Source organism: Physcomitrium patens, chromosome 1 (assembly GCF_059467195.1).
Source record: "Physcomitrium patens ecotype Gransden chromosome 1, ASM5946719v1, whole genome shotgun sequence".
Taxonomy (NCBI): domain Eukaryota; kingdom Viridiplantae; phylum Streptophyta; class Bryopsida; order Funariales; family Funariaceae; genus Physcomitrium; species Physcomitrium patens.
Window position 1 is genome coordinate 28,817,224 of NC_143410.1, and position 144,179 is coordinate 28,961,402.

The window sequence follows — 144,179 nt, forward strand, 5'->3', positions numbered from 1 at the left end:
GATTACCATCAAGAATAGGTATCCACTACCTTTAATATCTGGACTTCTTGATAAGCTGAATCAAGCTAAGATCTATACAAAAATAGATCTTCGGGGAGCATACAATCTAGTACGCATCAAAGAAGGAGATGAATGGAAGACTGCGTTTCGAACCAGGTATGGATATTTTGAATACAATGTCATACCTTTTGGACTTACAAATGCACCAACAGCTTTTCAACATCTAATGAATGATGTTTTTCGAGAGTTTTTGGACGATTTTGTGGTATATTATCTAGACGACATCTTGATCTATTCTAAGAATCCAAAAGAACATGAACTTCATGTTCGTCATGTGTTACAAAAATTAAGAGATGCACGACTCTATGTCAAGATAAAAAAAAAGTCTGTATTCCACACCACTGAAGTCGATTTCTTAGGTTACATCATTTCAAATGATGGACTTATCATGGATCCTAAGAAAGTTCAAACTATTATAGACTGGAAGATCCCAAAAACGGTAAGAGATGTCCAATATTTTTTGGGATTTGCCAACTACTATCGAATCTTCATCAAAGACTTCTCTCGAATTGCAGCTCCACTTACACGTTTGACTTGTAAAGACAAACTCCAATGGAATCAAGAAGCAGAAGTTGCTTTTGAATCTTTGAAGACAACGTTTGTTTCTGCACCAATCTTGTATTGTGTTGATTTTTCCAAAGCATTCTTTATGGAAACAGATGCATCGGACTTTGCTCTGGGTGCGATTTTATCACAAATGGAAACAGATGACCAACTTCAGCCAGTAGCCTTTCATTCAAGAAAATTCTGAGCAGCAGAAATCAATTATGAGATCCACGACAAAGAACTTCTTGTAATTGTGGATTCTTTTCAAGAATGGCATCATTATCTAGAAGGCGCTTCCAATCCAGTCACCATATATACGGATCACAAGAACCTCAAATATTTCATATCAACACGCATATTAAATCATCGCTAAGCTCGTTGGAATATGTCTTTATCAAGATTCGAGTTCATCATCACTTATCGACTAAGAAAACAACAAGGTTTATCCAATGCCTTATCTAGACGTTCTTATCTTGTACCAAAAGAAGGAGATGCATCTTTTGAGCAACAAAGAATGGTTCGCTTGAAACCGGAGCAATTTCATCTTCGAACAATAAAATCAACATTGACTGTTGATTTAACTTTTCTTAAACAAGTCCAGTTAAGTATGTCTTCAGATCCTCTTGTTTATGATATCAAGAATAATTCTTCTAAATCTCATGATCCATCTAAATTTGAATTCAAGAACAACCTACTCTATTTCAAAGGACGCCTATATGTTCCAGAAGGAGAAGCACGTTTATGTGTTCTTCAAGCTCGTCATGACTTCCCAGCAGTAGGATATTTTGGATATAATAAGACTTTGGAGTTGATATCTAGGGATTTTTGGTGGCCTCAAATGTGGAAGGCAGTTAAAGATTTTGTACAATCATGTGATGTTTGCTCAAGATCGAAAACTCCTCGTCATCGATCTTTTGGACTTCTTCAGCCATTACCCATTCCAAAACAACCATGGTCTTCTGTTTCTATGGACTTCATCACGGATCTTCTAATCTCAGGTTCTTATGACTCTATATTCGTGATAGTAGATTGTTTTATCAAGATGGCATATTTTGTACCATGTACAAAATCTATCATAGGTGAAGAAACAGCTAAGCTCTTTCTTGACAATATCTATCGCTATCATGGATTATCCAAGGATATTATATCAGATAGGGGAACTCAATTTGTATTAAGATTTTGGCAGACTCTTTTCAAGATTCTTAAAGTGGATATAAAACTATCTTCGACATTCCATCCTCAAACTTATGGACAAACGGAGCGTGTTAATCAAGTTTTGGAGCAATATTTAAGATGTACCATTAATTACCAACAAGATGATTGGACAACTCTTTTGCCATTGGCAGAGTTTGCTTACAATAACACGGTATACTCTTCTACAAAACAAACACCTTTCTTTGTTAATTATGGTTATCATACACGACTTGATACTTTTGACTTTTCAAAAATTGATAATCCTGCTACGAAAGATTTGGCAATTCATTTATCAGAGCTACATGCAACGATGAAGGCACAATTAAAAGAGACTCAAGAACAACAAAAGGCCAATGCGGATGTCTATCAAAAGGAACAACCATCATTCATCTTGTGTGATAAGGTATGGCTACTTCGTCGCAATATCAAGACCACTCGTCCTTGTGAGAAGTTGGACTATCGAAGGCTGGGACCATTTTCTATTTCTACACAAATCAATCCAGTTACATATCATTTACATCTATCAGAGTCAATGAAAATCCATCCAGTATTCCACGTGTCTCTTCTTGAACCATATAAGACAGTGGATATACCAAGAAGACGACAAATTCCACCTCCTCCTATAGAAGTGGACAATAATGAAGAGTTTGAAGTAGAAGAAGTCTTAGATTCAAGGCGATGCCAAAATAAATTAGAATATCTTGTCCATTGGCATGGATATGGTATTAGTGAACGCACATGGGAGCCAATAAAGAATCTTGCAAATGCAGCAAAGGTGGTGGAGGCTTTTCATCGACGACGTCCATCAAAATCAAGATGAAAACCTTCTTTATAAAAGAAACAACATCTAGGCAAGATAACATTCTACTTTCAATTTTTGTTCGTAGCTTCGTTGTAGTAGTGGCGCTCAGGAGATGGAGAACCAACAACCAGCGGATTCAACTCAAGAGCCTTCATTTGTTGACGTGCCAGACAAGACATTACGATTGTCACAACCTTGAAGACGACGCAATCGAGATGAAGATCTTCAAGAATGACATGTTCTTCCTTGAACAGATGGTGAGATACAACGCGTTTGGTATCACGATTTGGGAAGGGACTCCCGATGTTTGGTGATTGTGCTAGAGGTAGGAACAACTCTTGATGGTGTTCGAAATATTCTATTCGAAGGAAGTTATGAAGGCCTCAACAATGATCAAATAATTGGGTGGTCTTCCCGCCCTGGTATGGAATACTACCGATGGTTGAGAGGCCCTATCAATCATCTTCGAAGAGAACAGAGATCAGAGTATGTGGCGAATATAATTTGTCGCATCATAGATTTTCTCAACATATGATGACCGCTCCTCGTGGAACTCGTCCCTAGAAGGGGAGGTAATGTCACGGCCATAATCATGTAAGCTAATAATTACATATAGAAATAGGTAGAAATAAGTAAAAGTAGATAAAAGTAAGTTAATTCTATAATATTTAATATGGAAGCTTCCTAGAAGCTTCATAGATGCTGCTTTGACTTCATAGGTGTCTTTAATTGACTTTTTGGATTAAAAACGTTGTCAACAAGTTGGCCATGTACCACATATGTTGTTAGCTTGAAGATCAAGCTAACTATGTGACCCACACGTAGAAAAACTTGCCTTATAGGTCAAGGCATGTGTCCTACAAAGTCAACACATATTGGAGGTCCTATAGAACGTCGCCACGTAGCCCCTAGTTAGATAGTATATATAGAGACAAGAGTGAAGGCTTCTTCACTCTTGTCAACTCCTTTCTTGCTTCTAGTCTAGTTTTAAGGGTTTCTAGTTTTCTTGTCTTTTGGCAATAGCCATTCCAGTTTCTCTTTCAATATATATACTTTTTTATATATATTTTGTTATCTCTATTTGAGTGAAGGCTCACTTGTCTGAATTGTTTTTTCATCAAGTTCTTGTCCTTGACAAAAGGTGAATGCAGATGTCTATCGAAAGGAACAACCATCATTTATCTTGGGTGATAAGATATGGCTACTTTGTCGCAATATCAAGACCACTCGTCCTTGTGACAAGGTGGACTATTGAAGGCTGGGACCATTTTCTATTTCTACTCAAATCAATCCAGTTGCATATCGTTTACATCTATTGGAGTCAATGAAAATCCATCCAGTATTCCACATGTCTCTTCTTGAATCATACAAGATAGTGGATATACCAAGAAGACGACAAGCTTTACCTCTTCCTATAGAAGTGGATAATAATGAAGAGTTTGAAATAGAAGAAGTCTTAGATTCAAGGCGGCGCCAAAATAAATTAGAATATCTTGTCCATTGACGCGGATATGGTATTAGTGAACGCACATGGGAGCCAATAAAGAATCTTACAAATGTAGCAAAGGTGGTGGAGGCTTTTCATCGACAACATCCATCAAAATCAAGATAAAAATCTTCTTTATAAAAGAAACAACATCTAAGCAAGATAACATTCTACTTTCAATTTTTGTTCATAGCTTCGTTGTAGTAGTGGCGCTCAAGAGATGGAGAACCAACAACCAGTGGATTCAACTCAAGAGCCTTTATTTGCTGACTTGTCGGAAGAGACATTACGATTGTCACAACCTTCAAGACGACGCAATCGAGATGAAGATCTTCAAGAACGACATGTTCTTCCTTGAATAGATGGCGAGATACAACGCGTTTGGTATCACGATTTGGGAAGGGACTCTTGATGTTTGGTGATTGTGCTAGAGGTAAAAACAACTCTTGATGGTATTCAAAATATTCTATTCGAAGGAAGTTACGAAGGCCTCAACAATGATCAAATAACTGGGTGGTCTTCCCGCCCTAGTATGGGACACTACCGATGGTTGAGAGGCCATATCAATCATCTTCGAAGAGAATTAAGATTAGAGTATGTGGCAAATACAATTCGTCGCATCATAGATTTCCTCAACATATGATGACCGCTCCTCATGGAACTCGTCCTTAGAAGGGGGGGTATTGTCACAGACATAATCATGTAAGCTAGTAATTACATATACAAATAGCTAGAAGTAAGTAAAAATAGGTAAAAATAAGTAAATTCTATAGTATTTAATATGGAAGCTTTCTAGAAGCTTTATAGATGCTACTTTGACTTCATAGGTGTCTTTAATTGACTTTTTGGATTAGAAACGTGGTCAACGAGTTGGCCATGTGCCACACATGTTGTTAGCTTGAAGATCAAGCTAACTATGTGGCCCACACATAAAAAAACTTGTCTTGTAAGTCAAGGCATGTATTCTACAAAGTCAACACATATTGGAGGTCCTATAGAATGTCATCACGTAGTCCCTAGTTAGATAGTATATATAGAGACAAGAGTGAAGGCTTCTTCACTCTTGTCAATTCCTTTCTTGCTTCCAGTCTAGTTTCAAGGGTTTCTAGTTTTCTTGTCTTTTGGCAATAGCCATTTCAGTTTCTCTTTCAATATACATACTTGTTTATTTATATTTTGTTGCCTTTCTTTGAGTGAAGGCTCACTTGTCTGAATTATTTTTTTTATCGAGTTCTTGTCCTTGACAATACCTTGCTTTTGTATCTTAATAGAACTTCCAAAACTTTTGGAATTTTCATATAAATATGCTGCTCTTTAATTTTTTCATTTAAATAAGCTAAAACAACATCAAGTTGTAACATATTCGAATTAAGAATAGTAGCAATTGCAACAAATATGTAAATTATTGCAAGATGTCAACTAGTACAAAATTTTTTCAGTAATCAAGATTGTTCACTTGAATAAAATCCTTTAAAACCAATTGTGCTTTAAAACATTTAATAGAGCCATCTCTAACAAGCTTTTTCTTAAAAACCCATTTTGAATTGACAACTTTTTTAGTATTAGGTAAAAATAAAAATTTCCATGTATCATGATCTTTCAAAGAATCAAGTTCTTTTTTCATGTTATGACTCAAAAATGAATTCATGGCTTATTCAATAGTTTCTTATTTTGCATATTCATCAACATAAACCATATCTATTATTTCAATTCACAAGTCATAATTTCTTCAAATAAATTTTTTTTCTTTTTTTCAAGGTGTGTGATGCATCTTATTACTACTTATAATATTTTTTGGATTAATGCCACTTATATAACAACATCTTGATCATAGTGCTTAGATGGTTGCTTCCACTTCTAGTTGATAAAATTCCACTACTTTTATTGGTATAGGATTTGCTTCGTCTTCAACCATTTCTCCATCCAATCCATCATGCAAAATAATCTTAAAGCTTGAAGTTGAGATATTTTTAATTCATTTAGATATTAAAAATCTAGTATATCAAGATTATTTCTATGATTCATATCTTTTCTAATTTTTTTTATCAAGGATTAGTAACTCACTAAGTAATTCATTCTTGTTATTGAAAAAAATCACATCTCAAATAAGGATTATCTTCTTTTTTTAACATAAAAAAAATTTATATCCTTTTACCACTTTTAAATATCTAAAAAAGATATTCTTCATTGATTTTGTATTGAGCTTTTGACGTTTTTTTTTTTTTTTTTTTTAATATGATACCAACCAAAAAAAACGAATGTAATAAGCATTTTGAAGAAAAAAAATTTATCATAAAAAGTTTCATGTGGTATCTTACCACCAATTCTTGTAAGTAAAAGATGATTTCAAGTCCAAATCATAAATTTTGCTACAAATGCCTAATATTAATAATTCAACTTGCTATCATCTACAAGTATTTGAATTCTTTCAAAAAGAGTCTGCATTATATACTCTTTTATGTCGATAATTTCATATGTATATACAAAAGTGATCAAGTATCAAATACCTTCAACTTTGAAGTAAGAACCAAGCTTATTATTCAAGAATTCAATAGCTTAATCAAAAATATATATATATATATATATATATATATATATATATATATTTTTTTTTTCAATTCTTTTTTATACCTCTACTTTCTAAGTCTTATAAGCAACATGTACTTGATGTCAAGGACAAAGACTCGATGAGGGAAAATATACACCAAAAGGCTATCTCGATATAATAAGTCAAAATATAAACAAGTAGGTATATTAAAAGAAAACTGGAATGGCTATCGCCACAAGACAAGAAACTAAAGACTCTTGAACCTAGACTAGAAGCAAGAAAGGAGTTGACAAGAGTGAAGAAGCCTTCACTATTGTCTCTATATATACTATCTAACTAGGGGCTACATGGCGACGTTCTATAGGACCTCCAATATGTGTTGACTTTGTAGGACACATGCCTTGACTTACAAGGCAAGTTTTTCTACGTGTGGATCACTCTGATCTCTGTTCTCTTCGAAGATGATTGATAGGGCCTCTCAACCATCGGTAGTGTCCCATACCAGGGCGGAAAGACCACCCAATTATTTGATCATTGTTGAGGCCTTCGTAACTTCCTTCGAATAGAATATTCGGAACACCATCAGGAGTTGTTCCTACCTCTAGCAAAATCACCAAACATCGAGAGTCCCTTCCCAAATCGTGATACCAAACACGTTGTATCTCACCATCTGTTCGAGGAAGAACATGTCGTTCTTGAAGATCTTCATCTCGATTGCGTCGTCTTGAAGGTTGTGACAATCGTAATGTCTCGTCCGGCAGGTCAGCAAACGAAGGTTCTTGAGTTGAATCCGCTGGTTGTTGGCTCTCCATCTAATTAGCATCACAAATGCAAAGAAGTTACAAACAAGGATAGGAAATTCAATGTTATCTTGCCTCAATCTTGTCTCTTTTATAAGAGAGATTTTCATCTTGGTTTTGATGGATGTCGTTGATGAAAAACTTTGACTTTAGCTGATGCATTTCCTAGATTCCTGGATGGCTCCCATGTGCGTTCACTAATATCATATCCGCACCAATGAACAAGATATTCCAGCTTATTTCGGCGCCGCCTTGAGTCTAATATCTCTTCCACCTCAAATTCTTCATTATTATCTACTTCTATAGAAGGCGATGGCATTTGTCTTCTTCTTTGTATATCCACTGTCTTATATGATTCAAGAAGAGACACGTGAAATACAGGATGGATCTTCATTGACTCCGGTAGATGTAACCGATATGCAACTGGGTTGATCTGTTCAGAAACAGAGAAGGGACCAAGCCTACGATAGTTCAACTTATCACAAGGTCGAGTAGTCTTGATATTGCGACAAAGTAGCCATACCTTATCACCCACGTTGATCTGTGGTTGCTCCTTACGATATATGTCTGCGTTTATCTTTTGTCGTTCTTGAGCTTCCTTCAATTGTGTCTTCATTATTGCATGTAACTCTGACAACCGATTTGCCATATCTTCTGCTGCAGGATTATCAACTTTTGAAAAATCAAAAGTATCAAGTCGTGGATGATAGCCATAATTGGCAAAGAAAGGTGTTTGTTGCGTGGAAGAATGTACCGTATTATTATAAGCAAACTCTGCTAATGGCAGAAGGGTTGTCCAATCATCTTATTGGTAGTTGATAGTACACCTTAAATATTGCTCCAAGACTTGATTTACGCGCTCTGTTTGTCCATCAGTTTGAGGATGGAAAGCCGAAGATAGCTTTATGTCCACTTTTAAAATCTTGAAAAGGGTCCTCCAAAATCTTGACACAAATTGAGTTCCCCTATCTGATATGATATCTTTAGGTAATCCATGATAGCGATAGATATTATCAATGAAAAGCTTAGCTGTTTCTTCGCCTGTGATAGATTTTGTACATGGCACAAAATGTGCCATCTTGGTGAAACGATCTACTATCACAAATATAGAATCATAAGATCTTGAGATTGGAAGATCTGTGATGAAATCCATAGAAACAGAAGACCATGGTTGTTCTGGTATAGGTAATGGCTGAAGAAGTCCGTAAGGTCGATGACGAGGAATTTTTGATCTTGAACAAATATCACATGATTGTACAAAGTCTTTGACTAACTTCCACATTTGTGGCCACCAAAAATCTCTTGATATGAGTTCCAAAGTCTTATTATATCCAAAGTGCCCTGCTGCTGGAAAGTCATGACGTGCTTGAAGAACACGTAAACGTGCTTCTCCTTTTGGAACATATAGGCGTCCTTCAAAATATAATAGATTATTCTTGAACTCAAACTTAGAAGGATCATGAGACTTGGAAGAATTATTCTCGATATCATAAACAAGAGGGTCTGAGGACATACTGGACTGGATTTGCTTGAGAAAAGTTGAATCAACAGTCAATGTTGATTTCATTGCTCGGAGATGAAATTGCTCCGGTTTCAAGAGGACCATTCTTTGTTGCTCAAAAGCTGCATCTCCTTCTTTTGGTGCAAAATAAGAACGTCTAGATAGGGCATCAGACAAACCTTGTTGTTTTCCTGGCCGATAAGTGATAATGAACTCGAATCTTGACAAAGACATACTCCAACGAGCTTGACGATGATTCAACACGCGTGCTCACATGAAATACTCGAGGTTCTTGTGATCTGTATACACAGTGACTGGACTAGAAGCACCTTCTAGATAATGATGCCATTCTTGAAAGGAATCCACGATCGCAAGAAGTTCTTTATCGTGGATCTCATAATTGATCTTGGCTGCTGAGAATTTTCTTGAATGAAAAGCTATCGGATGGAGTTTGTCATCTGTTCCCATTTGTGATAAAACTGCACCGAAGGCAAAATCTGATGCATCTGTTTCCATAAAAAATGCCTTGGAAAAATCAACACGATATAAGACTGGTGCAGAGACAAACGATGTCTTCAAGGCTTCAAATGCTGCTTCCGATTCTTGATTCCATTGGAATTTATCTTTACTAGTCAAGCGTGTAAGTGGAGCTGCAACTCGTGAGAAATCTTTGATGAAGATCCGATAGTAATTGGCAAATCCCAAGAAACATTGGTCATCTCTTACTGTCCTTGGAATCTTCCAATCCATGATTGTTTGGACTTTCTTAGAATCCATCATGAGACCATCATTTGAAATGATGTATCCTAAAAAGTCAACTTGAGTAGTGTGAAATACACACTTTTCCATCTTGGCGTACAATCCTGCATCTCTAAGTTTTTGTAATACTTGACGAACATGTATTTCATGTTCTTCGATGTTCTTAGAATAGATCAGGATATCGTCTAGATAGCAGACGACAAAATTGTCTAAGAATTCACGAAATACATCATTCATGAGATGTTGAAAAGCAGCTGGTGCATTCGTGAGTCCAAAGGGCATGACATTATATTCGAAATGTCCATACCTGGTTCGAAACGCAGTCTTCCATTCATCTCCTTCTTTGATCCGTACTAGATTATATGCTCCTCTTAGATCTATTTTTGTATAGATCTTAGCTTGATTCAACTGGTCAAGGAGTCTTGATATCAAAGGTAATGGATACCTGTTCTTGATTGTGATCTTGTTGAGTCCTCGATAATCAACACACATTCGTACAGATCCATCTTTTTTCTTTATGAATAGAATTGGAGCTCTTGTTGGAGATTTTGAATGGCGTATAAAATTCTTTGCTAAATTCTTGTCAATATATGTCTTGAGTTCAGCCATCTCATCTTGCGATAAACTGTAAATTGGTCCAAATGGTGGCTGAGTTCCTTCCTTGAGGTCGATTGAACAATCATATGGGCGATGCTCAAGAAGAATATCTGCATTTTTTTTCTCAAAAACGTCTTGATACTCCTGATATTGACTTGGAATGCCACTTGAAGTCTTTACGTTTTCAGAAATAGGTGCAGCATAAATAGCAAAAGTTGATCCTTCTTTTGCTGCGTGTATAAATGCTTTTGCACCTATCAGTACGGGTTTTACTATACTAGACTTATAATTTTTTACTTGGTTCGTAGAACTATTAATAACGCTTTCGGAAAAGTCAAGTTTACGTGAATTCCAATCTATTCGAGGGTTATATTTTTCTAGCCAGGATAAACCTAAAATAACTGGATTAGACGGGGATTTAATTATGTTAAAAGCTATGTAGCTATCATGACCGTCTATTGTTACTTTTATAGGATGAGTTTCATGAGTGACATCTCCAGAAGACAAGGGACGACCATCTATGACTTCTACATGTACTGGTTTAGGTTTCTGTACAAAGGGTATTTTACGACTTTTAACAAATTGTTCATCTAAAAAACATGCTGAGGCTCCCGAATCTAATAAAGCAGAGGCTTTGTAATTCTTAGGTCCTAAATATAAGTCTATTATAAAACAAGGAGAGGATTCTGAGGAGAGGATAGGACCTTCATTAGGAATTGTACAAGGTTCCAGCTGCACGGTCCCTATTGTAGCTGGATGAATCCGTTTTCCGACATGTTGTCTTCTTTGACCGTCGTATCCCTCATTTTATAGTTGCGTCGTTTCTTTGGACAATGTTGAGCAGTGTGCTTAGGTTCTCCGCAATATAAACATAATCCTTCTTGACGACGACGAATCTTTTCTTGCTCAGTTAGGGGTTTAAAACGTACCGCGTCAATTTACATGTCTTCTACTTCTGAATGTACGTTTGGCAAAGATGTTGATGTTGCCATTGAGTAATAACGTTGAGGTTCCCGTGAATGATTCTCGGATCGAAATTCAAAAAGTCGATTATCACATTTTACCGCAAAATCGATTGCTTGACTCAAATTTTGAAGATCAGGTAAGTTGAGCATCAATTTCTTTACTTCGTATTGCAATCCATAAAGAAATTGACTGATGAGTGCAGCATCATCCCACTTGATGTCAATTGCAAGTTGTCGAAATTGTGAAGCATATACTGTTACTGAGCGATTTCCTTGTCGTAGAATTCGGATCTTATTTGTTGCAATACGAGTTGCATCGTGTTCACCATACATAGATCGAAACTCCGCCAAAAAAGCTTCCAAATTGTCCAATATTGGATTTCGTTGTTCAAGAAAAGACGAAAACTACGATAATGCAGAACCAGAAAGTAGAGTGCCAATAAACCTGACTTATGATCCTGGAGTTGGATAGCTTTGCGGTTGAAGTTCAATTGCCAATTGTACTTGATTGATGAACCCTCGAAACTTTGATCTCGTACCATCAAATTTCTCAGGTAAGGCAATTCTTGGTTCTCTAGTGCTTATAGGGTGTTGTACAATTGGAGAAGGAACGTGATTTGTTGTAGATGTTGAAGCAGCTCCGATCATCTCTATATCTCCACTTTCTGCTATTCTTGTTCTTTCCTGTGTTGGTGAATTGAGTTGATGCATCGCAAGCATTAACTCCCTCATTTGCTCTTGCATTTGTGCCATTGCACTCTTCATTTCAACAAGCTCTGCCATAATGACACTAAGAAGAAAAATTTGTTTGATATTGCTCAAGACAAAAGAAAAGAAAGACTTGATAACAAAGAAGATACTAAGAACAATATCAGTTTAGAAGTGGGTAATCCGCAAACTTCTAATACGCTTATGTCTTGTCAAGAGAAAGGGGTAATCCACTCTTACTCAAGAAAAAACAAAGCTCTGATATTGTAAGTGTACTCTTGTCAATCTGTCAAGGACAAAGACTAGATGAGGGAAAATATACACCAAAAGGCTATCTCGATATAATAAGTCAAAATATAAACAAGTAGGTATATTAAAAAGAAACTGGAATGGCTATCGCCACAAGAGAAGAAACTAAAGACTCTTGAACCTAGACTAGAAGCAAGAAAGGAGTTGACAAGAAAGAAGAAGCCTTCACTCTTGTCTCTATATATACTATCTAACTAGGGGCTACGTGGCGACGTTCTATAGGACCTCCAATATGTGTTGACTTTGTAGGACACATGCCTTGACTTACAAGGCAAGTTTTTCTACGTGTGGGCCACATAGTTAGCTTGATCTTCAAGCTAACAACATTTGTGGCACATGGCCAACTTGTTGACAACGTTTTTAATCCAAAAAGTCAATTAAAGACACCTATGAAGTCAAAGCAACGTCTAAGAAGTTTCTAGGAAGCTTCTATATTAAATATTATAGAATTAACTTATTTTTATCTACTTTTACTTACTTCTACCTATTTCTATATGTAATTATTAGCTTACATGATTATGGCCGTGACACTTGGTTCTTAGTTTGAAGAAATTTAAGGCTATAATAGCCAAAATATTCATTAATCCACACAATTAATCATTTGATACCACCAAAACTAGTCATATCAAAATAGCTAAGGTTAAATACTATTATATCTAAAATACCATTGGTATAGTTATACTTATGTAAAAAAGGTTGCCTATAGGCCTTGCCAATAATGCATGACTTATAAATAAGTATTTTATCATTTTTTCTCCTTGATCTTTAATCCTTTAATATAATTCATCCAATCTTTTTTTTTTATTATATACATTAAAGTATGTATTAATACTTGATGACATTTAATAAGTGTACGACTTGAAATAGATGAGCTAGAAATTGTTGCAACTTCTTCAATTTTACAAGACATAATATAAGCTTTACCTACTAGCATGCCTTGTGTGAAAAAGTTACTTGAAGATAGAATCCAATTGACTCTATTAACATCCAAATTATATTTACAACCTTTCTTGTATAAAGTTTTAGCTAATAATAATATATCATATGCTCCAAGAACCAAGTAGATAACCTTCACAATCATAAGAATGCATTTTCGTGTACGATCTAAAACTATGAGATGCATCTCACCTGAGCCTCATGATTTATTAATGCCACCATCATGGCCTTGGATTGGGATAGTTGTATTTTTATCAAAATTGAGAAGCTTATTCTTATTTTCTCAAATGTGTACATTAGCTGTACTATCAATGTGTATATAATGCCATAATTGACACAACTATGCAATCATAATTTTTTAATTAAATGATTCCTCTTGAGCTAAAAGAATAATAGTAATTCTAGCATTTACTATACTATTATAATTTTTTTAGGATATTTTGAATCACCTCGCTAATGCCTCTTCTATCTACAAGCCCTACAAATACTTCTAGACTTATTAATCTTGGGCTTTTTTTTTGTTGTAGATGATGCTTCTTGAAGACATGTTTTCTTCTTACATATACTCTTAAAGCAAAAAATGGAGAACTAATCTTCTCCTTTCTTTACATCTTTTCTTCAAGGAGAATAGATTGTAGTACTTCTTCTATGATTTTTTTTCTTTTTCTTTATGCAATCAATTGAATAAGTGAATCCTAACATTTTGATAATACAATAAGTATAAGAAATGTCATGCTTTATATATTCATTTTACTACTAGCTTCAATATATTGATTCTTAAAATCAAAAGTCTCTCTAAGAAAAATCTCCATAGATTTTTTGTCCACATATTGAAGATTATACAATTTCTTCATTAAAAATATTTTAGTAATAATTTATGAGGGCTTGTAGATCCTAACCAATATGTCCCACATTTCCTTTGCGATACTACATTTGTGTATATGAGTTAATTGCAAAGGCTTAATATTAAGTATAATCAATGCTTGTGCTTTTGCTTTGCTTGATTTATATTTTAATTTTTCATCAATATCCATAGGGCATTTTAATATCCTATCTACATGTATATAGAACTTACAAATGCACATCAAATATTTTATAACAAATATCTATGTGCCATAGTTTTTCTCATCTAATCAATGAATGCAATGATCCATTGAAGATGTCATTGCTAAATACAATTAATGCAATAGCAACAAATAATTATAAGAAAACAATTAACAAATAATCTACAAAATACAATATTTGGAAAGTAGTAGTAGTACCAAGCTATATTGGAGCAAAAAAAAACTTATTTTCACCACTAATAATAAATAGAATTTAATTAAATACAAATAAGCATCAATAGAATTAAACTCTAATTCTAGCAACTTCAGCAAAAAAAAACTTATTTTCACCACTAATAATAAATAGAATTTAATTAAATACAAATAAGCATCAATAGAATTAAACTCTAATTCTAGCAACTTCAGCAGGGCTCCAACAACTCCAACAAGGCTCCAATAGCTCCTTGGCTTTGGCAACATTTCAACGGCTATAGAGCTTCGGTAGCAAACAAATCATCCAAGTTTTCATCTACGAAAAACATCTAGTTTCATCTAGTCTCTATCCAATAATATTCATCCATGGTACTATTTATCTAAAATGATATTCATTCATGGCATTGTTCATTCAACTCTGATACCATGTTACAAGAATTGGATGAATAACATTTTGTTGCAAACAAGAATGTGGAGGAAACCAATGGGAGAGTACTTCCAATGTCTTACGTTCGATAAGTCACAGACTTTGGTAAATAGAATATGGGACATTCAACAGTAACCACCTCAGTAAGTTTTTTGGAGTTAGTAATTGGGATCGCAATAAACAACTTACGCTCGAGATGAGGTTGCGTTCTGGCAAATTTTACACGGATTCTGACTCGCCGGCAGAGGTATTAGTATTGGTCCATGACCTCCTTAAAATGCAAGGCAAACCAAACGTGCAGCAACAGAATCTGAACTCTGATAGGAAGTTCCTAGAAAACTTTATCAAGAGGAATCCATTTCCTACAAATCGGGATTCGAATGACTTCAAGACAGACATAACGGACATGGGCCGACAAGCCTTGGAAGAGTGGAAGACGCACCTGCCTCCTAAGGAATTCTTGAATTGGGTGAGTAATGCTCCAGTTTTTGTTTGATCACTGTTAGTCGGGTCGACTATGTGTAAATGGATCTCAATCCAAACGTGGTATTTGTAACGTGATTTGCAGACTTGTGCAAAATGTCCATGTGAGCTCAACACTTGGCGCTAATTTGCAGAAAGCCCGCGGCTATCCTCCCGAAGCACCTGCTCCAACAAACATAGGCAATATGGACAGATGGAAGTCTTCCGTCAGGTAAGGGGCTCGTGAACTTTGGGTCCTCCGATTTCAGGTCAAGTGGAGAGTACATTGCCGAATCTTTGGAGGCGTCTAAGAGAGAAGGGGCTCACAGATATCTGCAATGGTTTCTTACAGTCTGTGGACAGTGCAATCTGGACTCTAACTAACCTGGGTGGTTCATTGTTAAGAATGGTTCCCCTCTCAATTGTTCCCCGCATAAATCTGCAAAACTAGTGTGATTTTTAATCTGCAATCGTGAAGATTGTGAGTCGCCACTTGTATAACTCGGTCATTGCATTCGTCGTGATTGTCTTAGAACTAGTCCTGATTACGAAGCATCCTAAGGATTTTGAAATGGTCGTGTGGTATTAGGACAATTTGAATGCAATCTGAAGTGAAGGGCAACCTATGAAGTGGTCTCTGTTGCTGTGCTGAGAGTGGGAAGGGGTAGTAGAGGGTACTGTCCGAACTGACGATTCAAAGATATGTTTTGTCATGCCGTTGTTTACTTGGAAGCAAACAAATGCTATGCTGCAGATGGCAATTTGGGAGTGCTATGACGCTGAGAAAAATAGCAGTCGTTGTCCGTTTTGTGTAGGACAAATTTTAAGTACCATTTTGAGTAGAATCAGCTTGATCTGGCTGTTAGCGGCACAAAAAGGGATTCGACCCTTGTCCAGGATTTCATTCACGGTGTTGTTAACTTTGCAGAATTGGGAGTAGATGACGGATACGTTAACATAGTCTTGTTTAAAACATCTGGGGAAATGTTAGCGTTGGGTCCGACAAACAAGATGATGCGATTAGTACTGATATATTTTATTAGTTGCCAGGACATACGCACCGTGGTTAAACTCTGCTTTTGTTGTTTCCCAGGCCTGGTTGAGCACGGTCTTGTGGAAGTTGGACTGTTATCCTCTTGAATTTCTCCTTCTTTTAACAGATTATTGGAACGGAGTATTTCCGCAGGTGATATCACATAGAACTGTGTTTGGTATATAATGTGCCGGCTCGGAACAGGAGCAAAAGCTTCAGAGCTGCCCCTCTGCAGCTCAAGCAGCAACATAAAGACTTGGAGCTTGAGGTTGGCGACCCCTCTCCTCCACCTCGTCTGGTTCCCACAACCCAGTGCAGAGCAGTCTGGGAGCTGGGCTTTGTAGCATGTGTAAGCAGAATTTGCAAGCCCCTTCCCAACCGTGCCATGGCGGATGGCCTGGATCCCTCTTTCGTATCCTTTCATTCTCTTTCATATTCTTTCTGCATGTTCAGTCATGGGAGGCTTCATTTACAAGCAATACTTTAACAAATCCCGTGTAATCCTCCTCTTGGGTTCTCGTAGGTGTTGTGCATGTATTAGTTGCAACAGTGTATTTCTTTACAAGCTTCAAAACGTTGATAAATGAGGTTAATGGCAGCTACTGATCGTTCTTAAGTATCAAACTGGATTGATTTAATTTCTTGTTTTGTGACTTATCTATAGTATGTTGTAGAATTGTTTATTCATATCTTGATGTACCCAGTCTTGTTTTTTTACAAATATAATATGTAGTATAAAATTTTCAGTTTTGATTATAAATTATATAAGTTGTGTTGGAATGATTTTACTCATTCCAAATACAACGTTATTTCTAAGTGTTTTGTCTATTTTTTAATTTCAATGTCTTGTTAAACATTCTTTTATAGTATAAACTTTTAACCCATATTTTTTGTTTTTTATTTTTTAAATACAAACATTGTATAAACCTACAAAATACAAAAGCATGAGATATAACTAGCAGTTAGGTTTGATAATTCCTTGCAAATTATCCATCTGTTTCAGGCCCATAGTCAATAGATTTTACTCAGTCTTGAATTCAATGCATTCCAATTTTGTTTAGTTTTTTTTTTCAAATATAATATTTCTAAAATAACCGATGCATTACTAAGATAACTTATTCATCATGTTCCTACATAAATTTATTTATTTTAACTGTATCGTTTAACTTCATTATTTTCTTTTTACCAAGACTCAAAACATTTGCTAACGTGTGCAGAGCTGTTCAAGAGGAGAGCTTCAAATGGGCTTCATACAAACCTCACGAAAGCTCGTTCGCTCAAATGTCTGCAGTTCCTTTTCCAGTGTCGGCAACCTTGCGAAGCCTTCGAAGTTATTTTCCCGGTCCAGACTCAGAAGTGACGCATTACTAAGAATTCTACACATTCTGCGCAACAGGCCTCGAATTCTCCATTTGCTTGCTTTCATGCTGATTGTGTGCGGGTTATCTCGACTGAGTGCCAAGACTACAAAGTGGAAGGGCGAGGAGTTTGGGGTTGTAGAGTTTCTGAAACAAGCGTAGCGAAGATGGATCCTTCAAGGTCGCAACTTTCAAGTTCAAACAAGAATCATAGTCGAAGTTTTTCGGAGTTAGTAATCGTGCTCGCCATTGCAAGTGTACAATTGACATGAGGTGGCATCACCCTAACAAGTTTTGCAAAGGAATGTGCCTTGCCGGTAGAGGGCGCAGCATTATTCCATGACCTTGCGAAGATGCACGAGGATCCAAATGCGGAACCTGAGAAACTAAACTGTGAGAATAAGGATTTCTCAGAAAAATTTATCCTTGCCAAACCACTTCCTGCATCGCAGAACTTGGAGAAAATAAAGACAGGATTTAAGAAATTGGGCCCGCATGTCTTGGAAGCATGGAAGACGGATCTGGGTCCCGAGAAGTTTCAGAAGTGGGTAAGTTTTGATTTGTTCGCTGGTAGGCAAGTAGACTTTTTGTCTATGTATCTCTATGCAAACGTTGTATCTGGAGTGTTTCTTGAAGACTTTTGCAGGTATATTCTTCTGAGTGCAAAATCTTGTATTAATTTGCAGGGAGCCCGCGGATATCCTCCTGAAGAACCTGCTTCAACAAACTTAGGCAACATGGACACGGATAGGTCTTCGATTCTACAAGTGGCTTGTGAACATGGGACTTTTAGTCGTAGGTCAATTGGGGAGTTGACAAGTGTAGCTTCCCAGGCATCGAGGAGTGAAGGGGTCTGCACATGTGTGCAATGGTTTCATGGACTTAAAAGAACATAATTATACTGTCTATGGGTGAAGTTAATTTTTATCACAGTAATGGCACAATAATAATAATAATAATAATAGTTGAGATTCTATTTTTATAGGAACTCCATCAGTACGACTGTATTCCCTCCAATTTCCTTGGAGATTCAGCTTCCTTTCGACGAAATGTGCAGCATGATGTAAATTGGCGATCTTTACCACAGCTAAATGATTAACCAAGTTCACCAAACGCAGATTTAATACTCTAAGAAGAAAACTTACTCGTGCATTCGTAAAGAAGTCATAATGAGAAATTGATTGAAAGTGGAAAAAGCCACAACACAAGACTGCAGATGATATCTTTTGATGGCTAAGATAATAATTATAAGCATGTGTTGTCAAACTCAATGGCCATAGCCAAGTGGATGAGGAAAATGGAAACAAGGTCAGATCAGGTTTTGCGGTAAAAAAAAAGGATACGGGCACAGAGCACGAATAAAGACAAATTATAACAATCATACCCATGCACGCACCCCACATAGAACGAAGTTCTTGAATACTTCAGTGTTCAAGGATCGGAAAATCTCCTTAATTTTACCAAAAATTAAATACACCCCCATGAAATAGTAGGTCAATGGTTGGCAATGCAAAACCTTAGAGGTCCCACCTCGACCTATCATCAGTCCCCCATCCATATATATTACAACTTCGTTCCAGAGTTTGCAGTTGAAATAGAAGCACTATGTCTTTGAAATCAGTTCCCACATATGGGACAGACATAACATTGTGAGCAGCCTCACAAACCTTCCGTATGTTAAGAACACATCACCTACTGCAGTACAATACATCCCATGTAGGCTTCCAAGGGCATCAACAAAAACAAGAAAGATGAAAATAAAAATACAATCAATTGATGAGGATGGATGTTCAAAGTGCATGGCAAGTTTATGGGGGTTATCCAGCGGCAAGAACAGGACCTCCATCAGCTGTTACTATAGATGCCATATCCTTCTGTACGTCCCCTTCCCTCTGTTGGCTTCCCTGTACATCCTGTTCAAGGTTGAACACAATGATCAGATGAACCTGCCTCATGAAATATAAACCTACCAACTCCAATCTATTAAATCATCCTACCTGTTCACTTCGCATTATTTTCCTTGCACAAACCTGTAAAAATGCAGGAAGATCATGACTAACTGAACTCGTCACAAAGTGGAAAACCGAGGAGAAAAAGCACAGATAACCTACCACCCCTTGAGGAGCATTGTCTACACTACCCTGCAAGCCCGCCACCTGGTGCTGCTGTTGCTGCAGGATCTGTGCCCCCCAGAAACCACCACATCAAGATGGCAGCTCAGCCATTCTATCAATACACATAATACGCATGAAGAGAAATATGAACTAAACTAATTTACACGACGAACCGCGTAAAATTTTGATGTCACAAGCGGCAACAGTCCAGAAACAGAAGCATCGATTCTCCGTTTATCTAGCTCACAGTGCAGCGAATGTGCTTACTTGCTGTGGATGCAGCATGAGCTGCTGCTGCCCTCCAGCAGTAATCGAAAGGTTCTTGGACAAATCTCTCAATACACCCTGTCGACATTAGACATAAGTTTCATCAATTATATTCATGTAATCGAGGAAGTTAACTTAAATATAGTCGTAAGATCTCATCGTAGCTCCTGAAATCAAAGAACTATCCTGATTCCACATACCTTGTTAGCCCACATAAGACCACAAGCATTGCATAATGTGCGAGGTCCAGCAGGTCCTCGTCGCATCATTGGAGTGGACCGCTCACCAATTCCACAATGTACACACCTACAATTATGTAAACGACAAAAAAAAAACAAAAAAAAACAAAAAAAAACAAAAAAAAAAAAAAAAAAAAAAAAAAAAAAAAAAACAGTTACAAAAATATAATAATAATAAATAACGTTATCCCCTAACCACTAAACCCATCAGTGCCATTTTGCAACAGAAAAACTGGAAACAGCCTGTTGAGCTAATCCTCCAAGTAGGATCAACTCGAAAAGAACAATGTGAAAGCGCATGAAGCACTAAAAATCAGAAAAATAAAATAAAATAAAATAAAATGACATACGTGACTTCTGGATGAACTCCCGGTGCTACAGTCTGTCCAGGGGCTAGGGTACCATCCCAGTTAGCAACAGGAGCACCCTCTTCCTGGGTTGGTCTTGAAGAGGCAAACTGGCCTTTCTTGCGCTGCATCCTGAATACAATCTTGAATTTGGACACATTAGAAACACACCCTACTGGAATAAAAAAACGGCGTTTTACATGCAGTTTACTAGAGTCGAATACAGCAAATCATCGACTGCCCTCGATGAAGTGGGATCAAATTAAAAGATTTGGCTGCCAACACGGGAATAAACCAGAGCTAGTAAACGTCCAGATTTTTCAATCTGCTGAAAAATATGACGTGCCCAAATAGAGGAAATTTTCAAAAATTTGTGAGCAAGCTGGTAGGAAATATGTTGGATCACCACAATAAAACTACCTTTGGGCAACTTCTTTCCGAACAGTATACCGAATTTTCTTATCATAACACCGCTCTTTGCGCTTCTCCCGAAATCTTGTCAAAGATGCTAGCCTTTGTGGCATGTTCATTCGTGCCGGTAGCTCTGTCAGCCCCTACATTGAGCAAGTCAAAGTACTCGTTCTCAAAATTGTAAATAAGGACATCCGAGTCAAATCAACAAGACATACACCTTCACTAACAGAGGAGCAGTGCCTAGAAAAGCAACGTAGTATTATATTCCCAAAGGAAGGAGCTATATAATTCAACCAACTGCACAACAGCATGTACCATTATATTTAAGGAAGATATGTCTAGCGTGATACATGGAAAGGTTATTCAAGCTCTACCTTGTGATGATGGCTGAACATATTGACACCCGACATGCCTGGAGGTATCTCGCGGCCGCCCAATAAAAGAAGCACAGCCTGGACCTGTAATGTAAATGCAAGTAAACTCACCCAATCTGACTTGGTACATTCTCATGTGTCTACGAAGTCCCATCAATTTCCCAGTTGCGGAAGAGTGAGGACATACACAAGTATAACTTACTAGGGATCACACAAAGAATGATTTGAAGAGTTCAAACTCAATGCGGATTACTGAAGCACTACATGAAAGATTACCTTCTTAGGAGGCACGGTGTCAAACACATAGACTTCACCCTGATAAGATAAGGTGAGCTGTGTGGAGCCCTGCGTGCGTACAGCCAGGGGAGTAGGCCCATCACCCGGGTTGCCACCGCCATCAGAATGCATGTCGGCCTCATCTAGACCCTCCTCGTCTCCAGCGTCATCGTCATGCTCTTCCACTTCTACTCCATTTTCCTCCTTATTATGCATCCCGTGCCCGTGATGGCCATGATGGTTATGAACCTGATCGACCTCTAGATGATCCTGGACTTGTTGGTCCCCCCTAGCCTGCCCGTGCCCTTCTGATTCGCCATGACCATGCACGTGCATCTCACGCATGGCATGCTGTGCGTGACCTAATCCATGACTCAAACTCTGTGGGTGAAGGTTGTGATGTAATTGAAGGGATTGGGCATGCACGAGGTGATCTCCGTCAGACATCCCTCCTACATCTACCCCCTCAGAGGGCATTCAATGTCGATGACTGCGCGCTTGGAATTGTTGGATAGCGTCCTGTGCTACCGAGCGCGAGTCCTAACTCTGTCGTCAGCTATTGCGTGATGGACCATGAAATACCCAACTACCAAGAGAACGTAATACCCACTACCATCACCCAAAACTATTCCTACATGTATCATCTCATTGACGACACAGAGACCTGCATCCTCGACTGACGATTGTACTTCCACCTGCCAGACCATGCCAGAAGCCGGATATCAACTATCGAAACAGATGTGAGGCATTTTGCAGGCAGAACCAGGCACACTCACATTTCGCAACCAAACGGAATCTAGAACATAACAAGACCAGCAATCTGAGACGAAATACGTTCTAGAGAGGAAGAAACAACTGCGGAGGGATTTGCATCCACCTAAAGAAGACAGTATGCTGCAGATAATTATTAAAAAAGGCTCTCGTGCGAACGTCCTTGAGGGCATTGAAATACGTATCCCAGAAATTGAGTTGATTTGTGGACCAGTGTGGTAAGAATTTAAAAAATAGGATAAAATCAAAAAATGTCAATCCTCCCTAAATTTCTACAGAAATTTCAGAAGAATATAATAAACATTAGTCCCGGCCAGACATCTGGGTCAAGTGAAAAACCAAAAACAGACTATGATGAAAGAATTTTAGAGGAGGAAGTTACAACTCAAAATCCTGCCAGATGAGGAGACCTTCATGAATGGACGTACGATTCATCTAAAATGAGACAGCGGCACAATGAAAAAGAGCGCTAAATATTAAACTCTAGTTCCCACTCAACCCTAACCTGCAGCTACGACACGAACGATACTTCTGGGTTGAATTGTTATCAGAGCATCAATACAAACAGAAAAAACTAATGATACACCTTGATCACAGAAATTTATATTTCAACCTTTTCTGACTCAGCCCGACTAAAGCTCACTCGGCACAGTCCGCGACAGCTAGCACTCAAGCTTGACTCCGAAGTGTAGACTTCGGAGCCAAGCTTCGCCCACTCAAAGACCGAAACACTAAGCATCCTAACACCTTCCTATCAAGCGAGGAAAGAGAAAATCCACCCTCGTAGGCAACCAACCACGTACCTCAACTCTGTTGCTGGGCCATAGCTGACGCCGGCACGGGTGCTGATCTGCTGGCGCACTTGCCCCCTCGTACCACACAAACCATGTCCAAATTGGGTGTAATCCACAATGCGACCACTCCCGATGAAACTGAGAACAACCCAACTGCGACTGACGAATCCAAACGCGATGCAACGCTGCGACAACCCTCTCTGGCGACGCAAAAACCAATAATCTGGAGCAGGAGCACGGATTGCAGACGCCAGCAAAAGGAGGACGAGGACGAGGACGAGAGAGGGAAGGCTTCGAAAAGGCACTGGAAAAGTAAAAGGAAACGTACTCTGCAAGACGGACGGACGGGTGCTGGGTCTCACCCGTCTTTTCGTTACCCCCCCCCCGGGCCCACTTTTCCGTTAACTATTTCCTGGCAGTGGCTCCTCGACTTTTCTTGTTTGGAGTCCAGATGTCGGATTCGCGACGGGCCCCGGGTCGGCTTGTGGCTTCGTTTCGTCACCTGGTACGGCCTCTCGTTTTCACCTACATTAACGTTGTGTGCTTGATTTCTTTATTATTTTTTTAGTATTTGTTTAATAAAAAACTAAAAAAATTAATTTACACCAAACATATTTTTTTAAGTAACTAATGTTTTTTAATTAATATTAAACCATGTAAAAAAATAAGAATCTCCTCTATTGTATAATACTATTGTTAGAATTATTTTAGAATGAGATCTTTATGAACTATAAAGTTTCTAGAGAATTACTTATGTTAAAAATATCTTTTGGTTATATTAATAAAAATAGACATATATTGAAATGTCTGTAAAACTATTTTACATTTAATAATTATATAATATGATAAATTTGGATAAATTTTTATAAAAAAATATTTTAATTTTTTTAATATATATATATATATATTATTTATGTTAAATTTTTAACCCACAAAATATATTGGTAGATTTCCAAAATAAAAAATGATTTATAATTTATGTTGAATATTAAATTATCTAAGATTTTTTTAAAAGATAATTAAAAAAATACAAAAGAATATTTTAAGTCACAAAATTACCAAAATAATTCTTTTAAGATGAAAAGAAAATAAATTACCACATAATTAGGACAATTGAGAAGAGTTATGGAACCAAAAGTAGCAATATAGTGGCATATACTTTATAGAGACTTTTTAAATTATATGGATCATTAATATAAAATAATTAAGATTATGTACTTAAAAAAAAACAAAAACAAAAACTTGCATAACAGTTTGTACCTATAAATTTATAAAAATATTCATAAAAAGAAACACAATAATGAATATATTTGTAGATTTAAATGATTTCTATTAGTTAAACCTGATAAAATGCCAATTTAAAACTACAACCATTTTTAAAAAGATATTGTAGTATCATAACTCTTAAGGATTCTTACTTCAACAAAATAATAAAGTATTCATTCCGAAATTCTGGTTGAAAAAGAATACGGACATTGATGAAGAAATTTATGTGGTCATGCAGCCTAAGGGCAATGGAAAAAACAAAAAATAATACGTTGAGAATTATGTGAACTATTTTGTCCCACTCCAAATTTAAAAGTAATACTACGGCCATTTGCTGTAACAAATACTATTGAGTATTTTTCAACTGCAATTTCATTCTCACAACAATTCTTACGTTCAATGGACTTCCAAACGACATGGATATACATCACAAACTGCAATTTCGGAACACTGAAAGAACTCAAAATCAACTTATTATGTAAATTAGTCACAAATGTATGGTAAAGAATGAGTAGAAAGTAGAATAAGCTATTGCTGTTACCAATCTGATGAAACAATCTAAAGAAGAGCACAGATTCATTGATCATGGCAAGCATAGAATCTCACACATACCATTCTGAAGCCTTCTATACAGACAGCCGTGTTCTGTAGTCCACAGTATCATTCACATACCGTTTCATGAATATCTCAAAACCAATAAAAAGAATAAGAAGAGTAGAAGGAATGCCTCGAATTGTTCAACATATTTCCTGCAAGCAAGCTCAACTCATGAGCAGCTTCACGAGTGAAATGTGAAGTTGAGCATGAGTGCATCTGCTTCCGAGGAGATTGATGGTGGAAGTAATGCATCAGACTGGCACTCTGAATGGCATCACTGCTTTTGATGCCAGTCAGCTGTCGACAGAGCTTTCTCATGAACAATGAGCGCATCTTCCTTTCAGCAAAAGTCAGCAAAAGTGGAAGTAAATGTGTGATGAGAAAGCTTTCTTTCCTGTGTAAGGATGCCGTTGCTTGCAGGCAATTGGCAGCATCACCATGAATTTCTTCAATGGTACTTGCACACTTCAGACTGGGTGAACTCATTCCAAGAAATTAACCGACATCGCCAACAATCGACAATGTCTAGGAGCAGAATCTCCGAGGCCAAGGTCGCAATCTTTCTCTTCTTGGCAGTGAGTAAAAGTTCCCACCAGAGCCTCGAAGCCATTTGCACACCATTCGTCGTTGACGACCTCTCAGAACTTCACCTGCATCAAAGTCATTGCGACGCTGAATCAGCCAACCGGGTAACCATGCGTATCGTGAAGAGGGTTAGCTGAATACAAACGGTAAACGCTCAGAAGTATGTAAACTGCTTATGTGCGTGCAATTGAACGCTTCGAAGATGTATATCAGCAACACGGGTAAGGGCTCTACATTTGCACATTACTTCTGACATTCGAAGCTCCTCGAGGAACCGAAAAACCGAAACGTTCAAGTCTCAGGTTTTTCTTCGCATCTTGGTATCTATTCCACATGAAACCTACAAAAACTTGAGGTCATGCACAAAGCTTCCGGGTCGCAGATTAGCCGGAGAACCTCATGAATTAGCTACATTAGGTGTGAAACGGACACTCGCGAATTGGACTACGCAATGTGGGTACAAAATATGATCAAGAATGCAAAACCCACCTTCTCAAACCACACTCAAAATTAACAGACACCAAGAGACCTCTGCGATCTGGTAGAATGCTCAGGTTTAGCCGCAGATGACATCGTTTTCGCGCATCACGTGCGGAACCAACTGGCGGCAGTGGGTAGCAAGGTTCAAACGCCAGGAATTCCCATACCCGTGGGAGACACTGTGCGAATTTTGTTGGGCTTTTCACAAGAGCTCCCATCCGTTCTCGCTCCCCATCCTTCCACGTCTGCCGATTCCCAAGTTCTCGGTTAGGCAACATTTCGTCACCTTCCTTCCCACTTCGCCCTCTCCACCCAAATTCTGCTACTTGCCAATACACCTTCCGACACCGTGTCTGTAGGTCCTCCCCTGAATGACTCAGATGCGGAGTATTCACACGTTCCTTCGGCCATCTGCGACCTACTATGATGCTCAGGTTTGTTCATCGTTTTCACGCTCGCATTTTGGTATTTAGGGAGATGAGTTGGATTTGCTGAGGAGGACCCATTGTGCGGCCATGGGGATTCGATCAATGATTGCATGATCCGCAACAATTTTTATCTGCATTATTCTTGTTTATTTTATTCTTGTGTATTTCATAAATTTTGTTGTGGCAATGCGTAAATGTCCCAAGTGCTGGTAAAGTTACAATTTCGCATCACATTGGCCTCTGACCGGCGCCAAAACGAATGCGTGAGAAATTAGGCGGAAAACATGTGTTTGATAATGTCTGTAAGCCGGTAGTGTATGAATTTTCTGTCGCGATTGCTATGGCAACCATTGAGAAGGGACACGAACATTCAAGAAGGTTGAGCATACAAGTTTTCTGGAAAGAACTTAGGCCTATCCGAATCTCAGAGCTCCAGTTAAAAGGCAGAATTGGAAATTCAGTTTGGATAGTTTGTTTGTAAATTTACTTGCGTGTGTTTCCTCGGAATGATCTCGCAATCGCAGGCGGTCGAAATGTAGTCTGATGAATTGTCTACTTAGCCATTGCATTGTGAACTTGACACCTTCTAACAGACAGATTTTGATGTATTTACTAGGTGGTGGACCTTGGAAATGTGCCACTACTTTCTATGTTACAAGCTATGGATCTGGTCATTCAAAGTTTTCTACGAGGTTTGGTCCTTATGCTCGTCTGCTAAGACAAAATGCGCTTGGAATAGATTTTGGCGTTAGACCTTTAGCAGATGTAGATCATGACTAAGCTGATGGCTCATGTCTGCAGCCGCGTGTTGGGGCGAGTGTTTCTGAATTGTAGGTCCTCGCAACCTGTCTCTGAGCTAATGTCAATGGCGAGAGACGTATGGCGATGGTGTAAAGTTCATCAGAAGTGGCTCCAAGGTCTGAAACCACACAACTTGAGTCACGATTCATTCTTGTGTGAGAGTATTACGAACAGTTTACCTTTCGACACTGATCTCAGTCTCTTCTAATTGCAGATGTGAACGCCTGTGTGACACAAAAAGGTTTAGAGCATGTAAAGACCGATTCAGCACCACGTTCCTTCTCACCCTCATCAAGATCTGTATTCTCCAGCAGGCTGAATTGCACCGAGAGCAGTGGGAAAAAATTACACAAAGGAAGCGTAGCTGCATCCAACCGGTGGCGAGACGATAGCAATACCCTAGATCCGGTTCCCAATTTCACCGCTAAAAAGGACAAGAAGCAGGGTTGTTCTCAATCTCAGGAACATCTAATGTCTCTACCCAAAAGTTTAGGAACAGACTTGCAAGAGTGTTCCCCTGCTTCAGCCCTCCCTACAGAAGACCTTGCAGATGTTGAGGATGTCTGGCCGCAGACATTCTCATCAAGATACAGGAAACCGGTCAAGTGGCTTTTTGCAGAGGCTCCCATGCAAAGTACCACATTCTTTTCATTGCAGATGATAAATGAAGTGCTTCAATGTTTTAATTTTTTCGTTCGACGTTGACAATCGTGCAAGTGGACTTCTTTGCGGCTTCCCTCAAGCCTTTTGATTTTTGCAATGCAAGGTGTACGAAAGCCTTACAGCGCGAAGCCCCTCTAGCAGCACTTGGAACTAACAATAGGCTATTCTTGTGTGCAGATAATTTTCGTCAAAATATTAGCGAGAGCGAAAACTGGGTAACCGTGTTCAGGTGTGTTCGTTTTGGAATCTTAATCCGTTGCCACATATGTATGTGCGCGCTTGTATGAGGTTGTATGTCGATATCGTCGTATCACAGATCAATTCAATCAGGATATGGGTGCCTATTGGGAGGAATACGAATCTCTGTGTTGTGCACTCTGAGAATATGGTAGTGTAGATAGTTCTTTGTATAAATTGGAATCTTAGTGTAGATCATCGACAACATAAGCTTGACTTGACGTGTTTGTCTGTCACATTTTTAAAGAAGATTGCAGGCATCTCATTTGTTTTTTGGGAATCCTTTAGGTGGTGAATGTTGTGCCATGAGGTTGAGCAGCATTTGGGCATCCCAGTAGTAATTCAATTGGAGCTCATTAAAGTTTCATACTGACCCCTTGACTTGCAGCTCTGTCCCAGATCACGATCCTGGAGGGCGTCCTGACAGGTGATAAACTATTGTCTGATTCTATGGCTATCATTCCACTACACTGATGTTCTTCCACACCGTTGCATTGGTTTTTGAGTGCAATCTCTACCTCCAATTACTCGTAAGAACTCATATCACAAGCTCAGGGCATAATTCACATGTCCGCGTTACATGACATGATTAATTGTCGGCACTTCAATGAGGCGCATCACCGTTAACCCATTAATGACTGTGGATTGGAGTTGGAGCACAGATTCGACACCAGCGAACTGTTGGACGTGATACGGGAGTTTGAGAAGTGTGGGACGATTGTAGAGCGAGTCGTTGGACCTGATGCCGCGAATTGGATCCAGCTTCAGTTTCAGGTCTAAATCAGATCTTCAAATTGAGGTCAAATCGATTAATTTAGCAAGCTCCATTAATCCATACATCCAATCATCGAACACTCGCCATTTACGTAACTTACTCCATGTGGCTCCGCGATTTGCTAACCATGTTGAATGGTGAAATGGCTAGCAGAGTTCACAGGAAGCAGGCCAGGCATTGATGAAGAGTGGATTAAGATTGAAAGGGGGCACAACAGTGATATGTCGAAATTTGGACGAGAAACAGCGCAAACAGTTGCTGCTTGGGACGATCTCCAAGTCCGGCAATCAATTAGGGCCCGGACCATCAAGTTCCAATCTGCCTAAATCCCATGGGTCTGTCGACGGGAATTTTTCGGAAGAGGAACTTCCCAAGTCCAGCCTCTCAAAATTTGTCGACCTCGTGTTTGGTAATCAATGCTGTCATGATTTGTCCTTCGATATTGAACACACAATGGTTTAATATCATTTCAACAGAACGATGGATTAGCTTTACTGTTGTCAGGACTGCAGTCAATGTACGTAGAGGTCAATCATTTCAGCTAAATAATGCTTTTTCTTCTTTTTTTGCACTGCAGATAGTGATCGATATCATCAGATTACACCAGCCGGATACATCATACCAATTAGGTTCGAACCGGGCTTGTACAAGGAGCTCTTCAAGTCCCAGATTCACCATTGCGACGCTTTTGTGACCCCGCAGTGCGACCCGGCAGCAAATCAACCCTTGTTTTTCGAGTACCCTTGGAAGCCAACAGATCCATGTGACTACACGCTAAGGAAAATTGAGGAGCTGCAAGATCGGGCTCAGGAATGTCTCGCCAGTAGCATGCCTTCTCAGGGACTCATTTCCCGCCCCACTGGTAAAACGTGCTGCGATGAGAACACATGGAGGAACAACGATCTCGTAAACCACTCATAGATACGCCACCATAGGACCTAAATGACCGTGAACCACCACTAGATCCTGACTTCCCTATGAAGCCGGAATTGCGTGCGAGCGAGGACCGACTCCGCTCAGGTGTGGAGAATTCCCCCTAGCCGCAGGTGAGCTCGAATTCGGTGAAGAATGGATTCATAGGTCATCTCCATGACAACATGGTGGGGATGGGGCTCGCGAACATTCACATGCGGCACAACAAACGGGATGGATGCCGGTGGAAAAAAAAAAAAGAGGACATCAATTGCTCATGGGTTATAACATGAGAAAACTCTTAAGAGTTGTTTCTGTTTGAAATTTACAGCAAATTACATCCGGAAAGCAATCTTATGGAATCCAATCTCGGCTCTACATTGTCTATTCAATCTCTGAGTGGATATATTCTTTGAATATGAAGTTCTTCTCACCTTCCTTGAGTGTGTATGCTGCTGCTGCACTTAGCACAGATCCTGAAGCTAAGAGTGCACGGATCACCATATCAGCTGGCACTCCAGCCGCAGCAGCCAGCACGATCGTGCTACCCCAGAAAATTTTCTGCCACAGCTGAAAATATTTTTGCGCATTCCGACACGAGGAGCAATTCAACGTGTGCTGCTCGTAGCGATCCAGCATCTGCCGCTTCGACAAGACCGTGGAGGGAAGAGGCCGATCGGTGCGAGCTTCAGGAAACCACTCGGGTCCGCCCTTGCCGTGCCTCCTTAGCCAGTTCCGGAACGCCAGCACGAAACGATCGGCCTGCGTGGGTGTGAACGTCAGCTTCCCATACTGGGCATTGATATCACCGTCGTGCGCCAGAAATATTTTCTCTTGGCCTTGCAGCACGATCATGTCGCCATCGTATACCTTGTTCGAGGTCCAATGCTCGTACCATCTCGGCACGAGCTGCCACCATTTGTCTCCAGGCGTCAGAAATTGGAAGAAGTTGCGAGCGCTGCATACGATGGAGCGGGTCTTCCCGGGGGCCATAGGAATGTTGAAGGAGCATATCAGAATCTCCCACTTCTGATCCCCGAGGATGGGAAGCTTGACAGGCAACTCAATTCTGCAGCACACATCCAACTCATCTTAGAATTGACAGGAAACGATTGATGCTGGACTGTTCCACCAAGATACACGTTGCTACTGATCAATCGATCGGTTTATCCGTCGAGTAAGAAACGAGGTCGTTGAGATAAGTAACGTACTTATTGTAGTAGTAGCAAGGCGGGTAGAACCCAGTGCTGATTGTGGGGGTGTCGTTGTTGGCTCCGGCGAACCCCCATGGCCCACTCTTATGCACCTTAAAAGGTAATGGCTTCGCTCTGTCCCTCCTCCCAGTCACCTTGTGGTGGGCGAAGTCGATATGAGAGGGATCCGAGACATTCTCCATCAAGGTGTCGTATCCATAGTACAAATCTCGCTGGATTGTCACTGTTGAGTACTTCGGATCGCTGAACTCGGGCGGCAACATTGGCGGTGAGGCTTGCGCGGCTTTCTCCCATCCCTTCTCATCCGGCCACACAAAGAGCAAGCCCTGAGAGACTTGGGTAGGATATGAAACTGCACACGCACGAGGGGAGAATTTGGCCTTTGATTCGGGCCCCGAGGCCGCTGCCTGCGGAATGGCACTGCAGCTGCCGTCTCCCTTGAACGCCCATCCATGGTAAGAGCACTGCAACATTCCGGATTCGTCCAACCTCCCCTCCTGGTCATTGCCAAGAAAAACCATTTTCCAAGTCTTCAAATTCCAAGTTCCAGAATACTCGTCGTACACATTCAAATCTAGAGGGGAACAAAAAAATGGGAAAAAGGAAAAAAACAAACAAACAAAACAAAAAAAAACAAAGAACAAGAATAGAAAGTCAAGAGAGGGGACTGACCGAGAGGGGTGCGAGGCGGTGGGGACATTTATCCAGAAAAACGCGCCACTCTCCTTGTGGATCCTTCCACACCACGAGCTCCCTACCGAGGAGTTGGAACGGGGTGGGCACAGAAGGATCCAAATCTTCAATCAAGGATACGGGATACCAATGATCGCGCCACACAAACGCGTCGTCGCTCTGCCCTTGCTCCGGCTGCTGTTCCTCCCCGCCGTCAGTTTGCAACGCTTCTTCAATGCCCAGGCTGGGCTCCCCCTCGCTCTTCGACATGTCGGGATCCGCTGGGGGCCGCGGTGGAGCCATGGTCATCACAACGGGACTGGGTTTTCGTACCCCCTTAACCTTCACAGCCTTAGACACATGGTTCCTGGACAATCGCAGGCTGAGATTCTTCGATGGAGAAAACAGAGCAGAGCTGGAGGAAGCAATATTCCTTGCGAGAGGCAAAGAGCAAGCTCTCCGCTCTTGATCAATTTGGGCGTTTGCAGTCGAGAATTCAGACCCTCGGAGACTCGCCACCGGACTTGCGTACAACGCGACGGTCGCTGCTGCCATGCTTACAGAGCAATCCTCAAACCGATCTCCTCAAAACAAGACCCTTCCACTACCAAAACCAGCTCAAGATTTCCAATTAAAAAACAAAACAACAAAAAAAACAGCCCTCTAGACGGTTTTCCTTCTATAATCCTGTATGTAGCAATATCGTTCAGTATGAAACTTTTCGATGATCCTGCAGGGTGCAGGCTTTCACAGCAATTTCCTGTAATCGATTGACCGTATTTGAGGTCGATGAAGTGCATCGGTCCCAGATTTGTACAGTCTAACTTCCCGATCACCCAACCGACCAGGAATTTCTTCGTGCTCACGCAATGCCTTGCGTTGCAAAGTCGACAGATCGGTCAGCTGGATGCTACTAGAACAAACGTGACTAGGAGATTCAACTCCTCCAACCATTGCTACCGTGGAAAGTGTTCGTGCAACAAGCGCACAAGCTCATGACTCCGAAACCCGGACCCGCGACACGCAACCAAAGACAAGGCCAATGAGAGGCGATCCTTCTCCCCACATTTGCCAGTTCGCACGTTTGCACCTCGCCTTTTTCCAATTCGCGGTCAGCTCCGACGAGATGGTTCTCGCGTCGTCGATCATGCGGCGATCATCGTGAGTCATGTCGAGCTCCGCTAGATGGACCCGGACTGCGCGATAAAGCTCCAAGGTTGCGTCTCTTCGGCGCCGCTTCGAACGAACGAACGAATTTATCAACGAACAAACGGATGGACATAGCACAAATTTATTATGGATAAAGTTGAAGGTAATAAAAGCAAGTAAATGCTGCCCTTATGAGGGGTATTGTCAACTCTTAGATTCATTCATTAACCATTGGTTATATGAGTTTTCTCAAAAATTACGTTTTATATTATTCTCTTACTTTATGTCCACATATTTTGGTTAGTAAAGAAAACAAAAAGAAATTGTCTTAGAATTATCATTTAGAAGAAGTGATTTTTTGAAGAAAAAGTAAGCATTTATTACAAAAGAAGTTACTTTGTGTTCATCATTATTGTGTTTATTACTCTTTATCATAATTTGATAGATAATATTATTACAATGCGTCATTACTCTCTTCTTTTTACTTTGTGTATGAACGTCTCCTACTCTTCTTCATTGCCATTTTTTGAATGCTATTTAGTGAACACTTTGCATATTAATTAATATTCAATATCTAGTTTTTATTTTATTTTCATTTTATTTTGGTAGAAATCAATTACATTATATATATTTAAATTTATAAATTTTTTTTAATATCATGGTACAATCTATTTTTAAATCATTTATCAACTATTGAAATCATAATGCATATGCAAATATTACATAGTATTTGTGATTTGAAAACATAGATTTTGTCATATGTTGCATGAATAGTTTTAAAGTTTAATTAGTCAAAAAAAATTATTGACTACTCGGATTTGGTTAACAAATCTTTTGAGTTTGAATAAAAATAAAAATAAAAATAATCAAAGTTTTCAGAGGACTGAGCTGAGACTCTTCAAATGCCAAAAAATTAAAATAAAATAAAATAAATCTTAAATTGGTACACATACTGAAGAAAATAACACAATCTTTGTATTCTTTAAATTAAGTTGGTTCAATTATAACACTTATTTAAAATTTGTATATTATACATTGATTCCTTTCTTTTCTTTTACATTTGTACAAATTTATATTTTTACATGAAATATAAATTTATTGTAGAAATAAATTTTGGGGAGTTTGAAGGGCACTCTTTCCGTCTGCGGGTGTCACTCCACAGAGGACAAAGCACAAATAAAAATGAAAAATGAAAAAGGATATGCAGGGGGGAGAGGGGGGGGGGGGGGGGATCTCGCGGCCATTATCCAATGTATGTTACGAGGCCAGATGGGGCATGTAGCCTAATGGATAGCCCAGATACCTTGTGGTGCTACCTTGGGGGAGCCAGTTCAACCCCGGATCCCCCTTCCAGTTCTAGTCGCGAGGAGTTTGCGAAGCCCAGATTCCGTTAGACTTCCTCCAGTTTATCCTTGCACCACAGCCGGCGCGGTATGTCGTGAGGATTCTCATGGTAGTGTCCAGGTTAGAGACATTCCCATGAAGGTATAAGGCAGCGTCGTCCGCATACATCTGATTGTCGGTTTTGCGACCGTCTGGAAGTGTTAGGCCGATGAGTGATCTGGCCGGGTCATCGACCATATGCCCATTCACATCTGCCGCTATTAAGTAGAGGTAGGGTGCCAACGGGCGCCCTTGCCTCACCGACCGTTGTAAGGAGAATGGCTCTCCTAAGGTGCCGTTTAGAACCACGCTTGCTGTGGCTTCATTGTACAGCGACATGACTAGCTCTACCCATCCGAGGGGGAATCCCATAGGAATCATAGTCTGCTGTAAGAATTTCCAACTTACTCGGTCATATGTCTTCTCGAAATCGAGAAGGAGTAGTATCAGGGGTTGATCACTTTCCTCAGCCCAATCCATTGCGGATCGAGCCATGAAAATATTATCCAGTATACATCTACCCGGTCAAATGCGGTTTGCGAGTTTCGAATCCACAGTGGTAAGAATTGTAGCATCCTGTTCGCTAGCAGTTTGGCTATGATCTCATAGACTGATCCCAGGATAGAGATTGGGCAAAAGTTGGTTAGATAGGCTAGTTCCCCTCCCTCATAGACTGATTTTGCTCTTGTTTAGCGTGCGGCAGAGGTTTTTGGTTATGAATATCTCTTTGATTAGGCTATATAGGTCCCCGCTTGTTTCACCCATAAAGGTCTGGAAGAATTCCACGGGGATACCGTCGACACCCGGGGCCTTACTGGCTGGTAGACCCTTGATAGCCTTGATATCCTCATATAGCGTGGGGGTTTTGAGGAGAATTTCTCCTTGTTCCGCTGCTGAAACAGTCTCTTCTGACTTGGTCATCACTTTCTACGACGTCATCCTTTGAGTAAAGTTGTATATAAAATGTCCACGTGATGCTGCATAGCATTATGATCTGTGAGGGCCCTTCCTGCGTCTACTAGTTCCCGTATAGGAGTAGGTTTTTCGAAACCGTTGTGTGCTTCAAAGAACTCTTTGTTGCAACGGTCGCCGATCCTCGTCCATGCTGACATTCTTCTATCATGTCGGGCCTCTAGTTTTTGTTGTCGCTGATATTTAAATTCAGCTGTGCTTCGTTAAGTTTGTCCCTTGCCGACTGATCGTTCCAGTTCAGCTGGAGAGCCTGTTCAGCTTTGAAGATCGGCTCGAGTTGGATATCGTAAGTGGCTCTGCATTTTGCTTTGTGTGCGGCTACGGTTCGGTCACTATGTTGTTTAATCGATTTGATTCCTTCTACTATTCTCGCATTCCACGGTTTTGACGAATGAGTCTCCATTACTTTGTTCCATTCAGCTAGGAGAAGAATTTTCTCATTGTCATCAGTGAGGAGATAACGACTGAAGGCTGGTGTTCGTTGGGTTTTGTTATGTCTAGGCTGAAGCCTGACAAAAACCGGGGAGTGATCCAAGACGTGAGCCAAAGCAGGCCATTTCGCTGTGATTCCTCCTATCCTAGTGAGATTTTGGTTTAGATATATTCTATCTAGCCGTGAGCAGATAATACCCGGGGCGTCTCTCCTGTTATCCCATGAGTACTACTTGTTTGTAACCTTACGAAACTCGTCCGCCCGGAAGCAGTCCCGTAAGCCTAGATGGACCATGAGGTCTCCCCATGCGATAACTTCCCTAGGTCCTAGGCCAGAGGTAGCTAGTCCTCCCTGTTTGTCTTCCAACTGTTCAATCATGTTAAAGTCTCCTAATATCCAGTTGGCCTCCGGAAGTTGGAAATGCCGGATCTCATTCCAGAGCCTTGTTCTTGGCCCTGTGTAGTTAAATGCATAGATGTTTATAATTCCTATTTTGATTCTAGGAGTCCATTGGATGGTTATGTATTGGGCCCTGCCCTTCATGATGACTCCGTGTTCGCAGATTAGTCCAGCTAGTCTTGCTGATATGAGTATGCCCATACCTTCCTTGGAGCTGTCTTTATTTGCGCAATAGTTGGATTCATTCCAAAAGGAGGTCCTGTTTCTGAATTCTATTTTCTTGATGTGTTTATTTCCCCTCCTCCAGCGAAAATTTGTGCTCTTGGACCATTATGATTTCACGTCGAGGGTCGGATTTCTGGAAGAAATACCTGATTTCGCGTCGTTCACGTACACCTGTGAGGTCACGGCCTAATCCTTGTACATTAAACGACGCTAGTATGAGTGTGTCATCCATTAGGACTGCCCATTTCAGGGGTTACGGACTCCCCTTGTTGATTGTCGTTTATGGGTGGTAAGGCAGTTGCATATGAGGGTGAATTGGGGTCCTCGGGTAGGCCTGGGGTGATGTGTCCAGAAGTGTCAAGAGCCCATGCCTGGGTATGCTGTTGCAGGAAGGGTGGTATGGTTTCCTGTAAATCCGCGGGAAGGGCTTGCCATTGTATCCCAATCTGGTTCCGTAGGGTACAACTTTCCGTGTTGTAAGCAATCAATGGTCTGAAGGTGTCTAAACCATTAGTCGACACTGGTTGTGACCATTCATATAACCATGTCGCATCCTCTCATGATCGAATGGGATTTGTGTGTTTCTGTTTCAATATGACCCGGCTCCTGAGGTATAGCATTGTTTCGTTGACTAAATGTGTTGATCCAAGACTTGTCCTCGACCTGAAATCTAGAAATCCCATCCTCGACCTGAAATCATAATGGTCCAAGAAGTCCAAGACTTATTTTTGTATGAGTCTAGGCGGTCGGGTGTCCATTCGATTCGTAGGGGTTAGGGTGGTTCCTTGACTTCCTTCGACCCTAATGGTTCATCATTAGTAATCCCTTGTGCTTGTTGCATAGTTTGTGTGATATTGGGTTCCTGTTGGGTTTGAGGTGATACTTCACATATGGGAGGAAGATCCTCGTTTGCGTTCTTAGTAGGTGTCAAGGTTTGGTTCCGGTGATTCTCAGGGTAGTGAGATTTTAAGAATCTGGCTAGATCTGGTGCTACCCTGTTCACTAAGGTTGCCCCTTCCACATATTCTGTAGTTGTAAAGGTCAATCCTAGATGTGGGTATTTCGTTAGGAGGTTGTGGCCAGTTCTCCTTCCTTCCTAAACTTGGTGTTATATGGCTTTGAAAATCCCTATGTCTGCGTCAGTGTTTTCTGGTGGTTCTGGTTGAGAGTCGCCGATTGAGCGTCCCGTGGGTGGAGGGGTGCGTAATCCCTCTGTTGATGTAAGCTGAGGCAGGGTGTGGTATTCCCTGTCCTCGGCACCAGTTAGTGCAGTCAACGACGTAAGTGGAGGATTGAGAGTTACCTGAGAATTTGTTATGGTCCAGTACCCTGGTGTGCCTTTCTCGGGTGTATCGTCCGTCCATTGGGGCTCCTTTCCGAGTTGTAGCTCCTTATTGACTCTCCGACTTGTGCCGCTCCTATTCGTGTCCCGTATTCGTTGTGTGTCAATTCTCGCCCTGGTATGCAAGCAGGTTCCTCGTGTTGGCCTATTCATATTGAAATCCTGTGATGTTGTCCGCTCCTGTGAGACACTATTGTCTACGTTATCTATTGGCTCTGCAACTGCTTCCGAGACAAGGAACTTGCCCTTCTGTAGTGCTCTAGCCCGATCAGCTACCGAATTCGGGTCCATTCTACAGAATTGACTCGTTTTTGGTACAAAATGTTCAACTATGGACGCACTTCACTACACTGATGATAACGCATAAGAAAAGAACTCGTTTAGCACAGCAAAATCACAACTATCAACATTCCGAGAAATTCGGATCTCATTCTAGGGTGCGGCTCCGAGTTTCACGGAGCCCTCCAGGCAATCAGCCGAGTATCTTAACCATCTAGACTACAATGGATGCGAACAACTTCTTAATCCGCCGCCGCGATGCACAGCGCGCACGCGTTGCACCACTACTTCGGCCCACCGACCGTCAAATGTCGAATAATGAACAATGGAGCACGAGGAAATCGACCTGGGTTCCTTTAGACAACTTCTAAATCATTCATTACCCCAATTACTTGATTCAAAATATATGTGACATCATAACTCTAGTTCATTTGAGCAGAATTGGATAGAGAAGGAATTTTGAAAAGAACCATATTTTCTCAGTTTGAAAAGAACCATATTTTCTCATCACAACTCTAGTTCATTTGACCAGAATTTGATAGAGAAGAAAGAAAGGTGTATGCCTCATACGAAAAAAGTCTGATTGAATCTCACTTGCTTTTTTTCAGTTTGAAAAGAACCATATTTCTGTTTGTTCTATACAATGACAATTGAGTTGAATGAAAGCATCTTTATTATATAATTCACGGAGCACGATAACTCAAACAAGGTCAAACTGTACCCATTCTACGAATACTTTACAAATGTACTTCACCGTTCCACTTTCTTACAAGATGTGCAGGAAGCAGTCTCCGATGCACAGGCCTGGAAATCCGTTTTTCATATATTTTACATGCCTGTCTGAACACCGCGTACGCCAAATCACCGACTACTCACACTTCATGAGTTAGCCTAACAGAAATCCGCATGAACAGGTTCATAGGAAAAGGCAGCATACCATATGTCATTGTCAGCAGATTTTATTTGAAGAGACACCTACTTGCCAATCAGCTGGTGAGAGCAGCCTGAGCGTGGCCCCGGTAATACTCCGATACGGTTACTGGCTTTGCTCCACCGTAGTTGTCAAGGAGGTAGATGTTCAAAATGTCAAGCTTATAGAAAATCCATTTGTGCCACTTCGGCCAGTCTGCATGTTCAGCAATCAATTCACAATTCTTACCAATCACACATCCTTGACTGTACCATCAAAATAATCCAGAATCTTAACGACATGCTAATTTCAGATATTCACACCTGGCATTTCCGGGTGCTTAGAAAATAGTGCTAGTGCAGCAAAGTCGAGCTCTTGCTGGTCTGTAATCTCCATCATCTGGTTTCAGAACGAAGTTAGAAGTTTCTCTTTTACATCTAATACAAAGGGCGCGAATGGTTTTGCAAAAAATGAACCAAAATACATTCACATGCTATTGCAATACTGAACATACCTTTCCAGATAGAGTTAAGCGAGCACAAGTTGGATTTTCAGGATCAACGCTGCCGCAGGTTCCCAAAGACGCCTCGCTCAAGGTCAAAGAACAACGAGAATCCAAAGTAATATCATTTGGAGTTGGGTCCATCCTGGACAAGTAAAAAAAAGGGGTCCCTCCTGAGCTACCCACCGGGCCATCACTGAAAGCTGCCACGTTCCTGCGATGAAGATACCATCGTTTTAAGGTGAGAATTTCCATCTCCAGTTGCAGTGGACCTTTTGATAAACACGTCCTCTGTTCAACAATGAACCCTAATTGACAGGGCTACCAACATACGGTTACTCAGAGTTCTTAAAAATCACAAGATGTTTTGCAGTACACTAAAGAAGAAACCCAGTCAGAGGTTGTCAAACTTACCCCCAGGGTGCGCCCTCTAAGTGTATCGAGATTGTGCTGCAACATTCCACGACAAGAGCATTTTGTCAGAATCTACACATGCATGGACTACTTTGAGAAACTGCAAACCGCACTCGGATTTCCCTGAAATCTCTCAGGTACCAACCAAACCCTACCAACACTTGTGCTAACGATTCGACTAATCCACGCCTTATGCACTAGAGTTCACTCAACATAACTCAAGAAACAGTAAAAAAAACTACCAACAATAACAAATTCCTGCAAGGACAGTTTCGTCGACCAAGACATGACGATGAAAAGGTAAGAAATCTGCAAAGACTGTCCAGCGTCGCCTATTCTTCAAGAAACGTACGGATTTTTATTAAAGGCAATTCACTCCCATCCGCCATTCACTTCAAACGATAGACACCATAATCCAAAAAGGAATCCGAGACAGAGCATGAGCTTCGACATACCTAAGAACACCCCAAGCACTCTGAGCGACAAGCCACCTTGCCGTTGCCGGAGCATCGGAGGGATCCGGCCTGGAGCTCCCAGGCACCGCCCCAGATGCACAAATCACCAACATCGCCAGAGTAATTGTGATCGTGACGGCCGTCGCCATCGTGATGCCGATCTACGCAAACCACCTGACAGTCGCGACGCAACAAAACCCAAAATTAAGCGCAACCCACAACCGAATTTGAGAATCAAGGGGCTACTTTAACATGCAGCTCTGCTAATCCAGACCGCAAGACAAGCATTCCCTTGTTATCCTGACGCCTCCGAGGTATCGAGCTAAGTGGCGTCTGTACTTCTCTGTCACGGAATTTTTTCCTGCGTAACATACATATGGAACTTACTGTATAGTATCTATTTAGAAGACCTACTGTATTGACCAAATAGCAGCAGAAAAGTGCTCAACGGGTTCGAGAAGTCAGATTGCAGTCCAAAGTGCCTGAGCATTTCGCTGACCCACTGGAAACATGTGCAGAATAAAACTATGAAATAAAATAAAAATGTTTAGATAATCGAATCGGGAGAAATCGTTGAAATTACAGTTGAACTATTTTTGTAACCTGTTGCTGTTATCAGGTCTTAGAAATCCGGGAGAGTTAAAACAATGGCTCTTTTTATGCAGTAAGGAGATTGGTATAGGTAATCCCCCTTTCAGTTAATCTTCCGTTAGCGCTAACTTAAAGGAATTGTTCCAAAAGAGATTGTTCTAAAAGTGGCATTCAAAAGTCACTGATACGGTAAGAAAGTGTAGTTTCTTGAATGTAAGCTAGTCCAACTGTCCTGTGCCGTGACTGTTTTGAGCTCTGGATGCAAAGTTTTTATGCAGTAGAACACCACTTGTGTGATTGTTTTGACCATGATTCCAAGTAGTAACATGAGCGTACATCACAACTGAAGATCTGCCCAAAAGATGGAACATACTAGTTGAAAAACTTGAATTGTTGAGAGCATTAAATATAGCCAATGCTCTCCATAACATTCACTATAGCTACAGTGTTTAGAATGTAGTGGGAAGAAATTATTTATCTTCTTTTCTTTGTATACAAGTGATACAACCACATCAATACACAGTTTTTGTTTAGAAGCTCTTCTTCCTTCTATATACTCTCTTCTGTGTGTGTACACATTATTCCTAGCTACTCTTGTATCTCTCTAAAACATTCTCAACACATTATCAATACAATTACTCCATGCACTACTCTTGGTTCTTAAAAACTTGTATACACCTTTACCTTTGCCTTCCCCTCTTTTTTTTTTTTTTTTTTTTTTTCTTTTCCTACATTGCATTGCCTTATTTGCTTGTTGCTTGTTGCATCCTACTAGCTGCTTGCTACACCCTACCAACTACTCCTGCTCTTACTTGCCTTTATGACCCTGTGGCCAAACTACTACACCTTGTTGTTTGCAATTGCCATTGCTATCACTATCCATAGTTGTCATTTATCATCTACTGTCTGTTGCTGCTACTACAGTCCATTGTACATCATTGTTTTTGTGGAAAAAAAAACTCCCCAAAATTTTTAACATTTTTGATTTCAAGTTCAACTTTATGGTTTTATTTGACTTTATATTTCAAGGTGCATTTTATTCAACCTTTTTTACTTGATTTTGTATTTTTTTCATAGATTTATTTACAATAAGTACCTCAACATCCTCAACTAACTCTACTATGTTTCTAACTATCACCATTGCATTCCAATATTTTTTAGCTCTTTTATTTCTATCATGGATTGTTCATGGAAATAATTATCTATTATGGACAAAAATGGCAAGAGCAAATTTATTTGCAAAATAATTTTTAGATGCAATTCTATTGAAGAATCTCCTATTGTAAGTACTTCTATTCTTCTTACTATCCATTGGAAAGTACTTCTTTTCTTTTGTTGTTATCTTGTATCTACATTGCAACATCAATATTTGAAAATAGAAGATTCAACCAAGCTTTGAAAGAATCTTAAATCTAAATTTGTTCATCAAAAGACCATTTTCCTTCTACATACACGTCATGATTGAACACATTTATGTATCTTGAATTTTTAAAATTTAAATGCTTTTAACAATGAAATGTATCATATTGTTTCACAACCATAGTTGTATAAACAAAGCAACTTTAAAGAAGAAATGATTGAAAAAAATCTCTCTACATTTCTTCCGACATTTGCTATGCTTGCACAAAAATATAGGAAAATGAAATTTCAAAGTCATCTTGATTTCATGTCCTATCTACTTCTTGCGGAGAAAAAAAATGAGATACTTTTGTATAATATGGAAGCTCATCCTATTGAAACCACAGTTCTAAAATCTCATACACTTAATATTTCAAAGTCTAAGAAAAAATTATACAAACACAAGAAAGGTACTCATAAGCATTGAGGTAGTCATAATTATAACCATTTTTGCCTATATAGAAAGAATAAATATTCTAATACTAATTATAATAGAAAATAAAAATCAAAGATGTCTTCTTGCTATAAATATAGTATGATTGGATATTTAATACATGTGTATTATACTTCAAAATAATTTTTTAAAATATTCAAAGAAAATAAAAAACTTCAAGTTAAAGCTCGTGAAGTTCATACCATAGATGCGTCCATGGACTCAATTGGTATTGATGATTTAGATGCTTATATGAATGACAAAACCTCTAATGTTGAATCAAATGATGCATTTATTGATTTTGCAACAACATATACTATCTTGTGGAATAGATGATCTTTTACTAAAAAATCTTCAACTTGACAAACTAGAAATTTGATGACCATAGCTAGAGCAAATGCGTTTCATTTCTAAGAAAGAACAGTGATGGTAAAATTGCTTACAAGCTCTATCATAAAATATAAACATGCAATATTTGAACTGTTAGTACTTCACTGTCACGGTGTCGGCGTAGAGAGAATTTGCCTCAAGAAAACGTTAAGCTTTTGGCTGTCACTAATTGTTCAATCAAGCTTCAAAATAAGAAAAGCCCTAAGTTTATATATAAATTTTCCCTTTGAGCAATTACACTAAATATACAAGCCTCAAGTAACCATCAACACTCAAAATATGATAAAATCTTCTAAAACCTTGTATATCCTTATGAGGAAATTTTTCCGAACTTCACCACTTTATATCTCCTAATCCGACCGTCAAAACAAACTCAAATTTTACATGAGGTACTGATGTATTCTTATTAACTTCTACAACAAATTTCAATCGCAAATTCGTTGTGGATCTTGAGATATCTTGAAAACCCTAATAGTCACTTCAAACCCTTATCTTTATACACCCGCGTGTAATTTTCTTCATATCTCACAAAATATAAGTTCAAATGCCACGAAATTTGTATGTATAGCTTCTTAACACAAAATTTTACATTTTCCAAAAAAGTTTGAGCCAAAAATTTGTTTGAAAACTCAAGTTATGGCTCCAATCATTACTATAAACAAAACTTCTCACTTATTGCCTTTGATTTGGAAGTGCCGCTTTCAACTCCTTATAACTCCTTTACATAAATTCTAAAAGCAAAAATTCTTTCATAAAAGATGTAGGCCTTAAAATCGCCGTTCCAGCCGCACCTTCCGATCTTCAAAAGCTACTATACAACTCCTCGTATCCTCAAAAGAGTAACAATATGTCTTAAATTAATACCTTAACTTTGAACACCTATATCTCTTTCACAAAAACTCAAAATCACACAAACTCTTCGCCCAAATTATACCCAAAACCCTAAAATTACTGAACCTAGCCTCCAAAGCTCGAATGAATTCGAAAGAGAAACCCTAATCCCTAATAAGGCCTCGGGCAGCCTCCTTGAAGCCCATTGGACATGGCCTTCGACCAATAGGAATGAAGTTTCCCATTCCTTGCCTTCATCCAACCATGTCTTGCTTTTATCCCTCTCAATAAGCCTCCTATTAGTTAAGATTTTCTTCTTTAGGCTTTAATCTCCTCTCAAGGCTTTATACTAAACATTTAGGTTTTACAATTCTTTTAAATGCTATAATAAAAAAAAATAAAACTCAAAATAAAGTTTCTTAAATCCACTCTCTTTAAATTAATCTATTAATCATTCTAACATACATCTAGATTTATTAACATATAATATATTTTAATTAATTTTTACATACTGTAAGCTCTTACAGTACGACAACGGACATATATATTTACCTCAATATTTACTTATGTGATTAAGTAGAAGTAGGTAAAATAGAATAATTTCATAAAGTCTTCTAGGAAAGCTTCCTAGAAGCTTTATAGATGCGGTTTTGACTTTAGATGTATTCATAGGTTAGAAACTTGGTCAAAAAGCTAACCATATATTGGTAGCTTGTGGAACAAGTTACCTCCATATGGTAGCTTGTGGAATAAGCCAACTACGTGGCGCATATATAGATAACTTGCCTTGCAAGATAAGACATGTGGCTAATAAAGTCAACACATGTTGGAGGTCCTATAAGACATTGCTACGTGACTTTTAGTTAGATAGTATATATGGAGGCAAGAGTGAAGCCTTCTTCACTATTGTCAATACCTTTCTAGTCTGAGTCTTGTTCCAAGACTTTCTAGTCTTCTTGTTTTTTGGCAATAGCCATTCTAATTAATATTACATCACCTTTTGAGTGACTTTCTAGTTCTCTTTAGTGATAGAAGAGTGTATTGAGGATTCCCTTTCTTCAAGATTCATGTCCTTGACAGTTTGATAAGAGTGCTAACATATTGTTTGTATCTTGTTCTAGAAATGAGTGGATTATCCCACTTCTATTATTTTATTTTGAAGATTATCGTCTATCCATCTTTAAACAAAAAATCTTGTTTTCTAACACTGATCTTTTCCTTAAAGAGAGTGGATTATTCCTCTTTATGGGATTTTTTTTTGAGAGGTTACGAATTACTCTATTTTAATTTAACTTTTGAATTTATTTGAGTTGTCTATGGAAGGAAAGATTATAGATACTACTCTCAATGGAAGTGAGAATAGATTTACAACTATAGCAGATCTTCATGAACTTATCAATACTCTAAGAGTGGAAATCTCACATATTTTTAATGTGAATCATAGAAGTACTATGCCTACGCTTATGAAAGAAGTACAGAGTCTGCGACAAAAAATTATGCACTTCAAAGAAGCAAGTAGATCAACGTCACAACCAAATCCAGGGAGGTTTGCTTCTACAAGTATGACAGGGACATGGATTAATATGCCTGAGAAGTTTGATGGAACAAGATCAAAATTTCAAGGATTTTTGCAACAAGTCAAGCTCTATCTAAAGTTGCACCCTTTCCAATATCCTAATGGATTTATCCAAGTCGGATTTATAGGTGCACTATTATCAGGAAGTGCTCTCTCTTAGTTTGTACCTTTAATGGAAAAAGATTCATGACTCCTTTATGATATGAATTCATTTCTAGAAGTGTTTACGACCACATTCAAAGAAACCAATCGAGAACAAGTAGTAGAGACCAAGCTTCTATCCTTATGGCAATGATCACAATCAGTCACTACATATGCTACCGAATTCCAAAATCTTGTTTGCGATGTGGATTGGAATAATAAAGCACTTATCAACCAATTTTGATATGGATTGAAGGATAGCATCAAAGATTTGTTATTAACAATGTCAAAAGTAGAATCTTTAGAATAATTTATTACTCAAGCCATTATATGCAATAATCGTTTATTTGAAAGGCGTGAAGAATAAAGATTTAGTTGGAGAGAAATAAATCAAGTAATAGTGGTAGCTCCTAAGTTTTTTGAAACGTATTTGTCAAAACCGGAACGAATGCAAATTGATATGATACGTTTTAAATCTCTCACAAAGCAGGAAAAGACTCGACATCGCCAAGAGGGATTGTGTTTATATTGTGGAAAAGCTAAGCACACTGCTCAATATTGTCCAATGAAGCAACATAATTAGAAAATGAAGAGCACAATTATCAAAGAAGATAGTGTGTCGGAAAATGAGTTTCTCCAGCTATAATAGGAACCATGTAGTTGGAATCATGTGCAACACCTAGTAAAGGTCCTATCCTCTTCTTAGACCCCTCACCTTGTTTTATAATAGAAGTATATTTAGGACCTAATAATCACAAAGACTTTGTCTTGTTAGATTTAGGAGCCTGAGTATGTTTTATAGATGAAGTTTTTGCCAAAAATCAAAAAATACCTTTAGTGAAGAAAGTTAAATCCGTATATGTAGAAGTCATAGATGGTCATTCGTTGTCTTCTGGAAATGTTATCCATGAAACTATTCTTTTAGATATAGCAATTAAAGATCATAACAACATAGTAGTATTTAATATAATAAAATCTCCCTCTAATCCGATTATTTTAGGATTATCATGGCTAGAAAAATATAACCCTCAAATAGATTAGATTTCTCATAACCTTAATTTTTCTGATAGTATAATCCAAAATCGCGTTAGAAAAGTTGAAGTATGTAAGTCCAGTATGTCCAAACCTTTACTAGTAGGTGCAAAAGCTTTCATGCATGTTACAAAAGAATGATCATCTTTTGCTATATATGCTACATTCATTTCCAATGCTGAAACAATGTCGAATGATATTCCTAAGCAATATCAAGAATTCCAAGATATTTTTGAAAAGAAGAATGCAGATATTCTTCCTGAGCATTGACTTTATGATTGTTCAATTGATTTGTAAGAAGGAGCTCAACCACCATTCAGACCAATCTATAGCTTATCGCAGAATGAATTGGCTGTATTAAAGGAATACATTGATGAAAATTTAGCAAAAAACTTCATACGCCATTCTAAATCTCCAGTCAAGGCTCCTATCTTATTTGTGAAGAAGAAAGACGGATCTCTACAAATGTGTGTGGATTATCGAGGATTCAACAAGATCACCATCAAAAATAGATATCCTTTGCCTTTGATTTCAAGACTTCTTGACCAATTCAATTAAGCAAAGATCTATACCAAAATAGATCTACGAAGAGCATACAACTTAGTTTGTATCAAAGAAAGAGATGAATGAAAGACTGCTTTTCGAACTAAGTATGGACATTTTGAATATAATGTCATGCCTTTTGGACTTATGAATGCACCAACTGCTTTTCAACATCTTATGAATGATGTTTTTTGTGAGTTTTTAGATGATTTCATTGTTTGCTATTTAGACGATATTCTAATCTTCTCTAAGAATACAGAAGAATATGAGCTTCATGTTTGTCGTGTATTACAGAAAGTTAGAGATGCAGGATTATATGCCAAACTGGAAAAGTGTGTATTCCACACTACTCAAGTTGACTTCTTAGGATACATCATTTCCAATGAAGGCCTTATGATGGATCCCAAGAAGGTTCAAACTATCATAGATTGGAAGATTCTAAGAATAGTATGAGATGTGCAATACTTTTTGAACTTTGCTAATTACTATCGAATCTTCATCAAGAATTTTTCTCAAGTTAGAGCTCTTCTTACACGTTTGACTTGTAAAGACAAATTTGAGTGGAATAAAGTAGCAGAAGCATCATTTGATGCTTTAAAGAAGAAATTTATTTTTACACCAATCTTATATTCCATTGACTTTTCCAAGGCATTTTTTATGGAAACAGACACATTAGATTTTGCTATAGGTGCCGTATTGTCATAAATGGGAACGGATGACAAATTCCATCCAATAGCTTTCCATTCGAGGAAATTTTCAGCAGTCCAGATTAATTATGAGATCCATGACAAAGAGTTCTTTGCAATCATGGATTCATTTCAAGAATGGCATCATTATCTAGAAAGCACCTCAAGTTTAGTTACCATGTATACATACCATAAGAACCTCGAGTACTTCATGTCAACACGTATCTTAAATAGTCGTTAAGTGTGTTGGAGCATGTCTTTATCTAGATTTAATTTCAAGATCACTTATCAATCTGAAAAGCAACAAGGTCTATCGGATGCTCTTTCTAGACATTCTTATCTTATACCAAAAGAAGGAGATGCATCTTTTGATCAACAAAGATCAATTCTTTTGAAGCCCGAGTATTTTCATCTTCGAGCTATAAAAACAACATTGACTGTTGATTCAATATTTGTGAAGCAAATTCAATCAAGCATGTCCTTTGATCTTCTTATTCAGGATATCAAAGATACTTCCTCTAAGTCTCATGATACTTCCAAATTTGAATTCAAGAATAATCTATTATATTTTGAAGGACGCTTATATGTTCCAAAAGGTGAAGCCCAATTATGTATTCTTCAAGCTCGTCATGACTTTCCAGTAGCAGGATACTTTGGATACAATAAAACTTTGGAACTAATATCCAAGGATTTTTGGTGGCTGCAAATGTGGAAGGAAATCAAAGATTTTGTACAATCTTGTGATATTTTCTCAAGATCAAAAATTCCTCGTCATTGACCTTACGGACTTCTTCAGCCGTTACCTATTCCAAAACAACCATGGTCTTTTGTTTCTATGGATTTCATCATAAATCTTCCAATCTCAAGTTCTTATGACTCTATATTTGTGATAGTATATCATTTTACTAAGATGGCACATTTTGTACTATGTACAAAATCTATCACAAGTAAAAAAACAACTAAGCTTTTTATTAATAATATCTATCGCTATCATAGATTGCCAAAAGATATTATATCGGATAGAGAGACTCAATTTGTATCAAGATTTTAGAGAATCCTATTCAAGATTCTAAAGGTGGATATAAATCTTTCTTCAGGTTTTCATCCTCAAACTAATCAACAAACAGAACGAGTAAATCAAGTTTTGGAGTAGTATTTGAGATATATCATCAACTATCATCAAGATGATTGGACAACTCTTTTACCATTGGCAGAGTTTGCATATAATAATTCAGTACATTCTTCCATTCAACAAACACCTTTCTTTGCCAATTATGGTCATCATCCACATCTTGATACTTTTGACTTTTCAAAAGTTGATAATCCTCCGGCAGAAGATTTAGCAAATCGATTGTCAGAGCTACATATAACAATGAAGATATAATTAAAGGAAGCTCAAGAACGAGAAAAGACCAACACAGATGCCTATCGCAAGGAGCAACCACAATATAATATGAGCGACAAGGTATGGTTACTTTGTCGTAATATCAAGACTACTCGTCCTTATAATAAATTAGATTATCGTAGGCTTGGACCTTTTCCTATTTGTGAACAAATCAATTTTGTTGCCTATCGATTACATCTACTGGAGTCTATGAAGATCCATCTTATATTTCACGTGTCTCTTCTGAAGCTGTATAAGAGAGTGAATATCTTGGGAAGAAGACAAATGCCACCTCCTCTTATAAAAATAGATAATAACCAAAAGTTTGAGGTGGAAGAAGTCTTAGACTCAAGGTGAGGCCGAAATAGGTTGGAATATCTTGTTCATTGGCACAGATACAATATTAGTGAACGCACATGACAGCCATCAAAGAATCTTATAAATACAGCAAAGAAAGTTGAAGTCTTTCATCAACGACATCCATCAAAATCAAGATAAAGAATAGCAAACCTTTGCTATAAAAGAAACAAGATCAAAGGAAAATAACATTTTACCTTCTATCTTTCATTGTAGCTTTTGTGTATTTGTGATGAGATGGAGCACCAACAACTAGCAGATTCAACTCAAGAGCTTTCATTTGCGGACTTACCAAATGAGACATTGTAATTTTTACAACCTTTAAGACGACAAAATCGAGATGAAGATCTTGAAGAATGACATGTCTTTCCTTGAATAGATGGCGAGATACAACGTGTTTGGTATCACGACCTTGGAAGAGAATCCCAATGTTTAGTGATTTTATTAGAGGTAGGAACTGCTCCTGATGGTATTCCAAATATTTTATTTGAAGGAAGTTATGGAGGCCTTAACAATGACTAAATAATAGGGTGGTCTTTTTGCCCTAGTATGGGACACTATAGATAGTTGAGAGGACCTATCAACCATCTTCGAAGGGAGCAATGATCGGAGTATGTAACAAATATAATTTGCCACATCTTGGACTTCCACAACATATGAAGACCATTCCTTATAGAACGTATCCCTAGAAGAGGAGGTAATATCACGGACATATATATTTACCTCAATAGTTACTTATATGATTAAGTAGAAGTAGGTAAAATAGAATCATTTCATAAAGTCTTCTAGAGAAGCTTCTTAGAAGCTTTATAGATGCGGTTTTGACTTTAAATGTGTTCATAGGTTAGAAATTTGGCCAAAAAGCTAACTATGTATTTGTAGATTGTGGAACAAGTTACCTCCGTATAGTAGCTTGTAGAACAAGCCAACTATGTGGTGCATACATAGATAACTTGCCTTGCAAGATAAGACATGTGGCTAGTAAAGTCAACACATATTGGAGGTCCTATAAGACATCGCCATGTGGCTCTTAGTTAGATATTATATATGGAGGCAAGAGTGAAGCCTTCTTCACTCTTGTTAACATCTTTCTAGTCTTAGTCTTGTTTCAAGACTTTCTAGTCTTCTTGTTTTTTGACAATAGCCATTCTAATTAATTAATATCTCAATAGTTGATAAAAGTTTGAATGTCAAGGACATGAATCTCGAAGAAAAGAAATCCTCAATACACTCTTCTATCACTAAAGAGAACTAGAAAGTCACTCAAAAGGTGATATATGATTAGATTAAAGTAGATAAAAATAGGTTAATTCCATAATATCTCCTATAAAAGCTTCATAGATGCTACTTTGAATTTATATATATATATATATATATATATATATATATATATATATAATTGACTTTTTAGATTAAAAGCGTGGTCAATAAGTTGGCCATGTCCCACATATATTGGTAGCTTGAAGAACAAGCTAACTATGTGGCCTATTTGTAGAAAACTTGTCTTGTAAACTAAAATATGTGTCTTGCAAAGTCAACACATATTTGAGGTCCTATAGAACATCACCATGTAGCTCCTAGTTAGGTAATATATATAGAGACAAAAGTGAAGCTCTCTTTACTCTTGTCAACTCTTTTTTTGCTTTTAGTCTAGATTTAAGAGTTTCTAATTTCCTTATCTTTTGGCAATAGCCATTCTAGTTTTTTTTTTTTTTTTTTAATATACATACTATTTTATTGCTATTTTTTCACTTTTCTTTTAACATAGATTTTTCAAGTTTATGTATCTTCTTCTAGTTCATGTCTTTGACAGATTGATAAGAATATATTTACAATATTAGAGCTTTGTCTCCACTTGATTAAGAGTGGATTACTCTTTTTTTTCTTGATAAGACATAAGTATATTAGAAGTTGTTCATTACCCTCTTCTAAACTAATATTATTCTTAATATTTTTTTTGTTCTCAAGTCCCTTCTTCTGCTTAGCTTCAGCAATATTTGATATTTATTTTCTAAATATTATCATGGAAGAGCTTGTTGAAATGAATAGTACAATGGCACAAATGCAAGAGCAATTGATAAATATATAATTGGAGCTACTTCAACATTTGCATCCAATCATGTCCCTTTTCTTATAGTCGAACATTCTTTCGGTATTAGAGAACTAAGAGTTACCTTGCTTGAGAAGATTGATGGCACAAGATCTAAGTTTCAAGGATTTATGAATTAAGTACAACTTATCATTGAACTTCAACTCCAAAGCTATCCAACTCTAAGATCACAAGTTAGATTCATTAATACACTTCTTTCAAGTCCAATATTATTATGGTTTTATCTTTTCTTAAATAAATAGATCTAATATTAGATAATTTGGAGGCTTTCTTAGCAAAGTTTCAATCCATGTATAGAGAACATGATGTAACTCATGTTACAACCAACAAGATCCGTATTTTATAACAAGACAATTGATCTATAATATTATATGCTTCACAATTTTAACAACTTATAACTGATATCAAGTGGAATGATATTACACTTATTAGCCAATTTCTTTATGGATTACAATATGAAGTAAAGAAATTGATGCTCAACTTATCTTATTCTCAAACATTAAGTCAAGCAATTGACTTTGCTATGAAGTGTAACAATCAACTTTTTGAATTTTGATCTGAGAGTTGGACAAGTGGGCCTCAATATTATTATAATTCAATAGCAACATCAACGCCTCCTCTATACATACATTCAAAAATAAAAGATATATAAATTGATGTAGTCCATTTTAAACCTCTTATTGAGCAAAAAAAGACTCATTGGCGGTAGGAAGGATTGTGCTTATACTGTAGAGAACCTAAGCACATTACTCAATATTATCGAAAGAAGCGACGCAATTATAAAATGAAGAGTACGAATGTCAAAGAAGATAATATATCAGAAAACAAGTTTATCCAGCTACAATAGGAATAGTGTGGTGTCGTATTGTGATACGATTATATAGTAAAAATATGACTAAAAATAATTTTTTAATTATTACTCTATTATGTTAGTTCAAGAAAAATTCAACATATTTTAATAAGGCTTTTATGAAAGCTTCTTAGCTTATTTTCTTGCTTTAATAGCAAGTAGATAAAAGTTAGTTAGTATTTTCATCTTCTATGATATAAAATCTCTTTTACTACCTTAGAAAGGCCATAAATTGATAAAATCAGGTTAGAAGAGATAAAAAATTAATATAGTTGATACAAGAATTAAGTTGAGAATAGGGTTGGACTAAAATATCCTTAGCATAGGTTAGATTGATACCCATGGATTGACCGTTTGTGAGATAGGATCAAAATCAGATCTTTGGCCACTAAAACGACTGCTTAGGGCAAAATAAGGATTCATTTGAAGATTGGAGATTAGAATTTGAGAGCTATGTTAGAGCTTGTTTTAATGATATAACGTTGGTTTTGGTAGGATTTAGGAAGACTTAGCAATTATTCTTTGAAGTCAAGGTTTGTATTGGCAACTTGAGATTTTGTCAAGGACAAAGACTTGATGAGGAAAAATATACACCAAAAGGCTATCTCGATATAATAAGTCAAAATATAAACAAGTAAGTATATTAAAAGGAAACTGGAATGGCTATTGCCGCAAGACAAGAAACTAAAGACTCTTGAACCTGGACTAGAAGCAAGAAAGGAGTTGACAAGAGTGAAGAGGGCTTCACTCTTGCCTCTATATATACTATCTAACTAGAAGCCACGTGGCGATGTTCTATAAGACCTCCAATATATGTTGACTTTCTAGGCCACATGCCTTTGCTTGCAAGGCAAGTTTTCTATGGATGGACCACGTAGTTAGCTTGTTCTTTAAGCTTCCAACATGTGTGGCACATGGCTAACTTGTTGACCAAGTTTCTAACCTAAAAGTCAACTATAGACTCTTATAAAGTCAAAGCAGCGTCTATAAAGCTTCTAAGAAGCTTCTCTAGAAGATATTACACAATTAACCTACTTTTATCTACTTTTACATACTTTTATCTATTCATATAGGTAATTATATGTATGTCCGTGACATTACCCCTCCTTCTAGGGACGAGTTCCACGAGGAGCGGTGATTATATATTGAGAAAATCTAATATGCGGCGTTTTGTATTTGCTACATACTCTGATCTTTGTTCTCTTCGAAGATAGTTGATGGGTCCTCTTAGCCATCGATAGTGTCCCATTCCAGGGCGAGAAGACCAGCATGTTATTTGATCACTGTTGAGGCCTTCATAACTTCCTTCAAATAATACATTTGAAACACCATCAGGAGTCGTTCCTATCTCCAATAATATCACCAAACATCGAGAATCTCTTCCAAGGTCGTGATACCAAACGCGTTGTATCTCACCATCTATTCGAGGAAGAACATGTCGTTCTTGAGGGTCTTCATCTCGGTTGCGTCGTCTTGAAGGTTGTGACAATCGCAATGTCTCATCCGGTAAGTCAACAAACGAAGGTTCTTGAGTTGAATCCGCTGGTTGTTGGCTCTCCATCTAATTAGCGTCACAAAATGCAAAGAAGTTACAAACAAGGATAGAAAATTGAATGTTATCTTGCCTCAATCTTGTCTCTTTTATAAGAGAGGTTTTCATCTTGGTTTTGATGGATGTCGTTGATGAAAAACTTTGACTTTAGCTGATGCATTTGCTAGATTCCTGGATGGCTCCCATGTGCGCTCACTAATATCATATCCGCACCAATGAACAAGATATTCCAGCTTATTTCGGCGCCGCCTTGAGTCTAATATCTCTTCCACCTCAAATTCTTCATTATTATCTACTTCTATAGGAGGCGGTGGCATTTGTCTTCTTCCTTGTATATCCACTGTCTTATATGGTTCAAGAAGAGACACGTGGAATACAGGATGGATCTTCATTGACTCCGGTAGATGTAACCGATATGCAACTGGGTTGATCTGTTCAGAAACAGAAAAGGGGCCAAGCCTACGATAGTCCAATTTGTCACAAGGTCGAGTGGTCTTGATATTGCGACGAAGTAGCCATACCTTATCACCCACGTTGATTTGTGGTTGCTCCTTACGATACATGTCTGCGTTTATCTTTTGTCGTTCTTGAGCTTCCTTCAATTTCGTCTTCATTATTGCATGTAACTCTGACAACCGATTTGCCATATCTTCTGCTGCAGGATTATCAACTTTTGAAAAATCAAAAGTATCAAGTCGTGGATGATAGCCATAATTGGCAAAGAAAGGTGTTTGTTGCGTGGAAGAATGTACCGTATTATTATAAGCAAATTCTGCCAATGGCAGAAGGGTTGTCCAATCATCTTATTGGTAGTTGATAGTACACCTTAAATATTGCTCCAAGACTTGATTTACGCGCTCTGTTTGTCCATCAGTTTGAGGATGGAAAGCCGAAGATAGCTTTATATCCACTTTTAAAATCTTGAAAAGGTTCCTCCAAAATCTTGACACAAATTGAGTTCCCCTATCTGATATGATATCTTTAGGTAATCCATGATAGCGATAGATATTATCAATGAAAAGCTTAGCTGTTTCTTCGCCTGTGATAGATTTTGTACATGGCACAAAATGTGCTATCTTGGTGAAACGATCTACTATCACAAATATAGAATCATAAGATCTTGAGATTGGAAGATCTGTGATGAAATCCATAGAAACAGAAGACCATGGTTGTTCTGGTATAGGTAATGGCTGAAGAAGTCCGTAAGGTCGATGACGAGGAATTTTTGATCTTGAACAAATATCACATGATTGTACAAAGTCTTTGACTGACTTCCACATTTGTGGCCACCAAAAATCTCTTGATATGAGTTCCAGAGTCTTATTATATCCAAAGTGCCCTGCTGCTGGAAAGTCATGACGTGCTTGAAGAACACGCAAACGTGCTTTTCTTTCTGGAACATATAGGCGTCCTTCAAAATATAATAGATTATTCTTGAACTCGAACTTAGAAGAATCATGAGACTTGGAAGAATTATTCTCGATATCATGAACAAGAGGGTCTGAGGACATACTGGACTGGATTTGCTTGAAAAAAGTTGAATCAACAGTCAATGTTGATTTCATTGCTCGGAGATGAAATTGCTCCGGTTTCAAGAGGACCATTCTTTGTTGCTCAAAAGCTGCATCTCCTTCTTTTGGTGCAAAATAAGAATGTCTAGACAGGGCATCAGACAAACCTTGTTGTTTTCCTGGCCGATAAGTGATAATGAAGTCGAATCTTGACAAAGACATACTCCAACGAGCTTGACGACGATTCAACACGCGTGCTGACATGAAATACTCGAGGTTCTTGTGATCTGTATACACAGTGACTGGACTAGAAGCGCCTTCTAGATAATGACGCCATTCTTGAAAGGAATCCACGATCGCAAGAAGTTCTTTATCGTGGATCTCATAATTGATCTCGGCTGCTGAGAATTTTCTTGAATGAAAAGCTATCGGATGGAGTTTGTCATCTGTTCCCATTTGTGATAAAATTGCACCCAAGGCAAAATCTGATGCATCTGTTTCCATAAAAAATGCCTTGGAAAAGTCAACACGATATAAGACTGGTGCAGAGACAAACGATGTCTTCAAGGCTTCAAATGCTGCTTCCGCTTCTTGATTCCATTGAAATTTATCTTTACTAGTCAAGCGTGTAAGTGGAGCTGCAACTCGTGAGAAATCTTTGATGAAGATCCGATAGTAATTGGCAAATCCCAAGAAACATTGGACATCTCTTACCGTCCTTGGAATCTTCCAATCCACGATTGTTTGAACTTTCTTAGAATCCATCATGAGACCATCATTTGAAATGATGTATCCTAAAAAATCAACTTGAGTAGTGTGAAATACACACTTTTCCATCTTGGCGTACAATCTTGCATCTCTAAGTTTTTGTAATACTTGACGAACATGTATTTCATGTTCTTCGACGTTCTTGGAATAGATCAGGATATCGTCTAGATAGCAGACGACAAAATTGTCTAAGAATTCACGAAATACATCATTCATGAGATGTTGAAAAGCAGCTGGTGCATTCGTGAGTCCAAAGGGCATGACATTATATTCGAAATATCCATACCTGGTTCGAAACGCAGTCTTCCATTCATCTCCTTCTTTGATCCGTACTAGATTATATGCTCCTCTTAGATCTATTTTTGTATAGATCTTAGCTTGATTCAACTGGTCAAGGAGTCTTGATATCAAAGGTAATGGATACCTGTTCTTGATTGTGATCTTGTTGAGTCCTCGATAATCAACACACATTCGTAAAGATCCATCTTTTTTCTTTACGAATAGAATTGGAGCTCCTGCTGGAGATTTTGAATGGCGTATGAAATTCTTCGCTAAATTCTCGTCAATATATGTCTTGAGTTCAGCCATCTCATCTTGCGATAAACTGTAAATTGGTCCAAATGGTGGCTGAGTTCCTTCCTTGAGGTCGATTGAACAATCATATGGACGATGCTCAGAAAGAATATCTGCATTCTTTTTCTCAAAACGTCTTCATACTCCTGATATTGACTTGGAATGCCACTTGAAGTCTTTATGTTTTCAGAAATAGGTGCAGCATAAATAGCAAAAGTTGATCCTTCTTTTGCTGCGTGTATAAATGCTTTTGCACCTATCAGTACGGGTTTTACTGTACTAGACTTATAATTTTTTACTTGGTTCGTAGAACTATTAATAACGCTTTTGGAAAAGTCAAGTTTACGCGAATTCCAATCTATTCGAGGGTTATATTTTTCTAGCCAGGATAAACCTAAAATAACTAGATTGGACGGGGATTTAATTATGTTAAAAGCTATGTAGCTATCATGACCGTCTATTGTTACTTTTATAGGATGAGTTTCATGAGTGACATCTCCAGAAGACAAGGGACGACCATCTATGACTTCTACATGTACTGGTTTAGGTTTCTGTACAAAGGGTATTTTACGACTTTTAACAAATTGTTCATCTAAAAAACATGCTGAGGCTTCCGAATCTAATAAAGTAGAGGTTTTGTAATTCTTAGGTCCTAAATATAAGTCTATTATAAAACAAGGAGAGGGTTCTGAGGAGAGGATAGGACCTTCATTAGGAATTGTACAAGGTTCCAGCTGCACGGTTCCTATTGTAGCTGGACGAATCCGTTTTCCGACATGTTGTCTTCTTTGACCGTCGTACCCCTCATTTTATAGTTGCGTCGTTTCTTTGGACAATGTTGAGCAGTGTGCTTAGGTTCTCCGCAATATAAACATAATCCTTCTTGACGACGACGAATCTTTTCTTGCTCAGTTAGAGGTTTAAAACATACCGCGTCAATTTGCATGTCTTCTACTTCTGAATGTACATTTGGCAAAGATGTTGATGTTGCCATTGAGTAATAACGTTGAGGTTCCCGTGAATGATTCTCAGATCGAAATTCAAAAAGTCGATTATCACATTTTACCGCAAAATCGATTGCTTGACTCAAAGTTTGAGGATCAGGTAAGTTGAGCATCAATTTCTTTACTTCGTATTGCAATCCATAAAGAAATTGACTGATGAGTGCAGCATCATCCCACTTGATGTCAATTGCAAGTTGTCGAAATTGTGAAGCATATACTGTTACTGAGCGATTTCCTTGTCGCAGAATTCGGATCTTATTTGTTGCAACACGAGTTGCATCGTGTTCACCATACATAGATCGAAACTCCGCCAAAAAAGCTTCCAAATTGTCCAATATTGGATTTCGTTGTTCAAGAAAAGACGAAAACCACGATAATGCAGAACCAGAAAGTAGAGTGCCAATAAACCTGACTTGTGATCCTGGAGTTGGATAGCTTTGCGGTTGAAGTTCAATTGCCAATTGTACTTGATTGATGAACCCTCGAAACTTTGATCTCGTACCATCAAATTTCTCAGGTAAGGTAATTCTTGGTTCTCTAGTGCTTATAGGGTGTTGTACAATTGGAGAAGGAACGTGATTTGTTGTAGATGTTGAAGCAGCTTCGATCATCTCTATATCTCCACTTTCTGCTATTCTTGTTCTTTCCTGTGTTGGTGAATTGAGTTGATGCATCGCAAGCATTAACTCCCTCATTTGCTCTTGCATTTGTGCCATTGCACTCTTCATTTCAACAAGCTCTGCCATAATGACACTAAGAAGAAAAATTTGTTTGATATTGCTCAAGACAAAAGAAAAGAAAGACTTGATAACAAAGAAGATACTAAGAATAATATCAGTTTAGAAGTGGGTAATCCGCAAACTTCTAATACGCTTATGTCTTGTCAAGAGAAAGGGGTAATCCACTCTTACTCAAGAAAAAACAAAGCTCTGATATTGTAAGTGTACTCTTGTCAATCTGTCAAGGACAAAGACTCGATGAGGAAAAATATACACCAAAAGGCTATCTCGATATAATAAGTCAAAATATAAACAAGTAAGTATATTAAAAGGAAACTGGAATGGCTATTGCCGCAAGACAAGAAACTAAAGACTCTTGAACCTGGACTAGAAGCAAGAAAGGAGTTGACAAGAGTGAAGAGGGCTTCACTCTTGCCTCTATATATACTATCTAACTAGAAGCCACATGGCGATGTTCTATAAGACCTCCAATATATGTTGACTTTCTAGGCCACATGCCTTTGCTTGCAAGGCAAGTTTTCTATGGATGGACCACGTAGTTAGCTTGTTCTTTAAGCTTCCAACATGTGTGGCACATGGCTAACTTGTTGACCAAGTTTCTAACCTAAAAGTCAACTATAGACTCTTATAAAGTCAAAGCAGCGTCTATAAAGCTTCTAAGAAGCTTCTCTAGAAGATATTACACAATTAACCTACTTTTATCTACTTTTATATACTTTTATCTATTCATATAGGTAATTATATGTATGTCCGTGACAGATTTATGCAATAAAATTAGGGCTAGCATTCTTAGTTAGTTCCTAAAATTGGTATTACATCTATAGTTTAAATTTTGAAAGTGATTGGATAATTAGGTGTTCTAAGTATATGTAAAATTTTATGATAATCTCATAATGCAATTGAGAGATATGTAGATTTTAATACAAAAATATATTGGAATTTGGTAGTTTGAGATTGGGTAGGATTTCTATGATATCTAGAGATCTACAAGTCGGAACAAGGTGAAATTTGGCACAGTGTTGAAGGAGTTGAAGATCAAGGTGCACACCAATTTTGAATTGAAGTTAGTGGTTGGAAAAAGAGAAATCACTTCTAGAACTTTTTTTTCACCTTTCCATTTGATGGCTGAGTAATATCAATGCAATTTTTGGAGGTTTTCTCAAAATTTGTAAATTGGATTAGATTGAAAATTCTTAAGCATATAAAAGACTTTTATTTATAATTTTATGTAAAATTTTACATCAAGTGGACAGTCAAATTAGAAGTTACAGCTTATCAAATCTCACTAATTAGGGTTAAAGTTTACTAGAAAAATCAAAATTACTTAAATATGAAAGTAACAAGGTGATTGAGGTTTATGTATGTTTGAAGCTATTAAGAAGAGTTTTTTTAGTACTTTTGAAATAATATTTGGATTATATTCTTTTTATATGGGTGAAATCTATTAAGATTTCTTGGATGTTTGTGAAACACAACTTCACCTTCGACAGCTAGGTGCCTGGTACATTACCAAGCAAGACAACACGTAATACAACAATAGCTGGAACCTTCTACAATACCTAATGAAGGTCTTATTGTCTCCTCAAAACCTTCTTTTTTTTTTATATTAAATATTATTTTAAGACCTAAACATTATCATGCCTCTGCCTTATTACATTCAAGAGCCTCACTGTATTTTTTAAATGAAGAATTTCCTAAAAGACTTAGCATATCTTCAATAAGAAAAATTAAACATGTTCATATAGAAGTCATAGATAATTGTCCATTATCTTCTAGAGATGTTATTTATAAAATCCTTCTTATAAAAAAAATAAGTAATAGTCATAATAGCTTTGCCATATTTAATATCATTAGATCTCTTGCTAATCTAATCATTTTAGGTTTATTATGGTTAAAAAAATACAACCTTGAGTAGATTAGATTTCTTATATTCTTAACTTTTCCAAAATTAAAACTAAATATAATTAATCAAGTAAAAAATCACAAGTCTAGTATAATTAAACCTATGTTTGTAGCTGCAAGAACTTTCTTACATGCTGCAAAAGTAGGATCACCTTATGTCATTTATGCTAGACCCATTTCTAATGGTGCAAAGACCTCAAGTAGTATTCAAAGCTAATATTAAGATTTTAAAGATGTATTTAAAAAAAAGAATGCAAATAATCTTCCAAAACATCGTCCCAATGACTTTTCAATTGATCTTCAAGAAGGAGCACAACTGCCATTTTGACCAATTTATAATTTATCACAAAATGAATTGGCCGAATTCAAAGAATATATTGAAGAAAATCTAGCCAAGAACTTTATATACCATTTCAAATCTCCAGTATGAACTTCAATTCTATTTGTGAAGAAAAAAAATGGATTATTACAGATGTGTGTTGATTATCAAGGACTTAACAAGAACTTTATCAAGAACAAGTAACTAATATCTTTAATATCTAGACTTCTTGATTAATTAAATCAAGCTAAGATCTATAAAAAAATAGATTTACAAAGAATATACAATCTGATACACATCAAAGAATGAGATGAATGGAAGATTGCATTTCAAACCAAGTACAGGCATTTTGAATATAATGTCATATCTTTTGGACTTATAAATGCACCAGTAGCTTTATAACATTTTATAAATGATATTTTTTGAGAGTTTTTAGATAATTTTTTTGTCTGTTATTTAGACGACATTTTGATCTATTCTAAGAATATAAAAGCATTTGAACTTCATGTTTGTCATGTGTTACAAAAATTAAGAGATGTGGGATTTTGTGCCAAGATAAAAAAAAAATTTATGTATTCCATACTACTCAAGTTGGCTTCTTAGATTACATCATTTCAAATGTTGAACTTATGATGGATCCTAAGAAAGTTCAAACTATTATGGATTGGAAGATTCTAAAAATGGTTCAAGATGTACAATATTTTTTCAAATTTTCTAATTACTATTAGATCTTTATCAATGATTTCTCTCTAATTACACTTCTACTCACACGTTTGACTTGTAAAAACAAACTTTAATGGAATCAAGAAGCAAAAGTAGCATTTGAAGCTTTAAAAATAACTTTTATTTCTGTATCAATTTTGTATCGTGTTGACTTCTCTAAGACATTTTTTATAGAAAAAAATGCATCAAAATTTGCTTTAAAAGCTACATTATCACAAATGGGAAGAAATGATAAACTTCATCAAGTAGCTTTTCATTTTAGAAAAGTTTTAGCAATTAAGATTAGCTATGAGATCTACGACAAAGGGCTTCTTGAAATTGTGGATTCTTTTCAAGAATGACATCATTATCTAGAAGGTGCTTTGAGTCTAGTCATCATCGATATGGATGACAAGAATCTCAAGTATTTTATATGAGCTTATCATCATGCTTAATGGAGCATATCTTTGTCAAGATTTAAATTCAATATCACTTATCGGCAAAGAAAACAACAAAGTTTGTTTGATGTCAGTTGTGGGTTTTCTTATCTTGTACTTAAAGAAGAAGATGGAGCTTTTGATAAAAAAAAATAATATTATTGAAGCCAAAATAATTTCATCTTTGAATAGTGAAATCAATATTAATTGTTGATTTAACTTTTTTCAAACAAATTCTATTAAGTATGTTCTTTCATCCTCTTGTTCATGATATCAAGAATACTTCTTTTAAGTCTCATGATACTTCTAAGTTTGAGTTCAAGAACAACCTACTTAATTTTGAAGGATGCCTATATGTGCTAAAAAGAGAAGCATGTTTACGTGTTCTTCAAGCAAGTCACGACTTTGTAGTACTATGACATTTTGGATACAACAAGACTTTGAAGCTAATTTCTAGAGCTTTTTAGTGGCTATGAATGTGGAAGATTATAAATAAATTTTTTTAATTGTGTGATATTTTTATAAGATCAAAAATTCTTTGGCATCGATTTTATGGACTTTTTTAACCATTATCTATTCCAAAACAATCATGGTCTTTTATTTCTATGGATTTTATTATGAATCTTCTAGCCTAAGGATTGTATAGTTCTATATTTGTGATAGCAAATCATTTTACCAAAATGGCACATTTTGTACTATGTACAAAATCTATCATAAATAAAGTAATTGTCAAGCTTTTCTTTGATAATATCTATCAATTTCATGGATTATTGAAAGATATTATATTAGATAAAAGAACTCAATTTGTATCAAGATTTTAGAAAATTCTTTTTAAGATTTTAAAGGTGAATATAATACTTTTTTTGGTCTTTCATCCTCAAATTGATAAATAGACAAAGCGTGTAAATCAAGTTTTGGAGCAATATTTAAGGTATACCATCAATTATCAATAAGATGATTAGAAAACCTTCTTGCTATTAGTAGAGTTTGCTTATAATAATATGATGTATTCTTTTATGCAAAAAAATATCTTTTTTTACTAATTATGGTTACCATCCATGACTTGATACTTTTGACTTTTCAAAAGTTGATAATCTTGTGACAAAAGATTTGGCAAATCATTTGTTAGAGCTAAATGCAACAATAAAGGTGCAATTAAAAGAAGCTCAAGAATAATAAAAAATCAATGTAGATGCCTATTAAAAAAAATAATGATAATTCAATATAGGTGACAAGATATGATTACTTCATCGTAATATCAAGACTACTCATCCTTATAATAAGTTAGACTACTATTGGCTTGGACCTTTTTCTATTTGTAGACAAATCAATACAATTGCTTATTGATTACATCTATTGATGGCAATAAAGATCCATCATGTCTTCTACATGTCTCTTCTTAAATCATACAAGATTATGAACATAACAAGAATAAGACAAGCTCCATCTTTTCTTATAGAAGTAGACAAAAATGAAGTACTTCAAATTTGAAATATAAGAAGTTTTAGACTTAAGGTGGTGCCAAAATAAATTGAAATATCTTGTCCATCGGTGCAGATATGATATTTGTGAATACACATGGAAGCTAGTAAAGAATCTTATAAATGCAGCAAAGGCAATAGAGGCTTTTCATCTATCCAAACTTAGATGAAGAATAGTAAGTCTTTGCTATAAAAGAAATAAGGTTCAAAGAAGATTATATTCTATCTTCTATCTTTTTTTGTAGCTTTTGTATATTTGTGACGCTAAAGAAATGGAGAACCAACAATCAGCAGATTCAATATTAAAGCTTTTATTTGCAGACTTATCAGACAAGACATTATGATTGTCACAATCTTCAAGACGATGATGATGAAGATCTTCAAGAACAATATGTCCTTCTTTGAATAGACGATAAGATACAATGTATTTGGTATCACGACCTTGGAAGAGACTCCTGATGTTTGGTGATTTTATTAGAGGTAGAAACAACTCTTGATAATATTCTAAATATTTTATTTGAAAGAAGTTACAAAGGCCTCAACAATGACCAAATAATAGGGTGGTCTTCTCACCTTGATATAGGACACTATCTATGGCTGAGAGGGCCTATAAACTATCTTCAAAGAGAATAAAGATTGAAGTATGTGACAAATATAATTTGCTACATCTTAAATTTCTTCAATATATAAAGACCACTCCTCACGGAACTCGTCCCTAGAAGGGGAGGTAATATCATGGATATACACATGTAAATCAATAATTACCTATATGATTAGATTAAAGTAGATAAAAATAGATTAATTCTATAATATCTTCTATAGAAACTTTTTAGAAGCTTCATAGACGTTTCTTTGACTTTATAGGTATCTATAATTGAATTTTTAGGTTAAAAACGTAGTCAATAAGTTGGCCATATCCCACACATGTTAGTAGCTTGAAGAACAAGCTAACTATATAGCTTACACTTAAAAAACTTATCTTGTAAGCTAAGGCATGAGTCTTACAAAGTCAACACATATTAGAGATCTTATAGAATATCACCATATAGCTTTTAGTTAAATAATATATATAGAGTCAAGAGTGAAGCTCTCTTTACTCTTATCAACTCTTTTTTTATTTTTAGTCTAGATTTAAGAGTTTTTAATTTCTTTGTCTTTTGATAATAGCTATCTCAATTTTTTTTAATATATATATTATTTTATTATTATTTTTTCACTTTTTTTTAACACAAATTTTTCAGGTTTATACATCTTCTTTCAATTCATGTCCTTGACAACAAGGTAAGATAATTACTTGGCCTTTAATTTAGAAACTCCCACAAGAGTTACCACCAATGCTTAAAAGATTGCATAGTAATATTTGTGGTCCTATTAATTCAATATAGAGATGATTTTGTTATTTTTTAGTCCTTATTAATACATCAAGCAAACAATTAAATGTTTCATTATTATCAATCTAAAATATGATATTTTCCAATCTAATAACTATGCTTATTTGTTTCCAGACACATTTTCTTGATTATCCTATCAAAACATTGCAAATGGAGAATGTAAAAGAATTTGCATCAAAGTCTTTTGAAGACTATTTTATTGCAACAAGGATTGACTTGACATATTGTGTTTTATATGAACATGCTCAAAATAGACTTGCAAAGTAATTTATAAAGCATATACAATTCATTATTTGACTACTCTTTCTTCAATCAAATTTACTTACAACTATGTGAGGTTATGGAGTTATGCATGTTGTAGTATTAATATGCCTCCATCTTTCTTCTCTTAAAATTATTACGCAAGAAGAATTCAGTTTAGGTTGTATTCCTAATGTATCTCATTTAGAAGTATTTAGTTGTCATACCTGGATTTTAATACCAAAACTTCAACAATGTACCATTACAATTCATCAACAAGTATGCATATATATTGGTTTTGATTCACCAAGCATTATTCATATTGTTGATTCATTAATTAACACATTATTATGTGCATGTTTCCAAAATTACTCTTTGAAAGAGAATATATTTCCATCTCTTTGAAGAAGAGTATCTTATCAATAAAAAAATATAATACTTGTATTTAGAGCAATAGAAACGTTTTCAATGAATTTTGATCTTAAAACATCTTTGGTTGAAACTGAAGTTGCCAAGATTTTATATCTAAAATGAATTGCAAATAAAACATCTACTGGCTTTAATGATGCAAATTGGATTATGTGGATCCTACAAATTAATTTTAATTGGTGGATTAATTAAAAACATAGTTTTAAGTCATTTAATTATAAAAATATTAAAATTAAAAAGTATTTTTGATTTTTTAAGTATTTATTATATTTTAGAAGTATTTATAAGTTACTCACGTCTTATTAGAAGAAAAGTTATAAAAATGGAGTCTTAATAAGTCTTGGAGGTAATTATCTTAGTTAATTTAGTATTTTTTTAATTTTTAAGTATTAAGAGTTAATTATTGAGACCAATGTCTTCACTGGCTTTCTACCTATATGTATTACTTATAAAATCCTATCAATAATTAGTTAGTAGTTAGAAGAAGTATAAAAAAGAACTTCATGTCTTTTTAGTTAATTATATAGAAAATAATATTTTTAGTTGATTTAAATTAATTTTATTACTATAAAAAAATAAAAAGATAGAAAAATATTTCTTTATATAGATATTAATATTATAGAAATATTATAGAATTTTTTAGAATTTATTTAGGATTTTTTTATAAATTTTTAGAGAAAATTTTAAGACCTTGATAAAATTAAGTTTTATCACCTTGAAAGCCATTATGAAGAAATAAAGCAAGATTTGAAGAATATACAAGGTTTTTGAATATGATGGTGAAGTCAAAAATGAAAAAAAAATAGTTTTACTAGTAGAAAATAGGAAGACCAGCAACTAGTATAGTCCTTGTAGGAAGAGAGGTGCACAATTATCATATAGGTTGTAGCACCTTGAGTATAAGTAAGAAGATAAGACTAAGGCCTCAAGGCCTTTTTAGACAATCAATATACACTACTTATGAGCCTTGGTGAGGCTTGAACTCCTGATTTCTTAAGGAAGTTATCCTTGAGGTAAAAATTATTCACTTAACTTTTTTATTATTTACATTCTATCTTTAATCTATCATAACTTACTCATAATAAGTTCAAATTACATGATTTTTATGTCATTGGAAAGATAAAAAATTATCTATTTAAAAATATATATTTTATTTTTTACTTTTATTTTTTTCTAGATAAAAATCTAATAAACAAACTGTGACTTAGTTTTGGATGTTCTGATTACTTGATTTCATTTCTTTCACTTGTATTATGGTTGTTCCTCTTTGGTCTTTTGCCAATTCCTTACTTTACTTCACACCACCAATTACAAGAAACTCTTAATTGAGGCCATCTTATAATTGGGATTGAGGAGTGAAAGTTATACTCACAAATTACAAGAATTTGTATTAATGAGGCTCAAAATGCACCTGCTTAGATTACAATATTATAAACTAATATACTTCAAGTTATAACATTAAAAACTAAAAAGACTCATAGATCAAATAAGCAATTACATAAGAAGAAGGCTATAACATGCACTAATTTTGATATTGCTTCTGTGAAAATTCCTACTAAATCTACAAGACCATCAATTAATAATGATATGTCTATGAAAATTATATCTTCACTTCATGCAATAGAAAATCTTTATATTAAGAAGAATAAAATGAGGTTGAGTATATAATTATATATTCTATATTATGCTACAAATAACATTTAAGATAAACTATCTATTACAATAGATGAATCATTTGCATGCATGATTGTAAAAACTCTTTTTTACTAGGAAGAGGATCTTGAACCTCAAACCATCAAAGAAGAGATGTGTTGCTCTGATTGATTGATATGAAAAAATTCCATCAAAGAAGAGTATACTTCTTTGCATAAAAAAAAAGTCTTTGGTCTAATTGTGGACATTCTTACATCTCACCTTATAGGATATAAAATTGTATTAGTACGTAAGTAGGATGCTAAAGGTCAACTAATCCATTATAAAGCTTATCTGGTTGCCTAATAATTTATCCAATGATTTGACATTGATTATAAATCCACATATTTTTCAGTCATGGATTCAATTATATTTCAATATATTATTGGAATGGTAGTCCATGCTACTCTTAAGATGCATATCATAGATGTGGTAACTGCATATCTATATGGTTCTTAAGATGTAGATATTTATATGAAAGTTTCACTTTGATTTAAAAACAAAAATTCCAAATATACTTGCTTTAAGAGAATATTCAGGCATTAAATTATACAATATCCTTTATGGTCTAAAATAATTTCGATGCATGTAATATTAATATCTTTAAGATTATTTAATTACAAATAAGTTTGTAAGTGATCCACTAATTTATTATTTATTTATCAAATAAGATAAAATTGGTTTTATCATCATCGCTAATATGTTCATGATCTTAACCTAGTAGGTACTAGATCTGCATGCATTATAACTACTAACCTACTTATCTATGAGTTTGAGATGAAAATACTAGAAAAAATAATTTTTTATATTATTCTTTAAATTAAGCATCTCACAAATGGTAGCATTTTTTTTTACCAACGTATATTAGACAAATCTTATAGAGATTCAATATGATTGATGCTTATCAATTATCAGTACCAATAGTTGGATGTAGTTGTAATGGTGATGATCTATACCATCAATGCAAAGAGGAGGAGGAAATATTGAGAGATCAATATCCATATCTTGCAACAATGTTGTAATATGTATTGTCTTATTTGAGAATGTATCAAGTATCTATTTATAGAAGTTAAAGTTATATTTTATAAATATCCAAAAAATTCTAATAGATTTCATCCATATAAGAAGAATGCAATTCAGATTTTAATTCAAAAGTATTTAAAGCCAGTACAAAGTAGTCAAAAATTGTCATGGATATATATTTATTATAATTATTATCTAGGTAATTTGAATAGATAGAAGTAGGTAAAAGTAGATTAATTTCATAATATCTTTAAAAAAAGCTTTCTAGAAGCTTTCTAGATATTATTTTGACTTTATATATGTTTGTAGCTGATTGATAGATTAGAAACTTAATCAACAAGCTATCCATGTGACACATATGTTGATAGCTTGTGGAAAAAGCCAACTATGTGACGCCTATATAAAAAATTTATCTTACAAGTTAAAATATGTGTCATGCAAAGTCAACACATTTTTGGAGGTCCTATAGAACATTGCCATATAGATCCTAGATAGATAGTATATATAGAAGCAATAGTGAAGCCTTCTTCACTTTTATCAGCTCTTTTCTTGCTTCTAGTTTAGATTCAAGAGTCTCTAGTTTTCTTGTCTTTTGGCAATAGCCATTTTAATTTCTTTTTAATATATATACTTTTTTATTTTTATTTTGTCATTTTTCTTTTAATACAGATTTCTTAGTTTTATATATCTTCTTTCAATTCATGTCCTTGAAAAATTGACAAGAATACACTTACAATATTAGAGCTTTATCTTTTCTTGATTAAGAATGGATTATTCCTTTTTCTTGATAAGACACAAGTGTATTAGAAGTTGTGGATTACTATCTTCTAAATTAATATTATTCTTAATATTTTCTTTGTTCTCAAGTCCTTTCTTTTGCTTGTCTTGAGTGATATTAGATTTTTTTTTCTAAGTATTATTATATGAGAGCTTCTTGAAATAAAGAATGCAATGGCACAAATATAAGAACAATTGAGAGAGTTGATGCTTGCGATGTATCAACTCAATTTATTGCTACCCAAAAATAACAAAAATAGCAAGAAAGAAGATATGGACATAATTGGAGTCGCTTTAATATCTACACCAAATTACATCCCTTCTCCTATATTAGAACATCCTTCCAGTGTTAGAGAATCTAAAGTTGCCTTGTGCAAGAAGTTTGATGGCATAAGATCTAAATTTTTAGGATTTATTAATCAAGTGTAACTTATGATTGAACTTCAACTTCAAAGTTATCTAATGCAAGGATTACAAGTTAAATTCATTAGTACAATTCTTTCAGATTTGATATTATCATGGTTTTTATCTTTTTTTGAATGACAAGATGCAATATTAGATAATTTATAGGTTTTTTTTATAGATTTTTTTATCTATGTATGGAGAACATGATGTAATTCATATTTCTACTAATAAGATTTGTATCTTGCGACAAGGCAATTGATTAGTGACATCATATGCTTCACAATTTTGATAACTATTGATTGATGTCAAGTAGTATGATGCTACCTTTATCAACCAATTTTTCTACCAATTATAATATGAAGTAAAGAAATTGATGTTCAACTTATCTCATTCTTAAATATTGAGTCAAATAATTGATTTTACTATGAAGTGTGATAATTGAATTTTTGAGTTTCAATCAAAGAATCATGCAAGAAAACCTCCACGTTATTATAATTCAATGGCATCACGAATGACTTTTTAATCTAAACATTTGGAAATAGAAGACATGCAAATTGATGTGATATGTTTTAAACCTCCTACTAAACAAAAAAAGACTTATTATCATGAAGAAGTCTGTGTATATATTATAGAAAGCTAAGCACACTATTCAACATTGTCCAAAGAAACGACACAACTACAAAATGAGGAGTACAATTTTCAAAGATGAAAAAATGTCAAAAAACAAATTTGACTAGGTATAATAGGAACTATACAACTGGAATCTTGTACAAATGAAGGTCCAATCTTCTCCTTAGAACTCTCTCCTTGTTTTAGAATAGATGTACATTTAGGGCCTAATAATTACAAAGCTTTTATCTTAATAGATTTAGGAGCCTTAGCTTGTTTCTTAGATAAAAAATTTGTTAAAAGCCATATAATACCATTAGTACAAAAAACTAAACCCATACATGTAGAAGTCATAGATGGTTGTCTATTATCTTCTAGAGATATTATTCATAAAATATTTTTTATCAACATAGCAATAAATAGTCATAATAATTGCATAATTTTTAATATAATTAGGTTTCTCTCTATTTCATCTATTTTAAGTTTATTATGGCTAAAAAGTTATAATCTTTTGATAGATTAGCTTTCTTATAAACTTTACTTTTCTTAAAGTATAATTAAGAGTTTTGTGGAAAGCTATGAGTTTAGTATAGGAAAATCCATATTCATAGGTACAAAAGCTTTTTTTATATTACAAAAGAAAGATCACTTTTTTTTATTTATGCTACACCCATTTTTAATGATGGAAGGACTTTAAGTGGCATTCCAAGTCAATATCAAGATTTTTAAGATATTTTTGAGAAGAAAAATGTAGATATTCTCTTGGTGCATCATCTATAAGATTGCTCAATTGACCTTAAAAAAGAAAGTCAACCATCATTTGCTCCAATCTATAGTTTATTACAAAATGAATTAGTTGAACTCAAGAAGTACATTGACAAGAACTTCGCCAAGAATTTCATATACCATTTGAAATCTCTTGCTTGAGCTCCTATCTTATTTGTGAAGAAAAAAGATGGATCACTACAAATATGCATAGATTATTAAGAATTCAACAAGATTACCATCAAGAATAGCTACCTTTTACTCTTGATATCTAAACTTCTTGATTAACTAAATCAAGCTAAGATCTATACAAAAATAGATCTATGATGAGTATACAACTTCGTCTACATTAAAAAAGGAGATGAATAGAAGACTACATTTTGAACAAGGTATAGATACTTTGAATATAATGTCATGCTTTTTGGACTCACAAATGCACCAATTGCTTTTCAACATCTTATGAATGATGTTTTTTGTGAATTTCTAGATGATTTTATTGTCTATTACTTAGATGAAATTTTAATCTATTTTAAGAATAAAGAAGAACATGAAATTCATATTCGTTGTGTATTACAAAATATAGAGATGCAAGATTGTATGCCAAGTTAGAAAAGTAAGTATTCTATATTACTCAAGTTGATTTCTTAGGATATATGATTTCTAACAAAGAACTTATGATAGATCTGAATAAAGTTCAATCTATTATAGATTAGAAGATTCAAAGAAGAGTAAGAAATATGCAATATTTTTTAGCTTTTTTTAAGAACAATAAAAGGTCCATGCAAATGCCTATCAAAAGGAACAACCACAATTTAATGTAGGTGACAACGTATGGTTACTTCATTGTAATATCAAGACTACTTATCTTTGTCATAAGTTGGATTATTGAAAGCTTTGAAATTTTCTTATTTGTAGAAAAATCCATCTAATTGCTTATCAATTACATCTACTAGAGTCAATAAAGATCCATCCTATCTTCCATGTGTCTCTTCTTGAATCATACAAGACTCTAAACATACTAAAAAGAAGACAAGTCTCACCTTCTCCTATAGAAGTAGATAATAATGAAGAATTTGAAGTAGAAGAAGTTCTAGATTGAAGGCGAAGCCAAAATAAGTTGAAATATCTTGTCCATTGGCACAAATATGATATTAATGAATGCACATGGGAGTCAGCAAAAAAACTTACAAATGCAACATAGAGGGTCAAAGCTTTTCATCAATGACAGCCATCAAAATGAAAATAAAGGATAGCAAACTTTTGTTATAAAAAAAATACAACTCAAGGAAAATTACATAATGTTACGAATATATATTTATTATAATTATTATTTAAGTAATTTGAATATGTAGAAGTAGATAAAAGTAAATTAATTTCATAATATCTACGAAGCTTTTTAGATGTTGTTTTGACTTTACATGTATTTGTAGTTGATTGGTAGATTAGAAACTTGGTCAATAAGTTATCCATGTGACAAGTTAAGATACATGTCATGCAAAGTCAACACGTTTTTAGAGGTCCTATAGAACATCACAACTTAGATTTCAAGTAGATAGTATATATAGAAGCAACAGTGAAGCCTTCTTCACTCTTATCAACTCTTTTCTTGCTTCTAGTCTAGGTTTAAGAGTCTCTAATTTCTTTGTCTTTTAGCAATATCTATTATAGTTTCTTTTTAATATACATACTTCTTTAATTTTATTTTGTCACTTTTGTTTTGACATAGATTTCTCAAGTTTTTGCATCTTCTTTTAGTTCATGTCTTTGACAAAAACACTCTTTTTAGAAATCTCAACCATACATAAACTCGAATTGTCTTATTACTTTTATAATTAGGCAATTTTGATTTCTCTTTGCAAGCCCTAATTCTAGTTAGTGAGCTTTGGCAAGCTGTAACTTCTAATCTAACCATCCACTGAGTGCAAAATTTTGCATACAAATGCCACTATAAGTCTTCTATATGCTAAATAAAAATTTAGTCCAATCAAACTTACAAATTGTAAAAAAAAAGTCCAAAAATTGCATTGATGTTACTTAACCACCAACTTGAAAGTTGATATAGATGTTCCAATAGCAATTTCTCCTTCTTCAACTATTAACTTCAATTCAAAATCGATATGTAGCTTGATCTTAAAGTCTTCTACGACCATGCCAAATTTCACTATGATTCAATTAGTAGATCTTTAGATATCATAGACACCCTATCCAACCTCAAACTGCCAACTTATAATATCCTCTTGTATCAAAATCCAAATATCTCCCAATTGCATTATTAGATTAATACAAAATTTTACAAACACTTATCACATCCAATCAAACAAACATTGTCAAATTTTGAACTATAGATGTAATACCAATTGCACAAACTAATCAAGAATGCTAGCCCTAATTGTATTGCATAAATTCCAAGTTATTGATACAAATCCTAGCTTTGAACAACAATTGCAAAATCATTCCAAAATCCTACAAAAACAAACCTTACATCTCTGAAATAAGCTTAAAGCTAGCTCATGAATCCCAATTGCCAATCTTCAAATTAATCTCTAATTTGCCCTAGGCGGCCGTTTCAATGGCTAGAGGTTTAGTTTCGATCCTATTCTACAAATAATCAACCCCTAAGTATCAATCCAACCTATCTTAGGGATTTTTTAGTCCAACCCTATCATCAACTTAATCCTAGTATCAACTATACTAATTATTTACTTCTTCTATTTTATTTTTTTTATCAACTTATGGCCTTTTTATGGCAATAAAAAAAATTCAACACTCTAGAAGGTAAAATTATTAATCAACTTTTAATCTATTAGCTACTAAAAACAAGAAAATAAACTAAGAGGCTTTTATAAAAGCCATGTTTATCTAACCAATTTTGATCCAAAAGATTTTAGTTATATCCATGACTTGGTAATTAATTAAGCACTCAAGATCAAGAAAATTGAATCTACAAATAACCTTGTTGATCTCCTCACCAAAGCTCTCCTTATGTGTAACCATCACCAACTTACTTGTGGCATTGGCATGCAACAACTAGCTTTTCTTAAGCAAGAAAGTTAATGAACTCTTTAAATAATTAAGAAAAATGATGTACTCTTTTTCCTTCATCTATGGTTTTTTCCCTTGAATACAATAAGGTTTTTAAAGAAGAGGTGTATTTCTCAACAAGGATTAATCAATTAACAAAAAATAAATAGTCCAACTCTTGAATAATCCCAATTACATGAATGAAGAAAAACTATGAGAAAGGGAACAGCTATGGTATAAATAGAACAAGCCTGACATATGAGGTGTCATTACACGTCGTACCCTGCAGTACAGATTCTGCTCAGCGATAACTCTACCTCAACACATTCACCGACAAGCCCACACCGAAAAGAACAAAGAACGTTTACACTCCCTCCTATGCCTCAAAGTTGCCTGTCTCTATGCTCTCAGCTCGACCATAAACAATTTCTATCTCAATGATAAGTAGGCGTTAAACCTGGTGTTTTTCTCCTGTGTAAGCCTAGCCTAATACAAGCCCTACTACGAAATCCTTAAAAAGGATAGGTTGTTATTCAGATGCCGACCCTGCTGTTGATGACAGTTTCGAGCGAACTGCATGAACAAGCAGCTTTGCGTCGTGCACTTTTTGCATGGGCTTTCGGTAAACACTCTGCAAACAAGACAGAAAGACACTTCAGCCACAGTTGCAAGCCTTGTCTGTGAAGATTCTTTCCATTTATTTCACTTAAGAAAGCTAATCGAAACATAGGTATTGGCATAAGTAGAGTAAGTGATTTACCTCGGACTTCCATAATCCGTCGCCTTTGCACCTCGGAATAATGTGGAAATGTGTCTGTGAGGACATAAAAATAACATCAAATAGAGGTCAAACCAAAAACAACCACAGAAAGAAGCCAATATGGAGTGTGCTTAGCAAAGATATGAAAATCTAGAAAGCACTATTAATCTTATGAAACCTGGACAGTCGAGCCACTATGCTCAAACATATGCGCAGCGACCTAAAATTTAGCATGAGGCTGACAAACATTCTTCTGAGCATTATGACACTATTTCCCAGCCTACGATAGAGTGAAAGAGGCACAGTAGAGGTCTGTACATGCATAATAACTTGACCAGCTGCAGCGCCACTATTAACCAACATGTTGAACGAATCTGCAAGTCAGCGCGCCAACAGACATATATGAGCCAACGCATGCTAAATCTGTAATCGAATAAAACTAAAGTTTCGGTGAGTAGCAGAATACTTTTGCAGCTGCATTAATGTGGTGCCATAACCTTGGGCACAGTTGCAAACATGGAAACTACATCTGACAGCCACAACAAAACGACGACATTTGCATGCAGAATTGCAACAGATCCATTAGTCAGAGAGACGCCCAAGGATAAATACATTACCACACCGGGTCGCTGCAAGAAGAGCACTACTAATTAACGGGACGGCTGCGCACATCGCAGCTGCAACCTGTACAAACATGAGCCACTTCTGATAAGATGCTGAAAGTACTTAGAATTCAAAATAATATCGAGGCTTAATAGAGACCTGGAACAGAAGACTCATCACATAGCTCAAAATTTTGGTATCATTTTATCAAAAGTCAGAAGAGCAATAGACTTTACGCGTCACAAAGAGCTCTAACCTGCGGAGGCGTAGCTTCCAAGCAAGGAAAATGTGATTTCGGAATTATCAGCGAGTGTCTGTGACAACACCCATCGAAATAGGCGAATTAGGAAATCAGCTTACAACTGTCAAATTCATCGAAATAAATTACATAGAACTTAACATGGTTCAAAGAAGATAGTTGCAGGGACTAACCCACGGGAGAGTGGATTGATATCAAGAACGCAGAGGCACAGCTCATCCTCATAAAGCTGAACACACCAAAATATACGTCAGGAGTTAGACGTTGCTTGCGTGAGAGAGGAAAACAAAAACCAAAAACAAACCCTAAATTCAACTGTGCTTACATTGATTAAAAACCATCGACGACAAGGCTGATAGGCCATGGACGGCTGATCCTATGTGTACCTTAAAACACGGCGAAGTGCCATCAACAATATCACAAAATTCGCACGATGCCACTCGCAAGGGAAGTAAGTGATCCATATACTTGCTCTGCTTGTCTATCCTAAGATTCAACAACGGTTGTCTTTGGGAAGTGGACACGGCACTTGCACTTGTGATTCCTGAACGAAGCCGCTCTACACTCTCACCAGCTGAAATGCCACACTCGCTGTCGCCATTTTCAAGTGCTCCATCTTCTCCTGGTATTTTCATATTTCTCGGCTCTGCCTTGATGCCGTCTAAATTGCCTGGTGTTGGCTTTGCTTGTGGGTCGACGTCATTAATAATCTCTACTCCTTCAGTTTTCAGTTTTGAATCTTCATGTACTTCGACCCCATCCCGGGATATGTGTTCACTACTGCATGGCGCTACCCCTAGCTTAGATTCGTTCAATGGATTTACTTCGTATTTTCCTGGTGTATAAAGTCTCCGTAACCGTGACAGTAATAAGTTTTCGAGTAGTTTAGCTTCCCTATTCGTATTTGGACCTCTACATTCAATGTCGAAGAGCTTTTCACATTGAACAATTCCCTCTCGACACAGACTACAGTTCTCTATAACTTTAAGGTTGCCAGAGCTGCCACTAAATTCTTCTACGCTACCTAATCCTCGATTGCATGACGTTGAACACAAACCCGAACATCTAGATGGTTGTGTCGATTCCACAGCGTTGACGATTATCGAGGGGGATAAGTGCAACAAAATGTTCTGCAACCGTTTGTCTGCCATTGCTGCGATCTTTGTATACACATCAACTACCAAAAGGATGAAGAGAAGCGGAGCCAATTGGTTCTCTAAGTCGCGAGAGAAAATCGAGCCCTGTCAGACAGAGATGTTGGACTTGTTCCCAACCCTCATAGTCCATATAATTTGCCCATTAAACTCCAATTCACTCGTCCCGGATTGAAACTGCAGAAAAGAAGACTGCAAATTTAGAGAACCAGCTAAAATTCAAGTCAAGGATTAGCCGTAAGCTTAAGGACACACAAGGATTTTTCAAGTGTCCAACGCAAGATCACTGAGGCACAACTAGATTCTCAAAGAGACCACCACTACACATTGTGCCTGAATAAATGCCAGCAATTATTCAAAAAATTCTTGTAACCAGCATTTCTCTTGACATCACTCAGCAACTTCAATATCACAATTGCAGTGCTTTCAGACGAGAGATCACTCATGCAATGACATTCCAACCTAATATTGAGGGGTGAACCCACCTCACACCTCTAGAAACCAACAAATCCGCAATAATACGGCTTCCAAAATCTTGGAGGCGAGCTAAGAGCATGACCTACTCTCAAAAATGCTTTGAAACAAAATTCCTTACAGGATAATGATGAATCACCTTAACAAAGAATTAAGTACGTCATTGCTGCTCTGATAAAGACTTCAGCCACACAACTGTAGCTGAAACGTAAGACAAAGTTGCAAGCGGACGAATGTCACCCTCTCCGAACCTCATGAAATTTACCAATTCGAGTGGCTGAGGTACAAAGCTAAAAATAAAACCCGTCACGCGTGCGAAAGCCTCGAAAGTCACTGCTACAGCCGAAAAGTATCCCGAAGAACCTCAGAAAACTCCGACGCCTGTAGACGCCATCACAATCCAGAGTGAAGCGGCACTAACAAAGTGTAAATTGGCTCCAAATGACTGCACCGCTGAAGCCGACTGGAAATTGGAATCCTGAGCAGAGAACGAAGATCTAACCTCGCCAAATGCTCGCAAACCAATTCCCGAACCTGCGGTAACAAACAAAACAAATAACTGCCACACAATTTGCAAGCGCCTCTTGTGCAGCGGCGATCTTGTATCTTGTGGCTGGCCCTGTTTTCAAAGCCCACAGTGGATACGTCCCTGTTCTCATCCACACATCGCCGCTCCTTTCTGTTCATCCTACAGATACTCTGTTCGATTTCCAGGCGGCAATTCAGTGCAAGACCATCGTCTCGGGTACCCCGGCAAAAGTGGATGAGGATCATCCATATCACTTGACGGATTCCGTCTATCTCGTCACTCATCTGGAAAATCTTCATCTCTTTTCATGTCCTAACTCAACCCAGGTTCCTGTACTTGACGCCCCTCGCTGGGGTCTTCGATTTTAATATCCGCCCTTCGATTTCTGTGTTCACACTGTGCGGGACCGGTCGGAGGCACATATGGGAGGCATTAAAGTTGAATGACTTCATTTAAAAATATGTTGAGTTTCGGAATTTCAACGGCAGGATTAAATAGTAGAAGGTAATGGTGAAGTTTCACTAATTTTATTTATAATATTAAGCGTGGATTTTTTGAACATTACAAAATGTAAATAATACATTTTAATTAAATCTTTTTAATTTTTAAAGAAATGTATATATAAAACCATGTTGAGATTTGGATCATGTATTAGAAATACATGTATTAATGGACTTCTCTTGGAAGGGAAAAACAAATCTATAGCTATTTGGAGATTTAAAGATACATTTGGTGATTTTTTTGATGAATTCTTTTGTTTTTCTGAGAATAAATATTAGTATCATTTTCAAATTATTTAGAAAATTAAGAAAAAGAATGAAGAGATTTTAAGTGATTTTTTTTAGAAAATTTTCAGTATCAAATTTTTAATTGTGAATACTTTGCAATAAATCCAAATAATTCTGTAATCAATTAATTTCTAATGAGTTATATGGAAAACTAAAACAATTGTTTTTTACTGTAATTAATTACTTGAAAATTGGTGAAATCATTAATAGAATAAAAAAAATTACCAATTACAAGGCGTGTTATGATATTCTACAATAGAAATTATATCAGTTTCATTGTAAATTTTAAGAATTAAAAAAACTAGGATATCAGCTTAAACAAAATAAATATCTGGCATAATATTATTAAAATACCAAACAGTAAAATTTATATAAAATATGAGATTTGAAATTCAAAGTAATAAAAAGTTTTTATTTTAAAATACATTTTCCTCTGTGTTTTTATTTATTTCTAGCCAGGTTTTTACTATTTGTGAAAATATTCATACTTTGATTAATGTTTTAGTGTGCTACAAGTTCTTTAGAATTTCAATAGTGAAAAAATATTGTACAATATTTTGATGATGTTCAAAAGTATATTTATTAAGAATAACATCTAAGGTAATTAATTATAAAAATCAAAAATCACATACAAATATGGAATATAATCTTACCACAATTCATGCATCAACTATGCTGAATAATTATGAAATAAAAATAAATTCATGTAAAGCAGAAAATTAAAACTAGATTTTTTGCTTTTTTTTTGTCATTTCAATAGAAAATACATGTAAGAATATATTTTAAAACTACTACTATATTTCATAGGATTTTTACTTTTACAACATTTGGATCAATACTGATTTGATTTGGACATGATTTGTTTCAAGATTGCTGACGTAGCACACAAACTCATCAAATTCTAAGTTTTTTTGTGTTTGTTTTTTTTAATCCAAATTGCATGTGGATTGTAGTATCTTTTCTAAACTAGTTGCTACAACATTTAAGAGAGCATCATTGTTAGTGACCAAAGTTTGCCATTAAAGATCATATGAAATACTTGCAGGGGCGGATAGTACACTAAGTGTGAACAAGAAATCTCTAAGGCTCCAAGCGTAAGCATAGTAGAGAACTAGCAGATATTCTCAGTAGATTGGTCTCTAATTGCACTTAAAAAAGAATAGTTATGATACTTTATTAGGTTGAAGAGTAGATTTGATATTATCACAAAAGTGAAGGATATATTTGCTATTATCAAGAATACATGGATGTTCTTGATATTTCAACATATTTCAAGGATATATATGATATTTTTCCTAAATTGTTTTTAGATGAGACTTAGTTAATAAAAAATTAAAAAAAAACACAATATGGTAATTCTTAACTTGTACTATTATATAAGTATATAGATTTGTAGTTATTTATATTATACAAAAACTCATCTAATTTTATTTTGACTTGATAGAATAATTAACTTAATTATTTTTTATAATTTTTTTTAATATTGAGAAATATTTTAAAATACACTAATATTTTACAAGAAATATAAAATAAGATTTTAAAATCTAAGTAACTAAATTTAATAATTTTAATTATAATTTTCTAAATTATAATTTTTTTTCTTAAATTTGTAAGTACATTCTTTTTGTAGGATATTGCTAATGCCACTATAATTTTTTTGTATTACAACCACAATCCGCCATCTACTTAAAAAAAAAAAAAAAAAAAAAAAATTGATTGAAAATTGATTGAAATTTTCATAGGACTATTGTGGTAATAACAAAAATTATTAAGAAATGGGCAGCTCCTTTTACTATTATAAATTTCAATATTGTTTGTAAAAATCTAAATGTATTTGATTTAAATATTTTCTTTGAATATAAAAATTATCATGAATTTTTTCAAAAACTAATAAAACATGCATTTTATTATATTTTTATTATATTTTTATATAAAAAGAATTTTTGATATTTCAACATGTTTCATAGAAATATATGATATTTTTCCAAATTTAACATTGGCCATTCAATTCAAGTTGAATCACAAACTTTAAGTGAGATTGATACATTGTTAAATAACTAAGATTATGTGCAATATATAATCAAGTATGATATATTAAAATATATTATAAAATATCATTTAAAATCTTGAATAATTTTTGAATTAATATCACATGATAAAATTTAACAAAAAGTTAGGATTTAATATAGAAATTAGTAGTGTCACTCAAAAGCTAGCTAAGAGAGACACAAATCGTTTATATCATTAGAAATAAGACACCAAAATGATGAAGCCAGCATTCAAGTGGCAGGATAAAAAATGAAAGCATGATATAGCGAGATTCAAATTGTTAAAAGCCCTCCCTTCACAAAAACGCTGTTATATGCAATGCTAGAAACATTTTTTCTATACTCCCAAACGTTTAAAATTATTACAATTATTTTTTTAAAACTCATTTGTTTCCACACTCACAACCCACGTGAATATGGAGAGATCACACAAACAACTACCCAGTCTAGTAACCCAAACACAACTCACACATTACAGAAACTAGTGCAAAAATCTCAATGTGCAAAGATCAACACGTTGTTGGTGGACTGATACAGAACCCCAGAATTTGTACACGAAACTGGAATCGTGCATGCCCTTGCAGGATGTTAGGGGAGCACTGGTGGTCCCTTGGATTAGCTTGAGAATTCGGTCACCCATGCCAGTGACCCAGTTACTCTTTTTACCAGAATGAATCCTCCCAATCCATGTTCCCTGAAACTAGTTCAGCAACAACTGAAGCTTGAGCCAACCATTGCAGGTCTTTCTATCCAGACTCCGTTGGAAAAGTTTCAGAAATGGAGAAGAGTTGTATGGATTTGTAGCATGTGCACATCTACAAACATCCCTGCAGAGTTCTGAAGTTCAAACTTGAATATGCGACAACTAAACGGACGACCGGCATGACACTGAAGAGGTCGAATCGACCCTTTACTACGCTGAGATTGACATGTCCACGTCCAGTAACTCTGGCTGGAGAAATTGGTGGACGTAACCCTTCCTCACGGGATGCTCGTCTTGTGGTCGGTTGTATGGGGTCCAGATAGGCTCACCGACAAATAGCCTCATCGCCTGCCACCAAGATTGCAACACGGCAACCAACAATGGTTCAACAGCCAGCAAAGAATCGACGTTCAGGCGAGCCGATAATAATTTCTGATTGCTGGATTGGTCTACAGATTGGGTTATAGCTTGGGTACCATTATGTAATTGTGCTCATCCAGCGTGAAACGATGGTAGCACCCCGCAGGTAGCACTATCATGTCTCCCTTCCGCACCCAGATCCGGATCCAATGGTCTTCTGGGTCCCGGACGTCGAAGTAACCTGTAAACACAAATACAAAGCATTTGTACCTGAATGACATACATGTTGACGTTTGTACAATCCTGTTCCAATGCCAGACTTCATTAAGGCTCTCGTGCGATGATTGATATGGCTGCAGTGCAGATTGTTCTACAAAATCTGTTGTTTTGGGGAAATCGTTCCCGTGCAAAAAATCCAACCCAGTGGCATTTAGGCGAACAGACATAAATATTTCGATTACAAAAAAGTGATGAGGGAGTTTAAGCGATTAAGCGCCAAGAAAGAAAATATATGATTTGAGATACTCACCACTGCCGTCCAAGCAGTAACGGATCTCCTCGTCCATGTGGATGTGCTCCTCGTAGAAACTCTTGATTTTCGCCTCATAACTGGGAAGCATTTCAGGACACACGGTAATAACGTCCGTATAGTTGTATCCTCTATCTTTGCGGATTATGCTCAATTCAGGATCAGTTTCATGGTTATCAGCATCAAGCACCCAGTGTATCACACCGAGGGCTGCAAAAACAGAAATGACCGTAGTTCAGCAAGGCTAGTGAGCGAGAAATTGTATACCTCATAAAAACGTTACACTGGATTTCAAGAACAAACACTTCACATAAAAATCGACTTCAATGATAGCACGCTTGGATAAAATCTAACAAGTGGGAATTTGAGCCATGAATACTCTACCTACTATTCTCAAACTCTGCAAAACTGCTGACAGGCTTAGAACGCAACATCAACTCCATGCTTACAAAAACGCAAGCAAAGACGCCATATAAATATGGACTCGTCTAACAAATCCATTACAAAAGCATCCACTACCGGCAAGCTTTTCCAGAGTCACATATTCAGGTGGGTTGCGGTGGTGAGGCAGTCGTTGGTCTTCCTCTGAATCATTCATGTACCATGCTTCCAAAGGTGGTCTCTGCACCTGCATGGTGCCAATTTCCACTTCGTTAAGAAGTTTAAAGAACTACATGTGCAACGACGAAAAATGCAGGATATGGATTTCCTCCTTGACGATCAGAATTGGACACGGAAAAATCGACAGTGTCCAAGTACCGACAGCAGACACACACCCCGCCCCCCCCCATCTCTCTCCTTCGTGATTTTTAAAGGAAGAGGGGGGACTTCTGTTTGTACCATGATCGTGGTCATAGAAGTGACAAATGCAAGAGACAAAAATCCTAGTCTCTGATTGAGCAGAAAACTGCTCATCCTACAGAACCACCTAGCAAGTTTTGTATCATGCGCAGATTGCTAACTCTCGATACCAAGATCAGTCACTATTCGAGACACTCAAGAAGATACGGAGACGACGATTTGTGCATTTTTTCACACGTGAAAAACGTTAAAGTGAGATATGATCTGCTACCGATAATGGACTTAAAGTAGCAACCTGATCCGTAAAGGATCTCAAGCTCTCTCAATAAACGGAAGGATAAGAACTGGTCACGAACTCATAGAGTAGACACAGACTGTCGGGGCTTAGAAAGCATCACAACAGAAACTGAGTTGCGTACGGGATCTCTTTGAGCACGGTCAACCTCTACTCATCAACATGAACTTCATCCCATTAAACCTTAGACTCCCTGTGTACTCTCCGACAGCTGCATTCTAGAGAGTTTAAACCACCATGAAACCTGTCGGAGAACACCAGACACGCAACTTCTCTAGATCCACGACCAGCTAACTCTTTTTAGAACAAATCGAATAAAGTCTTTACTGGAGAAGACGGACCTCGATGCCCATGACGCGCACTGCAACCGATCACAGTCTGCACAGGTGTTGCAAACGCCATGCACAGCTTTCAAGTCAGAAGCTCTTCTCCACTGCAAGGACTCCCTGAACTTCCTCTCCAAACGAGCGTCAGTGCCCAACTAGGGGCACTTTCACAGCGAAACGAAGCGAGGAATCGTGCACCAAGAGGAGGAGGCCAATGCGGTGGCTGAAAGCATCGGAGCCTTGGCATGTCCGGCGTGCAGGACTGATGGAACATGAGATTATATGGGGCTTTGTAGACCAAGTAGGGTTGGGTGGGAAGGTCTCTGCCATGTATGTGGGTAAGAAGGGTGGTTTTACAAAACCTTTTCGGTTCATGCACCTGTGAGCTCTATCAATTTCAGCTCTACAGTGGGATCAGGTCGACTCCTACTATTTTCTAGTGGCTTCACATTTCCCTGTGCTTTCCTTCGACTTGCTGTGTTAAGATGTGAGCTTACGTTCAGGGTCAACTCAGCTCCCCCTATATTTAAACCCCTCCTCTTCAACTGGTTTATTCCAGAGCAAGTGATCTGATTCCTTCGATTCTTCAAGCTTTTGAGATTTGTTCCCGTTCTGGATGTGATGGTTGAATTTTTTGTGTTTTCCAAGCACGATTTTATGCAAAGTGGCTCTTCCATGATATTGTATCACTTCCGCATCTGAAATCTTACACGGGGCTCTGCAGGACACTTCCACTTAAAATCTAGAATAGAGATTTTCAACTAACAACCCGGTTCAAACACTTTTACTGATCCTGTGAAAAACAGCGTTTTCTTACAGGAGAAGGTTCAGTAGAAGATTTCTCCCCTTCAAACGAGCTGTGACCCCGGCCATCAGCATTGCGTGCAACCATCGACTTACTCACACTAATTTTGCACTGAGAATATTCTCTCCACTTGCCTTCAGCGACTTCAGCGATTGGTTACTCCGCGGCAGTACACGCCATCGGGACGATTTACCAATTCAGACGAGTATAATCATGTTGGATCAAGCGATTTGCGCTGCACTAGGATTCTACATTTGGTTACGTTGAGAACTAGAGCTCGAAAGGACAATCAGTTTCGCACAGGAATAGTACTAATTGGTGCAAAACCTCGGAATCAGTGGAACTCGGTGTAATTTTGGCTTGCAATATGTGCTTATAATTATTGGACATCAACCACTGGTGTGCACGCGCAACGAATAGAAAACCAACCACCCAAAAGAGAGTATTTTTCATTATTTACACATTTGCACACATAAGTAGTATTTCGGTTTTTTGCCTTCAGGCTTTAAGGTTACACACAGACAAATCATTGACAAACATGTAGATCTAAATATATTCTATTTTTTGTCACTAGAAGTCTGCTTTGTCCTTGACCCAGGTTTCAATATCATAAATTTCCGTGCATTAGATCCAGATTTTGCCCAGTTTTGATGTCAGATTCCTTTTGAAAATTGGCTCCACCTGTTCGATGTCCCATCCTGCGCTACTTGACAGTCTTGTGGAGAGTATCTTTTCATCGTCCTGGATTCTTCTTCCTCAAAGACGAGACGACGACGACGGCGACGACGACGGCGCGTTGACACCACGAGCAAACAATATCACAGTTGGACCGTCACCCATCTCGCCAGCAGTAAATTAGCGGTGTTGGGGAGGGGGCTCCGTCATCTGTTCATGAACTTTTGGGCTGACTGTGAGGAAGTCGGATCCACCGTCCCAGTTTAGAAATTGCTGGACCAACTTGCCACAAAGCAAGGGAGGCGTTCATTTTCTTATTTGTATTTATTTACTGTAACTGACGTAATTTGTGTGGAATGGATATGCTTACTTTTGCTTCTATTGAAGGAGTGAAAAGCTGCGTCGAATTCATGAACTTCCAATACTGTCACTTGTCTCAGTCGTCTGCGCTGCTCCTTCATCGGGTCGAACCTGCTTCCTGTTTGCAGCTTTTTTAGAATCGTTGTGGTTGATGGATAGTAAACTTGCTCATTATATTTGTGGTGTTGCTCATGTGAGAGTGATGATTGAACTCTATTTTGTGAAAGAATCTGTATTATCGACGTCCGCCTTTGCAGATAGTTCACAACAAAAATTATTTAAGAAAAAAAAAAAAAAAAAAAAAAAAAACTAACTAATGTACGACTACTGTACCACGTTCTATTTTATAAGAGAGATTTATTTAATTTTTTATTGTTGTTTTTTTTAAGGCCTTATCGAATAGTAGCATTAAATGAAGTAAATACAATACTAATTATAGATATATATTATCTTACACTGTTTAGATTGAAAGCATGCACCAGATTTTTAAACCTTTTGTAGCTGTGCTGTTATTACTGGTATTTTATTACTGTTCCACAGTAAAAAAATGAACGTATGCTTGGCGTTCTCAAGAAGGTGAAGCGCAATAAGAATTATTGTTCATCAATGATTTGTTGCATCCAGCATGTTTGTCTTCATCTCATGGGCAGCCTCTGCTGTTTTAGTGGCTGTAGAATTGGCTTGGAACTTTGTTGAATACCCCTCTCTAAACACCTACTTGGAGGAATGAGTACATTATTGTTCACTTTTTTCATGCTCTTCTACTTTCTTTTCCTATAAGCTCCTTCTTTCTTCTAATTTTTCTGGTCTCATGGGTTTATTTAAACATTGCATGTCCATTTTAGAGTATGCATTACATGACGTTTACTATATCCAAATCATTTCTGCTCAAATTAAAACGTTCAAGCAAATTCACTCGTGTTTTCATATACACAGTACATTAAAGATATAAAGATTTATTGTGAGACACTTGCGCATGATATTCACAAAAAAGAATGAATTGTTTGAACTCTAATTAGATGCAAATGAAAACTGTCACATGTAATTCAATTATGAACTCAGTCCCTGCTGAATCGTACATAGTAAACACAATTGTCAATATAAACTGTTGAGAATGTTTAGAAAGACACAAGAGTAATAGTAAGTCATACACATACACGAGTAGTAGTAAGTCATACACACACACGAGTAGTAGTAAGTCATACACACACACGAGTAGTAGTAAGTCATATACACACAAAAATCTATTGATCTGGTTGTGTCTCGTACACAAGAAGAGAGAAGATAAGAGGATGAACAGTACTTCTCTACTAGACTCTAAATACTATAGCTACAGTAATTACTATAGTCTACAGTAAATATTATGGAGAGCGTCGGCTACATTTAATGATCTCAACACTCCTCCTCGCTCATCATAATATTTACATAATATAAAATTTATATAGATTTATGATCTATACTTTTTTGTGATCTTGTAAGATCAAGAATTGTTGCCTCATTAAAACCTTATCTAGGAAAACCTTATTTTATTTAAGGACAAAACCATAGATGAAGGAAAAAGAGTACAACATCATTTTTCTTTAATTATTTAAAGAGCTTATTAACTTTCTTATTCAAGAAAAGCAAGTCGTCGCATACCAATGCCATAAGTAAGTCGACGATGATTGCTTAATGGGAGAGCTTTGGTGAAGAGATCAGCAAGGTTATTTGTAGATTTAATTTTTTTAATTATAAGTGCTTGATCAATAATCAAGTCATAAGTATAACTAAAACACTTTGGATCAATATGCTTTGTCATGTCGCCTTTAATGAAACCAACTTGCATTTGTGCAATACAAGCACTGTTATCTTCATGCAAGATAGTTGGAGAATTATCATATGAAAATCCACAGGTTGTTTGAATGAATTTATCAATTGATCGCAACCAAATACATTCTCAGGATGCTTCATGTAAGGCAATAATTTCTGCATGATTGGATGAAGTTACAGTTATTGTTTGTTTCACTGATTTCCATGATATTACAGCTCCATGTCTTAAAAATACATATCTTATTTGAGATTTAGCTGTTGCAATATCAGATTTATATCCTGCATCATAATATCCAACCAATTTTGGATCTGCAGATTTTGTGTAATATAATCCCAAGTCTCTAGTACCTTTTAAATAACGTAATAAATATTTGATGCCATTCCAATGTCGTAGTGTTGGACGTGCATTATGACTTGCAAGAACACTAACTGCAAATGCAATATTTGGTCTTGTAGATGTAGCTAAATACAAAAGTATTCCAACCGCTCCGAGGTATGGATATTGGTCTCCAAATATTTCCTCCTCCTCCTCACATGGACGGTATGGATCATGACCATCACGACCATGTCCAACCATTGGTGTGGACAATGGATAAGCATCATTCATATTAAATCTTTGCAAAATTTATCTAATATACGTTAGTTGGTAAAGAAAAATGCTACCATCTGTAATTGCATAATCTGAAGACCAATGCAGAAAGTTATTTTTTCTAGCATTTTCATCTCAAATTCACGTATAAGTAGGTTTGTAGCTATAACACATGCAGATGTAGTGTCCACTAGGTTAAGATCATCAACATATACATTGATGATCACAAAACTAGTTTTATCTCGTTTGATAAACAAACAAGGGATTAGTGGATCACTTATAAAATTATTTTTAATTAAATAATCTCGAAGACATTGATACCACATTTGTTTGGATTCTTTTAAACCATACAAGGCCTTACATAATTTAATACCACGATATTTTTCTAGAGCGGGTTGATTTAGAGTTCTTGTTTTTAAGTGTGACGGACTCAAAAATACAGACTCGAGATCTAACAAGAAGTTCAAGAAGAATTCGCAAGAACTAGATTAATGAGATGAATACAAGAACAACACCAGAGATGTGAGCTAGAGCTCCAAGAGATGTATTGTCGAGACTGAACAACTCTTTAGCCTCGATTCCAATATATACTCCTATTTAGGAAGCTTCTCAAGCAACTTCTATCAATTAGGAAGCTTCTAGAAGGTTCCAGAGACTTGCTTCTAGAAGATTTTAGAAACTTATCTCTAGAAGGTTCTAGGGACTATGTCTCTAACATCATCCCCTCTTTTAGTTTTTGAGGTCTCTAAGAAGCAATGTTGTTGTTAATCAGTACCAACGCAAGAAAATGAAGATCTGTCGCATAATGTCTACTACGAACTCCAACTATTGTTCACAAGGCAAGTGGTTTATTAGCCCTTGAAGCCAACGATAGTGGCCCACGCCTTCAACTTCTGACCAAGCATGAACTTCCGTGTCCTCATTGTGAAATTGTCCTACAAACACGCCTTTTGGCTGACCATCGTAAGCAGGCTCGAACTCAAATACAAACACCAATGATCGGTTACTCGATATCTTCTGTTGTCGTCGTGGTGTAGGCAGTTCTTCATCTCGGGGTTGCCTTCGTGAGCTAGTTGGTTGAGATAATCAGATTGGCATAGTATCTATCTCTTGGCTATCCATATCAAAAGACCAAACTATGGCTACTAAAAAAATTCTACTTTATCTTGGAGAAAATAACTACATGAACTACAAATTTTGGTGGTGCTCTCTTTTTTTCTTATATTCTTGGGTGAGCAAGCTTCAGAAGGAAGCTATCGTCGAATCAACTTAAGTTTATGAGGATGTTGTTGATGAAACTCTTATATCTTTTGCGGCGCATTGGCGAGATTTTGAGCTGGCTCCCACGTTCGCTCATTAATATCGTAGCCGCACTAATGAACAAAATACTCCAACTTGCCTCACCTTCGCTGTGAATCCAACACCTTTTCAACCTCGTATTCCTCGTAGTTCTCGATCTCAATACTAGATGGCGGACATTGCATTCTTCCAAGAAAAGACAACTCTCGATAAGGCTCCAAAAGAGAAACATGAAAGACTGGATGTACCTTCATAGAAGCCAATAATTCCAGACGGTACGCCACTGGATTGATTTGCTTCTAGATGATAAATGGTCCCAATCTTCGATAGTCCAACTTATCACATGGTCGCTTGGTCTTGATATTCCGTCGAAGAAGCCATGCTTTATCTCTAATTTTGAAAGTAGGTGCTTGATTCCGAAATCTATCTGTAGACGCCTTGTAGGATTCTTGAATGGATTGTAATTGAAGCTTCAACGTATTTTGAAGCTCCGATAGTTGTTTCGTAAATCCTTCAGCTGCTGGATTGTTATTTTTTGACGGACTCAATAAATCAAGCTTCAAATGATACCCATAGTTGGAAAAGAATGGTGTATATTGAGTTGACGCATGGAAGGTGTTGTTATATGCAAACTCAGCTAGCGACAGATATGTGGTCCAATCGTCTTGCTGATAGTTGATGCTGCATCGTAAGTATTGTTCTAAGACTTGGTTCACCCGTTCCGTTTGGCCGTCAGTTTGAGGATAAAAAGTAGAAGAAAGCTTGATATCTACCTTCAGTATCTCAAAGAGAGATCTCGAAAACTTTGATACGAATTAGGTTCCTTGATCTGATACAATATCATCTGGTAGTCTATGATATTGATACACATTATCGAGAAAGAGTCTTGTTGTGACTTCAGTAGACGATGTCTTCTTGCAAGGAACAAAGCGTGCCATCTTTGTAAGCCGATCTACCATGACAAAGATGCTGTCAAATGAGTTCGATGATGGCAGGTCCATGATGAAGTCCATAGAAACTGAAGACCATAGTCGATGTGGAATCGGCAATGGTTGTAAAAATCCATAAGGGCGATGTTGAGGATTCTTGGATCTTGAATAGATGTCGAAGGAGAGGACAAAATCTTTCACATCCTTCCACATTTGGGGCCACCTAAAATCTCGAGAAATAAGCTCGAAGGTCTTGTTGAATCTAAAATATTCCTTAGTTAGAAAATCGTGGTGAGATTGAAGAACTCGGAGTCATGCTGGTCCTTTTGGGATACACAACCGTTCTTCAAAGTATAAAAGATCTCCCTCCACCTTGAACTTATTGTCATTGACATACTACTTGATATCAATGGCTATTGAATCTTCAATGATTACGGCACGTACCTGATTTAGGAAGTCAACATCAATTAACACAAAAATAGCGCAAAGTCAAAATTGCTCTAGCTTCAACGATGTTGTACATTATTGATCAAACGTTGCTTCTCTAGCCTTTGGTACAAGATATGATCTCCTCGATAAGGCATCAGATAGTCCTTGGTGCTTTCTAGGTCGATAAGTGATAACAAAATCGAACCTAGATAAGGACATACTCCACCAAGCTTGACGTCGATTTAGAACTCGAGCCGACATGAAATACTCCAAATTCTTGTGATCTGTGTATACAGTCACTGGGTGTGCAGCTCTTTCAAGAAAGTGATGCCATTCTTGGAAAGAATCCACTATAGCAAGAAATTCCTTATTGTAGATCTCATAATTGATTTCACCAGTAGAGAACTTTTGAGAATAGAATGCAGCAGATGGAGCTTCTTTTCTTCTCCCATTTGTGAAAGTACAGCTCTCAAAGCAAAATTTGAAGCATCAATTTCTAAATAAAAGGCCTTTCTAAAGTCTGGATGTACCAAGATAGGAGCCGTAGTAAATGCAATCTTCAGGTCTTGAAATACCTTCTCCGTTAGAGGTCCCCATTCCAGCTTATCCTTGCATATCAACCGAGTGAGAGGAGCAGCAACTTGAGAGTAATTTTTGATGAAGATTCGATAGAAGTTGGTAAAACCAAGAAAACATTGTATGTCTCTAACCGTCTTCAGAACCTCCTAGGACACGATTACTTCCACCTTCTTGAGGTCCATCTTCAAGCCTTGAGTAGTCGCAATGAACTCCAAATATTCCATCTCTATTTGGTGAAATAAACACTTCTCTAACTTAGCATATAGTTCTCGCTTGCGTAGTTTCTCCAAGACCAAACGAACGTGCTTTTCATGCTCTTCCTTGTTTCTGGAGAATATCAGAATATCATCCAAATAGATGACAACAAAATCGTCAAGGTGCTCTCGGAAAATGTCATTCATCATATATTGAAAGATCGCTGGAGCATTGGTAAGACCAAAGGGCATGACATTATACTCAAAATGGCCATACCTTGTATGGAACGCTGTCTTCCACTCATCTCCTTCCTTGATTCATACGAGGTTGTAAGCTCCCCTTAGATCAATTTTTGTAAAGATCCTTCCACGTCCAAGTTGTTCAAAGAGACCAAAAATCAAGGATAACGGGTAACAATTCTTCTTTGTTACCTTGTTGAGGCCTCGATAGTCCACATACATCTGCAACGAGCCATCTTTCTTCTTCATAAATAAGATGGGTGCTCTAGCTGACGATTTTGAATGACAGATGAGATTCTTGGCTAGATTCTCATCGATGTATTTCCGCAACTCTGCCAACTCCGTCTGCGATAGATTGTAGATTGGACCAAAAAGTGATTGTGCTCCTTCCTGCAAGTCTATGGCACAATCATATGGTCGGTGTTCCGATAGCATGTCGGCATTCTTCTTTTGAAACACGTCTTTAAAATCCTTATATTGCTCATCTATACTTGCTGTCGAGATCTTCTCCCCGGTAGTTGGAGTCGCATAAATGACAAATGGTGTGCCTTTTTTGGACGATCTTATAAACACTCTTGCTCCAATGAATAAGGATTTCTCTACTCGAGGTTTTCTACTAGACTTGCTCTTGGGTGGTTTTGTGGGAAAGGTCATCTTCTGCAACCTCCAATCTATGGATGGATTATGCTTTTCCAACCAAGAAAGATAAAAAATAACAGGATTTGATGGGATTCTAATAATATTAAAAATAATATGACTACTATGGCCCTTAAACATCACTTCTATAGGTTTTGATTTATGGGTGACATTACCAAACAATAAAGGTCGCCCATCTATGATCTCAACGTGAACAGGTTTGGATTTTTTTATTAAAGGGATCTTATGATGCTTCGCAATTTCTTCATCTAAGAAACAAGCAGATGCTCCTAAATCTAATAATGCTAAGGTTCTCAGTTTCTGAGGGCCAATAAGCAAAGGAATTGTAAAGGAAAGGGCAGGTTGAGCGGAAAGAAAGGAACTTGGTTGTTGTTGTGATATTTCACTATCCAGCCGCACGGTTCCTATTGTAGCTAGGCATCCTCATTTTTGTGAATAAACGTGCCCCTAGTCCTAACAATACGTCGATTTTGCTTCTTGGGGTAGTTTCCAACTTTGTGGCCTTCTTCACCGCAATACAAGCATAGACCTTCCTCCATACGTCACTTTTTTTCTCTAAAATAAGGGATTTGACACGTACCACATCAATTTACATGTCTTCTACTTTTGAATGTGAATTCACTCTATTTGCTGACATAATTTGGACGTGGCGAACCGTATGTTATCTTGAACGTTGATCTTAGCAGTGTTGGAATAGGCGGTTATCGCACTTCACAACTTGGCTAATAGCTTCATTGAGCGTTTGCGGATCAGAAAGAGTTAACAGCAAATCCTTCACATCGTCCCTTAAATCCCAATAGAATTGACTCATCAACGCTTCTTCATCCCAATTGATGTCGCATGCTAATTGCTTGAAGTCTAATGCATAGACTGATGTAGAGTACATCCCTTGTCATAGTGACTGGATCTTTGTTGTAGTCCATCGAACCTTATCGTGTTCACCAAATGCTTCTGCAAACGCCTCCAAAAAGGTTTTAAAGTTGTTTAGTATGGATGATCGTTTTTCAAACAAAGGAGCAAACCATGATAGAGCTTGCCCTATAAGTAAGGTTCTAATAAGCCCAACATGTGACTCCTCCGTTGGATAGCGTTCGGGCTGTAAAACTGTTATCAATTTGATTTGGTTGATGAATCTTCAAAACTTAGAACGCATATCATCGAACTTGTCTGGAAGGCTAACTCGGAGCTCCTTATGTTGTAGAACCAGCAGTGCTTGTCAAACGTGAGGCAAAGTTGCTTCTCCAAGTGCAGAAGTTTGAGGTTGGTGTAACCTAGATTGTGCCATCCCATATGCTCCATTATTATGAAGCCTTGCCAAGAATCCTTCAATCTCTACAGTTCTTTGCGATAACGTAGCAAGGGCATTCATGATAGCATCCAACTTAGACTCCGAACTTTCTGTCATACTAATGTCTTGGCCTCTAGCCATTCTAAGAGAAGGACAGAAATGGCTGTACAAGAAGACAATATTGGTTTAGAGGAGGATACTCCGCAACCTCTAAAATGCCTTAAGAGCTTTAAAAAAAGGGGTAATCCACTCTCTCCAAGAAGAATAAGACTCCAATATTGTAACAAAAGAAGTATCAGTTTAGAGGAGGGTAATTCGCAACCTCTAAAATGCTAGTATACTTCCAAGCAGAGAGGTAATCCACACTCTAACGAGGAAGAAACTAGCTCTGATATCTGAGGTGACTGAAGTCTCAACAAACTGTCACGGACACAAAAATACAGACTCGAGATCTAACAAGAAGTTCAAGAAGAACTGGCAAGAACTAGATTAATCAGATGAATACAAGAACAATACCAGAGAGGTGAGCTAGAACTCCAAGAGATGTGTTGTCGAGATTGAAGAACTCTTCAGCCTCGATTCCAATACATACTCTTATTTAGGAAGCTTCTCAAGCAACTTCTACCAATTAAGAAGCTTCTAGAAGGTTCCAGAGACTTGCCTCTAGAAGGTTCTAGAAACTTGTCTCTAGAAGGTTCTAAGGACTATGTCCCTAATACTAAGCCAGGTGGAACTTTCATATAAATATTTGCATCAAGAGAACCATATAGATATGTAGTAACTACATCCATCAGATGCATCTTAAGGGTGGCATGAACTGTCATTCCAATAATATATCGAAATATAATTGAATCCATGACTCAAGAATATGTGGATTCATAATCAATGCCAAATCGTTGAGTAAATCCTTGAGTAACAAGACGAACTTTATAGCGGGTTATTTGGCCTTGAGCATCTCGCTTGCATATTAATACCATTTTATATCCCATAGGGCGAGTTGTAAGAGTGTCTACAATTGGACCAAAGACTTTCCTCTTATGCAAAGAGGCATACTCTTCCTCAATAGCAGTTTTTTATTTTGATCAATCAGAGCGACGCATCGCCTCTTCGATGGTTTGAGGTTCAGGATCGTCTTTCTCGTAAGAAAGGACTTCTATAATCATATATGTAAATGATTCATCTATCGTAATAGATGGTCTGTCCCAAATATCATCTGTAGCACAATACAAAATAGATAATTCTTTATTCAACTTGTTCCTATTCCTTCCAATTCTAAGATTGTTTTTCATAGGAATTGAAGGTACATTATGCATGGATATATCATCATGAATTGGTAGTCTTGCAAGATGAGTGGCAATTTCTTGAGAAATAATACCAAGATTCGTTAATTTTATAGCTTTCTTCTTACGTGGTTGCTTATCTGGTCCACGAGTTCTTTTAATTGTTGTTGTTATAACTTGAGGTATTGCAGTCAATGGCACTGCAATCTGAGCAGGTGCATTCTGAGCCTCATTAATAGGAACTCTTGTAATTCTAGGTGCATCATTGAAGCCATCAGGTGTTTCATCCGCGATCCATTTTAAATGCAAAATCTTAGCAACTTCAATTTCTCCCAAAGATGTCCTAGGATCGAGATTCATTGTAAACATTTTTTGGTGCTTCAAATATGAGTACTTTATTTCTTTGTTGATTGGATACTCTTCCTTCAAGAGATGGGAATACAGTTTCTTCAAAATGGTAATTTTACAAACGTGCACATAATAATGTGCATGTTGATGGATCAACAATACGAATAATGCTTGATGAATCAAAACCAACATATATGCCTTCTTGTCGATGAGTTCTAATGGTATGTTGTTGAGGTTCTGGTACTGAAATTCAAGCACGGCAACCAAATACTCGTAAGTGAGATACATTTGGAACACGATCCAAAATGAGCTCATGTGGTGAAACAATTTCAAGAGAAGAAGGGCGGAGGCGTATTAATGCTGTAGCATGTAAAACTGCATGACCCCACATAGATGTAGGTAGATTTGCGTGAAGGAAGAGTGGCCATGTAATGAGTTGTATACACTTTATAAATGACTCTGTAAGTCCATTTTGAACATGTTCATATGGAATACAATATATCAATTCGATTCCTGTTGCAGTACAATAGTCTTCAAAAGACTTTGATGCAAATTCTTTTGCATTATCCATATGCAATGTTTTTATAGGATAATCAAGAAAATGTGCCCGAAAGCGAATAAGCATAGATATAAGATTGGCAAACACCATGTTTTGAGTTGATAATAATGAAACATGTGATTGTTTACCTAATGCATCAACAAGGACTAAAAAATAACGAAACGGTCTTAATATTGGATTAATAGGACCACAAATATCACCATGCAATCTTTCAAGCATTGGTGGTAATTCTTGTGGAAGTTTCCAAATTAAAGGTTGAGTAATCATTTTATCTTGCATGCATGCACGACATAATTCCATAGAGTCTACATCTGCAGGCTTTAAATTATGCCTAGTTATACATGGAATGATCTTTCTAAATAATGTGGATCCTGGATGTCCCAATCGTCCATGCCAGAGAGAAACATGACTCTCTAAGATAGATGATGCAAAATTAAATATAATGGGAGGCCGAATCACAATTTGGTATAAACCATTTTTTATAGCAAAAGCTTTTTCAACAATTTTATGGTTCTTCATAAGTACCAAAACTTCTTTTCTATTTAAAGTGGTAGTCGAGAGGTGATAACCATTAATACGCACATCTTGGTAGCTGATCAGACTTTGAGGTGCTGAGGGTGCAAACATCACATGTTTACATTTTATGATGGAACCTGCAGGTAATTTTACCATCACTATGCCCTCTTGAAAACAAAACGCATTTGCTTCAGCCATGGTCATCATATTTTTAGTTTTCCAAGTTGAAGATTTTTCAATAAAAAATCGTCTATCTTGTAAGATAGTATGTGTTGTTGTAGAATCAATGAGTGCATCATTTGATTTATCATTAGAGGTTCTATCAGTCATATAAGCCTCTAAGTCATCAACACCAATTGAATCTATGGATGCATCCATGGTATGAACTTCACGAGCCTCAGCTCGTAATTTCTTATTTTCTTAGAACATTTTAATAAAATATTTGAAGTACGGCACACATGTGCTAAATGTCCAATCATTCCACACTTATGGCAAGAACGCATCTCTGATTTTGGTTTTCTACTATAATTAATAGTAGAACGTTTATTCTTTCCATATGGATAGAAATGGTCTTGACTATGACTACCCTGATACTTATGAGCACATTTCTCATGTTTATATAATTTCTTCTTAGACTTTGAAATATTAAGTGCATGAGATTCAAGAACTGTAGTTCCAATAGGACGAGCTTTCGCATTGCGTAAGAGTAGCTCATTTTGATTCTCCGCAAGAAGTAGATAGGACATGAGATCAGAATGACTTTGAAATTTCATGTTCCTGTATTATTGTACAAGCACAGCAGATGCAGGAGGAAATGTAAAGAGTTTTTTCAATCATTTCTTCTTCAGAAATGGTTTGTTCACATAATCGTAATTATGAGACAATACTATACATTTCACTATTGAAAGCATTTAAATTTGAAAAATCCAAGATACGTAAATATGTCCAATTATGATGTGCATGTCGAAGAAAAATGGTCTTTTGATGATCAAACCTAGATTTAAGATTCTTCCAAAGTTTTGCAGGGTCTTCCATTTCCAAATATTGATGTTGTAATGCGGGTACAAGATGACGACGAAGGAGAAGAAGTGCTTTCTAATGAATAGCAAGAGATATATAAATATTTGTTGTAGGAGATTCTTCAAACATAATGGCATCTAAGAGTTATTTTGTAAATAAATTTTCTTTTTCTATTTTTGTCCATAATAGATAATTGTTTCCATCCACAGTCAATGATGGAAATAAAAGAGCTTAAAAATGTTGGGATGCATTGATAATAGTAGGAACTATAGTAGAAGCAGTTGAAGATGTTGAAGCACTCATTATAAATAAATCTGTAAAGAAAATACAAGATCAAGTAGAAAAGTTGAGTAAAACGTACCTTAAAATATAAAGTCAAATAAAATGATAAACTTGAATTTAAAAAAACTAATATATATATATATTTTAAGGATAAAGAATTGTAGAATAAGGTAGCAGAACAGCAATAAAATGGCGGCAGCAGGTAGTGGTAGGGCGGCAGCAGGTAGTGGTAGGGCGGCAGCGGACAATGGCGGACAACAGCGGCAGGCGGCAGCGGACAATGGCGGACAACAATGGCTGGCAATGGCGGGCAATGGTTGGCGGCAGCGGCGGGCAACAGTGGACAGTGGTAGCGGACAATGGCGGACAACAGCGGCGGGCGGCAGCGGACAATGGCGGACAACAATGGCTGGCAATGGCGGGCAATGGTTGGCAGCAGCGGCGGGCAACAGTGGACAGTGGCGACGGCGGCGACAACAGGGTGGCAGCAGGGGATTCGACATTTGTTTGGCGATAATTGGGGGCATAGCAGGGAGCAAGGAGCAAGCAGAGGGTGGAGTTGGGCTGGATGAAGTATTCAGAGCAAGCAAGGCAGAGAGTGGAACAAGTACTCTAAGCAAGCAGCTAATGTGTGAGGGGCCAGTAAGAAGAACAAGATCATGACCCAGACACTAAGCAAGGATAGCAACAGGTTTGAAGAGTCAAAGACTAGAGCAAAAAAAATTGTGATAGTGTGTAGAAGAGAATCGTGCTGATAACGTGTTGAGAATGTTTAGAAAGACACAAGAGTAATAGTAAGTCATACACACACACGAGTAGTAGTAAGTCATATACATACAAGAGTAGTAGTAAGTCATACACACACACGAGTACACACACACAAGTAGTAGTAAGTCATATACACACAAGAGTAGTAGTAAGTCATACACACACACGAGTAGTAGTAAGTCATATACACATAAGAGTAGTAGTAAGTCATACACACACACGAGTAGTAGTAAGTCATATACACATAAGAGTAGTAGTAAGTCATACACACACACGAGTAGTAGTAAGTCATATACACATAAGAGTAGTAGTAAGTCATACACACACACGAGTAGTAGTAAGTCATACACACACAAAAATCTATTGATCTGGTTGTGTCTAGTACACAAGAAGAGAGAAGATAAGAGGATGAACAGTACTTCTCTACTAGACTCTAAATACTATAGCTAAAGTAATTACTGTAGTCTACAGTAAATATTATGGAGAGAGTCGGCTACATTTAATGATCTCAACACAAACCTCAACAACACGTAGTTTTTAAGCCTCACACGTTGAATCAGACATACCAATGATGTGTCTGGTGGTTGCGACATCAGTTCGTATGTACATGAATGAGGAAGACAACTTCACTCTGTTTCACAAGGGTTTACGATTCGACGAGGAGGTTGGTCGATGGAGATTTGCAAAAGAAATTACCAGCATTGGCGTGACACCAGACACAGTGTGGCCTTTCAAATCGTTGTCAACACCTGCGAATGTGCACATCACAGGGTGAAAGCATGGGAGTCATTCGCTGCTCCTCAATCACCCAATACAGTCTGAAATTTCAGTCTGGAGCATTTCTACAGCCTTGTTTATCAGAGTCTTGTGAATCAGAGCGCTTTCGCAAATCTGGTGCTAAAAACTAGGCAGAATTCATCACAGTAACACAAAGTCAAAACTGCATCCCAGTTCTTCCTTCACTGATCCGTAACGGCTGAAAATTATGCAGTGAGTGACCGTAGCAATCGTAATGTGGGTCGAAGAACATCCAGTGGGAGTTGTGAGATCTGCTCTGCAGAGCTTCTGACACTGCATTCGCAGTTTTAAGTGCGCAAGAGCAACGCCGCTGGAAGATTCTGTGTCCTTAGAATGAGTACCGTGGTGGTATAAGCTAGTTTATGTGAGGACAGAATCTCAGAGATCGGAGGACAGAAAAAACAAAACAGAAGGGGGACACCATCAAGCAACAAAGTCGCCAATGGCGCTCTGTTGTAAGCCTGTTTGGTTGTACCTGACGTCGCTTCCTCTCTCACTTCCCAACCTCCCTTTCAATATCTTTTCTGTCCTGACTGATCCGAAACCACCGTACTCTGGGAAAGTTTACCACTTTCAATCAATGAGCTCATGAACACGAGTACAACGCATAATGAAACACTGCTCTTTCTGAGTCGTGATCTGACGGCTCATCGGCACACATGGAAAGTTTTCTAGCAAGGACGATACAAGTTGTTCGGGGAGTGTATCAGCAGCTGTTCATAGAGATGAATTTTACCTTTGTAGGCATTGGAACCCGATCCTTTACCTTGGAGCCTTTACAACCCTGAAGTCCAGTGCCGCTCTTGAATGATTCCTCAAGCCGCTCTCCCACCTTCGGAAATGCTCCTACAGTTTACTCTAAGGTAGAGCATGTTGTTTAGTTTGAGTTATAACCACAACATTAATTGTGTTATTGAGCGTCAAGGGCGATGTTGTTCCCGACATCACAAGTCGTCGATTGTGTGAACAAATGCAGCTTTTGTCATCAGAACATCGATGAGAAACTACGTCATTTTTGAGGCACCGTAGCTTCAATTATTCAGCGAGTGTTGCCACCAGCTGCAGGAATTGAACTCTACGGTAAAGAAATCAAGTGTAAAAAAACATTTATTTAGCCAGATGATGTTACTATTCACATCTCCACTTACGGCATGACGCAATCGCAAATCAGAATCGATCTAAACAATCAGGTTCGAGCATACACCAAGTCGGTAGAACGTTTGTCAAGTGCAACATGCGCGACAGGTTGCTTTCGCCGAAGAATTGAAGATTGCACAAGGATACAGATGGAACTCAATCCCAAGAAACAAACCCACGTCTATGAAAGTTTCTGTCTTATCTGCTCAGGACCACTTTGCACATGCTTTCTCGAATCCAGAGCTCAGCGTGACAAAGTTAAAAAAAAACTACCCAAAAAGCTCCTGGTTGTCAGCATTAGACAGCGCATAAGTTTCAACCTTGAAACAAACGGTTCTCCATGTCAAACAGTTGCGATGCATATCCATTGCAACGGACAAACGATCCAGAATCTGAGCTCATTTGACAGAGAAACACGCATTTTTTTCCTTTGCGTTCAGGTTTCGAAGTTCCGGTGGGTCTTGAGAACCTGGACCCATCTGTGAAAACACCGTCTAAATCCTTCCACCATTGTTGCCGATACTGATTATGTGATGTTGTATTATGCTTCGTGAGGATTATGACACGCAAACTAATACCTGGATTTGCTGTTTCTTTTGTTATCTCGCATTTCATTTTCGTGCTGGTTACACCGTTGGTATGTATGTCAGTAATAGAATGTGTATTATTTAGGTTTGTTTGTTTAGAATTATTACTTATTTGTTCTTTTGCAAAAATGTTGTGTTCATATGCTGCAGGAGGATTTGAAGGATTACTCATCCTTCTTCACTCCATGCACACATTTACATTGAAGTGTCTCATTGAACTGTAAGTTGTTGTTGTTTTCACTTTTCTTCTCCTTTTATTGAGAAGTAAGAAATAAGGAAAAACATTTTGTGAAGATGAATTGAGGCCGTGTTGTGTATTATCATCACATGCTACACCAAAAGCAATTTGAAGATAACAATTTCCTTTTGCATTCATGGACTTCACAATAAAATCCAACCCATAACAATTGATTTAATTCATTTATAAGCTACATAATTTGCTGTTTTTTTTTTTTTAGAATATATTTTTGTCTTATTTAAATAAAGCAAACAAATTTTGTTAGCAATCCTTAATTTTTAATACATCATTATCAAAGACCAACACACATATTTAAAGAATGAAGTTGAAGCAAGTATAGAATTTAAATGTCACATTTTATAAAAAAATAATGTTACATCTATGTATAAAATATTACTTTTTTAATGTCAAAAAATATATTTTACATAATGATTACTTGAATAAGAATAAAAACATAACATAGATACTAACAAGTTAGTCTTAAATAAATAACATTTAGATACCAACAAGTTATTTTAAATTTTGTATCACTCATGTAGAAGTATTTAATTAATATTTATATAATTTAATAATAAATTATTTAGAAAATAAACTTATTTTATAAAATCTTTGATTTTTGTAAAAGACTAAAAGTATATAAATTTATATACATATCAACAAAAATATTTTTCAAGAAACTTTTGATAAGTTTATATATATTACTTTCATTAATTCATCTATTTATTATAGATTAATTTAAATAAAGAAATATAATTAATTAAATTAATAAATAAAATGAAATATTTATTATTATTAAGTTAAACATATTATATTTAAAAAATATCATATTTGGAAAATAGACATGTTGATTTGATATTTCTATAATTCTATTTTTTATACTTACAAATTATTTTTATTCTTGAAATAGCATGTATATATATATATATATATATATATATATATATATCTAAGGATTAATAGCATAATGCTAATCAAACTTATCAAATTTATTCTAATTTTAAACTTTTTGATAATTTATATATTTATTATTTGTTATTAGAATATATTTCATACTATGGTATAGAATTATTTGGAATTTTATAAGGATTGCCAATGACATCAATAAAACTAAGACAATTTAAGGAATAATTTTTAATTATTATAAGATAAATTCTATAAAATAATAAAAATTATTATTTTAGTCTTAAATTTTATTAGAAAAATAAATATATTATTTTTTATAACAAATTTATAAAAAAAACAATCTTAAATATTTTAAAGAGATTTTTAAACTTGTATAGTTTTTTTTATTTTTTTTATTTTATCAATTGCATCAATTGCATGAATAAAAAGATTTAGATCATATGTTGGATAAATAAAATTATAAATTTCTTTCAATATTTCAATGCAAAATTGTTCATACATATATTTTTGATAATTTTTATTTTTTATTGTCTATTTTTTAAAAAAATCTTTGTACTTTCATCTTCTAGTATTTTCAAAAAATTAAAAATGATAGAAAGAGATTATTTTTTAAAAATTTATTCTTTTCTTTTTGTAGCAATTTTAATTTATTAAGATAATATATATTTTGATTTCCTTTATCTACTATTTAATAGTGTAAAACTTACAATTAAATTTAAGAATATAATTAAATAGAAAAAAATTAAATAAAAAAATAATATTAAATTTAATATAAACTATAAAAAAATATTCACAAGAATTATATATATATATATCTAAAGAAGTAAAAATTGAATTGATAAAATTATAAAAAATTAAAAATTCAATTATTTCTACTACCTATAATATTAATTAGTAGCACATAAATAATATATATATATTTTTTTCATTATTTTCATATTTTTTTTTTATAGAAATATTAGTAAAATAACTTAAAGCATTAATTTTTATTTGGATTAGTCATAATTTAATAGAAGAATATATTATTTTTATAAAAAATTATAAAGTGATCCATCTATTTATTTATTTAATTTATTCTTTCATAACTATCATTAATAAAATAGATCATCTCCAAAAACCATCATTAAAATTATGTCTCTCATTTTGACCCTCTTTGTATCAAGTCCTTGCCCTCTCTATTTTCAACCTTTATCAAGACCCCTTCATCCCTCCTCGGTCTTCTACTCCCTCACTCCTCTATTCCAATTCTTTTTTTTTTTTTTTTTTTTTCACCTCAATTAGCTTTTAGTCCTTATAATCCAACTCTTCCTCTTCAACTTACAGTATAAGCTCAACATTGTCTAGATCTCAAGGCATGTGTAGTACAATCTTCTAATAGACAATCTTCATAGTTTAAGATCCTACAATCTAAGGTAGGACCATCTTCCTTCTATATTTAATCACACCTTTATTTTATTTGTTTGTTGCTTTATTAGAAGTTTAAAGATCAATCAAAATCTAGAAAAACAAATTAACATGTGCTTCAAACTTTATTGGCTATGGAAGGTGAATAAAAAACGAAAAGAAAAAAAATGTGCTAGTAATGGGTGCCTACATGTAGTACCTTGTATATGTGATGTTGAACAAGAAAGACCTCAAGTACTCGAGTTGCAAGAGCCAAATACCAGTAAACTTCACTTCACATCCATTTTCAAAGAAACAATGCCTAGATATTGTGATGGTCTATACATGAGGTAGTCTTGCAATCAAAAATAATCAACCATGTCCTAGTATTAAAAATAAATAAATAAATAAATATAATAATAATAATAATAATAATAATAATAACAACAACAACAACAACAACAACAACAATAATAATAATAGCAATGTTGCTTTAATTCTTTATATATATATAAAAAAAAAAAAAAAAAAAAAAAAAAACTTAGATGCTATCAATAAGTCAATGAAGATGGATTGACGATAATATGTTACTTTAAGTGAGAAGAAGGGCCATATAAAAATTATCTCTCTTTCTATCTTTTGATATATATTGTATATTGTAAAAATTGATTATGATTCAAAATGGAGGTTATGTCAAGAACATGAACTAAAAGATGATGCATAAACCAATGAAATCCATATCAAAGAAAGAGTAACAAAATAGAAATAAAAAAAATATGTATATTAAAAAGAAACTAGAATGGCTTATTGCCAAAAGATAAAGAAACTTGAGACTCTTGAAACTAGACTAGAAGCAAGAAAGGAGCTGACAAGAGTGAAGAGGGCTTCATTCTTGTCTCTCTATATACTATCTAACTAAAGGCTATGTGGCAATGTTCTATAGGACCTCCTATATGTGTTGACTTTGTAGGACACATGCCTTGACTTACAAGGCAAGTTTTTTTTATATGTGGGCCACATAGTTAGCTTAATCTTCAAGCTAACAACATATGTGGCACATGGCCAACTTATTGACCACTTTTCTAATCTAAAAAGTCAATTATAGATATCTATAAAGTCAAAGAAACATCTATGAAGCTTTTAGGAAGTTTTTATAAAAAATATTATAGAATTAACTTATTTTTACTTATTTCTACTTACTTCTACTTATTTATATAGGTAATTATTGGCTTACATGTATATGTTTGTGACATTATCTCTCCTTCTAGGAATGAGTTCCACAAGAAGCAGTTATTATATATTGAAAAAATCTATGATGTAATGAATTGTATTTGCTACATATTCAGATCTTTGTTCTCTTCGAAGATGGTTGATAGGGCCTTTCAACCATCGATAGTATCTCATATCAAGACAAAAAGAACACCTTATCATTTGGTCGTTGTTGAGGCCTTCATAACTTCTTTCAAATAAAATATTTGGAATATTATCAGAAGTTGTTCATACTTCTAATGAAATTATCAAACATCGGGAATCTCTTCTGAGGTCGTAATACCAAATGCATTGTATCTCGCCATCTATTTGAAGAAAAATACGTTGTTCTTAAGGATCTTCATCTCGATTACATTATCTCGAAGGTTGTGACAATTGTAATATCTTGTTTGATAAGTCAACAAACAAAGGCTCTTCAGTCAAATCTATTAGTTGTTGGTTCTCCATCTCTTTAGTGTCATAACTATAAAGAAGCTACAAACAAAGATTAAAAATAAAATGTTATCTTGCCTAGATCTTGTTTCTTTTATACGGAAGATTTTCATCTTGATTTTGGTGGATCTCGTCGATGAAAAGCCTCTACCACCTTTGCTGCATTTGCAAGATTTTTTATTAGCTCCCATGTACGTTCACTAATATCATATCTGCGCCAATGGACAAGATATTCTAATTTATTTTGGCACTGCCTTGAATCTAGGACTTCTTTCACTTCAAACTCTTCATTATTGTCCACTTCTATAGGATGACGTGGAGCTTGTTTTTTTCTTTGATATGTCCATTATCTTGTATGATTCAAGAAGAGATACATGGAATACTAGATAGATTTTCATTAACTCCGATAGGTGTAAACGATATACAATTGGATTGATTTGTGCAAAAATAGGAAATGGTCCAAGCTTACAATAGTCCAACTTGTCACAAAGATAAGTGGTATTGATATTGCAATGAAGTAACCATATCTTGTCACCTATGTAGAATAATGGTTATTACTATCAATAGACATTCGCATTGATCTATTATTATTCTTGAGCTTCTTTTAACTACGCCTTTATTGTTACATGTAGCTTTGATAAATAATTTGGCAATTCTTTTGCCATAGAATTATAAGCTTTTGAAAAGACAAGAGTATCAAGTTATGGATAATAACTATGATTGACAAATAAAGGTATTTATTTTGTAGAAGAATGTATCATGTTATTATAAGCAAACTCTGCTAATGGCAAAAGAGTTGTTCAATCATCTTGTTGGTAGATGTGGTACATCTTAGATTCTACTCCAAAACTTGATTAATATGTTGTATTAATTGATTAGTTTAAAAATAAAATATCAAAGATATTTTTATATCCACTTTTAGAATCTTAAAAAGAGTCTCCAAAATCATAATACAAATTGAGTTTCTATCAAGGACATATACTAGGAAGTTGTAGAAGATTCTAAAAGGTTCTAGAGAAGCTTTGTAGTTTGTAGAAGCTTCCTAATTTGTGGAAGCTACTTGAGAAGCTTCCTAGCTTATAGTATATATAGGAGCCAAAACTGAGGGGATCCTCAGTCTTGACAACACATCTCTTCGAGTTCTAGCTCACCTCTCTAGTGTTATTTTTGTACTCATTTGATTAATCTAATTCTTGCCGATTCTTCTTGAGCTTGTTATTTAGATTTTCAGTCAGTATTCTAAATTCATGACAGTTTGTCAAGACTACACTCATCTTTCAAATGAGAGCTAGTTCCTTCTTATTAGAGTATGGATTATCCCTCTGCTTTAAGGTGTTGGCATTTTAGAGGTTGCAGATTATCCTCTTCTAAAATAATATTTCTTCTATTATAATATTGGAGTCTTATCTTTCATAGAGAGAGTGGATTACCCCTCTTCTTGAAGGTTTTAAGGCGTTTTAGAGGTTGCGGAGTATGCTCCTCTAAACCAATACTGCCTTTTTGTAGAGTCATTTCTTTCCTTCTCTTAGAATGGCTGGAGGTCAAGATATTAATATGATTGAAAGTTCGGAGTTCAAATTGGACGCCATTATGAATGCTCTTGCTACATTATCATAGAGAACTACAGAGATTGAAGGAATCATTGCAAGACTTTATAATGATGGAGCATCCGGGATGGCACAATCGAGGATTCACCAGCCTCAAGCTTCAACACCAACAGAAGTAGCTTTGCCTCTAGTTCAACAAGAATCGTTGGTCTTACAACAAAAAGAGCTCCGAATTAGCCTTCCAAATAAGTTTGATGGTATGCATTCCAAATTTTGAGGTTTTGTCAATCAAATTAGATTGATAACAACTTTACAGTCCGAACGCTATTCCACAAAGGAGTCATGTGTTGGACTAATTGGAACTTTGCTCATGGGACAAGCTCTATCATGGTTTGTTTCTTTGTTTGAAAAAGGATGTCAATTTTGAACAACTTTGAAACTTTTTTGGAGGCGTTTGCAGAAGCATTTGGCAAACATGACAAGGTACGATGGGCTACAACAAAGATTCAGTCACTACGATAAGGAACATGCTTTTCGTTAGTCTATGCATCAGATTTCAAACAATTAGCATGCGACATCAATTGGAACAAGGAAGCATTCATGAGTCAATTTTATTGAGGCTTCAGGAATGACGTGAAGGATTTGTTATTATCTCTTTCCAATCCATAAACGCTCAATAAAGTCATTAGCCAAGCTATGAAGTATAATAATTTTCTATTCCAATGTCGCCAAGACCAATGCTTAAGACATCATACAGCTCACCATGCTCCAATTATATCAACAAGCAGTCTGAATTCACATTTAAAGGTAGAAGATATGGAAATTGATGTAATATGTGTCAAATTCCTAACTCTAGAAGAAAAAAAGCAGCGTATGGAGGAAGGACTATGCTTGTATTATGGTGAATAAGGCCATAGAGTTGGAAATTGCCCCAAGAAGCAAAATCGATGCATTATCAAGATCGGAGGCGTACTTGTTCAAAAAAACGAGGATGCCCAGCCACAATAGGGACTGTGCGGCTGGACAATTCAATACCACAACAACAATCAGGTTCTTCTCTTTCCACTCAACCTGCCCATTGCTTTATGATATTTTTATCTTTTGGCCCTCAGAAATTAAAAACCTTAGCATTATTAGATTCAGGAGCATCTGCTTACTTTTTAGACGAAGAATTGGCTAAGCTTCATGAGATTCTTCTAGTACAAAAATCTAAATTTGTTCATGTAGAAGTAATAGATGCACGACCTTTATTTTCTAGTAGTGTCACCCATGAATCAGAACCTATAAAAGTAACGTTTAAAGACCATAGTAGTTATATTATTTTCAATATTATTAGAACACAATCAAACCCTATTATTCTTGGTCTTTTTTGGTTAAAAATGCATAACCCATTTATAGATTCGAGAATACGAAAGATGACATTTTCCATAGAACATTTCGAGAGTAAGCTTGTTAAAAGATTCCAAATCAAAAAATCCTTATTTATTGGAGCAAGAGCATTTGTAACATTGTCCAAAAAAGGCACATCGTTTGTCATTTATGTGACTTCAACTAGCGGTGTCGTGTTGTAACACGAATATACTATGAAAATATAAAGAAAGAGGACTTTTATTAATGTTCAGTTACCTCAAATATTGGGAGCAATGACCAATTCCAGTGCAAATACTGAGAGGGTAGGTTCAGTCACCCCGTTACAGTCAGTCGGGGCTTAGTAAAATGCTCCGTTCGATTCCAATAACGGCAGTCAGCAGAAAGGGAAAGGACCAATTCAACGACAGGTGAACCTGGTTCAAAGAGCCAATTGGATCCAATTTCAAGACATCCAATCCGGGTCCTCTTACCCAATATGAGACCTGAATTGGTCGAGCAATTCAATGTGCTCCCGATTACGGGGCTCCAATTCCGTTTCAAGCTGTTCCGTCCTTTGTGCCGTTCCAGGAACATCCTTTCGATAAAAAGATCTCTTAAAGGTAAAAATGGAGGAGAAAGCTCTGACGGCGAGATCCAATTTTGGATCCAAGTTCTGACGGCGAGAGCCAATTTCGGATCCAAGACGGAAGTTTGAAGAAATTTAGAATTAAGGTTAAGAAAGGAGATGGGAGAGAAGAGGTTTTTTAGAGGGATCAGAGAACTAGCTTCATGCTTCAGGAAGGGGAAAAAAGACAGAGGATTGGGGTTTTTTTTCTTCATAGGATTTTGCGAAGACTAAGGCAATCGTTGATGAATAGTCAAAGTGTTGTAATGGTGAATCAAGATTTTTAATGAAGTGGGTTTGATTACTCTTGACTGTTTTGAGAAATCGAGTTACGTCCGTGATGAAGAATTAAAAGGGTGTCTATAGGATTGAGTATGCGGAGTGAATGAAATTTATTGGGTTAATCTAACAAGACAGTCAGTGGATACAAGATCGTAAGTACAAAGCGGTATTGAAGATTAACAGTTTGGGTTGTTCGGGGTTCTCTGTAACGTCTAGAGACCTCCCGACTGGGGCAAAAAGGACTTCGACAAGCAGTCGAAGAGCATCCGTATAGATTTACGGTACATTGTTGCAGTCGTTTATATTTCAGTAGTCAAAACTGATAGATTGCTTGACTATCGGCGAATCTCCATATTACCTTCTATAGCCAGACGTCCGGTGCGTTCTCGAGCAGGAAAGCACGTAATACGACAAAAAGTGGTGAACCCGACGTAAAAGCTTGAGGTAGAAGGTATTGGATTTCGATTGATTTTATCTTTATTTTATGGAAAACGAAAATAAAAATTTGGAAGGATTTTTGGGAGAAGTTTCTGGTGGGGAGTCTTCTAAAGGACAAGGTATGCACATGGATCCGTCTATTGCTAGTTTGTTTCAAGCCTTCTCATTGTCAATGTAGCAACAGCAAAGCAATGATTGAAAGGAAGCTTTGGCAACCAAAGCATTGCAAGCAGTGGTCAATAAAATTGATCAATTTGATGGAAGGAATATTTCAAGGTATTTAAGATGTTATGTTCGTGAAATGGAATTAAATTGGACTTCTGAGAAGAAAATGGTTGAATTATTTGGACTTGCCACGATACCGGAGATAAGAGACCATATTACATTGATTACGGATCGTTATGGGAATTCATGGGAGGTTTTTTCACATGCATTGAAAGACGAATATTTCTTGGAAGATGCTGATCGCGTTACTAAGAAGCTGTTTTTGGAATGGATTGAACGGCCTAATAAGAATTTGCAAGCAACAGAGCTACTAAGGGAATTTAAGAGGCATTACTCTCAATTGTTGAAGGTAGAAAAATTGACATTGGAGCCGAATAAAGTTGATCTATTTCTTCAAGTTGCTGATGGAGAATTGCAAGGGAAATTAGAACTCCTTCTTGAAGACAAAGAAGAAGATGAAGGATTGACAACGAAGTGGAAGAACGTTGAAGATGTGGTGGGGTTGCTTACAAAAAAAGAAAGGAGGAAGGATAGGAGCAATATTCCGAAAACAGTACAAGCACCCAAAGCTCCAGTACGTACAACACCACCGACAATGCCTACAGTTCAACCTTCGACATCCTTGTCAAAGAAAGCAGATATGGAGATGGAAGAAATTATACGAGGAATGCGAGATCTTCAAATCAAATTGGCAAGACTTGAAGAGAATACTTCTACAAACAATTCGAAGAATGTTTCAAAACAAGGATATGTACAAAGATGCATTTGGTGTGATGACGCTTCACACACTAGGAAAGATTGCAATGAATTTAATAATATGATACGACAAGGAATTATTTGCTGGAAAGATGGAAAGATAGCTTTAAAAGATAGGAAGGATCTTCTTCAAACCAATTTTGGCAAGGGAGAAATGAGAGCATTGGTTCAAGATTACTTAAAAGAGCATGAAACAGCAACACGAGAAAGAACAAGTTATGGTACTAGAGTAGATGCTGACCTTGGTGGAAGAACGGAAACTAGTGAGTTTTGGGCTTCTGCCGTTTATACAATGCAAGAAGGAAAATTACCTCGAGAAGCGTTATTGAGGACTGCAGCTACAATATGAGGAAGAACAGGTTGGGGGGATCCTGTTGAGTCTCTTTTAGTTCATGCATATATTGCTAAGAGCCAACATGAAGCTTTGATGGAAGAAAAGAGATGAGGAAATTTTGATGATACGAGAGAAGGAAAATCTTCTAAGAGACAAACTCGAGGAGACAAGGCTCGGGAGGCAGCTTCACAAGAATTGCATGTAAAGGATATCTCAGCATCATTGGGAAAAAAAACAATGGAGACAAAAGATAAGGGCAAATCAATTGCTTATAAGCTACTTTCTGACATTGAAGCGGCAACAAATTTGAAAGGGGTGTTGGAAGAACGTATATTAAACGCTAAGGTGGAATTCACATTGAAAAAAGTCTTGGAAATTGCAAAGAAGGAGTTTCATGATGTTATCATTGACAGCATTAAGCGAAAGAGGCAATTAATGGGTGAAACTGGAATGAGTCATGCTTTTGATGCAAGAATATATAAAGATGAAGAAGAGGTTGATATTGGTTACAAGCAACCAACATATGAAAAGAATGGATATAATCAACGAGTACTTTTTGAAGATTCTAGTGATAAGGAAATGGAAACTTTGAGCCATTAAACTCGAAAGCATTGGGCAAAGGTAACTACTAAGGTATTGGTGAAAGTAGAAGATATAGAAGAACCAATTGTTGCTTTAATCGACCATGGTTCTGAAATAAATCTCATGTCTAAAGATCTTTAAAAGAAGCAAAAATGACCAATTGATATGGAATATGGATGGGCAATTCGAGCAGCTAATAACACATGGGGCAAATTATATGGAGCTTGTCCAGATGTCAAAATTCGGATTGGGGATGTTGCGACGGAGCAACATTTTTTTGTTCAAGATACAACGTCTTATCTGTTGATTTTAGGACAACCTTATATTATGACAACATGGATGGAAACAAAAGTACTTGACGATGGTTCTGCTTATGCAAGGATACTTAGCGAAGATGGGAGGAAAGCTGTACAATTTCTAACAGTACCTCCTAACCATGAACGGAATCGAGAAAGGTTGAGGGAGAAACCATTGCCAAAGATTGTTGAAGGATTTAAGGATTTTGGGGAGGTACCACTGTAAAGCGAGATTATGAAGGTACAAAAGAAGAGGTACTCTCGCGAGATGAAGGTGCCTTTGATGCGAATTTTATTGGTATATTGGAGAATGGAAATATTATGTATAAGAAAGTTGATGATTTTAAAAGAAAAGAAAGAAAAAGATTATATAATATTGAAAGAGAATTACGCAAGTTAGGTACATTGCAAGATGATGAGAGGATTTTAGGTGTTTAAGAAGAAAATAGACTGGAAGATTCATTGGAATTGATTACATCTATTGGGTTAGGGATAAGGATAAGATTGTGAGATTAATTCAAGAGAGGTTTATACCATACTTGAATCTTTTCAAGCACCAGAAGTCACAGTAGAGACGAGATATAAAATGGCAGATAAGAAGGTAAAGCCTGTTGCCGGACCATTACCAGAGGATTCTAAAGAACAAATGGGAGAAGCATCAAAAGAAGCAAGTTTAAGAGATCCAATGAGTATTGGACATCAGTTTACTGAAGAGACTTTTGAAGAATTGAAGATTGGTTCTGATGGTTCTTTATTGCCGGAGGAAATTACTTGCTTCAAAAAGATGTTGGCTAAACAAGATAGATCGTTTGCCTTCGAATCTCATGAAATTGGGTGTGTGGATCCAAATATTATAACACCTATGGTTATCTTCACTGTACCGCATGTACCTTGGAATCTAAGACCGATTCAAGTACCGAGGGCATATTTACCTAAATTGGTGGAACTATTAAAACAAAAAATAAAGATGAAAATATTGGAACCCTCATTTGTGCCGTATTAAAGTCGATGGTTTACGATACCTAAGAAGAATGGGTCACTATGGTTTATTGAAGATATGCAACCGGTGAATGCAGTAACTATCAGGAATGTAGGAATTGGACCTATTGTGGATGAATTTGCTGAGGCATTTGCTGGAAAGGCGATCTATTCAATGGATGACTTGTATTCAGGTTATGATCAATTTCATCTTGTCGAAGGAAGTAGAGATATGACAACAATGAGGACACCACTTGGATTCGTTAGAATGTGCATTCTTCCTCAAGGCGCAACCAACTCAGTTGCGCATATGATGAATGGGATGAATAAGGTATTAAGAGATTTTATTTCGGAAAAGACTATGCCTTTTTTGGATGATGTTCCTATAAAAGGGTGCAGAGAAGGAGACAAGGATGAAACTTTAGATACGAGGGGGTGTCGCAAATATGTTGTTGATCATATACAAGATTGTGAAAAGATTTTAACTCGGCTTAGACAAGTTTATCTTACATTATCGGGTATGAAGTCCATATTTGGAGTACAAGAGGTTGTGATTGTTGGACATTTATGTGGATCTTACGGAAGAAAACCAGATCCGACTAAAGTTGATGCAATTGGAAGGATGAAAGAGAATTGTGATTCTTTAACAGAGGTTCGCAAGTTTTTGGGTGCATGTGTATTTTATCGAATCTGGATCCCTCATTATGCTCACATAGCGGATCCATTATATGAACTGTTACGCAAGGGCTACCGATTTAAATGGAAAGAAAGGCATATTTAGGCAATGCAAAGATTGAAGAAATTATTGATGTCACCTTTTATATTGAGGAATATTTATTATAAGTGCAATAGACTAGTGATTCTTACTGTGGACGTTAGTTCAATTGCCATTGGATGGGCTGTGGGTCAAGATGATTCAAGTGGGAATAGATTTGCAGTTCGATTTGGGGCTAAAGTTTTAAGTATTCGTCAGCGTGCATATTTGCAAGTCAAAAGAGAACTTTCGGGAGTTGTTTCGGATATGAAAGCTGAAAAGGACTATTTGATTGGGGCAGTAGTAGTAATTGAAACAGATTGCTTGCCATTGCTTGGAATGATTACTAACTATTCAATGCCAGATATTGCAATGTTGAGATGGATTACTTATATTAAATTACTAAATCCAGAATTTAAGCATATCACTGGGAAGGACAATTTAGTAGCACACATGCTATCTCGAGCAAGATACGAGAGGGAAGACGAAATGGTTGAAGACATTGATGATGTCGGATTAAAATTCTATTCAATATCAAATCTCAATGGAGAAGACAAGCTATTTCTTGAAGAATCTTATGAAGGAGAATTATTGGATATTGGTCATTATTTGAATACCTTGACTAAGCAAGGGAAATGGCCTACAGAAAAATTCAAACAAATAAGAAAAAAAGCATATGGATTTTTACTTCGAGATGGATTCTTATGGAAGAGACCGAAGAAAGGAATTGGAATGCCACAACGAGTGATAGGCAAAAGGGAAGAAAAACTAAAATTATTAAAGGAGTTTCATGATAGTTTATGGGCAGGGCATAGAGGAATCTGGGCTACTTTTGCTAAACTCAAAGAACGATATTGGTGGAAAAATATGTATCGAGATGTGCTTTCATTTGTAGAGTCATGTGAAATCTGTCAATCGTATTCTAATATCCGACATTGAGATGGTCTTCATCCTACGTATCCTTTGGCTATTCATTTTAAATGGGTTGTTGATTTGGTTATTATGCCGGTTGGGTTATGGTAGATGAGATATTTGCTTTTAGCTCGTGAAGATTTATCAAATCAAGTAGAAGGAAGAGCATTGAAGACAAAATCTACAGAGGGGATTTGTAGGTTTTTGCTTGAAGATGTCATTTGCCGCTACGGATGCATAGGAAAAATCACTGCAGATCGTGGAGAATTAAATGCACAAGAAGCTCGTAAGTTCTTTGAAAGATGTGGACTTAAACTATCACTGACTACTGCTTATAATCCGGAAGGGAATGCAAAAAGCGAACGTGGTCACCTACCTATTGTGAAAGCATTAGTTAAAGCTTGTAATGGGAAAGTTAGAGAGTGGCTACGACTTTTGTCATTTGCATTATGGATTGATTGAACAACACATAGTTTAGTGACAGGATATATGCCAGTAGAACTTATGACAGGTCGAAAACCAATTATGTCGATTGAAGAAAAGGTACTTACTTGGAGTATGCTACCATGGGAAGATGGATTGACAAGAGAAGAACTTCTTGGTATTAGGATTTGACAATTGGAGCAAAGATCGGAAGATGTGCAGATAGCATTCGAAAGGTTAAAAAGAGCAAGGTTACAAAACAAGGCGCGGTTTGATAAGCAACATCGATTGAGACCAAAAGCAATCGAGGAAGGTAACAGGGTACTTATTTATGACAATAGTCTGAATAATCAACATAGTACTTTGCGGAAATTTTTAAAACATTGGTTTGGACCATATATAGTAACAACTGTTCATGATAATGCGACTTACTCATTACGGGAGTTAGATGGTACAAAATTGAAAATACTAATTGCAGGGAAGCGAGTAAAAATATTTAAACGAAGACATGCGGAGATGAATATAGAAGACCTTAATGAAGGTATAGAGATTCCGCAGCAAGAAGATGAAAGTGATTTGGATAATGAAGGTGACGAAGATGAACTGAACAAAGACGTAGAGGTTATATTCAAAATCAAACAGCAATTCGGTAAATTGGTGCATACTAGAGGATGCATAGGTTCAGAGGGGGTGGATGTCGTGTTGTAACACGCATATACTATGAAAATATAAACAAAGAGGATTTTTATTAATATTCAGTTACCTCGAATATTGGGAGCAACGACCAATTCCAGTACAAATACTGAGAAGGTAGGTTCAATCACCCCATTACAGTCAGCCGGGGCTTACTGAAATGCTCCGTTCGATTCCAATAACGGGAGTCAGCAGAAAAGGAAAGGACCAATTCAACGATAGGTGAACCTGGTTCAAAGAGCCAATTGGATCCAATTTCAAGACATCCAATCCGGGTCCTCTTACCCAATATGAGAACTGAATTGGTTGGGCAATTAAATGTGCTCCCGATTATGGGGCTCCAATTCCGTTTCAGGCTGTTCCGTCCTTTGTGTCGTTCCGGGAACATCCTTTCGGTAAAAGGATTTCTTAAAGGTAAAAATGGAGGAGAAAGCTCTGACGGCGAGAGCGAATTTTAGATCCAAGTTTTGACTGCAGGAGCCAATTTCGGATCCAAGACGAAAGATTGAAGAAATTCAGAATTAAGGTTAAGAAAGGAGAGGGGAGAGAAGAGGTTTTTTAGAGGGATCAGAGAGCTAGCTTCATGCTTCGGCAAGGAGAAAAAAGACAGAGAATTGGGGTTTTTTTTCTTCATAGGATTTTGGGAAGACTGAGGCAATCGTTGCTGAATAGTCGAAGTGTTGTAATGATGAATCACGATTTTTAATGAAGTGGATTTGATTACTCTTGACTGTTTTGAGAAATCGAGTTATGTCCGTTGTCGTATTACGTGCTTTCCTGCTCGAGAACGCGCCAGGCGTCTGGCTGTAGAAGGTAGTATGGAGATTCACCGATAGTCAAGCAATCTATCAGTTTTGACTGCTGGAATATAAATGATTGCAACAATGTACCGTTAATCTATATGGATGCTCTTCGACTGCTTGTCGAAGTCCTTTTTGCCCCAGCCGATAGGTCTCTAGATGTTATAGAGAACCCCGAACAACCCAAACTGTTAATCTTCAATACCGCTTTGTACTTACGATCTTGTATCCACTGACTGTCTTGTTAGATTAACCCAATAAATTTCATTCACTCCGCATACTCAATCCTATAGACACCCTTTTAATCCTTCAATCACAGACGTAACTCGATTTTACAAAACAGTCAAGAGTATTCAAACCCACTTCATTAAAAATCCCGATTCACCATTACAATACTAACTTCAGCAGCGATTGCCTCAGTCTTCCCAAAACTCTACGAAGAAGAAAAATCCAAATTCTATGTCTTTCCTTCCCCGACCCGAAGCATGAAGCTCCTCTCTATAATCCCTTTGATCTTCAAAAACCTCCAATGAAAACCGAACTAGTAACCTTGCAAAAGCTTGAAAACTAGCTCCCCCCGATTCCCAGAGAAAAAAAAAAACCTCCCTCTTCAAAACTATATCCCCCTTAACCTTATCCTCTGAATTTCTTCAATCTTCCGTCTTAGATCCGGAATTGGCTCCCACCATCAAGCTTGGATCCAAAATTAGCTCTCGCCATCAAGCTTGGATTCAAAATTGGCTCTCGCCATTAGAGCTTTCTCCTCTGTTTTTATCTTAAAGAAATCCATTTACCGAAAACAACGAGCCCTGAAACGGCACTGAGAACAGAACAGCCCGAAACAGAATCGAAATCCCGTAATCAGGACAACATTGAGTCGCCCGACTAATTCAGGTCTCATATTGGATAAGAGTCCAGTAGTAACCTAGATGTTCCCGTAATTGGGTCAAATTTGTCCTCGCGTCAGATTGACTAAGACCCGTAGTAAGACCTGGATTTCCCATAATTAGACTGCATTGGATTGACCGGCCAATTCAGGTCTCATATTGGATAAGAGGACCCGGATTGGATTCTCAAAATTGGATCCAATTGACTCTTCAAACCCGTCGTGTGAATTGGTCCTTCTCTTCCTGATGACTCCCGTTATTGGAATCGAATGGAGCATTTTAGTATGCCCCGGCTGACTGTAACGGAGTGACTGAACATGACCACTCAGTATTTGCACTGGAGTTGGTCGATGCTCACAATATTCGAGGTAACTGAATATTAATAAAATTCCCTTTTCTTTTTATTTTCACTGTATACTCGTGTTACAACACGACATCCACCCCCTCTGAACTTGTGCATCCTCCGCTATGCACCAATTTACCCAATTGCTGTTTGATTCAGAATATATCCTCTACGTATTTGTCCAGTTCATCTTCGTCACTTTCATTATCCAAATCACTTTCATCTTCTTGCTGCGGAATCTCTATACCTTCAGTAAGGTCTTCCATATTCATCTCTACATGTCTTCGTTTAAATATTTTTACTCGCTTCCCTGCAATTGGTATTTTTAATTTTGTACCATCTAACTCCCGTAATGAGTAAGTCGCATTATCATAAACTATTATTACCACATATGGTCCAAACCAACGTTTTGAAAATTTTTGCAAAGTACTATGTTGATTATCCAGACTATTGTCATAAACAAGTACCTAGTCACCTTCCTCGATTGCTTTTGGTCTCAATCGATGTTGCTTATTGAATCGCACCTTGTTTTGTAACCTTGCTCTTTTTAACCTTTCCAATGCTATCTGGACATCTTCCGTTCTTTGCTCCAATTGTTGAATTCTAATAGCCAGAAGTTCTTCTCTTGTCAATCCATCTTCCCATGGTAGCATACTCCAAGTAAGTACCTTCTCTTCAATCGGCATAATTGGTTATTGACCTGTCATAAGTTCTACTAGCATATATCCTATCACTGAGCTATGTGTTGTTCGATCAACCCATAATGCAAATGACAAAAGCCGTGGCCACTCTTTAACTTTCCCATTACAAGCTTTAACTAATGCTTTCACAATCGGTGGGTGACCATATTCGCTTTTTGCATTCCCTTCCAGATTATAAGCAGTAGTCAGTGATAGTTTAACCCCACATCTTTCAAAGAACTTACGAGCTTCTTGTGCATTTAGGTTTCCAAGATTTGCAGTGATTTTTCCTACGCATCCGTAACGGTGTCGTGTTGTAATACGAGTATACAGTGAAAATAAAAAGAAAGGGGAATTTTATTAATATTCAGTTACCTCGAATATTCGGAGCATCGACCAACTCCAGTACAAATACTGAGTGGTCAGGTTCAGTGACTCCGTTACAGTTAGCCGCGGCATACTGAAATGCCCCGTTCGATTCCAATAACGGGAGTCAGCAGGAAGAGAAGGACCAATTCACACGACGGGTTTGAGGAGCCAATTGGATCCAATTTCGATAATCCAATCCGGGTCCTCTTACCTAATATGAGACCTGTATTGGTGGGGCAACCCAATGCAGTCTAGTTACGGGAAATCCAGGTCTTACTACGGGTCTTAGCCAATCTGACGCGAGGACCAATTTGACCCAATTACGGGAACATCCAGGTTACTACGGGCATCTTTACCAATATAGGACCTGAATTGGTCGGGCGACTCAATGTGGTCCCGATTACGGGGTTCGATTCTGTTTCAGGCTGTCCTATTCTCTGTGCCGTCTCAGGGAATGTTGTTTTCGGTAAATGGATTTCTTAAAGGTAAAAATGGAGGAGAAAGCTTGGCGACAAGAGCCAATTTCGAATCGAAGTTGAGGTGAGACCCAATTTCGGATCCAAGCTTGAGGTGGGAGCCAATTCCGGATCTAAGACGGAAGATTGAAGAAATTCAGAGGATAAGGTTAGGAGGGATATAGTTTTGGGGGTGGTTTTTTTTTGAGGGAAACTCGGGGGAGGAGCGAGTTTTCAAGCTTCTGCAAGGTTACCAGTTCGGTTTTCATTGGAGGTTTTTTTGAAGATCAAGGAAATTAGAGAGAGGAGCTTCATGCTTCAGGTCGGGGAAGGAAAGACAGAGAATTTGGATTTTTCTTCTTCGTGGAGTTTGGGGAAGACTGAGGCACTCGCTGCTGAAGTCAGTATTGTAATGGTGAATCGGGATTTTTAAATGAAGTGGGTTTGAATACTCTTGACTGTTTTGTGAAATCGAGTTACGTCTGTGATTGAAGGATTAAAAGGGTGTCTATAGGATTGAGTATGCAGAATGAATGAAATTTATTGGGTTAATCTAACAAGACAGTCAGTGGATACAAGATCGTAAGTACAAAGCAGTATTGAAGATTAACAGTTTGGGTTGTACGGGGTTCTCTGTAACGTCTAGAGACCTACCGGCTGGGACAAAAAGGACTTCGACAAGTAGTCGAAGAGCACTCGTATAGATTTACGGTACATTGTTGCAGTCGTTTATATTCAAGCAGTCAAAATCTGATAGACTGCTTGACTATCGGCGAATCTCTATACTACCTTCTACAGCCAGACGCCCGGCGCGTTCTCGAGCAGGAAAGCACGTAATACGACATAAGTGGTGAACCCGACGTGAAAGCTTGAGGTACAAGGTATTGGATTTCGATTGATTTTATCTTTATTTTTATGGAAAACGAAAATAAAATTTTTTAAGGATTTTTGGGAGAAGTTTCTGGTGGGGAGTCTTCTAAAGGACAAGGTATGCACATGGATCCGTCTATTGCTAGTTTGTTTCAAGCCTTCTCATTGTCAATGCAGCAACAACAAAGCAATGATTGAAAGGAAGCTTTGGCAACTAAAGCATTGCAAGCAGTGGTCAATAAAATTGATCAATTTGATGGGAGGAATATTTCAAGGTATTTAAGATGTTATGTTCGTGAAATGGAATTAAATTGGGTTTCTGAGAAGAAAATGCTTGCACTATTTGGACTTGCCACAATACCGGAGATAAGGGACCACATTACATCGATTACGGATCGTTGTGGGAATTCATGGGAGGATTTTTCACATGTATTGAAAGACGAATATTTCTTGGAAGATGTTGATCGCGTTACTAAGAAGCTGTTTCTGGGATGGATTGAACGGCCCAATAAGAATTTGCAAGCAACAGAGCTACTAAGGGAATTTGAGAGGCAGTACTCTCAATTATCGAAGGTAGAAAAATTGACATTGGAGCTGAACAAAGTTGATCTATTTCTTCAAGCTGCTGATGGAGAATTGCAAGAGAAATTAGAACCCCTTCTTGAAGACAAAGAAGAAGATGAAGGATTGACAACGAAGTGGAAGAACGTTGAAGATGCGGTGGGGTTGCTTACAAAAAAAGAAAGGAGGAAGGATAGGAGCAATATTCCGAAAACAGTACAAGCACCCAAAGCTCCAGTACGTACAACACCACCGACAATGCCTACAGTTCAACCTTCGACATCCTTGTCAAAGAAAGCAGATATGGGTATGGAAGAAATTATACGAGGAATGCGAGATCTTCAAATCAAATTGGCAAGACTTGAAGAGAATACTTCTATAAACAATTCGAAGAATGTTTCAAAACAAGGATATGTACAAAGATGCATTTGGTGTGATGATGCTTCACACACTAGAAAAGATTGCAATGAATTTAATAATATGATACAGCAGGGAATTATTTCCTGGAAATATGGAAAGATAGCATTGAAAAATAGAGAGGATCTTCTTCAAACCAATTTTGGCAAGGGAGGAATGAGAGTATTGGTTCAAGATTACTTAAAAGAGCATGAAATAGTAGTACGAGAAAGTGCAAGTTATGGTGCTAGAGTAGATGATGAAATTGGTGGAAGTACGGAAACTAGTGAGTTTTGGGCTTCTGCCGTTTATACAATGCAAGAAGGGAAATTACCTCGAGAAGCGTTATTGAGAACTGCAGCTACAATACGAGGAAGAACAGGTTGGGAGGATCCTGTTGAGTCTCTTTCAGTTCATGCATATATTGCTAAGAGCCAACATGAAGCTTTGATGGAAGAAAAAAGACGAGGAAATTTTGATGATACTAGAGAACGAAATTCTTTTAAGAGGCAAACTCGAGGAGACAAGGCTCGGGAGGCAGCTTCACAAGAATTGCCTGTAAAGGATACCTCAGCATCATTGGGAGAAAAAACAATGGAGACAAAAGATAAGGGCAAATCAATTGCTTATAAGCTACTTTCTGACATTGAAGCGGCAACAAATTTGAAAGGGGTGTTGGAAGAACGTATATTAAACGCTAAGGTGGAATTCACATTGAAAGAAGTCTTGGAAATTGTAAAGAAGGAGTTTCATGATGTTATCATTGATAGCATTAAGCGAAAGAGGCAATTAATGAGCGAAATTGGAATGAGTCATGCTATTGATGCAAGAATATGTAGAGATGAAGAAGAGGTTGATATTGGTTACAAGCAACCAACAAATGAAAAGAATGGGTATAATCAGCGAGTACGTTTCGAAGATTCTAGTGACAAGGAAATAGAAACTTTGAGCCATTATACTCGAAAGCATTGGGCAAGGGCAACTATTGAGGTATTGGTGAAAGAAGGAGATATAGATGAACCAATAGTTGCTTTGGTCAACCATGGTTCTGAAATAAATCTCATGTCTAAAGATCTTTATAAGAAGCAAAAAAAGCCAATTGATATAGAACATGGATGGGCAATACGAGCAACTAATAACACATGGGGCCAATTATATGGAGCTTATCCAGATGTCAAAATTCGGATTGGGGATGTTGCGACGGAGCAACATTTCTTCGTTCAAGATACAACGTCTTATCCGTTGATTTTAGGACAACCTTATATCACGGCAACACGGATAGAAACAAAAGTACTTGACGATGGTTCTGCTTATGCAAGGGTACGGAGCGAAGATAGGAAGAAAGCTTTACAATTTCTAACAGTACCTCCTAACCATGAACGGAATCGAGAAAGGATGAGGGAGAAACCATTGCCAAAGATTGTTGAAGGATTTAAGGATTTTGGGGAGGTACCACTGTAAAGCGAGATTATGGAGGTACAAAAGAGGAGGTACTCTCGCGAGATGAAGGTGCCTTTGATGCGAGTTTTCTTGGTATATTGGAGAATGGAAATATTATGTATAAGAAAGTTGATGATTTTAAAAGAAAAGAAAGAAAAAGATTATATAATATTGAAGGACAATAACACAAGTTAGGTGCATTGCAAGATGATGAGAGGATTTTGGGTATTTATGAAGAAAATGGGCTGGAAGATTCATTGGAATTGATTTCATCTATTGGGTTAGGGGATAATGATAAGATTGTTGAGATTCATTCGAGAGAGGTTTATACCATGCTTGAATCTTTTCAAGCACCAGAAGTCATAGTAGAGACGAGATATAAAACGACAGATAAAAAGATAAAGCCTGTTGTCGGTCCATTACCAGAGGATTCTAAAGAACAAATGGGAGAAGCATCAAAAGAAGCAATTTTAAGAGATCCAATGAGTATTGGACATCAGTTTACTGAAGAGACTTTTGAAGAATTGAAGATTGGTTCTGATGGTTCTTTATTGCCGGAGGAAATTACTTGCTTCAAAAAGATGTTGGCTAAACAAGGTAGATCGTTTGCCTTCGAATCTCATGAAATTGGGTGTGTGGATCCAAATATTATAACACCTATGGTTATCTTCACTGTACCGCATGTACCTTGGAATCTAAGACCGATTCAAGTATCGAGGGCATATTTACCTAAATTGGTGGAACTATTAAAAGAAAAGATAAAGATGAAAATATTAGAACCTTCATTTGCGCCGTATTCTAGTCGATGGTTTACGGTACCTAAGAAGAATGGGTCACTACGGTTTATTCAAGATATGTAGCCGGTGAATGCTGTAACTGTCAGGAATGCAGGAATTGGACCTATTGTGGATGAATTTGCTGAGGCATTTGCTGGAAGGGCGATCTATTCAATGGGTGATTTGTATTCAGGTTATGATCAATTTCAACTTGCTGAAGGAAGTAGAGATATGACAACGATGAGGACACCGCTTGGATTGGTTAGAATGTGCACTCTTCCTCAAGGCGCGACCAACTCAGTTGCGCATATGATGAATGGGATGAATAAGGTATTGAGAGATTTTATTCCGGAAAAGACTATGCCTTTTCTGGATGATGTTCCTATAAAAGGGTGCAGAGAAGGAGACAAGGATGAAACTTTAGATACGAGGGGATGTCGCAGATATGTTGTTGATCATATACAAGATTGTGAAAAGATTTTAACTTGGCTTGGAGAAGTTCATCTTACATTATCGGGTATGAAGTCTGTATTTGGAGTGCGAGAGGTTGTAATTGTTGGACATTTATGCGGATCTTACGGAAGAAAACCAGATCCGACTAAAGTTGATGCAATTGGAAGGATGAAAGAGAATTGTGGTTCTTTAACAGAGGTTCGCAGGTTTTTGGGTGCATGTGTATTTTATCGAATCTGGATCCCTCATTATGCTCACATAGCGGATCCATTATATGAACTGTTACGCAAGGGTTACCGATTTGAATGGAAAGAAAGGCATACTCAGGCAATGCAAAGATTGAAGAAATTATTGATGTCACCTCCAATATTGAGGAAGGTTGATTATAAGTGCAATAGATTAGTGATTCTTACTGTAGACGCTAGTCCAATTGCTGTTGGATGGGCTGTGGGTCGTAGATTCGAATGGGAGTAGATTTGCAGTTCGATTTAAGGATAAAGTTTTAAGTATTTGTCAGCGTGCATATTCGCAAGTCAAAAGAGAACTTTGGGAAGTCGTTTCGGCTATGAAAGCTGAAAACGACTATTTGATTGGGGCAGTAGTAGTAATTGAAACAGATTGCTTGCCATTGCTTGGAATGATTATTAACTGTTCAATGCCAGATATTGCAATGTTGAGATGGATTGTTTATATTAAGTCACTAAATCCAGAATTTAAGCATATCACTAGGAAGGACAATTTAGTAGCACACATGCTATCTCGAGCAAGATACGAGAGGGAAGACGAAATGGTTGAAGACATTGATGATGTCGGATTAAAATTCTATTCAATATCAAATCTCAATGGAGAAGACAAGCTATTTCTTGAAGAATCTTATGAAGGAGAATTATTGGATATTGGTCATTATTTGAATACCTTGACTAAGCAGGGGAAATGGCCTACAGAAAAATTCAAACAAATAAGAAAAAAAGCATATGGATTTTTACTTCGAGATGGATTCTTATGGAAGAGACCGAAGAAAGGAATTGGAATGCCACAACGAGTGATAGGCAAAAGGGAAGAAAAACTAAAATTATTAAAGGAGTTTCATGATAGTTTATGGGCAGGGCATAGAGGAATCTGGGCTACTTTTGCTAAACTCAAGGAATGATATTGGTGGAAAAATATGTATCGAGATGTGCTCTCATTTGTAGAGTCATGTGAAATCTGTCAATCGTATTCTAATATTCGACATCGAGATGGACTTCATCCTACGTATCCTCTGGCTATTCATTTTAAATGGGTTGTTGATTTGGTTATTATGTCGGTTGGGTTATGGTAGATGAGATATTTGCTTTTAGCTCGTGAAGATTTATCAAATCAAGTAGAAGGAAGAACATTGAGGACAAAATCTACAGAGGAGATTTGTAGGTTTTTGCTTGAAGATGTCATTTGCCGTTACGGGTGCGTAGGAAAAATCACTGTAGATCGTGGAGAATTAAATGCACAAGAAGCTCGTAAGTTCTTTCAAAAATGTGGAGTTAAACTATCACTGACTACTGCTTATAATCCGAAAGGGAATGCGAAAAGCGAACGTGGTCACCCGCAGATTGTAAAAGCATTGGTTAAAGCTTGTAATGGGAAGGTTAAAGAGTGGCCACGGCTTTTGTCATTTGCATTATGGGTTGATCGAACAACACATAGTTCGGTGACAGGATATATCCCAGTAGAACTTATGACAGGTCAAAAACCAATTATGCCGATTGAAGAAAAGGTACTTACTTGGAGTATGCTACCATGGGAAGATGGATTGACAAGAGAAGAACTTCTGGCTATTAGGATTCGACAATTGGAGCAAAGAACGGAAGATGTCCTGATAGCATTGGAAAGGTTAAAAAGAGCAAGGTTACAAAACAAGGCGCGATTTGATAAGCAACATCAATTGAGACCAAAAGCAATCGAAGAAGGTGACTAGGTACTTGTTTATGACAATAGTCTGGATAATCAACATAGTACTTTGCGGAAATTTTCAAAACGTTGGTTTGGACCATATGTTGTAACAACTGTTCATGATAATGCGACTTACTCATTACGGGAGTTAGATGGTACAAAATTGAAAATACCAATTGCACGGAAGAGAGTAAAAATATTTAAACCAAGACACGCAGAGATGAATATGGAAGACCTTAATGAAGGTACAGAGATTCCGCAGCAACAAGATGAAAGTGATATGGATAATGAAGGTGACGAAGATGAACTGAACAAAGACGTAGGGGATATATTCTGAATCAAACAGCAATTGGGTAAATTGGTGCATACCGGAGGATGCACAGGTTCACAGGAGGTGGATGTCAAGTTGTAACACAAGTATACAGTGAAAATAAAAAGAAAGGGGAATTTTATTAATATTCAGTTACCTCGAATATTGGGAGCATCGACCAACTCCAGTACAAATACTGAGTGGTCAGGTTCAGTCACTCCGTTACAGTCAGCCGGGGCATACTGAAATGCCCCATTCGATTTCAATAACGGGAGTCAGCAGGAAGAGAAGGACCAATTCCCACGACGGGTTCGAGGAGCCAATTGGATCTAATTTCGATAATCCAATCCGGGTCCTCTTACCTAATATGAGACCTGTATTGGTGGGGCAACCCAATACAGTCTAGTTACGGGAAATCCAGGTCTTACTACGGGTCTTAGCCAATCTGACGCGAGGACCAATTTGACCCAATTACGGGAACATCCAGGTTACTACGGGCATCTTTACCAATATAGGACCTGAATTGGTCGGGCGACTCAATGTGGTCCCGATTACGGGGTTCGATTCTGTTTCAGGCTGTCCTGTTCTCTGTGCCGTCTCAGGGAATGTTGTTTTCGGTAAATGGATTTCTTAAAGGTAAAAACAGAGGTGAAAGCTTGGGGACGAGAGCCAATTTCGAATCCAGGTTGAGGTGAGAGCCAATTTCGGATCCAAGCTTGAGGTGGGAGCCAATTCCGGATCTAAGACGGAAGATTGAAGAAATTCAGAGGATAAGGTTAGGGGGGATATAGTTTTGGGGGTGGTTTTTTTTTGAGGGAAATCCGAGGAGGGAGCGAGTTTTCAAGCTTCTGCAAGGTTACCAGTTCGGTTTTCATTGGAGGTTTTTTTGAAGATCAAGGGAATTAGAGAGAGGAGCTTCATGCTTCGGATCGGGGAAGGAAAGACAGAGAATTTGGATTTTTCTTCTTTCAGGAGTTTTGGGAAGACTGAGGCACTCGCTGCTGAAGTCAGTATTGTAATGGTGAATCGGGATTTTTAAATGAAGTGGGTTTGAATACTCTTGACTGTTTTGTGAAATCGAGTTACGTCTGTGATTGAAGGATTAAAAGGGTGTCTATAGGATTGAATATGGAGAGTGAATGAAATTTATTGGGTTAATCTAACAAGACAGTCAGTGGATACAAGATCGTAAGTACAAAGCAGTATTGAAGATTAACAGTTTGGGTTGTACGGGGTTCTCTGTAACGTCTAGAGACCTACCGGCAGGGGCAAAAAGGACTTCGACAAGTAGTCGAAGAGCACCCGTATAGATTTACGGTACATTGTTGCAGTCGTTTATATTTCAGCAGTCAAAAACTGATAGACTACGTGACTATCGGCAAATCTCCATACTACCTTCTACAGCCAAACGCCCGGCGCGTTCTCGAGCAGGAAAGCACGTAATACGACAATCGCAAATGACATCTTCAAGCAAAAACCTACAAATCCCCTCTGTAGATTTTATCTTCAATGCTCTTCCTTCTACTTGATTTGATAAATCTTCACGAGCTAAAACCAAATATCTCATCTACCATAACCCAACCGGCATAATAACCAAATCAACAACCCATTTAAAACGAATAGCCAGAGGATACGTAGGATGAAGACCATCTCGATGTCATATATTAGAATACGATTGACAGATTTTACATGACTCTACAAATGAGAGCACATCTCGATACATATTTTTCCACCAATATCGTTCTTTGAGTTTAGCAAAAGTAGCCCAGATTCCTCTATGCCCTGCCCATAAACTATCATGAAACTCCTTTAATAATTTTAGTTTTTCTTCCCTTTTGCCTATCACTCGTTGTGGCATTCCAATTCCTTTCTTCGGTCTCTTCCATAAGAATCCATCTCGAAGTAAAAATCCATATGCTTTTTTTCTTATTTGTTTGAATTTTTCTGTAGGCCATTTCCCTTGCTTAGTCAAGGTATTCAAATAATGACCAATATCCAATAATTCTCCTTCATAAGATTCTTCAAGAAATGGCTTGTCTTCTCTATTGAGATTTGATATTGAATAGAATTTTAATCCGACATCATCAATGTCTTCAACCATTTCGTCCTCCCTCTCGTATCTTGCTCGAGATAGCATGTGTGCTACTAAATTGTCCTTCCCAGTGATATGCTTAAATTCTGGATTTAGTAACTTAATATAAGCAATCCATCTCAACATTGCAATATCTGGCGTTCAACAGTTAGTAATCATTCCAAGCAATGGCAAGCAATCTGTTTCAATTACTACTACTGCCCCAATCAAATAGTCGTTTTCAGCTTTCATAGCCGAAACGACTTCCCAAAGTTCTCTTTTGACTTGCGAATATGCACGCTGATGAATACTTAAAACTTTATCCTTAAATCGAACTGCAAATCTACTCCCATTCGAATCATCTTGACCCACAGCCCATCCAACAGCAATTGGACTAGCGTCTACAGTAAGAATCACTGGTCTATTGCACTTATAATCAACCTTCCTCAATATTGGAGGTGACATCAATAATTTCTTCAATCTTTGCATTGCCTGAGTATGCCTTTCTTTCCATTCAAATCGGTAACCCTTGCGTAACAGTTCATATAATGGATCCGCTATGTGAGCAAAATAAGGGATCCAGATTTGATAAAATACACATGCACCCAAAAACCTGCGAACCTCTGTTAAAGAACCACAATCCTCTTTCATCCTTCCAATTGCATCAACTTTAGTCGGATCTGGTTTTCTTCCGTAAGATCCGCATAAATGTCCAACAATTACAATCTCTCGCACTCCAAATACGGACTTCATACCCGATAAGATAAGATGAACTTCTCCAAGCCGAGTTAAAATCTTTTCACAATCTTGTATATGATCAACAACATATCTGCGACATCCCCTCATATCTAAAGTTTCATCCTTGTCTCCTTCTCTGCACCCTTTTATAGGAACATCATCCAGAAAAGGCAGTCTTTTTCGGAATAAAATCTCTCAATACCTTATTCATCCCATTCATCATATGCGCAACTGAGTTGGTCGCGCCTTGAGGAAGAGTGCACATTCTAACCAATCCAAGCGGTGTCCTCATCGTTGTCATATCTCTACTTCCTTCAGCAAGTTGAAATTGATCATAACCTGAATACAAATCACCCATTGAATAGATCGCCCTTCCAGCAAATGCCTCAGCAAATTCATCCACAATAGGTCCAATTCCTGCATTCCTGACAGTTACAGCATTCACCGGCTACATATCTTGAATAAACCGTAGTGACCCATTCTTCTTAGGTACCGTAAACCATCGACTAGAATACGGCGCAAATGAAGGTTCTAATATTTTTATCTTTATCTTTTCTTTCAATAGTTCCACCAATTTAGGTAAATGTGCCCTCGGTACTTGAATCGGTCTTAGATTCCAAGGTACATGCGATACAGAGAAGATAACCATAGGTGTTATAATATTTGGATCCACACACCCAATTTCATGAGATTCGAAGGCAAACGATCTACCTTGTTTAGCCAACATCTTTTTGAAGCAAGTAATTTCCTCCGGCAATAAAGAACCATCAGAACCAATCTTCAATTCTTCAAAAGTCTCTTCAGTAAACTGATGTCCAATACTCATTGGATCTCTTAAACTTGCTTCTTTTGATGCTTCTCCCATTTGTTCTTTAGAATCCTCTGGTAATGGACCGACAACAGGCTTTATCTTTTTATCTGTCGTTTTATATCTCGTCTCTACTATGACTTCTGGTGCTTGAAAAGATTCAAGCATGGTATAAACCTCTCTCGAATGAATCTCAACAATCTTATCATTATCCCCTAACCCAATAGATGAAATCAATTCCAATGAATCTTCCAGTCCATTTTCTTCATAAACACCCAAAATCCTCTCATCATCTTGCAATGCACCTATCTTGTGTAATTGTCCTTCCATATTATATAATCTTTTTCTTTTTTTTTTTTTAAAATCATCAACTTTCTTATACATAATATTTCCATTCTCCAATATACCAAGAAAACTCGCATCAAAGGCACCTTCATCTCGCGAGAGTACCTCCTCTTTTGTACCTCCATAATCTCGCTTTACAGTGGTACTTCCCCAAAATCCATAAATCCTTCAACAATCTTTGGCAATGGTTTCTCCCTCAACCTTTCTCGATTCCGTTCATGGTTAGGAGGTACTGTTAGAAATTGTAAAGCTTTCTTCCTATCTTCGCTCCGTACCCTTGCATAAGCAGAACCATCGTCAAGTACTTTTGTTTCTATCCGTGTTGCCGTGATATAAGGTTGTCCTAAAATCAACGGATAAGACGTTGTATCTTGAACGAAGAAATGTTGCTCCGTCGCAACATCCCCAATCCGAATTTTGACATCTGGATAAGCTCCATATAATTGGCCCCATGTGTTATTAGCTGCTCGTATTGCCCATCCATGTTCCATATCAATTGGCCATTTTTGCTTCTTATAAAGATCTTTAGACATGAGATTTATTTCAGAACCATGGTCGACCAAAGCAACTATTGGTTCATCTATATCTCCTTCTTTCACCAATACCTCAATAGTTGCCCTTGCCCAATGCTTTCGAGTATAATGGCTCAAAGTTTCCATTTCCTTGTCACTAGAATCTTCGAAACGTACTCGCTGATTATACCCATTCTTTTCATTTGTTGGTTGCTTGTAACCAATATCAACCGCTTCTTCATCTCTACATATTCTAACATCAATAGCATGACTCATTCCAATTTCGCCCATTAATTGCCTCTTTTGCTTAATGCTGTCAATGATAACATCATGAAACTCCTTCTTTGCAATTCCCAAGACTTCTTTCAATGTGAATTCCACCTTAGCGTTTAATATACGTTCTTCCAACACCCCTTTCAAATTTGTTGCCGCTTCAATGTCAGAAAGTAGCTTATAGGCAATTGATTTGCCCTTATCTTTTGTCTCCGTTGTTTTTTCTCCCAATGATGATGAGGTATCCTTTACAGGCAATTCTTGTGAAGCTGCCTCTCGAGCCTTGTCTCCTCGAGTTTGCCTCTTAAAAGAATTTCCTTCTCTAGTATCATCAAAATTTCCTCGTCTCTTTTCTTCCATCAAAGCTTCATGTTGGCTCTTAGCAATATATGCATGAACTGAAAGAGACTCAACAGGATCCTCCCAACCTGTTCTTCCTCGTATTGTAGCTGCAGTTCTCAATAACGCTTCTCGAGGTAATTTCCGTTCTTGCATTGTAGAAACGGCAGAAGTCCAAAACTCACTAGTTTCCGTACTTCCACCAATTTCATCATCTACTCTAGCACCATAACTTGCACTTTCTCATACTACTGTTTCATGCTCTTTTAAGTAATCTTGAACCAATGCTCTCATTCCTCCCTTGCCAAAATTGGTTTGAAGAAGATCCTCCCTATCTTTCAATGCTATCTTCCCATCTTTCCAGCAAATAATTCCCTGCCGTATCATATTATTAAATTCATTGCAATCTTTTCTAGTGTGTGAAGCATCATCACACCAAATGCATCTTTGTACATATCCTTGTTTTGAAACATTCTTCGAATTGTTTATAGAAGTATTCTCTTCAAGTCTGTAATGTGGTCTGTTATCTCTGGTATCATGGCAAGTCTAAATAGTGCAACCATTTTCTTCTCAGAAACACGATTTAATTCCATTTCACGAACATAACATCTTAAATACCTTGAAATATTCCTTTGATCAAATTGATCAATTTTATTAATCACTGCTTGCAATGCTTTGGTTGCCAAAGCTTTCTTTCAATCATTGCTTTGCTGTTGCTGCATTGACAATGAGAAGGCTTGAAACAAACTAGCAATAGACGGATCCATGTGCATACCTTGTCCTTTAGAAGACTCCCCATCAGAAACTTCTTCCAAAAATCCTTCCAAATTTTTATTCTCGTTTTTCATAAAATAAAGATAAAATCAACCGAAATCCAATACCTTCTACCTCAAGCTTTTACGTCGGGTTCACCACTTTTTGTCGTATTACGTGCTTTCCTGCTCGAGAACGCGCCGGGCGTCTGGCTGTAGAAGGTAGTATGGAGATTCACCGATAGTCAAGCAATCTATCAGTTTTGACTACTAGAATATAAACGACTGCAACAATGTACCGTAAATCTATATGGATGCTCTTCGACTGCTTGTCGAAGTCCTTTTTGGCCTAGTCGGGAGGTCTCTAGACGTTATAGAGAACCCCGAACAACCCAAACTGTTAATCTTCAATACCGCTTTGTACTTACGATCTTGTATCCACTGACTGTCTTGTTAGATTAACCCAATAAATTTCATTCACTCCGCATACTCAATCCTATAGACACCCTTTTAATCCTTCAATCACAGACGTAACTCGATTTCACAAAACAGTCAAGAGTATTCAAACCCACTTCATTAAAAATCCCGATTCACCATTACAATACTGACTTCAGCAGCGATTGCCTCAGTCTTCCCAAAACTCTACGAAGAAGAAAAATCCAAATTCTATGTCTTTCCTTCCCCGACCCGAAGCATGAAGCTCCTCTCTATAATCCCTTTGATCTTCAAAAACCTCCAATGAAAACCAAACTAGTAACCTTGCAAAAGCTTGAAAACTAGCTCCCCCCGATTCCCAGAGAAAAAAAAAACCCCCCTCTTCAAAACTATATCCCCCCTAACCTTATCCTCTGAATTTCTTCAATCTTCCGTCTTAGATCCGAAATTGGCTCCCTCCGTCACGCTTGGATCCAAAATTAGCTCTCGCCATGAAGCTTGGATCCAAAATTGGCTCTCGCCATCAGAGCTTTCTCCTCCGTTTTTATCTTAAAGAAATCCATTTACCGAAAATAACGTTCCCTGAAATGGCACTGAGAACAGAACAGCCCGAAACAGAATCAAAACCCCGTAATCGGGACAACATTGAGTCGCCCGACTAATTCAGGTCTCATATTGGATAAGAGTCCAGTAGTAACCTGGATGTTCCCGTAATTGGGTCAAATTTGTCCTCGCGTCAGATTGACTAAGACCCGTAGTAAGACCTGGATTTCCCGTAATTAGACTGCATTGGATTGACCAGCCAATTCAGGTCTCATATTGGATAAGAGGACCCGGATTGGATTCTCGAAATTGGATCCAATTGGCTCTTCAATCCCGTCATATGAATTGGTCCTTCTCTTCTTGCTGACTCCCGTTATTGGAATCGAACGGAGCATTTCAGTATGCCCCGACTGACTGTAACGGAGTGACTGAACCTGACCACTCAGTATTTGCACTGGAGTTGGTCGATGCTCCCAATATTCGAGATAACTGAATATTAATAAAATTCCCCTTTCTTTTTATTTTCACTGTATACTCGTGTTACAACACGACACCGTGATGAAGAATTAAAAGGGTGTCTATAGGATTAAGTATGAGAGTGAATGAAATTTATTGGGTTAATCTAACGAGATAGTTAGTAGACACAAGATCGTGAGTATAAAGCAGTGTCGTCTTATAACACGAGTATATAGTGAAAATAAAAAGAAAGGGGAATTTTATTAATATTCAGTTACCTCGAATATTGGGAGCATCGACCAACTCCACTACAAATACTGAGTGGTCAGGTTCAGTCACTCCGTTACAGTCAGCCGGGGCATACTGAAATACTCCATTCGATTCCAATAACGGGAGTCAGCAGGAAGAGAAGGACCAATTCACACGACGGGTTCGAGGAGCCAATTGGATCCAATTTTGATAATCCAATCCGGGTCTTCTTATCCAATATGAGACCTGAATTGGCCGGTCAACCCAATGCAGTCTAATTACGGGAAATCCAGGTCTTACTACGGGTCTTAGCCAATCTGACACGAGGACCAATTTGACCCAATTACGAGAACATCCAGGTTACTACGAGCATCTTTCCCAATATAGGACCTGAATTGGTCGGGCGACTCAATGTGGTCTAATTACGGGAAATCCAGGTCTTACTACGGGTCTTAGCCAATCTGACACGAGGACCAATTTGACCCAATTACGGAAACATCCAGGTTACTACGGGCATCTTTACCAATATAGGACCTGAATAGGTCGGGCGACTCAATGTAGTCCCGATTACGGGGTTCGATTCTGTTTCAGGCTGTCCTGTTCTCTGTGTCGTTTCAGGAAACGTTGTTTACGGTAAATGGATCTCTTAAAGGTAATAACGGAGGAGAAGGCCTTGATGACGTGAGCCAATTTCGGATCTAAGCTCTGACGGCGGGAGCCAATTCCGGATCTAAGATGGAAGATTGAAGAAATTCAGAGGATAAGGTTAGGAGAGAATATAGTTTTGAGGGGGGAGGTTTTTTTTTTCGGGGAATCGGGGGAGGGAGCTAGTTTTCAAGCTTCTGCAAGGTTACCAGTTCGGTTTTCATTGGAGGTTATTGAAGATCAAGGGAATTAGAGAGAGGAGCTTCATGCTTCGGGTCGGGGAAGGAAAAACATAGAATTTGGATTTTTCTTCTTTGTAGAGTTTTGGAAAGACTGAGGCAATCGCTGCTGAAGTCAGTGTTGTAATGGTGAATCGGGATTTTTAAATGAAGTGGGTTTGAATACTCTTGACTGTTTTGTAAAATCAAGTTACGTCTGTGATTGAAGGATTAAAGGGGTGTCTATAGGATTGAGTATGCGGAGTGAATGAAATTTATTAGATTAATCCAACAGGACAATCAGTGGATACAAGATCGTAAGTACAAAGCGGTATTGAAGATTAACAGTTTGGGTTGTTCGGGGTTCTCAGTAACGTCTAGAGACCTATCGGCTGGGGCAAAAAAAAAAAAGACTTCAACAAGCAGTTGAAGAGCATCCGTATAGATTTATGGTACATTGTTACAGTCGTTTATATTCTAGTAGTCAAAAACTGATAGACTGCTTGACTATCGGCGAATCTCCATACTACCTTCTACAGCCAGACGCCCAGCGCGTTCTCGAGCAGGAAAGCACGTAATACGACATAAGTGGTGAACCCGACGTGAAAGCTTGAGGTAGAAGGTATTGGATTTCGGTTGATTTTATCTTTATCTTTATCGAAAACGAAAATAAAAATTTTGAAGGATTTTTGGGAGAAGTTTCTGGTGGGGAGTCTTCTAAAGGACAAGGTATGCACATGGATCCGTCTATTGCTAGTTTGTTTCAAGCCTTCTCATTGTCAATGCAGCAACAACAAAGCAATGATTGAAAGGAAGCTTTGGCAACCAAAGCATTGCAAGCAGTGGTCAATAAAATTGATCAATTTGATGAGAGGAATATTTCAAGGTATTTAAGATGTTATGTTCGTGAAATGGAATTAAATCGGGTTTCTGAGAAGAAAATGGTTGCACTATTTGGACTTGCCACAATACCGGAGATAAGGGACCACATTACATTGATTACGGATCGTTGTGGGAATTCATGGGAGGATTTTTCACATGCATTGAAAGACGAATATTTCTTGGAAGATGCTGATCGCGTTACTAAGAAGCTGTTTCTGGGATGGATTGGACGGCCCAATAAGAATTTGCAAGCAACAGAGCTACTAAGGGAATTTGAGAGGCAATACTCTCAATTATCGAAGGTAGAAAAATTGACATTAGAGCCGAAAGGAGGAAGGATAGGAGCAATATTCCGAAAACAGTACAAGCACCCAAAGCTCCAGTACGTACAACACCACCGACAATGCCTACAGTTCAACCTTCGACATCCTTGTCAAAGAAAGCAGATATGGGTATGGAAGAAATTATACGAGGAATGCGAGATCTTCAAATCAAATTGGCAAGACTTGAAGAGAATACTTCTATAAACAATTCGAAGAATGTTTCAAAACAAGGATATGTACAAAGATGCATTTGGTGTGATGATGCTTCACACACTAGAAAAGATTGCAATGAATTTAATAATATGATACGGCAGGGAATTATTTGCTGGAAAGATGGGAAGATAGCATTGAAAGATAGGGAGGATCTTCTTCAAACCAATTTTGGCAAGGGAGGAATGAGAGCATTGGTTCAAGATTACTTAAAAGAGCATGAAACAGTAGTATGAGAAAGTGCAAGTTATGGTGCTAGAGTAGATGATGAAATTGGTGGAAGTACGGAAACTAGTGAGTTTTGGACTTCTGCCGTTTCTACAATGCAAGAACGGAAATTACCTCGAGAAGCGTTATTGAGAACTGCAGCTACAATACGAGGAAGAACAGGTTGGGAGGATCCTGTTGAGTCTCTTTCAGTTCATGCATATATTGCTAAGAGCCAACATGAAGCTTTGATGGAAGAAAAAAGATGAGGAAATTTTGATGATACTAGAGAAGGAAATTCTTTTAAGAGGCAAACTCGAGGAGACAAGGCTCGGGAGGCAGCTTCACAAGAATTGTCTGAAAAGGATACCTCAGCATCATTGGGAGAAAAAACAACAGAGACAAAAGATAAGGGCAAATCAATTGCTTATAAGCTACTTTCTGACATTGAAGCGGCAACAAATTTGAAAGGGGTGTTGGAAGAACGTATATTAAATGCTAAGGTGGAATTCACCTTGAAAGAAGTCTTGGGAATTGCAAAGAAGGAGTTTCATGATGTTATCATTGACAGCATTAAGCAAAAGAGGCAATTAATGGGCGAAATTGGAATGAGTCATGCTATTGATGTTAGAATATGTAGAGATGAAGAAGCGGTTGATATTGGTTACAAGCAACCAACAAATGAAAAGAATGGGTATAATCAGCGAGTACGTTTCGAAGATTCTAGTGACAAGGAAATGGAAACTTTGAGCCATTATACTCGAAAGCATTGGGCAAGGGCAACTATTGAGGTATTGGTGAAAGAAGGAGATATAGATGAACCAATAGTTGCTTTGGTCGACCATGGTTCTGAAATAAATCTCATGTCTAAAGATCTTTATAAGAAGCAAAAATGACCAATTGATATAGAACATGGATGGGCAATACGAGCAGCTAATAACACATGGGGCCAATTATATGGAGCTTATCCAGATGTCAAAATTCGGATTGGGGATGTTGCGACGGAGCAACATTTCTTCGTTCAAGATACAACGTCTTATCCGTTGATTTTAGGACAACCTTATATCACGGCAACACGGATGGAAACAAAAGTACTTGACGATGGTTCTGTTTATGCAAGGATACGGAGCGAAGATGGGAGGAAAGCTGTACAATTTCTAACAGTACCTCCTAACCATGAACGGAATCGAGATAGGTTGAGGGAGAAACCATTGCCAAAGATTGTTGAAGGATTTAAGGATTTTGGGGAGGTACCACTGTAAAGCGAGATTATGGAGGTACAAAAGAGGAGGTACTCTCGCGAGATGAAGGTGCTTTTGATGCGAGTTTTATTGGTATATTGGAGAATGGAAATATTATGTATAAGAAAGTTGAAGATTTTAAAAGAAAAGAAAGAAAAAGATTATATGATATTGAAGGACAGTTATGCAAGATAGGTACATGGCAAGATGATGAGAGAATTTTGGGTGTTTATGAAGAAAATGGACTGGAAGATTCATTGGAATTGATTACATCTATTGGGTTAGGGGATAATGATAAGATTGTTGAGATTCATTCGACAGAGGTTTATACCATGCTTGAATCTTTTCAAGCACCAGAAGTCATAGTAGAGACGAGATATAAAACGGCAGATAAAAAGGTAAAGCCTGTTGCCGGACCATTACCAGAGGATTCTAAAGAACAAACGGGAGAAGCATCAAAAGAAGCAAGTTTAAGAGATCCAATGAGTATTGGACATCAGTTTACTGAAGAGACTTTTGAAGAATTGAAGATTGGTTCTGATGGTTCTTTATTGCCGGAGGAAATTACTTGCTTCAAAAAGATGTTGGCTAAACAAGGTAGATCGTTTGCCTTCGAATCTCATGAAATTGGGTGTGTGGATCCAAATATTATAACACCTATGGTTATCTTCTCTGTACCGCATGTACCTTGGAATCTAAGACCGATTCAAGTACCGAGGGCACATTTACCTAAATTGGTGGAACTATTGAAAGAAAAGATAAAGATGAAAATATTAGAACCTTCATTTGCGCCGTATTCTAGTCGATGGTTTACGGTACCTAAGAAGAATGGGTCACTACGGTTTATTCAAGATATGTAGCCGGTGAATGCTGTAACTGTCAGGAATGCAGGAATTCGACCTATTGTGGATGAATTTGCTGAGGCATTTGCTGGAAGGGCGATCTATTCAATGGGTGATTTGTATTCAGGTTATGATCAATTTCAACTTGCCGAAGGAAGTAGAGATATGACAACGATGAGGACACCGCTTGGATTGGTTAGAATGTGCACTCTTCCTCAAGGCGCGACCAACTCAGTTGCGCATATGATGAATGGGATGAATAAGGTATTGAGAGATTTTATTCCGGAAAGACTATGCCTTTTCTGGATGATGTTCCTATAAAAGGGTGCAGAGAAGGAGACAAGGATGAAACTTTAGATACGAGGGGATGTCACAGATATGTTGTTGATCATATACAAGATTGTGAAAAGATTTTAACTCGGCTTGGAGAAGTTCATCTTACATTATCGGGTATGAAGTCTGTATTTGGAGTGCGAGAGGTTGTAATTGTTGGACATTTATGCAGATCTTACGGAAGAAAACCAGATCCGACTAAAGTTGATGCAATTGGAAGGATGAAAGAGGATTGTAGTTCTTTAACAGAGGTTCGCAGGTTTTTGGGTGCATGTGTATTTTATCGAATCTGGATCCCTTATTTTGTTCACATAGCGGATCCATTATATGAACTGTTACGCAAGGGTTACCGATTTGAATGGAAAGAAAGGTATACTGAGGTAATGCAAAGATTGAAGAAATTATTGATGTCACCTCCAATATTGAGGAAGGTTGATTATAAGTGCAATAGACCAGTGATTCTTACTGTAGACGCTAGTCCAATTGCTGTTGGATGGGCTGTGGGTCAAGATGATTCGAATGGGAGTAGATTTGCAGTTCGATTTGGGGCTAAAGTTTTAAGTATTTGTCAGCGTGCATATTCGCAAGTCAAAAGAGAACTTTGGGAAGTCGTTTCGGCTATGAAAGCTGAAAACGACTATTTGATTGGGGCAGTAGTAGTAATTGAAACAGATTGCTTGCCATTGCTTGAAATGATTACTAACTGTTGAACGCCAGATATTGCAATGTTGAGATGGATTGCTTATATTAAGTTACTAAATCCAAAATTTAAGCATATCACTGGGAAGGACAATTTAGTAGCACACATGCTATCTCGAGCAAGATACAAGAGGGAGGACGAAATGGTTGAAGACATTGATGATGTCGGATTAAAATTCTATTCAATATCAAATCTCAATAGAGAAGACAAGCCATTTCTTGAAGAATCTTATGAAGGAGAATTATTGGATATTGGTCATTATTTGAATACCTTGACTAAGCAGGGGAAATGGCCTACAGAAAAATTCAAACAAATAAGAAAAAAAGTATATGGATTTTTACTTCGAGATGGATTCTTATGGAAGAGACCGAAGAAAGGAATTGGAATGCCACAACGAGTGATAGGCAAAAAGGAAGAAAAACTAAAATTATTAAAGGAGTTTCATGATAGTTTATGGGCAGGGCATAGAGGAATCTGGGCTACTTTTGCTAAACTCAAAGAACGATATTGGTCAAAAAATATGTATCGAGATGTGCTCTCATTTGTAGAGTCATGTAAAATCTGTCAATCGTATTCTAATATCCGACATCGAGATGGTCTTCATCCTACGTATCCTCTGGCTATTCATTTTAAATGGGTTGTTGATTTGGTTATTATGCCGGTTGGGTTATGGTAGATGAGATATTTGCTTTTAGCTCGTGAAGATTTATCAAATCAAGTAGAAGGAAGAGCATTGAGGACAAAATCTACAGAGGGGATTTGTAGGTTTTTGCTTGAAGATGTCATTTGCCGTTACGGGTGCGTAGGAAAAATCACTGTAGATCGTGGAGAATTAAATGCACAAGAAGCTCGTAAGTTCTTTCAAAAATGTGGAGTTAAACTATCACTGACTACTGCTTATAATCCGAAAGGGAATGCGAAAAGCGAACGTGGTCACCCGCAGATTGTAAAAGCATTGGTTAAAGCTTGTAATGGGAAGGTTAAAGAGTGGCCACGGCTTTTGTCATTTGCATTATGGGTTGATCGAACAACACATAGTTCGGTGACAGGATATATCCCAGTAGAACTTATGACAGGTCAAAAACCAATTATGCCGATTGAAGAAAAGGTACTTACTTGGAGTATGCTACCATGGGAAGATGGATTGACAAGAGAAGAACTTCTGGCTATTAGAATTCAACAATTGGAGCAAAGAACGGAAGATGTCCTGATAGCATTGGAAAGGTTAAAAAGAGCAAGGTTACAAAACAAGGCGCGATTTGATAAGCAACATCAATTGAGACCAAAAGCAATTGAGGAAGGTGACTAGGTACTTGTTTATGACAATAGTCTGGATAATCAACATAGTACTTTGCGAAAATTTTCAAAACGTTGGTTTGGACCATATGTGGTAATAATAGTTCATGATAATGTAACTTACTCGTTACGAGAGTTAGATAGTACAAAATTGAAAATACCAATTGCAGGGAAGCGAGTAAAAATATTTAAACGAAGACACGCGGAGATGAATATAGAAGACCTTAATGAAGGTACAGAGATTCCGCAGCAAAAAGATGAAAGTGATTTAGAAAATGAAGGTGACGAAGACGAACTGGACAAAGACGTAGGGGATATATTCTGAATCAAACAGCAATTGGATAAATTGGTGCATACCGGAGGATGCACAGGTTCAGAGGGGGTGGATGTCGTGTTGTAACACGAGTATATAGTGAAAATAAAAAGAAAGGGGAATTTTATTAATATTCAGTTACCTCGAATATTGGGAGCATCGACCAACTCCACTACAAATACTGAGTGGTCAGGTTCAGTCACTCCGTTACAGTCAGCCGGGGCATACTGAAATACTCCATTCGATTCCAATAACGGGAGTCAGCAGGAAGAGAAGGACCAATTCACACGACGGGTTCGAGGAGCCAATTGGATCCAATTTTGATAATCCAATCCGGGTCCTCTTATCCAATATGAGACCTGAATTGGCCGGTCAACCCAATGCAGTCTAATTACGGGAAATCCAGGTCTTACTACGGATCTTAGCCAATCTGACACGAGGACCAATTTGACCCAATTACGAGAACATCCAGGTTACTACGAGCATCTTTCCCAATATAGGACCTGAATTGGTCGGGCGACTCAATGTGGTCTAATTACGGGAAATCCAGGTCTTACTACGGGTCTTAGCCAATCTGACGCGAGGACCAATTTGACCCAATTACGGGAACATCCAGGTTACTACGGGCATCTTTCCCAATATAGGATCTGAATTGGTCGGGCGACTCAATGTAGTCCCGATTACGGGGTTCGATTCTGTTTCAGGCTGTCCTGTTCTTTGTGTCGTTTCAGGAAACGTTGTTTACGGTAAATGGATCTCTTAAAGGTAATAACGGAGGAGAAGGCCTTGATGACGTGAGCCAATTTCGGATCTAAGCTCTGACGGCGGGAGCCAATTTCGGATCTAAGATGGAAGATTGAAGAAATTCAGAGGATAAGGTTAGGGGAGAATATAGTTTTGAGGGGGGAGGTTTTTTTTTTCGGGGAATCGGGGGAGGGAGCTAGTTTTCAAGCTTCTGCAAGGTTACCAGTTCGGTTTTCATTGGAGGTTATTGAAGATCAAGGGAATTAGAGAGAGGAGCTTCATGCTTCGGGTCGGGGAAGGAAAGACATAGAATTTGGATTTTTCTTCTTTGTAGAGTTTTGGGAAGACTGAGGCAATCGCTGCTGAAGTCAGTGTTGTAATGGTGAATCGGGATTTTTAAATGAAGTGAGTTTGAATACTCTTGACTGTTTTGTAAAATCATGTTACGTCTGTGATTGAAGGATTAAAGGGGTGTCTATAGGATTGAGTATGCGGAGTGAATGAAATTTATTGGGTTAATCCAACAGGACAGTCAGTGGATACAAGATCGTAAGTACAAAGCGGTATTGAAGATTAACAGTTTGGGTTGTTCGGGGTTCTCAGTAACATCTAGAGACATATCGGCTGGGGCAAAAAAAAAAAAGACTTCGATAAGCAGTCGAAGAGCATCCGTATAGATTTACGATACATTGTTGCAGTCGTTTATATTCTAGTAGTCAAAAACTGATAGACTGCTTGACTATCGGCGAATCTCCATACTACCTTCTACAGTCAGACTCCCGGCGTGTTCTCGAGCAGGAAAGCACGTTATACGACAGCGGTATCGAAGATTAGCAGTTTGGATTGTTTGGGGTTCTCTGTAATATCTAGAGACCTACCGACTGGGGTAAAAAGGACTTCGATGAGCAGTCGAAGGGCATCCGTATAGATTTACGGTGTATTCTTGCAGTTGTTTATATTCCAACAGACAAAACCCGATAGACTGCTTGAATATTGGTGAATCTCCATACTACCTTCTATAGCCAGACGCCCCGTGCGTTCTCGAGCAGGAAAGCACGTAATACGACAGCGGAGAGAAGATTTTGACAGTAATTATACTAGTGCAATATAAGAATTACAAAGATATATTTCAAAAGAAGAATGCCAATATGCTACAGGAGCATTGACCATATGATTGTGCCACAGACTTGTAGGAAAGAGCACAACCACCTTTTGGCCCAATCTACAATTTATCGCAAACTGTGATTGTCGTTTCACTTATTTTATAATTTCTTTCAAAATAAACCTGTATAGAGAAATTCGAACACAAGAAAAGACTAAGTGCATGAGTTTTACTTGTTAGGTCACACAATTAACCGTATTTTGAACCACTAAAATACTAAAAAATACCACGATGCTTTCTTCCAGTAACAATACTCCTTCATCAACTGATAATAATAGTATGCAACTCTACACTCTCAAAATATTACTCAAAATATAATAATTTCCATCCAACATCAGGAATAACAGACTTCATTCCAACAATATGAATTTACATAATTTCTATAATCACAAACTTCTTTTATCCAAAACACACACAACTCTCAATAAACAACAATCATAATCTTTCAATAACTCTTCATATAATTCAACCACTCAGTACTCTAGTTACATAATCAATAATTCATAAATCAATCATTGATTTATTCCACAGACTCACTTCTCAGTATTCAAAAACTATCCATTACTCTTCAATAACAAAGAAAACAAACAAACAAAGAGACAATGAGGTAGTACCAAGCTTACCCCGACTCATGACTATCACAGTCTGGCACTCCAACAAACTTCTACAACTCCTATATAATTGCTCCTGATTTCCAGATTCTAACCATAATTCTGTAATTAACTACTTTTAATAACTAAATCAATCATTTGTCTTCCTGAACTGACTATTCAATGGACTATTAGTCTATTTTACCAATATCTTACAGAAACAAACTAATATCTATTCTACACAGACAAAATTAGTGGAGTTACAAAAGTACATTGATGAGAATCTAGTCAAGAACTTCATTTGTCATTCAAAGTTGCCAGTGAAGTCAAAGCAGTGTCTATGAAGCTTTTATGAAGCTTCCATATTAAATGCTATAGAATTAACTTAATTTTATCTACTTTTACTTACTTCTACATATTTATATATGTAATTATGAGTATGTCCGTGATATTACCTCCCTTTCTAGGGACGAGTTCTACAAGGAGCGATCATCATATGTTGAAGAAATCTTTGATGCGACGAATTGTATTCACTACATACTCTGATCATTTTTCTCTTCGAAGATGATTGATTGGGCCTCTCAACCATCGGTAGTATCCCATACTAGGGCATGAAGACCACCCGGTTACTTTATCATTGTTGAGGCCTTCATAACTTCCTTCAAATAGAACATTTAGAATACCATCAGGAATTGTTCCTACCTCGAGTAAAATCACCAAACATTGGCAGTCGCTTCTCAAATCGTGATACCAAACGCGTTGTTGGGATAGAGAGAGTTTGCCTCAAAAAAATGCTAGGCTTTTGGCTGTCACTAATTATTCAATCAAACTTGAAAATAAGAGAAGCCCTAAGTTTATATATAATTTTTCCCTTTTTGAGTAATTATACCAAATACAAAATCCTCAAGTAATCCAAAACTTCCAAAACATGATAAAATCTTTTAAAACCTTCTTTATTCTTATGTGGAGATTTTTCCGAACTTCAATACCTCATATCTCCTAATCCGACCGTCCAAACAAACTCAAATTTTACATGAGGTACTGATGTATTCATATTAACTTCTACAACAATTTTCAACTGCAATCTCATTGTAGATCTTGAGATATCTTGAAAATCCTAACAGTCGCTTCAAACCCTTAACTTTATATATCCGTATGCAATTTTCTTCATATTTCACAAAAAAATAAGCTTAAATGCCACGAAATTTGTATATATAGCTTTTTAACACAAAATTTTATATTCTCCAAAAAGTTTGAGCCAAAAATTTGTTCGAAAACTCAAGTTATGGCTCCAACCATTATTACAAACAAACCTGCTTACTTACTGCTTTTGATTTGGAAGCGCCGCCTTCAAGTCCTTACAACTCCTTCATATGAACTCCAAAAG

The 144,179-nt window shown here is 36.9% G+C and overlaps 8 protein-coding genes and 1 long non-coding RNA gene across 21 annotated transcripts; 3 read left to right on the forward strand and 6 right to left on the reverse strand.

The window, feature by feature from the left end:
* The first annotated feature begins 15,101 nt into the window (after positions 1-15,101).
* LOC112284515 (uncharacterized) lies at positions 15,102-18,743 on the forward strand. Of its 6 annotated transcripts, none has more exons than XM_073533073.2 (5): positions 15,102-15,363; positions 15,512-15,588; positions 16,543-16,738; positions 17,607-18,295; positions 18,434-18,743. In XM_073533073.2, exons 1-3 carry the CDS (start codon positions 15,172-15,174, stop codon positions 16,544-16,546), a joined length of 273 nt encoding a protein of 90 aa, XP_073389174.2. In that variant the 5' UTR covers positions 15,102-15,171; the 3' UTR covers positions 16,547-16,738; positions 17,607-18,295; positions 18,434-18,743. The 6 variants fall into 6 exon arrangements, with proteins under 6 accessions (XP_073389174.2, XP_090111753.1, XP_090111747.1 ...); XM_090255627.1 differs by having other exon boundaries at positions 16,543-16,657; XM_090255621.1 differs by having other exon boundaries at positions 15,156-15,363.
* A 756-nt stretch (positions 18,744-19,499) lies between these two features.
* On the reverse strand, positions 19,500-23,653 carry LOC112284501 (GATA transcription factor 24). 2 transcript variants are annotated; one of them, XM_024524347.3, is made up of 9 exons: positions 23,353-23,653; positions 21,779-22,473; positions 21,503-21,586; positions 21,135-21,268; positions 20,718-20,846; positions 20,329-20,434; positions 20,129-20,206; positions 19,859-19,927; positions 19,500-19,660 (listed from the first exon to the last, which is right to left on the reverse strand). In XM_024524347.3, exons 2-9 carry the CDS (start codon positions 22,253-22,255, stop codon positions 19,565-19,567), a joined length of 1,173 nt encoding a protein of 390 aa, XP_024380115.1. In that variant the 5' UTR covers positions 22,256-22,473; positions 23,353-23,653; the 3' UTR covers positions 19,500-19,564. The 2 variants fall into 2 exon arrangements, with proteins under 2 accessions (XP_024380115.1, XP_073394778.1); XM_073538677.2 differs by lacking the exon at positions 23,353-23,653 and adding an exon at positions 22,656-23,273.
* A 2,640-nt stretch (positions 23,654-26,293) lies between these two features.
* On the forward strand, positions 26,294-30,449 carry LOC112284494 (uncharacterized). 3 transcript variants are annotated; one of them, XM_024524334.3, is made up of 9 exons: positions 26,294-26,705; positions 27,316-27,391; positions 27,501-27,616; positions 27,715-28,134; positions 28,341-28,392; positions 28,789-28,827; positions 29,063-29,174; positions 29,329-29,584; positions 29,753-30,449. In XM_024524334.3, exons 3-9 carry the CDS (start codon positions 27,559-27,561, stop codon positions 30,094-30,096), a joined length of 1,281 nt encoding a protein of 426 aa, XP_024380102.1. In that variant the 5' UTR covers positions 26,294-26,705; positions 27,316-27,391; positions 27,501-27,558; the 3' UTR covers positions 30,097-30,449. The 3 variants fall into 3 exon arrangements, with proteins under 3 accessions (XP_024380102.1, XP_073394771.1, XP_073394769.1); XM_073538670.2 differs by lacking the exon at positions 26,294-26,705 and adding an exon at positions 26,742-27,077 and having other exon boundaries at positions 27,715-27,945; XM_073538668.2 differs by lacking the exon at positions 26,294-26,705 and adding an exon at positions 26,743-27,077.
* On the reverse strand, positions 30,370-33,003 carry LOC112284490 (pheophorbide a oxygenase, chloroplastic). The gene is made up of 3 exons (XM_024524320.2): positions 31,974-33,003; positions 31,299-31,798; positions 30,370-31,156 (listed from the first exon to the last, which is right to left on the reverse strand). Exons 1-3 carry the CDS (start codon positions 32,526-32,528, stop codon positions 30,472-30,474), a joined length of 1,740 nt encoding a protein of 579 aa, XP_024380088.1. The 5' UTR covers positions 32,529-33,003; the 3' UTR covers positions 30,370-30,471.
* A 1,931-nt stretch (positions 33,004-34,934) lies between these two features.
* Positions 34,935-36,410, forward strand: LOC149989982 (uncharacterized). 3 transcript variants are annotated; one of them, XR_016506240.1, is made up of 3 exons: positions 34,935-35,064; positions 35,714-35,763; positions 35,898-36,410. It is a non-coding gene; the product is annotated as an uncharacterized LOC149989982 (long non-coding RNA). The 3 variants fall into 3 exon arrangements; XR_016506238.1 differs by having other exon boundaries at positions 35,979-36,410; XR_016506239.1 differs by lacking the exon at positions 34,935-35,064 and having other exon boundaries at positions 35,622-35,763.
* Positions 35,880-38,167, reverse strand: LOC149989983 (uncharacterized). The gene is made up of 2 exons (XM_090255612.1): positions 37,838-38,167; positions 35,880-37,224 (listed from the first exon to the last, which is right to left on the reverse strand). The coding sequence occupies exons 1-2, from the start codon at positions 38,165-38,167 to the stop codon at positions 37,069-37,071; spliced, it is 486 nt and encodes a 161-aa protein (XP_090111738.1). The 3' UTR covers positions 35,880-37,068.
* A 643-nt stretch (positions 38,168-38,810) lies between these two features.
* Positions 38,811-40,713, reverse strand: LOC112284506 (uncharacterized). Its single transcript, XM_024524360.3, has 5 exons — positions 40,437-40,713; positions 39,982-40,017; positions 39,580-39,781; positions 39,389-39,464; positions 38,811-39,281 (listed from the first exon to the last, which is right to left on the reverse strand). Exons 1-5 carry the CDS (start codon positions 40,583-40,585, stop codon positions 39,142-39,144), a joined length of 603 nt encoding a protein of 200 aa, XP_024380128.1. The 5' UTR covers positions 40,586-40,713; the 3' UTR covers positions 38,811-39,141.
* Positions 40,714-74,311: 33,598 nt separating this feature from the next.
* LOC112291404 (uncharacterized) lies at positions 74,312-77,924 on the reverse strand. Of its 3 annotated transcripts, none has more exons than XM_024538772.3 (8): positions 77,489-77,924; positions 76,108-77,052; positions 75,895-75,950; positions 75,719-75,776; positions 75,477-75,543; positions 75,178-75,233; positions 74,860-74,913; positions 74,312-74,730 (listed from the first exon to the last, which is right to left on the reverse strand). In XM_024538772.3, the coding sequence occupies exons 2-8, from the start codon at positions 76,870-76,872 to the stop codon at positions 74,629-74,631; spliced, it is 1,158 nt and encodes a 385-aa protein (XP_024394540.1). In that variant the 5' UTR covers positions 76,873-77,052; positions 77,489-77,924; the 3' UTR covers positions 74,312-74,628. The 3 variants fall into 3 exon arrangements, with proteins under 3 accessions (XP_024394540.1, XP_024394527.1, XP_090111773.1); XM_024538759.3 differs by having other exon boundaries at positions 75,472-75,543; XM_090255647.1 differs by lacking the exon at positions 77,489-77,924 and adding an exon at positions 77,361-77,479.
* A 3,353-nt stretch (positions 77,925-81,277) lies between these two features.
* Positions 81,278-83,953, reverse strand: LOC112291421 (acireductone dioxygenase 2). Its single transcript, XM_024538783.3, has 5 exons — positions 83,744-83,953; positions 82,826-82,934; positions 82,307-82,516; positions 81,894-82,018; positions 81,278-81,765 (listed from the first exon to the last, which is right to left on the reverse strand). The coding sequence occupies exons 1-5, from the start codon at positions 83,753-83,755 to the stop codon at positions 81,628-81,630; spliced, it is 594 nt and encodes a 197-aa protein (XP_024394551.1). The 5' UTR covers positions 83,756-83,953; the 3' UTR covers positions 81,278-81,627.
* Between the last annotated feature and the right edge of the window lie 60,226 nt (positions 83,954-144,179).

Bases quoted from the DNA above. Each gene is read 5' to 3' on its own strand.
- LOC112284515 (XM_090255621.1), top strand. From the start codon at position 18,101: ATGCACGAGGATCCAAATGCGGAACCTGAGAAACTAAACTGTGAGAAT. The intron at 18,296-18,433 runs GTAAGTTTTGAT...ATTAATTTGCAG, and splicing joins CCGAGAAGTTTCAGAAGTGG to GGAGCCCGCGGATATCCTCC.
- LOC112284501 (XM_024524347.3), bottom strand. From the start codon at position 22,255: ATGCCCTCTGAGGGGGTAGATGTAGGAGGGATGTCTGACGGAGATCAC. The intron at 21,587-21,778 runs GTAATCTTTCAT...TTTACATTACAG, and splicing joins ACACCGTGCCTCCTAAGAAG to GTCCAGGCTGTGCTTCTTTT. The intron at 20,847-21,134 runs GTAGTTTTATTG...GATTGTATTCAG, and splicing joins CGGAAAGAAGTTGCCCAAAG to GATGCAGCGCAAGAAAGGCC.
- LOC112284494 (XM_073538668.2), top strand. From the start codon at position 27,017: ATGAATTTTCTGTCGCGATTGCTATGGCAACCATTGAGAAGGGACACG. The intron at 27,392-27,500 runs GTTTGGTCCTTA...TCATGTCTGCAG, and splicing joins CATTCAAAGTTTTCTACGAG to CCGCGTGTTGGGGCGAGTGT. The intron at 29,175-29,328 runs GTCTAAATCAGA...AATGGCTAGCAG, and splicing joins GGATCCAGCTTCAGTTTCAG to AGTTCACAGGAAGCAGGCCA.
- LOC112284490 (XM_024524320.2), bottom strand. From the start codon at position 32,528: ATGGCAGCAGCGACCGTCGCGTTGTACGCAAGTCCGGTGGCGAGTCTC. The intron at 31,799-31,973 runs GTCAGTCCCCTC...GGCAATGACCAG, and splicing joins ACCGCCTCGCACCCCTCTCG to GAGGGGAGGTTGGACGAATC. The intron at 31,157-31,298 runs GTACGTTACTTA...TGTGTGCTGCAG, and splicing joins CCTTGCTACTACTACAATAA to AATTGAGTTGCCTGTCAAGC.
- LOC149989983 (XM_090255612.1), bottom strand. From the start codon at position 38,167: ATGGACCCGAATTCGGTAGCTGATCGGGCTAGAGCACTACAGAAGGGC. The intron at 37,225-37,837 runs GTAACTCTCAAT...TTATGATTTCAG, and splicing joins GGACCATAACAAATTCTCAG to GTCGAGGATGGGATTTCTAG.
- LOC112284506 (XM_024524360.3), bottom strand. From the start codon at position 40,585: ATGGCGACGGCCGTCACGATCACAATTACTCTGGCGATGTTGGTGATT. The intron at 40,018-40,436 runs GTATGTCGAAGC...GGAATGTTGCAG, and splicing joins AGTGCTTGGGGTGTTCTTAG to CACAATCTCGATACACTTAG. The intron at 39,782-39,981 runs GTAAGTTTGACA...TCTTCATCGCAG, and splicing joins TTAGAGGGCGCACCCTGGGG to GAACGTGGCAGCTTTCAGTG.
- LOC112291404 (XM_024538759.3), bottom strand. From the start codon at position 76,872: ATGGCAGACAAACGGTTGCAGAACATTTTGTTGCACTTATCCCCCTCG. The intron at 75,544-75,718 runs GTTAGAGCTCTT...ATGTTTGTACAG, and splicing joins TGGAAGCTACGCCTCCGCAG to GTTGCAGCTGCGATGTGCGC. The intron at 74,914-75,177 runs GTACAGACCTCT...ATGTCCTCACAG, and splicing joins CTGGTCAAGTTATTATGCAT to ACACATTTCCACATTATTCC.
- LOC112291421 (XM_024538783.3), bottom strand. The intron at 82,517-82,825 runs GTAGTGGATGCT...CTGTTTTTGCAG, and splicing joins GACTCTGGAAAAGCTTGCCG to CCCTCGGTGTGATACACTGG. The intron at 81,766-81,893 runs GTACCCAAGCTA...TCTTGGTGGCAG, and splicing joins ATGAGCACAATTACATAATG to GCGATGAGGCTATTTGTCGG.